This window comes from Carassius gibelio, chromosome A13, assembly GCF_023724105.1.
Source record: "Carassius gibelio isolate Cgi1373 ecotype wild population from Czech Republic chromosome A13, carGib1.2-hapl.c, whole genome shotgun sequence".
Classification (NCBI taxonomy): domain Eukaryota; kingdom Metazoa; phylum Chordata; class Actinopteri; order Cypriniformes; family Cyprinidae; genus Carassius; species Carassius gibelio.
In genome coordinates, this window is record NC_068383.1 from 21,051,759 (window position 1) to 21,195,937 (window position 144,179).

General features: G+C 37.5%; 2 protein-coding genes across 7 annotated transcripts; one reads left to right on the plus strand and one right to left on the minus strand.

The window, feature by feature from the left end:
- Positions 1 to 26,259: 26,259 nt before the first annotated feature.
- LOC128026616 (zinc-binding protein A33-like) lies at positions 26,260 to 28,518 on the plus strand. Its single transcript, XM_052613856.1, has 5 exons — positions 26,260 to 26,313; positions 26,395 to 26,625; positions 26,759 to 26,781; positions 27,390 to 27,511; positions 27,848 to 28,518. The coding sequence occupies exons 1-5, from the start codon at positions 26,260 to 26,262 to the stop codon at positions 28,414 to 28,416; spliced, it is 999 nt and encodes a 332-aa protein (XP_052469816.1). The 3' UTR covers positions 28,417 to 28,518.
- Positions 28,519 to 35,633: 7,115 nt separating this feature from the next.
- Positions 35,634 to 110,365, minus strand: LOC128026476 (echinoderm microtubule-associated protein-like 4). Of its 6 annotated transcripts, none has more exons than XM_052613661.1 (24): positions 109,974 to 110,365; positions 67,658 to 67,840; positions 61,324 to 61,456; positions 60,423 to 60,620; positions 56,720 to 56,860; positions 56,188 to 56,213; positions 55,537 to 55,569; positions 53,837 to 53,960; positions 53,395 to 53,544; positions 53,042 to 53,111; positions 52,357 to 52,467; positions 51,728 to 51,823; positions 51,328 to 51,462; positions 50,420 to 50,555; positions 48,068 to 48,219; positions 46,455 to 46,580; positions 46,201 to 46,332; positions 44,847 to 44,914; positions 44,643 to 44,731; positions 44,460 to 44,557; positions 43,087 to 43,174; positions 42,767 to 42,865; positions 41,441 to 41,571; positions 35,634 to 40,371 (listed from the first exon to the last, which is right to left on the minus strand). In XM_052613661.1, exons 1-24 carry the CDS (start codon positions 109,996 to 109,998, stop codon positions 39,883 to 39,885), a joined length of 3,033 nt encoding a protein of 1,010 aa, XP_052469621.1. In that variant the 5' UTR covers positions 109,999 to 110,365; the 3' UTR covers positions 35,634 to 39,882. The 6 variants fall into 6 exon arrangements, with proteins under 6 accessions (XP_052469621.1, XP_052469619.1, XP_052469618.1 ...); XM_052613659.1 differs by lacking the exon at positions 109,974 to 110,365 and adding an exon at positions 79,038 to 79,319 and having other exon boundaries at positions 56,720 to 56,857; XM_052613658.1 differs by lacking the exon at positions 109,974 to 110,365 and adding an exon at positions 79,038 to 79,318.
- Between the last annotated feature and the right edge of the window lie 33,814 nt (positions 110,366 to 144,179).

Consider the following 144,179-nt stretch of genomic DNA (forward strand, 5'->3'; position numbering starts at 1 on the left):
ATTCTTCAGCATTACACTTCCAAGGTGAACAGTAAGTAATGTTAAGGTATATTATATACAGTTTGTTAAGTTATAATAAATTATTACACAGCTCTGTGGGATACGTGATTCTAATTGGTCAGATGCAACTTTCCAAGGTATAGATAAAGATTCTGCCAAAAAAATGAATAACACAAGTTAATTGAAGTTGGCGCTGTACTCTTGCTAGAAACATTTTTCTCTTTGTGGAAGTTTTGCATTTGGTTAGCTAATAAAATATTAAAACTTTATTCAATATTATGTGTACATTTTTATTAATTATGTCATCCTGGTATCGCAGACTGGCTCTATCTTTTCGTACAAATGCAGCTGCTCCCATTTTGTGATGATTGTTTTGTACACTAATGGATTATAAAATAACTAACAGACTGGTAAGCTTTTTAAGATTTTCTTAAATCAATATATTTTATCGACTTAATTATTTATATGGTGAAATGTTGTGTAATAAGTGGTTTGACTGCACAGTGTCCCTTAAAATCTTTAATTTGCTTCTTGCTCGCAACTGCTGTCTTCACGAAGATTTGTTTTAAATGTTTGAACTCATATAAATATTTTATGTCTAATTATTTACTTATGAGGCAAGTTGTCGCAGAATAACCCCCTTCAGGGTGATACAAAACCCATTGCTTCATGTTGGGGTCCTGATCACCCTGTTGGGGGTTATTCTGCGATAACTGGCTGGATGTACACTATCCCTTACTAAATGTTATGTTATGATTTTAGGTATAATGTTAATAAATGGCAGATCAACCGTTTTATAAGCTATTGCCATCATCAACATGAGGCAAGATTACCTGTAGTAAGCACAACGCACTGTCACCGCCACCACTCTTACATGAGACCAAAAAAGATTTGAATTATATCTTGTGTTATAAAGATGACTTTAACTATTATAATTTAAACTACAGAATTTGAGTGAATTCGATGTGTCTCTAGTGTCTATGTTAATGGTTTGTAGCTCATGTTCCATCTGGCTAAGACATAATGGATGAACAACAAGAGAGGTTGGATAATCGTAGACCGGCGCCGGCATCCCCAAGTGATTCACAAAGAGAGGATGTGATGGTCAAAGTCCATGTGACCACAGACATACATGTGAGTTAGTGTTGCTGTTGTCATGTAATAGCAGGTTATTCATTCAAACAAAGTGGAAAGAACACAGTTATAATCCAATTCAAACAGCACACACTTAGTCTACACACTGGAACAGGGATCAAATGGCATCTTATCGGAGGTAATCAACAAGCCTATTTTGATGACATGATTCTTTATGACTGAAATAAAGCAATTAATCGAAGACATCAGAGGATGTTAATTAGGCTACACGTAACACATTGTTTGTTAAGAAGCCATTTAGCTTCACCCATTCTCTAAGTGTCTGCTTCCCAGTTGGCATTTTTGATGGAGTACCACTCGTACTGAAGCAACTGGCAAGTTAGCAAAAAAATAAAGGGCTCACCTTCCCTTCAATCAAGTCTCTTCCACTTGTTGTTTTGCATAAAAGATAGATGATGAAGAAATCCAATTAAGCTGATGTGAATGTGCGTGGACATTCTGAGGTTCAGGTAGCTGATTGATGGCAGGAACATCTCAGAGCCTTTGACCTTCTCCGTCAGGTGTCCAAAGTCTCTGATGTCCCACATTTCCCATGGGAAACTCCAAGCAATTGTTCCTTTTCCCATCCCCACCTCCATTTCTATGCCCTTCACATCCATGACCTCGTGCCCCATGCTTTTTCTATAATATTGGAGGTTAATATCACATTGCCTCATGCAATGCAAACACTTGACAACGTAGAGGAGGGTCGTCCGATATTTGAATGCAAATCCCTCATCTTTGGATTTTGACGAACCTGGTTTATCCATCTAGCGTTTTTTCTGCGCTGGAAAGTATGGTTTCAGGCGATTAATTTTAATGCTGCTAATATTATGTTAATGTATTTTGCAGTAGCATGCTGTGCAAATACTGTTACAATCATTAATTGGTGAAGTGACCATATATTTTATTGGAGCAGAAACCCTGTTCTAAATCGGAATCACGCCCTTTTTCTTTTTTAATATAATTTTGGGCTACATTAAAATGGCATAATTGCAGGCCTGCATATTTGCTTTAGGCTTAAACATGCCTTAATTTAAGTGGGATATTTTTAATTGTCGATGGTATATTTGCAATGGCTTATAGTGAGCCTGCTTTGTTGGGGTTTTTTTTGTTTGTTTTTTGCGACCAAAAAAATAAATAAATAAAAAATAACACCTCAACAACAAAAAAATACCAATAGCATACTTTTATAGACCTTTCATCTCAATACTAATTATGAAGTTGTGCTAAATAGCCTTCTGCGGAAATGTTTATATTACTTAATATGGACATATCCTTTGGCAAAGAGATGGATGCATTCTGGGGCGTGATGTGTTAAAATGTAATTGCTAACATATACCCATGTTTTCTTAGACATTTCTGCTGACCCCTTTAAAATTTTGAGCGAGGATATAAAATATTAAGACTGTACTTTTTCATTATGATTTATATTTTGGCGCAATTTTGTGCAGCGCGTCACTGTGCGCGACCATCACAGAAACCATTGCCCAGCGCGATTCCACCCATAGACAGTAAAAGAAATGGACACAGCGACACCATTGGAACTCAATTGAGACAAGTGATGCCCATTTTTAGCGTTTTTTAGCACTTCCGTTTCTGACGCGCAGACTCAAACGAAGCTTGATGACGTCAGCAACCTGTCTGACAGATGTAAATCTTCTAGTGGCTGTGCGTGCAAACTGCCATCGTTAATCTTGCAGAGACGGCGAGCTTGAGCGGGGAGTTCTTTGTCGTGAGTGAGCAGGAGTAAGTATTCTGATTAATTATTTTGTATAGTATTTTAAAATGTAACGCCAGTACGCCATATTAAGTTAATTGCCTGCGAGCTTCTCCTCCTGTCTGTACGGTAATGCGACAGAGAGCCGAGTGGTTATGACGCAATTGTTAGCCTATTTTTTACAAAAACTGTTTATACGGGGCCATAATGTAACATAGAAGGTAATGGAGCCCTTTATACATTGTCGTGTATCTTTAGAAATAAATAATGGACAAACGGAGTCTTTAAACGCATCAGATGTAAAGTTATTTGCTGTCAAAGTGACGCCAAAATGAATGGGAGCCAATGGGAATGCTAACGCAAGTGAAGTTCTGCTAAAAGATGGCAGCCCCCACCCGACTTCAACTTCCGGTCGAGTTCCTTGCCCCTTGATTCCACCACGGTAAGTCACTTACAACAGTCTAATAAGCAAGAGAAATGAATAGGCATTTAAACGTCCAAAATTAATACAATTACGAGTTTATAGATATATATATATATATATTAAAAAACATGGTGTGTGTGTGTGTATACATTCTATTAATAAACTTATTTTGAACGTGTAAATGCTTATTAATGGATTATTGTGATATATAAATATATATATACTTCTAAGAGCCACATTTGTCTTGTTTATTGTCTTATTTGTATTTTTTTATTGTCTTGTTATTTCTCTCTCTCTCTCTCTCTCTCTCTCTCTCTCACACTCTCTCTCTGTCTCTCACTCTCTCTCCATCCCTGACTCTCTCCCCTACCATCTGAGTGGTGGTTGTTTTTTAGAGGGATGGAGGAACTGGGTTGCTGCCTCTTCTTCAGTCACTTTAATCAACTGAAAGTGTAAAGGTCGGGATCAAAGAATATAGATTAATTTGTTGGTGTTGTTTTAAGTGCACAATATACCAATTTAATGGATAGAGACTGGCATATAATACCTGATTATTGCACCAAATTAAATTTGCAGGAGTCTGCACAATATAGGCCAACCTATAAGATAATATTGCTGTTTGCATGAAGTCTAAGTAAATCAAACTTATGTTTTGTGAGGAATGCCGGTATTCAAAGATGTTTTATGACTACAGGAAAGCAAACGGCTCGCTTGGCATCTTTATGTTTCATAGTTTTTCTGCACTTAAATAATTTGCCAGCTTGCAAACATCCAGATCTAATATATTACCTTTGATAATGTTAGAAAAGTGATATGTTAAGCAAAGCCTACTGCTGTATGACACATGCTAATAGATTGACTAGCTCTGTCTTGTACTCATGTGTGTTTGGATCCCTGTATGATTTTTAATATTTATTTTTTTTTATATGGGTGTACATTTCAGAATGACAAAGGCAAAATTCAGGCCTTGCCCAAGCTGCCAGGTCCGTCAGCAGGCTAACCGCAAAACCTGCAGTGCTTGTTTTGCCACACTGCCAAGCAAGCGGTTATTGAAAACTGCAAAAATTCATGATGACTGGGGCCAGAGGGTCATCAAAAACAAAAATGCATCTCGGGTGGTGGCCTCTGCCCAAATAGCTGTAAGTAAAAATGCTCATGCTTCATTTATTGAGTGATAATCAATATTAAGCCTAAAGTACATACAATATTTGGTACCGTGTTTGTTGATGGATAGAAGACATAGCAGCCATGCTGTGTGCTATGTATCAAGCTTCACATGCGTGCCTGGATGTTGAAAGTTGGCACATCTTCTCAGTATGAAATTTTAGAGAGACAGTCACTTTAAAAACCACACCATACATCCCTATTAAATTTATTTTGCAACACATGACACTCAAGTGATAAATGTACATCACATTCAAGCTGCTCTGATAAACAGTTTGCCAAAAAGCTCCTAATACACAATATGCAGGTGTACTTCTGTTGTGAAAAAAAATATTGAAAATGCATTGGTGTATGTACATAAGTAGGTAATATTCTAGACTTATACTTATCTTAAAATACTTGTGTAACTGATGGCAGGGACTAGGGATAGGGATGAACTATGAATCAAGTAGTACACCAAGTAAACTGTCCTCTGTTTCTGATTCAAAGTCAGTGTGGAGTAGACGCCATCTTCATTACTGTCACAACATCTGATTCATTATTTTCAAACAAAATCGATTACTGACAGTTACAATTTAAGAAATACTCATGAATTAATATTTCTGTTTATTAATTTTACAATATGTCTTTAATCATCACATACTTAACACTTTTTGAAAGCGTTAATAAATATTATTTTGCCAGATTAGGTCTTTAAATAGTAAATGGACTGCCATATATGTAGTAATGTAGCAACAAAATATATTGGAAATGTGTTAATTACTTTGTTTCATTTCAGGTCCAAAAACTTTCTGCCTTGGGCTATATGCCCATATTATTTATCAGCCAGAGGCACAAGGGCACAGGCAAGTTGATGGCAGATGTAGTAACGCATCTGCCACCGACGCAAAACAACACACGTTTCTTAACCAGCATGAAGAGGGCATATGACTTCATGATCAAACTGGATGGTAATATAAGTTTTATGTATAGTTCATTAGTGTTTGTCGTTGATTTCTTTGACAATTTGTACTGAAGTCATATTTTTGCTATCTTCCCACAGATGTGCCCCAGCCCCAGCAAGACCAGCCCCTAAACCAGCCCCAGCAAGACCAGCCCCTAGACCAGCTAATCCCACAAGACCACCAACTGATTACACTTGAACTATGTCCAATCGTCTCTCAGGCTCAGCAGCATGTGGAGCCTCTACCACCAAGGAAAAGACAAAGTAAGTAAGCTTGCATTCCACCACATCTGTAAATTTGTCCTATGTTTTTTTTGCAATTACTGCACAATATAAAACAAGTTACAAATGGAAAATTTCACCTCTTTTAATTAATTAAGCCACTCCTCCAAGATACTGAATATAAAATTCTCAACCTTTTTCCCTTGCACCTTAAGCCCCACCATCCAGCCCAGGCCAAGACAGACAAGCCCCACCATCCATCCAACCTCAACTAAAGAAAAGACAAAGTAATCTTGCCTTGCACCCCATCTGTAAATTGGCCCCATGGTTTTGTAATCATTGTATTAAAGCTGCAGTAGGTAACTTTTGTAAAAATATATTTTTTACATATTTGTTTACCCTGTCATTATGTCCTGACAGTAGAATATGAGACAGATAATTTGTGGAAAAATCAAGCTCCTCTGGCTCCTCCCAGTGCTCCTATCGCCATTTGCAAAAAGTCATCCGCTCCCGGTAAGAAACAACCAATCAGAGCAGCGGTCCGTAACTTTGTTTGTGTTCAAAATGTAGAAAAATGTATATAATAAGCGAGTACATCATGAATCCAAACCGTGTTTTTAGCTTGTCCTGAATCACTAGGGTGCACCTATAATAAGTGTTTATATTTGGACTATTTTAGATTGCTTCGGGGGTACCGCGGCGGAGTAACCCAGTACCTTTGTGATTCTTCATAGACATAAACAGAGAGAAGTAGTTCCGGCTACGATGTTCTTCCGCAAGACGCAAGCAGTTCTGTTTATTAAGCGTCAAAAGTTACCTACCGCAGCTTTAATATAAAATAAGTTAACCAATGTGAATTTCACCCCCTTCTATTAATTAAGCCACTTCTCCAAGATACTGAATATATAATTCTTAATCTTTTCCCCTTGCACCTTAAGCCACAGGTACATGAGCCACACAAGCCCCACCCTCGACCCTGGCCGAAAAGAAGAAAACAAAAAGCAAAAATACGAATTAGCTTCCACTGTTATGCTGATGATACTCAGCTATATATCTCTATGAAACCACATGAAACTTCCCAATTATCTAAGCTAACAGAGTGTGTTAAAAATGTAAAAGATTGGATGACAAATAATTTTCTCCAATTAAATTCGGATAAGACAGAGATACTAATTATTGGACCAAAAAACAATACACAGAATCTTGTAGATTACAATCTGCAACTAGACGGATGTAGTGTTACTTCCTCTACAGTCAGAAATCTGGGTGTTATATTAGACAGCAATTTGTCTTTTGAAAATCATATTTCCAATGTTACAAAAACTGCATTCTTCCATCTTAGAAACATTGCCAAGCTACGAAACATGTTATCTGTTTCTGATGCAGAAAAGCTAGTTCATGCATTCATGACCTCTAGACTGGACTATTGTAATGCACTTCTAGGTGGTTGTCCTGCTTCTTCAATAAACAAGCTACAGGTAGTCCAAAATGCAGCAGCTAGAGTCTTTACGAGGTCAAGAAAATATGATCATATTACCCCAATTTTACAGTCTCTGCACTGGCTACCTATTAAGTTCCGTATCAGTTACAAATTATCATTACTTACCTATAAGGCCCTAAATGGTTTAGCTCCTGTGTACCTAACTAACCTTCTACCACGTTACAACCCATCACGCACTCAAAGGTCACAAAACGCTGGACTTTTGGTCGTTCCTAGGATAGCAAAGTCCACTAAAGGAGGTAGAGCTTTCTCACATTTGGCTCCCAAACTCTGGAATAGCCTTCCTGATAATGTTCGGGGTTCAGACACACTCTCTCTGTTTAAATCTAGATTAAAAACACACTCTGCTTTTTTATTCATTAGCTTGGGTTAAACTAATTTTACTTTGTTGGATCAGCAGCTATGCTAATGATGTCTCTATTTTGTTTCTATGTTTCGCCACGGGATTTACACAAGCTCCAGTCTGGATTCAGAACACCTGAGAAGAGATGATGCTGACCCTCAGAGGACCTCAGATGATGCTAACCCTGAATCAACAAACAGAACTAACAATTATTGCTAAATGTGTGACTGCATCATATAATAACTTAATTAATAATATTGATAGTTCATCGTCTAGCTGACTACGTCTTGTATTATTATTACTATTATTTTTATTTTTTCTAAAATCCTGTCAAATGTGCACAAACTACTAGCTACTACTAAATATTGTAGAAACATAATTTTCTGTAAAGTTGCTTTGTAACGATTTGTTTTGTAAAAAGCGCTATACAAATAAACTTGAATTGAATAGCATTGAACAATGGCCAATTTATAATAAATGAACATACTGTTTGAACCAGTGAAGTCAAAATAAATAACACACCTGCAGTAATGGAAAGAAAGTCACTGGTCATTTCCGCACTGGTTTCCGGAGCCCTGATATGAGAGACACCAGTCTTTCGACTCTGGCTGTGACTGGGACCTGCTGTAGCAACATTTTTTTTTTTACTTTTTACACTCAATGACACAAACTTTACCTGATGCTAGACACAGGTACGTAATAATAACCTCAGATATGTTCTAATTCAGACCCATGACTTGATCATGTTGTATACCATTCCAAGATGCAAAACTAGATCTGCAGTCTACATATTAATTAACATTAATGTAATAAAAAAATTGTACCTGCTTGTTTCCGGGATGATCTGGGCCTGCTTTAAATAATGTTTCCATCACTGTCCCTCTTAATCCACCTAACATCTTGCTTGCTGTTTGATGGCTGGCTGGTGGATGGATTACGGGTGGAAGGCTGACTGGTGGATGGTTCTGCTTCCTGGTGCATGCTAATGAGCTGTTGGAGGTGAGCTTGATGTTCAGCCTGTTCGACAAGGTCACTCATCTCATTTAGGAGACAGTCCATCTCAGGATCAGACATGGCACAAAAGATAAACACACTATAAACACACGGACAAAAAAAAAGACAAAACAAACAGACAAAAACCACACTCAGAGGAATGGGGGGGAGACAGTAAGACAGCAAGAGAGAGAAAACAATACAACAGTAAAGAGAGTAACAAGATACAAGACAAATGTGGCTCTTAAAAGTGCCTTTTTAATGTAATGAGGTGCTGTTTTTTTTTAAAGGTGAGGGATAAAGGAACCTGCAGAGAAAGAGAAGAACAAATAAAAAAATAATAGATCACCAAACTACATATTATAATATGAATAACTAACGTTACTAGGCTAAGATGTAAAGTAAATGCTGCTCTGGTTGATAAGTTACATGCAATCACAATATCATAAAAAAAAAATATACATATATATATATATATATATATATATATATATATATATATATATATATATATATATATATATATATATATATATATATATATATATATATATATCCCCCAATAATCCATTAATAAGCATTTACACGTTCAAAATAAGTTTATTAATATAATTTATATATATATATATATATATATATATATATATATATATATATATATATATATATATATATATATATATATATATATATACACACACACACCATGTTTTTTTTATATATATAAACTCGTAATTGTATTAATTTTGGACGTTTAAATGCCTATTCATTTCTCTTGCTTATTAGACTGTTGTAAGTGACTTACCGTGGTGGAATCGCGCTGGGCAATGGTTTCTGTGATGGTCGCGCACAGTGACGCGCTGCACAAAATTGCGCCAAAATATAAATCATAATGAAAAGTACAGTCTTAATATTTTATATCCTCGCTCAAAATTTTAAAGGGGTCAGCAGAAATGTCTAAGGAAACATGGGTATATGTTAGCAATTACATTTTAACACATCACGCCCCAGAATGCATCCATCTCTTTGCCAAAGGATATGTCCATATTAAGTAATATAAACATTTCCGCAGAAGGCTATTTAGCACAACTTCATAATTAGTATTGAGATGAAAGGTCTATAAAAGTATGCTATTGGTATTTTTTTGTTGTTGAGGTGTTATTTTTTATTTATTTATTTTTTTGGTCGCAAAAAAAAAAAAAAAACCCAACAAAGCAGGCTCACTATAAGCCATTGCAAATATACCATCGACAATTAAAAATTAAGGCATGTTTAAGCCCACAGCAAATATGCAGTCCTGCAATTATGCCATTTTAATGTAGCCCAAAATTATATTAAAAAAGAAAAAAGGCATGATTCCGATTTAGAACAGGGTTTCTGCTCCAATAAAATATATGGTCACTTCACCAATTAATGATTGTAACAGTATTTGCGCAGCATACTGCAAAATACATTAACATAATATTAGCAGCATTAAAATTAATAGCCTGAAACCATACTTTCCAGCGCAGAAAAACCGCTAGATGGATAAACCAGGTTCGTCAAAATCCAAAGATGAGGGATTTGCATTCAAATATCTGACGACCCTCCTCTACGTTGTCAAGTGACGAATAGGGGGTACCCTCAACGTTGCTTATGGACGTGAGGGGGAAATGACCAAAGGGCAGTATGTGACGAATAGGGGTGAGACTGTGTTGCTCTTGCAGTCTCTGTGTTAACTAGTCAGGAGCAATGTTCCCTAACAAGACGCTTGTTGTGTGCTGCCTTACAGGAGCTAATTTGCAGAGGGCTGAGCTAATGAGGACATAGCAAAGTTAATCCGCTCCTTTTCCCGTGCCTGATTGAGCTAGTCGTGATGGCAGGATGGGGAGCGAACCTTATTTCCTCCAAGCCTCTTTGCATATTTATATGGAAATATTAATGAGCACACAGTTGAATGGTGGTGGGTTTGTTTTGTGGATAAAAGGAAGGAGAAAATGGTGGAAAAAGAGTTGGCTGCTGAGGAGAGTATGTGGAGATTGAAAGAGTTCGATCAAGTAAAGGCTAAACTGGTATTACTGTTCATCTTTGAAGTTGATTTTTGGAACACATGTGGAATAGTGCATCGCATTAATGATGTACTTTTGTAGGCCAACCTGGAAGTTAGCATTATCTTGGTTCCATTGGCTGTTGAATTATTGCAGGAAAAAAGCTCTGTTATAGTGAACCAGATGAGGTGTTCAGTGTGACATTTAAATGGGGGGTGAAATGCTATTTCATGCATACTGAGTTTTTTACACTGTTAAAGAGTTGGATTCCCATGCTAAACATGGACAAAGTTTCAAAAAATTAAGTTGTACGTTTGAAGGAGTATTTTTGTTCCAAAAATACTCCTTTCGGAAAGTTTTTTTTCGAGTATGGCTCTGTTGTGACATTAGATGGAGCGGAATTTCCTTATATGGGTCGTAAGTGCACGCTCTTCTGCGGGAAGAGCGCACGCTCCCGTATAGCAGAGCACTGAGAGGCTGAGCACAGCCTGATCAGAGCGAGAGCGTCGCGAAATGTCACAAAAGGAGTGTGATTTTGGTTGCCATGGCAAGACAACCCTGCACAGATTACCAATAGAGAAACAGCATTAAGGGACCAGTGGATGGAGTTTATTTTTACAGAGCATCAACCGAGTTGTGCAAGTGTTTGTGTTTGTTCCCTGCATTTCGAAGATGCTTGTTTTACAAACAAGGCCCAGTTTGACGCCGGATTTGCACATCGTTTATTTCTTAAGGATAATGCAGTCCCAACGAAAAAGGGTCACGATCGTGTGTTGGAACCGCAGGCGGTGAGTAAAACTGCTTCAAATATCTCTGTGTTGTTAACTTAGCTATCGGCGCGTAAGCACATCAAGTAAACAACATGCGATGTTGTCATCAAACTGCACTTTCCAGATTTACAGCTTAAAAAAAAAAAAAAAAAGACAACAAAGTGGAACTTAGTCATTTTCCAAAACCGCTAAGCACATATATACAGTTTCAGTACATACCACAGACGTTGTTGCTGATGCTGCTCTTATTAAATTTCAGCCTCTGGATCTGATTCTGGATCATAAATAAACGGCTGAATCTGACTGTTAGCCATGGTTTGTTTTGGTTGGTTTTGTCCTCTCGGTAATGTCACAGCTTCCAAACGCTCTCAACGCAAAAGCCTACTCGCGCACGTGATTCTTTAGCTCCGCCCACATGTCACGCCTCCAGCCGGTCGTGTTTTTCCGGGAAAAATCGGTACAGACTATCATTCTCTTATGAATATAATAAAACTAAAGACTTTTTGGAGTTATGAAGGATGCAGTACTACTCTATAGGTACTTAAGATTAACAGGATATTAAGTGAAAACGAGCATTTCACCCCCCCCCCCCCCTCTAACATCATCAACAACCTATATAGTCACTTTGTATAGCAAGTGCTTTTAAGACAAAAAAAAATGCATCAGGCAAAAGGAATTCTGTTTAAAAAACCGATTGGCCCACTGAGGCATAGATTTGGCGTACTTGAATTTGGGACTTGGACTTGGACTCGGACTGCAATTTTAAATGAACTAGGACTTGCACAGACTCAGGTGAACACAGACATTTTGGAAGCAGAAATGTTCAGAGTACAGACGAATTCACATGATGTATAACCTTTAAAGATAAAAATAAAATAATATAAAAAATAAAATAAAAATTAAGATAGAAATATACTAATAAATGTCTCCCACTCAAACTCAATGACTGAGACTTGACAAGGTGGACTTGGAGCATTATAAAGATGGCTGCTGACTTGCCTGAAAGGGACTAAAACCAGTTTATTAAATCCGGTCACATTTACTGTTGTTGAGCTAAATTTTGCAGGTGAAATCCAGTAATTTCGATAGGGCTCAGTGCAATCTGGAGTTTGGCATGAGAGTGAAAAAGTTTATGCATCGGGTTCAAGTTGGTCAACAAAAAGCTGATTGGTATGAAAGTTATTTTTGTGTGTGCTGTGCTACACCATCTATTAATTGTCTATCACTGTCGAAGATAGACAATTTTTGCTCACAAAATGTCACAGACATTTCACTTATGTGACCACATCTCAAATGGTAAAGTAAAATCTCCAGCTCTCTCTTTCATAGTGGAATTGGAAAAGCAAAACCTCTGCTGTAAGAATTCTGCAATACATATAACTTAAATTGTTGTAGATGCATGAAAACCTTGAAAGCATTTATTTGTGCTTGGTTCCAGTGTTATTCAGATTCTTTGTGTGGCACCTATTCATGAGCCACTATCACTTTAAATTTTAAATTCTTTCAAAATCCCTGGAACTGCCACATAGCTCCCCTTGACGAATAATACAATGACAGGATGTTAGCAGAACAGAAGTTCTCTCCTCTAGTATCTTTCATCTCTTTAAAGTCCCATCAATCCCTTTTCTTCTTGCTGTACGGGCCTCCAATCTGTTTTAATCCAAACTAATTTGTTCAAGATTAAATTACTTTAAGTCCCTCTCAACCTGCTTAACACAGTCACAGTTAGCTTTGAGTTTCATCAATTCTCAATGCAAGACACGAAGTTACACAATATTCAATTAAAGTGATATCAGTTAAGTCATTCATAGCCATGTGGTTCATATTTCAGATGTCTAGGCAGGTCAAATAAAACAAGACATTGACCTGTATTTGGTCACGGTCCGTTTAATTTATTGATTTCTGGAGATTGCCCTTCTATGTTATATAGAAGCATTAAAGATTTAAAACTTTCAGAGCAAGCACAGCCAAAAATTTTGAGGCAGTTTTGGCAGAATGGCCATATTTTATGGAATGATGGGTAGGTAGTACACTCTTAGAAAAATGGGTACAAAAGCATCTTTGTACCCTATTAACCCTAAAGGGTGCATAGTTTTTGCACCTTTCTTTTCTGAGAGTGTTGGTAGTTTATATGGCATTTTAAATGTTCTTTAGCAATAAAGATACTTTATTTATGAATAATAGGAAACTGAGATAATTATTATTGAAATTATTTGGAAATTAATAAATGCCAATCAAAGCTGTATGGTACTCAAAGTTTATGTTTGGCAGGCAATTTTATTCAAATAAACAAATAAACTTACATACCATGTAAATTGTTCACAAAACATTTCTATACATTTATTATTATATCACTTGTATAATGCACAGGACATTTGCATTAGGGATATTTGTAAGTTGGAATTACTGTATGTTGCACAGCTGTTTTATGTTTTTGTCTTTTCAGGGATTTTTACTTAACAGGGCAGTTCAGGGCACTTTACTTACTGCTAATATATTCACCTACCTCTGGGACGATTCTATTAAGAATTAGCATCATGTCCCAGTTACGAATTATAATTACGTGTGTGTGTGTGTGTGTGTGTGTGTTTGAGCAGTCAGGCTTTTTCAGAAAGCAGATGAATGTGTGATTATAGGCTTTTGGGAGCTGTCTCATTCCAGTAGGTTTGAGACTTCATTTCTCAGTTTTCTTCATGCTGAGTGTGCCCATCAGTTATCACATCAACTCAGTGTGAATACTCTCATGGGCCTCTTCCCTTTAAAACAGCATTGATTACCAACAGTATGTTCCTGTAGCTCAACCGGTAAAAACACCAAGGTCATGGGTTTGATTCAGGGAACACATGTATTAAAATATGTGTTGTATGTCCTATAACAACTGAAACATTTGCTTCAAGAATTGATTTTGTGCCTTTTTGTTGAGTCAGTCTGCAAGTCAAAATTAAATATAAGCATTTGCTGCATTTCAAGAATAGTTTTGAAATAACTCGTCCTTTAGGATGAGTTTCTCTACCATTATGGCGGAGCAACAGTTGAAGAGAATACTGCTTATCAAGTTAAAGTCAATATACTTTAACCCTAAACTCTAACTTTAACAATAGTCAACCTGGACAGTTATTTTCTGCTTTTAGAACAAAGACTGAATTAAAAGAGTATGGGTTTGGAACTACATGAGGTTAAATGAATAATGACAGAGTCACTGCTTTGATATGTGGGAGATGTCAAAATGATTGATTTGAAATTACCAAACAGTAGCCAATCAATAAAAATGAAAATGAGTTCATAATGGGAAATCTGGAGGTAAATTCACAAGACAAATACCTCAGCTTTCAGTAATGTCATTTTCCTAGTTCAGAGCCAGGGAAGCTCTGTGAAGTGAGAAAAATTGCATCTGCAATTACACTCTGTGGTGATAATTGCCACATGCTTTAAGGTGTCATACAATTAATTTCTCAGAACATCAAGTACTGCCCTTTAGACTTCATGCCCAGCATAAGGTCTGTGACCTGATCAAGGAGTAAATGGTCCTTTGATGAAAGCTTCCTTTCATTAAAGAGAACTGACAGCTTATTTTAGCTTTTAGGAACATTTAAAAGAAAGCACAATGGATTATTTGTTTCTTTGTTTGTATTATTTTTTTTTTTTTACAAATAGAAACATGACATACTCATCAGAGCTATCAGAAAAAAATAAAAGGGATACAGAATGCATTTGCATTTATGTTGAAAAGTCACTCATCGAATATTTTCGAAGGTGCCTTAGAGTCTGTGTATAGTGCATTGCTGTTAATTTGATTACAACAGGAAAAGACGCAATATTCAAAGAGTTAGTTTTTATTATTTTTTTCAATAAATATTTAATTTGGAGAAAACAATGAGTTGATTAACCTATAGCAGACTCTAATAGTTACATGATTTAATATTCAATATTCAACCAACAACTCTACAATTGTTATTTTAGCATGTGTTTAAAAGTGTTATTTATATACTATTATGATATTTATTTATATACAATAGTATAATTTATTTACATACATTTATTCATATTTTGAAGTTCTATTGTATTTTTATATTTTCTGTTTTCATTTTTTGTTACATTTTTAATTTATGTCCTTTTGAATTTTTGTGTGTTTTTTATTTTAGTAATTTTACTATTTCAGCAAATTCAATATATATATCTTGTTTTTTTTTTCCACTTTCATCCAATATTTTTCTCCGTTATTCAGTCAATAGTCTTTTGTTAAAGATAATAACACAGTTTAAGTATCTGTTGATTTAATGTCAATCTTTAATATTATGGAATAAGATGTTATTAGAGTAATTAGCTTTTTTAAGGAAGCATAACATGGTGTGAAAATCAAACTTATAATATGGCCAACCCCTAGCTGTAAACTGTCTTGCCTTGTCACAGGAAGTTTTTGGTCCAAAGCAGAGTTGATCAATAACACAAGCAGCTGACACTGAAACAAGCCCTCGGTATGCATGTGTTTACAGGAATCTGTGAGTGTTCGATCTAAATGCAAATCCACTCTCCTGTCGAGTCAAGATCTTCCTCATGTACCTGCCCAGTGACCGGCAGCAGCCAGTCTCTAATAATCTTTCTTAATAATTCAACTGACAAACTCCACTGGACGAGACACAGTGAAAGATAAGAGACACAGAGAGAGATAAAGAATGAGAGAACTGGTACTGCCTAATCATAGTCTCGCTTTCCAGTAAACTCAGCATCAGCATCTTCAAATTTCAAATTTACTAGCTTTGCAATGTAAACTCCAACACCACGTGTAGACACATGTAATATCTGTAATACGGTTCAAGAATGTTAATTGGCCAACTTTAGGACCTGAATGATTTTAAAAATACTGATCTGGTTAATTTGGACTTCACCAGTCAGTCCGGCACCTGCTGTGCTGCTGTTTGTTGCATTTAGTAAGGAAAAATGTCACTCTTTCCCCTTCATCTATCCACTTACCAGGAGTTAATGACTTTTACCGGTCATACTCAAATAAGAGCCATTTGCAAAATGCTGCTGCTTGCAGAAGTGGGAAGAAGTCCACAAAGTCAATTTAGCCATGTTTTCATCTCTCGTACAGAAAGTTGTTTTGCAGATAATCATGCAAACTCAATTTCTTGGCAGGATGTGTTATTACGAAAAATAAATAAATAAAAATATAAAACTCTGTAAATTGGAAGTGTTAGGTAAAACTTTAGGGTCTTCTGATTGATGTGGCAGGTGGGTCAGTCCGTGGTTTAGCAAAAAGAGAATGTAGAGAATTTCCATTAAAGTCTAACACAACAACAATGGCTCCTGCATAGGTGCTACTGCCATTCAGCTATTCATCAGGCCAAGAAACTGCTATTGAGACGAAAGGATAGCTTTCTCTACTGGGCCTTATCATAGAGTTCATTCATGAAAAGAATTCTGGAGTGTTGAGAAATTTATCATTAAACTATTATATGACATACAGTATCTGACCTTTGCAGCACCTAAAAATCAAAGAACCAGGCAAAAATGCATTCCTTTGAAAGGTGAAATGGGAAATAATTCAAAAGATTTTATGAAATCAAGAGTATTGCTCGGCTCAGGTAGTTCCCTAGCTTTCTGACTGACTCACTCCTCTCTTTCAGTGTGGTCTGTTCTCTCATACCACCAGTTTTATTTAAGCTAAGGGGAGAGAAACACAAAATGTCCTATCATAATACACACTTTCATCTGAGTGTTTTCACTGCAAGGCCTCTTGGAGATGCCACACAGGTAACATTTGATATCGCCCACTTACTGAATTATCGAGATAGCAGTGGAAAGTGTGTACTCACAAAATTTTAACTGGCCGTTTCTACTATGAACACTTTTTATTTCTAAAAATCCACAATCTAACCAGCTTATCAAGTTGTCCACTAACATTATCCAATATATTGCAGGCAAATTCAGTCATTATATCAACAGTGAAATCCTCCACCTCCCCCAGCTCCACCTGTCTAAATCTGCTACAGGATCTTATGTATGCAAAATGCATAGCAGATCTAGTCTGCCAAAACCAAAAACATTAACATTGTCAACCATTAACAAGAGTTGACTCATTTTCAGTTTAACTGGAAATGATACACAATGAAAATATTCTGTTCATAAAAGATATTTACCTCGGTTTTTATTTGTTTTCTTAACATTTTCTTTTACTTCACTTTCACGTTTTTGGTAAATACATTGTAACTTTTTAAAATTATTATTAGAATGATTGTTGAGTGTGACATATTTTGTTTTTTTTTATTTACAGTTTTACAGTTTTTATTCATGTCAGTATTTTCATATTTTAAGATTGAAGGTCTGGATCTAGTAGAACAATAAATTAAATCTACACACAAATGGCAGTAAAACACCTATTAATGTGTAATGTTTTCATGTGAACAAAACTGTAAAAGTTGACATGTGTTTATTAATCAATAATAAATGTGTTATAAATCAACCTTTGATCTAAATGAGTTTGTCCACTTTTTAGGGAAAATGGCTTTTGATCATATAAGCACTCTTTAAGATTTGTGGGAGGATGGTGGTTTCTCAGTAAGGGAAACAGGTCAATTTAGCTCAAAGGGAATCATGTAAGATTTTAAAGGGAATTTGAACAGAATCACTGTTTCACGGCTGATCACTGAGACGCCCTGCGATTCATTGAACGAGCCGTTTAACATCAAATCTGAACTATAGTGTAAACACTATTAATTAGCACAGTAACAGTTTAAGACATTAACTTGTAAGCATAAAACACAAGATACTTCTCTTTTCAATATGAATAAAGCTGTATTAGATAAATCTAAGACATAAACTAATCTAACATGTAAACGCATGCACTCACACATAAACACAAGTAGCAGGAAGATCGAAAGTTAAAATTATATTAGATACAAGGTCACAGTCTAGAGGTAAAGTTACTAGCGTTTCCTGTGAAAATGGAGTCCCCTTTGTTGTTGTTGAAAGGGGTATCCCGATGTCGCTGATTGCCTGGAAGTTCAGTAGTCGCTGAAGTGACGTCTTGGGAAGCCTGTGGTTGGCCGTTGGCTGAAGACGCGGAGTTGTGTGGGCTGGTTGAAGTTGAACGGACACTCGAGGTCAGACTTGGAGACAAAACTTAACTCAGAACACAAAACTCTCAAATGGAAAAGAAACTAAAGTAAAAGAACAGAAGTAAAGTTTGACGAGACTAGGTGGTGTTTCTTCTCATCGTGGCTAAATAGCAGCAGTCGTGCAGGCCGAAGCACGATAGAACCGCGCTTCAAGAACGCTAACAGTGATGGCTAAAAGCAAACTAAAAGCAGGCATGACTAATAGCAGAAGCAAAGCTAAAAGCAAAATTTGATGGTGTCTTGAGTATTTAAACTGGCCTGTTGGCCACACCTCAAATGTTGTCTTGACCGATCAGATATTTTCTTTGCTCTTGGGGTATCATAAATCATATGATATCTCATTAAGTATGTGGTCCACATTTTCTCGCTTTTGCAGGGTCTAATTTTGGACATGATTCCTATAACAAGAATATGATACATTTGACAAATAACTGATGGTCAGGAGGACTGTTTCAAGCTAACAGATTCAAACACGTACACACTAAACATGAATATGTATCCTTAAGCTATCCAATAGATATTAAAAGACCTACACAATTAGTGATTATAACATGATAGTCAAATGTGTGGGTTACATATATTTTATATCTAGAAAAGACTGTGCCATTCTCTGATATAAAGATTTCTGTGGAGACCAGAGCTTAAGAGGTCCCCTTAGGAATTTCAGTCTGGTTCTGCTAGGTGGGGGGAAGTCAATCCAAGCATCTTGTGTATTACTCGCATGGGTTTACATGTGATGTCCGGCGTTGCATCTTGATTACTTGCCCCAAATTTGACAATCTCTTCTCCGAATTGAAATTGTCAGTAATTGTTCTAATGGTGTTAATGTTGAAAGCTGTTCTGTGAAAGAGTTGGTTGGATGGTTAACTTGTTTCTTACTTGTGGCACTAGGAATGAATTACAACATCCTGTTGCCTTTCTGAGGAATTCGGCTCGTGCTTCAACCACAGTCCTGATCGACTCTTTAATTTGTCTGGTTCGGGTCTGATACACTTCAGCTCCAAGATGATTGTATTTCCTGGACTCAAAGTATTGAAAATATCTCCCCTGTGGGGAACACAAGAGCTTCGTTCCAATGAGTCCCTGCCATTAAAATCCTGTGACTCATATAACTGGAAAAGCATGACAAAAAGCCATCAGCCTTATTTTCAGATTCCCCACTTCTGCTTCGCTTGAATTGAAACTCTCTTTGTAAGGGTACAGGGGTGAGGCATCAAATTGTTTACAGACATTGTAATGGACCTAATGTGGGACTAAATCACACAATAAGAAAACCTTGTTTTTTTGTTTTTTAAAGATGAGCCATAGTGTGCCATAATTATCAAAACGACTGAATTGAGCTTGAGTTTGTTTAATGAGGCATAAGATCCCATTATAGGGTCATTGCCAAAATGAATAATAACCACCTATAGAAAACAACTCTGAAGAGCAAATTCACAAAAATAAATAAATATTAATAATAATAACAATTTGTTTCTTTGCTAACCCTACACTTCATAAAACAGAGCTAGCATTATTTTAATACACTGCCTGCGCATGTCGTCCCTTTGTAATGAGCAGCTGATATTAACATTTTAATTGGTATTTTGCAGAAATTGTTTGGGTTTGATGCAAGCTGCAATTTATGTGGTGGCAGATTTATTTTATTTTATTTTTTCTAGTGGTAATGGAGGTGTGAGCACATGGTGTCAGTATGCATTGGGCACACTTAATCTGTCCCTCATCCTGCTGAGGAGTGAAAGACTGCATCGGCACTCGTACATGATTGACAGCTGGCTCTACACACTGAAGCACACACTTGTTTGGTTCCCTCTGTGATAGAAGCTGGACTAAACTACTTCTGCAGCATTTTACTGATTGCAACATTCTTCTAATCAGACATCTCCTCACACAATCATCACTCAAATACCTGCTGGCTATCAGAAATTCAGACACACACACATAGGGGTTTCCACTCAGTGGAAAGTAGAGCAGGATGGATACAGCTTTTCAGATGAAATTGAACAGATGACAGGAATGACCTTAACTCCACTGTCAGAATGTGGCCTATTTTTATACTCTCGGGCCAGACTCAGAGATAATCATCTGGTATAAATTATGAGTCTTCCATTTTACTAATTTCACACTGCAAAATGATCAGTGTAACTGCAGATTATTGGAGAAATGTTTCTGGAGTGAACAACTAAAAATGAATTATATTATACTGAAGGAATAAGGAACTCGTATGGATTTTAGTTTGGCTAGACACTGTAATTTTGAGTGTGGGTGTTTTTGAGAATGTATTTTTCAAAATTAGAGGGGTGAATGATTGACACAAAGACACGCAGCACGTATTAAATGGACCGTGCTTCTATTCTGGAACAGTAGTCAATACAAAATGTCATTAAAATGAAAAAAGGTAGCAAAATAGAAATGTATTTTTTTTATAATAATAATAATAATAACACATAACAGTAAACATTCTTTTCCAGGGCCACTTAGATACATTATTGCTTAAAGTATGCATTATGTTGATATACATTTATCAGTCATGGTATATGATAAAAGCTCGTGTTTTCATAAAGAAAATAAATAAATAAATAAATAAATAAATAAAGACTGTTTTGATTGCCCACTTTTGTGGAATGTGCACTCTCTAGTGGTAATAAATGAAATGACAAACACTAAGGGAACATAGCTAAGATGGAACCTGTCACAAAACATGTTGACACACAGGAAGTCATTTTAGTATGAGGAGACATCTTCATGCATTCAGGACTAGAAAAACATTGTATTAACTTCTAGATCACATATGAGAATATATAAAGGGCCATAATAATCACAAACAAATGAGGATATGGTCCTCTCCTTTTTATATATTAATAACCTTCAAACGAACAAAATATACCAGGCTGAATTTAATTGCACATTTATGTTTATAAAACATGTTCATGTTTTACAGTATACCATGTTCAGAACAAAAAAAAAGGGAAATATATGTTAGCAACAATCAGTGTTACTCAGGTTATCACTTTTGTTTGGGATCTACTTGTTTATTTAGTTTTACCTGCTAAACAGCATTCTTAAACCACTGAGGTTTCAACGACTTGGGAGAAAATGAAAGTAACATTATTCCGCAGCGCACACCAGAGACCTCAACCCAACCTTGGAAAGATTTTGAAAAGAAAACCTACTGAGATGGCCTACCAAGCTTCATTTTCAGAAGAAGATCTGCACTGCCCTGTGTGCTTTGAGCTCTTCACCAACCCTGTGGTTCTGGAATGCAGCCATAGTTTCTGCAAGACATGCATTGACAACTGCTGGAACGGTCAGTTCAAAAGAGTATGCCCTGTTTGTAGGACGCCATGTCTCAGTGAAAGGCCTCCAGCTAGTCTGGTTCTGAGGAACATAGTGGAGAGTTTTCGAGTCAGGCAACAGTCTAGTTTAGAAAGGACAGAACAATCCATGGAAGAGAGTCAAGAGACGGAATCAACACAGAGTCCTGAGGAGCGCTGTAGTGTGCATAAAAAGAGATTCTTCTTCTTTTGCGAGGATGACCAGGAGGCTTTGTGTATGGTTTGTCAGCGATCTAAGAAGCACAAGGACCATCAAATTATTCCACTGGAGGAAGCTGTCCAAGAACTTAAGGTCTTGTAAAATATTACATTTCAAGCATATAGACGCTTATGCGGTGATTATTATTGTAAGTACACTAAATCAAGCTGCAACGGTTCTGTAGTAAAAACAAGTGTATTTGTGTATTTTGCATCCTCAAAACTGTTTAAAGGGTCAAAGCATGAGGATTTTATTTATTTATTTATTTTTGTCACTTTAAAATAATGTCCTATTAGTTAAAGCTGAGGTATGTAACTTTTGCCTCTCTATCGCCATCTCTGTTTGAAACATGAAATGTCTCTTGCGACCTACATAATATAACCTCTGTTCCCTGAGAGAAGGGGATGATACACTTTGGGGTTATCCCCTCCTTTCTCAAATCTACTGAAGCCTTATGAAATCTTGCTGGAGACAATTTGCCCGCCAATGGCGTTCAAGTTCACGAAATAGAGGCGGGTTTACTCAGCTAATAGGTATTAGGTAAACTTAGTTCATATTACTTACCTACGTTATCAAATGGAAAAGTATTCTAAAGGGTTACCGTTTTTGTAGTTAATTGTATTATGCTGTAACTTAAAACTTCAAAAGTATAAAAAATGACTATATATTGAAAAATAAATGTGAAACATTTGCAGACATATGTTTAACAAAACAGTGAATGGCAGGAAAGGCAGGTAAAACAGAAAAAAAGGTTCTTCCAGCCAATAAACAAATGCAGGCAGGACCGGAAACTTTAGGTTACTTATGTAACCCCGGTTCTCTGATAAAATTAGTAAGGTATCTCACAATGGGAATCGCCTCAGGTGTTACCAATCCTGGAAATACCAATTACACCACGTCTGTCAGTTGACAGACCAATCACGACCCTTGCCTCCCTAGTATAGACCACTGCATGACGGTCCCCACTTCATTCTCAGCTTATCTCTTTCCCGTGCTACCGCAAGGAGGGCAGTGTGGTGAGATACCTTGCCCTCCACGAGGTGGCTAACCCACGGGCACTATGAGCCTTCAGCCCCTCTGTAGGACTTAGACCCATGCTATTATAACAACATATATTAGCTTCCACCAGCCAGTGGGACAGGCGCTGATGAGAAATAGGTTTACTTTTATTAGAATCAACCCATGAAACAAATAACTGATTACTTTTGCTTAATCCATACATCCTGTCAACATAGTGACACAACGCACAGACAGGGCACAAACAATGAAGCTGCTCGTCTTCCGGCGAGGACATGGGGGACGATGAAAAGCCAGTAAATCCACCTGTCTACAGGCGAAAGTTGACTCGCTCACCTTAGGCACAGATGCTGGGTTAGTTTTGAGAGATACTCCCGAGAAATTCTGTTCAGATGCCACGCACCCCTCATAAACCTGCACACAAGCGGGTGTTGGCCTATAGTATTCCTGTCAATCCCCACATGGCAAGCAGAAATTGTAGCAAGATAAACCTTAATGGTAGAGAAGGCTCTCCCCTTATCTAAAAGTTCTTGCAGAAAACACACCTCTGCCACTGAACATTGAAAAGGTACAGTTTGCCTTTGCGCAGACCACAATCCAGTCACAGGGATGATGAAACAACGGGAGAGGCCTACATTCAGGGTGATGGAGTTAGAGGTGTACTGGCCTGCTTTCACCACTTGAGGTCTTCCAGTGAGGAAATCAAGAATCCAGTTGCAGAGTGAAGAATTCAGGCCGAGGTCCATGAGTTTAGAAGCTAGCTTTATGGGGACTATAGTATTAAAAGCTGAGCTATAGACTATAAATAGCAGCCTTACATAGTTCCCGTTATTGCTGTCAATGTGTGTGAGAGAAGAGTGCAGGATGTGAGAGATGGCATCATCAGTAGATCTGTTTGGGCGATAGGCAAACTGAAGAGGGTCCAAAGTATCTGGGATGGAGGAGCAGATGACGTTTTTAACCAGTCCCTCGAAGACCTTCATGACTATTGATGTGAGGGCAACTGGACGATAGTCATTCAGACAAGTGGGTTTATTGTTCTTAGTCACAGGAATGATGAAAGATTTTTTGAAGGAGGTGGGAACCACTAATGTAGCAAGAGACAAGAGATTAAAGATGGATGTAAACAAACCTGACATTCACTCGCTTTAGTGCCCTCCGAACCCCGTCCTCCGACACGGTGATCACTGCTGATTGCTTTCAAAGCAGCCGTAGAAAGTGTTTAGCTCATCAGCCAGTGGCGGAACTGCTCTCACCTCTGCAGAGGATTTGTTTCCAAATGCACAGATGGTCGTTAGTTCTTGCCACATGTGTCAGGAGTCATTTAGCTGGAAATGTGTCTATGTGTTCCCTGTATCTGTGTTTGGCAGCTCTTACTGCGCGTCAGAGAGCATACCACGATGCTTTATACTCGCTCATTGTGCACGGATTGTTCTGTCCACCCACGGTTTCTGATTAGAGAAGGTCCTTATATATATATTGTATCCTAGCATGTTTATAAAGCTTAATGCTACATCCGTGAACTCGCTGACATCAGATGAACTTGCCCAGAACATGTCCCAGTCTACGTCATCAAGAGCTGCCTGTAGCATGGCTTCTGAGTGGGCGGACCATCACGTCACCACCCCCTGCACCGGGGGATCTTGAATGAGCGGCGGCATAGTCCGATTTGCCGAAAGCTGGTAGTGAGCGAGCTTTGTAGGCATTCTTAAACTGAGTGTAGCAATGATCCAGTGTATTTGGTCCTCTGGTTGGACAGGATACATGTTGATAAAAATTAGGCATAACTTGCCCGAGCTTGGCTTGGCCATGATGGGTTGGAGAATAAAGTGTCCTGAAACAAGTCAGTGAAGCGGTATCCAATGTACAAAAGTGTTTCTTTGTCATAAATGATCAGTGCAGAGTTTATGTGTGTAAAAAGAGAAAGCAAAAGTAGTTAAAAAAGTAAAAATACAATCTAAGCAGAGCGACCTGGACGGCGACCAGACTCAGCAGCACCATCTTGAGTCAGGATTTCTGTACCCTGACTGACCCCCCTGGAAGGAGAGGTAAATCCTGGACGGATGGGTTGAAGTGGCCCAGCAGTAGGCTTCCTGGTAAGGCATGATTCAAAGACTTCCCCATCCTTCTTGTGCAAGTCGTACAGCTGACACATATTTGTCACTGCAGTTCTAAAAAGGGCTTTCGGCTCTGCTGGGGCATTGAGAAAATCTGCCTTCTCCCTTTCTGATAAGCCGATCAGGCCCAACCACAGAGCCCTTGATGAACACAGGTTGAGATCTGCAATGACGTAGATCTCTTCCCGGGTGACCCAGCATCTATCTGCCTCCCCATCTCCTTCTTGAGCTCAGCTTGGTATGCTGTGAGCAGTGACATGGCATTTAGGGCTCTGACAGCCAGGGCAGAGGAGCAGTAAATTTCACCACAACGTGCCTCTCGATAACGGGTCTTACCGCAAATTATTACAGTAAATGCTCCGACATCGTGACAATCCATACACCACTTAACGTGAGGGAATATTAATAGAAAAAGCTGTAACCTCTCAATAAAGAAAATGAGAACCTGCCTTGATGTGCTGGTCCCCAATGCAAAATAAAAAACAGCAGAAAGAAAATATTCACTTTAACAGAGAGATTTTCCCATCCAAATAGCAGCCAACGCGGTGACGTATCTAAAAGTCGGCTCGTCCCTGAACAGTTTAGCGGCCACTCATCGAGGATCTGCTGAGGATAGCTTCCAAAAGATCTTCATGGGGAAGAGAACGAGAATGAGGTGGGGACCGTTATGCAGTGGTATATATTGGAGAGTCAACCGACAGATGTGGTGTAATTGGTGCTTCCAGGATTGGTCACGTCCGAGGCAATTCCCATAGTGATATTCCAAACGAATGTTTGAAAGAGAACTAGGGTTTAAAAACTATGAAAGCAATACTGACTCACTTACAATAAATTGGCAGGCAGAAACACATAATCCATCAGAAAAGCAATGCAATCCTAGACAAAACAAATAGGATAAGACTTAACAAACAGTGCAGCAGGACTGGTGCTGGGAATAGCTGGGAAACACAATCTGGCAGACTACAGGAGAATGAGGACGATGTAAATAGAGAGAAAATGTGATACAAATAAAAAAACTTGATATCTGTAAACAAAAACAAGCACACATGAAAAATAGAGAAAAAATATAATATTTTATCCATTACAAATGACTACCTTGGGGTCCAAGGAATGTAGATTTTAGATGGGGGGGGGTAGGATACGGCATTGTTCTCACACCTGAACCTTAATTAATAAGTTTCCAACTTCAGAAAAAGGTGAGGCTCTCATTAAGGCCACTTAAGGAGGATCTAATGACCTTCCAGACACAAAAGGAAGAGTGTCTTAGGACAACACGGCTCATCAAGGTACTGACCACAATCACCAGAGACATAGTGTAACTTCTGTCACATTAAATGAGATACACTGACTGAAATTTTTTCCCACAGGAACAAACCAAACTCACTAGGAATTTGATCAAAAAGGATTTTGAGCAGATGCATCACTTCCTGCGGCTGGAGGAATCGGCACGGATCTCGATGCTGGAAGATGAAGCAGAGATGAAATGTGAAATCATGCAGGAGAAACTGGAGGATCTCAGCAATAAAATAGTCAGCTTCTCGGACACCATCCAAAACAAAGAGACAGATCTAGAAAGGGAAGATATCCAGTTCCTCCAGGTAACCAGACAATAATGGATAAAACATGCAGTGCTTCTTGTAAGACACTTACCTCTAAAAAATATTTTCAGTAATTTATGCTATTTAAGTTTGCAATATTTATTGTAATTTTTGTTTCCTCCATTCCTTATAGGCTTATAAAAGCTACACAGACAGGTAATATGAGAGTGTATCTGAAAACATTTGCGCGCACACACACACACACACACACACACATACGATTTATTGAATTCTGCTGCTAATTACACGTAATGTACGTACCTGAAAAATAAAGGACTGTTTTATTTGTATACAGTATATTATGTGTATTTGTAGTGTGTATCTTTATTCTAATTTTAATGACAAATATTCTTATCTTCACCCACTTTGGCCTAAATATCTACCATTCTTCATTAATATTATTCAATATTTTGTTACCTTGTAAGGTACCTTTGTACCTTTATTTTAAAAATAGGGAATTTGGTTTGGCTGTACTGCTCAGACAACTTGCAAAACAGTAAAACCAACATGAAAAAGATAAAATCAAGACTTGTGATATTCCTGAAAAAAAAGGACACCCCTAATAGTACATTGTTTCGAATCAATAATTTTGATTTGATTTGATTTTTTATTGAGAACACAACCTGGAAATGTTCTTGACAGTTTTCTAAGATTCACTCATATATTCATCCATGTTATTTAAATAAACCAGTATGTTCTCTTCTGTTATGAATATGTTGAGGTATATCGTCAATGTAAATTATTAGATCAATTTTATGTTGCAGTGTTCCTTACAATCCTCAAGACTCCAAAGTTTTAGTGCCAGATTCTCTTGTAGATGTCGCTAAACACCTGGGAAACCTGAAGTTTAAAGTGTGGGAGAAGATGTTGGGACAAGTGCAGTACAGTAAGTGTTAGGATCATTTAAGGTGTGTTCACACTTAGCAGGTTTGGTTTGATTAAAACAATAGCAATAGCTCTGTTTGTACAGTTAATTTGAAGAAGTGTGAGCGCTGCCATTTGAAATATTCATCATAAAAGCTGTCCAGGCATGATATGAGTTATGACAGTATCCATATGCTTTTGTTATGTATATTTAGATTCTGAGTTAAGAAACCAAGTAAAAGAACCAAGAGAACAGAACTGCTACAAGTGTAAACACACTCTTAGATTCATTGAACTCTGTGAGAAAAAGAGCATTTTCAACCCTTTCTACATGGACTTAAACTGTTGCACATTTCAGGTCCCATAATAATGGATCCAAATACTGCAGCGAAATGGCTAAAACTGTCTGAGGACTTGACCAGTGTACATTACGGAGAGTTACAGTCAGACATCCCAGATAACCCAGAGCGTTTTGACCTCTGTGTTTGCGTTCTGGGTAACGAAACTCTCGACGCAGGGGTACACTGCTGGGAGGTGGAGGTGGCGAATAAGACTAAATGGGACTTGGGTGTTGTGATGGAGTCTGTGAGCCATCAGGGCATTCTGAATGTCAACTCCGAATGTGGATTTTGGACTCTGGCTTTAAGAGAGGGTGGCCAATACAGTGCCAGTACAAAACCGTGGACTAGACTCTGCTTGAAAAGAAAACCACATAGGATCCGTGTCTGCTTGAACAACAACAAAAAGGAAATCTCCTTTTATGACCCACTTGACATGACTCATATCTACACCTTCTCAAGTCTGCCCACCAAAAAGCTCATTCCTTTCTTCTCTCCATGTGTGAGCGAGCAGGGCAGTAATACTGAGCCGTTGAGAGTTGTGCCAGTGAAGGTGGCAGTAACCATCACTCCAGAACCAACTGACTGAACATACCAACATTCTCAAGATATCCCATAGACTTTACATTATACATGTCACATACAACAAAGTACCAAAATGACCATGGCTTTAATGTATTGTTTTTGGACTACTGGCATAAATATGAAGCATCTTTTCATAAGCCTATTCATAGTTTTCAAAGACCTGGCGGGCAAAACATCCATAACTGTATCAGAAGTCTGTCAATTTTCAATCTGTTTCCAATCCACTAATATTTAGATCATGTCTCCGAAGAATAAAACAAAGATATGTGAAGAAAATGCTTGTTTTGGCCATTTGCAATTCATAAAAAACACCAATGGCAAACATTCTATTTAAAACAGCATGCCATTCTAAAATGATTAATGTGAAAACACTTAAAGTGCCTTTAAAGCAGTGATATTAAAAGATCATATTCAGTACAGGCCTTATTGATGGTGCGTGCTGTGTGCAAGCAGATGAGCCCGGAATATGAATGCAATGCGCTACATGGCTAAATGTTTGGTATGAGTAAAAAAATTGCACATCACTATGTTCATCTGCTTGTCTGTGTAAAGTATGTATCATCAATAAAGTGTATACTGAATTTACTACATTATTACTTAATGCAAACCTCATAAAAATAACTGGTGGTCAGCAGAAGAAAAACTTGTTTAGTGTAATGTCACTTGAAAACTATGAATTGGCTTATATTTATATTGCTTTATATTTATTTGTTTTTGTGTGTTTGTGTGATGCCAAACATCTATATAATACATTTAGATACAGTTTCATTAAGTAAATACCATACATACTGTTAAATATATGTATCAAGTAAAGATTCACAGCAATGTAACAGCATGGGAGAGAAAGGTTTCTTTTGACACTCTTGATAATCTTATTTAATCTTTATTATAATCATTGCTATTATATTTAAAATTTTAATATTCATGTAAATAGTGTTAATTTACTTATTAGGAATGTCATTTTACCCTTTTTTCGACTCATATAATATGGAAATGAGAGCACATGGTGATCTGTCTATATTATATTATTTTATAGAGGCAGTTTCTCAGAGGCATTTACTCAAAGAGGCTGCTTGTTTTCTGTGTTGTATCAGGTATGTGTTCTGCTTTGTTATTCTCATAACCATAGGAAAATGTTTATTATTCATTACATCTGTCTGTATGTCAAGCACAGCAGGCACATCATATCCTTCTTAACTTCCAGTTACAACCAGCTCATTATCTGATCATCATGTGCTGGATTCACTTACACTGATGCACTGATATCACTCACAGCACAGGATTACCCACAACAGAAGCGTTCCCAGATGACACAGCATTAAAGAGTTCTGTTTACAGATAAACACAATGTTCTCACACGTAGTGTTGATCTCAGGAATGTGAACTGGTGGGAAATGAAGTGTGACAGAGGTAGTGAACGGCAGCTGTCTTTGTATGCTTCATGCATCATTAAAGTGTCAGGAGTGGGAGTGGTGGTGTTCGCATACAGTAGATCAGGGGTGTCAAATTCAGTTCCTGGAAAGCTTTAGGCTGCAGCCCTGCAGAAATCCAAAACCAATACCTTGGCTTTCAAATAAGCTTGAAGGACTTGATTAGCTGGATCAGGTGCTTTTAATCAGGGTTGAACCTAAACTGCAAGGTTGTGGCTTTCTAGGAACTGAGCTTGAGATGCCTGACCGATGAAAAAGATAAAGGGGCGGGTTTACTGTTTGTTTGTTTAGTTTTTTTCTAGGCTTGATTGTGTTTATTGGGTGCAGTCTAACATGTGTTCATGCTTCATTAAAAAAAATAAAAAAAATCTTAATTTTCACATAATTTACCTTCATTCCACACCAATCTGTCCCTTTTCTGACTAACGCCTCGATTTATTTCCTGTTATTATGAAGCCCCTCCCCTCAAAAATACACGATGGGCTGAGACTGGTCAGCTGGCTCAGTGTGTTGTGATTCGCTAAACCGCCTTGAGCGCGTCTAAAGATTTGAAAATAAGTGTATTAATGGAACAGTTTGTTGGAGCAGTTTGTCCCGGTTCTTCTTATTTGTGAATTCAGTTCACTGGAGACTCGCACTAAACGGTTCATTTGAATCAGTGAGTTGTCGACTCTAGAACAGCTGCAATCAGATCATTCTAATTCGTAAACGAACCGTTTGGCGTGATTTACAATCCGATTTAAACGGTTCATTGAAAAGACTCAGTTCGTTCGTGAATCAGAAACCGCTCCTGTGTGTCGGAGCTCGTGATATATAATGAGTAATGACATGTTTTATGAAATGTAGTGAAATAAAAAATACGATCTTATGCTTTTGGAATATAGTGAAGTAAAAGTTACTCAAAATAATACTTCTCCAGTATAGTACAGATACTTGAAAAAAATGTACTTAAGTACAGTAACAAAGTAAAGCTACTCCGTTACTGACCACCACTGTGATCGGAATGAGAGAGAGAGAGAGAGAGAGAGAGAGAGAGAGAGAGAGAGAGAGAGATGTAGAGCAGGGAGACGCGAGAAACAGGATTGAGAACCGCTGCTTTAGAACATTGGTTTTGAAACTTGTGAATCCATTAGAATCGTTAGAAGACAGAATCGTGATACATATAAGCACAGATTTTTACATGCACCCCTAGTTTTCTCTTCCTCTTCTCTAAAGCAGCGCAGCATGGCCTCACCCCTTTTTGTGTGTTCCCGGGGGTGAGGTTTATCTGGGTTTGTGACATAACAGACCAGGGAAGAAGCTTGTTGTAGTCCCTTACCAGACGTTATTGTAGGCATTAAACTGGCAGAATTTTAAAAGACATTGAACTTTCAACACTGCACTACACTTTGGAGATATTGTTTATATGAAAATAATATATGAATTATTATGAATCATAATAATTATATAATATGTAAATTATATAATATATTATATAAATTATATATGAATCATAATATATGAAATCTATAAGAAATTAGAACTTTTTTTACATGAACTACATATCTAGCCCTACAAATATGTAATTTTTAATTTTGGACTTAGGTGACATGTAGATATATATCCACCCTAAAACTCAATCAATACATGTTGATATAATAAAGGAACATAAAACATTAAAAAAAAAAAGTGCGCGCATTCCATATATATATATATGTTGACATATGGTTGGTACAAAAAAACAAACTGTATTGTACTGTACATATAACAATTTAGGGATTTTATCAGCTTATATATCTTCATCTACCCAGAGAATGTATGTTTGTTTAAATTATACAGATTTTATGGCAATATCACTCTTTATAAAAGGCAATATGCATCACATACTATTACATTTCCATATGGGCTTGTAGTATAGGCTGTCATATCTTAAAGGTGTATTTTATATATTTAGTATGTATGCATGTATGTATGTATGTATGCATATATATATATATATATATATATATATATATATATATATATATATATATATATATATATATATATATATATATAGTATAATATATATTATTTAAATAAAAGGCCATAAAATGAGAGACACTTTCATGTTTCTTAACACACTTGAGTACACTTTGTAATCAAAACACTCTTTCATCATGTGTTCCTAGAAGTATCCGTGGAGATAAGGCTGTTTACGCTTTGCACACTCTGTGTTTTGGTGTGTGTTTGAAACACGTGATCCTGCGTCTCCACCCCTATAAAAGAGCAAAAGTTCAGATTCCAGCAGTTATTCCAAAACCACAGACCCAAGATGAAAGCCTGGTTCGTTGTGTTACTGCTGCTGCCTCTCTGCATGGGTAAGTCAGTTCAGATCGTTTGCCATCACTGTTGAAGGATGTTACTTTATTGTTGCAAGTTGTGAATCCTTGCCGAGAACAGCTGAAATGGTGTTGATTTCTACAACTTATTTTTATGTTTGCTTTCAAAGAAGAGTATTTTTCTCTAAACAGCTATTTTAATTAAAAAAAACTTTTTGTAAATATAACATGTTACTACAACAGGGGGGCACGGTGACTCATTTGAGGTCCATGCTGACCCGGGAGTTTGCATGTTCTCCCCGTGTTTGGGCGGGGTTCCTCCGGGTTCTCTGGTTTCCCCCACAATCCATAGACATGCAGGTCAGGTGAATTAGAGACCCTAAATTGCCCATAGGAGTGAGTGAATGTGTGTGTGTGTGTTGGCTCTGTGATGGACTATACATCCGTCCAGATATGCTGGAATAGACTTGCTTATTCCTAATATTCCTATGGGCAATTTAGAGGACAAGCCAGTGTGGACAATGGTTGGAGGTTATTGCAAAAAAGTAAAATAAATAAAAGTAATAAAAAGCAATGTCTAAATTCAATTCGAGTTTTGCTAGTAATTTAGTTCATTAGTATTACTCAGCATTTGTGAATACACAGTAACATGAACATAAATGTGAATATTAAGAGTGGAAATGCAATGTAATTAATAGATAAAGTGATACAAATCACAATTGTGGTAATACCATAGTAATATGAGATAAACACTACTAATCAAACAAATATTGTGAACTATTATTACATTTTAAAATAAATATTTTCTATTTGAATATATTTTAATTTGTAAGTTGACTGTGATTCAAAGCTGGATTTTCAGCAATTAGGTGCTCAAGAAACATTTCTTGTTATAATCCATGTTTAAAAAAGTTTCTTTCTTTTTTCAGAATTCTCTGCTGAATAGAAAGTTCAAAATAACAAATATTTTTACTGTCGCTTTTGATAAATTGGCTGCTTCGTTGCTGAATAAAAGTATTAATTTCTGCTACACAAATAATAATAATAATAATAAATAAATCTTACCAACCCCAAACCTTTGAACAGTAACATACAGTATTTTACTTTCTATTCTTTTGTGTTACATAGCAATTTTCTGAAATCCTTCATAATGCTGTTTCATTCTTAACTGAACAAACTAAAGGTCCTTTTGTGTTTGTGGTGCAGCGGATCACTACATTGAGTGCTATGGGGAAGATTTCCTGATGGTGAGAAACATGATTCTGCAGTGCAGGAGTAAAGTTGCTCAGGCCTGCTATACCAGAGGTAAATGAGTAAGACTCAAGGGCAGCTCCAGGGCACTATAAACACTGCATGTTTCTGCACTACACAATCAGGGGAATCAGATCAGATCAGATTTCCAAGAACAGTGGATTTCATAACAGTGATAAGTTGTTGACACAACAAAGCTGTGGGGACGATCAGGATGTTTTTGTAACAACCCGTCATCATCCAATAAGAAATATTTACACGTATAAACAGTTATAACACAAAGTCATAGTGGAAAGGTAGAAGTCATGAATGAATGTTAAAAACAACGACAACCACAGAAAAGCAGCAGTATTTTAAATAAAAACACACCTTAAAGTAATGATACACCTTACTAGCGTTGTAGCTGTCAGGATAATATGGGTAATGACAGTATAATATAATAACAGATATAGAAAATATACTTTTTTAATTTAACATTTACTTGTATTGTTTATTTAATAAGTTGTATGATAGATTCTTCAATCCTTATTAGACATTTTAAAGATAGATTTATTCATACAATTTTATTTCATAACAACCCTTGTGGATAAAAGTCCATTCATTTGGTTTTATTTGTATTGTAAAAAAAAAAAAAAACCTATACAAATAAGCTCGAATTTAATTTAATTGAATCACTTCAATTAAAATGAATAATTAAAATTTTGCTTTAAAGCATATTTACAATTTTTTCTTAAAATCTTTTTTTTTTTTTTTTTTTTTTTACTAAGATACTAAAGCAAATGTAAAGTGCTTTAATTTTAACTGCAGTATATTACAATGTTTTATATTATTACATAACATTTAAAGTTAATATATTTTAAATGTGCCAAGTCGTAACTTCATCAGTGCAAATGTGTAATTTTTTTAATTATAGTATAATTTTTTAAATGCATGCAAGTTTCAGTAGAAATTACGTTAAAGCATATTGTAATTTACAATAAATGACTGTCAATACATTCATCAGAAAACTTGAACCATATTTAAAAGACAACAGAATTATGAAATGATATATAAAGATTTACGTACGTCCTACTACAAAAGATAATCCTACAATAAGTGATTTGAACACATCTTCCATGTTCTGTTACTGATCTGATATCTCTTCCACAGAATCTGGAGAGAAAGGCTGCGTCAGCGTGGAGTTCTGTCAAAGGAAAGGCTGGACGTGTTGTTATGAAAGCCGGTGCAACGCCTGATCCTCACATAGAGTCTGCTAACCGCCAGCTTGAGTTATGTCTCCGTCATTTGTTTTCATTTCATACTCTGACACCAATGCAATTTTATATTATGACAGTATTGACTTCAAATAAAAATAAGTAATTTCCAATAAGCAGTTTTGTGCTCTCATGTTGCCCAAGGTTTTGCAGACAGCACATTACACACATACACCAAACTTTGGCCTGGTCAGTTTATTTATTTATTTGCACAGCAGAGAACGGACAGTTTTGCTGAGTCAAGAAGCGTCTCTCTCAATGAGGTGCTCTGTAGGTTTCATCACAACATAACCTCGTTCTCTAACACCAACAGAAGAAACCAATAAAGAACATAAACAACATTCAAGGCCTGCAGTTTTTTCTTGTTTACAGATCCAAACTTCAGTGTTTACAGATGTACCAGGCCTGAGGGGTCAAGGTTTGCTGGGCATGACTCCATTAGCCCCTGCTGGTAGATATCGCTAGTTCATGACCACACCATCTGCCAGCAAAAACGAAACTTTCTTCACTGACAAGTCATTCAGAATTAGCGGTGTACAGTATACTCACAAAAGTTACTTGGAAGCAACATATTGCTAATATCGACCAAGTGTTGAATTTTATGAGGCGAGAAAGGAATTGATAATTTAAAGATTTACACTTCGTTTGTTTCTTCATCCAAATATATTTGGAGAAAATTAGCATTACATCTGTGAATATTTCTCTCCTCATTCAGATGAAACTACTATTTTGTTCCAATAAAGAAAAACTAACTCTATATCTTCAAATGGCTCAGGGTAAAGGCATTTTCATCAAATTAATCAAGTTTTGGCCGAACTATTCCTATAAAGAGATAAAGTAAGTAGTATTCAGCTGGCCATGTGTGTAGACGTCACTTTAAAGATGTTTGCCACTATCAGTACTATTCATTCAGGTGTTCACTATAGAGAACAAATAAGAATTGTATATTCAGAAATGACTCCAGGCTTCTCCAAGAGAAAACACAACTGTTTTTAAAAATGTTTCTTTATTTTCTAAATTCTTCAGTATTTTCTGCCCATTGGCAGGAATGCATAAGAGACAGATTGGCTCAAACTTTGTCACAAAAAAAAAAAAAAAAAAAAACTTTGCAAAATTTTCAGATTTTTTTAACATCATTGAATCATTTTTAGATCATCACTGTGGTTTTAATAACTGTCATTCTGTTTATCAAAAAAGCTTAGCTTTATCTCCGCACCTTTATTCGATGAAGATATACTGTAGTCAGATGCCCTGAAAACAGCAAAGCATTTGGAAGTCCAGAGTTGTTCTCAAGCCCAACATTTCCTCCAAATATAGATACAATCTCCATCTGGAGTTTTCCATTCCCCCTTTCTCTCCCTGTGTGTGCTTTGGAAATTAGCTCTTAGATATTAGCGGATATAAAATCACAAAACAGCAGTCTCCTCAATGATGAACACCAATACATTTATATCAATGGCTTCTGAACACTTTCACTCGTGTTTTTGAAGACTCTCAAAATACCCAAACCATTAACCATCACTACTACCAACACACTCACCATTCTTTTCAATATCAAAATACAAAGGCAAATAATCTGTGACATTCAAGAAACAGTTCTGTAAGCAACGCTTCATTAGGCTAACAGGTTTCAGATAAACAAGTATGTTCTTGGAAGTTACAGGTCTATAGAAAAAACACTGGAGTCTTCAAACTGAGAAATATCCAGGTGGAGAAAACACAGCCACAGTGCAACAAATCCTAAAATTGAACTCATGCCACAAGGCCACGATACCTGCATCTGGAGGAGAACAGTCCTCCAGCTTTTTCGTGGATGAAGACAAACACGGAATCATAGCCCTTTCAGAGAACCTACCAACCCACAAAAGTTATATACATACAGGTACACCAATATATACACAATAAAGCCAGCCCTGAATGCAACAATAAAGGTCTGTGAGAGATCAACATCCTCGTTTGCAACTTGTGTAAAGCTTCTGAGAGTTGCCCTTTTGATATCAATGGTGTCCTGAAGTTTTAAGAGGCCAGATGTTCAGGAGAGCCTATATAATGGCCTTATAAAAATGTCTTATGTAATATATGCAATATACCCTACTTGCATTTACCTGACACTGACATCTAATGCTAGGACATTCATACATTTTTAAGTGTGGCTTAAATTTCCCACTGTATAGGACAAGAAAATCTAACTAAAATCCTAACCTAGGCAATCTCAGTGAAAACCTTCTAGCTTGCTTAAAAAATAAAAACAGGAAAAGCCCATAGAGCATTCATAAAAAGTTATAAAAAGGAAACTGCAGACCAGCTGAGAAGCATTCAACTTATCACCATCTACAGCGCACCATTGCATAAAAACACCAACACCACGAGAACAATCAGGTATCATTCCATCTATCTACAGTATCTAAACATTGCTAAAGCCACAAAGTCCACTACTACATCCATTCTATGCACTTAAAAATCAACTAAAACAACTGGATCAGACATATGAATTTGAGGCAGTTGGGTAAAATACTTAGCATCTGAAAGCTGATGTGTATTGTGTTATACACATTACAGGAGATTGTCATTCTTTCACAATCAAAAATTCAAACCCAAGTTGCTGTAAATGTGTATTTGAACCAGACTTTTCAATTCCATGCATCAATACAGCATTACATCCTTAAACCTGAGCATGTAAACCATGCTTTTTCAAGCCTCCGTGCACAGAGACTGCACATACAATGTGTTTTAATACTCTGCAATGCTTTAAAGTCTAGAGGTTGCCTCCAAAGCTGGTTTGAGATCTGTATTTCTTTTTTTCTGGTGTAATATTGATGATTTAGGTTCACATTCATCAAGGAGAACTGGAGGGAATCTCTCTCAGCAGCTGTGCTCTTTTGTTTCTCTGATATTGATTCAAAGAAAAGATTCGCTTCAACTCGATATCGGCACTTCCGAATGCTGTTTCATCTTCTTTTTCATCCATATCTTCATGCATTGTTGAGGGACACATACAAAGGCTTGGGAGAGCATCCTCTTACAGAAAACTACTGTGGCAGTACAATGGTATCATATGGTAATACCAAATTATATTTCAATGCTTTTGCATTCTCTTGTGTTCTCTCACAAATCTTTTGTGATGGAGATAATATAAGATGGGAAGAAAAGCTATATGTTAGTGCTTTTTAAGAGCAAACACAAAGTTTCTCAGGGGGATGCAGTAGTTTTGGAAGAAAACGCAATTGTTTTGTGAATGAATGCAAACTTTCTCGGGAGAACACAATACTTTTACAGAAGAATACAAATGTCTCACAAGACAATGCAGAGTTTCTCAGGGGAACACAACAGTTTTGCGAGAAAACGCAATTGTTTTGTGAATGAGTGCAACATTTCTCAGGGGAATGCACTACTTTTGCAAGTAATTGCTACATTTCTCAGAGGAACGCAATACATATCATGAGAATGCAAAAGCATTGAATTAAATTGCGCAAATTACCTAAATTAGCCATATATGGTACAAATAATACCGTGGTATAATATTGGCACTTTCTGGTACGGTTTTTGTAAGTGTTACAAAAAGGAGTGGGGAAAAACATTTCATCCTTTGACTTTCTTTCTCTTTTGGACTCCTGAGAAGAGTGCTCCTGAGAAATGTGAGAGAGAGAGGGGGAGGGCGATCACCCTTCAGCGGAATGAAAGAAGGGGAACCTGTGTGCACATAAACACTCACGCATGCACATTTAAGACTCGTTTAATCTATCGCTTCTCTCATATGATAAAAAACAAGAACATCTCAGTCCAATGAACAAAAATGACAAGAAAAACAGTCCCAAAATGAAACCTAAAAACAATTCAGTCTCAGTGAGAAGAGAGTCATTTGGATGCAAGGTTAAAATGGATGGTATGAGTACAGAGGAGGTTCTCCAGTCCAACAGATGAAACTGAGGGAGATGTGAGGCTCATACGGCATCTTTAGACAGGTGGATTTTTATAAAAAAGCTTGGCTATCACCATGCAGACCCCATTTTTAGACAGGTCAGGCTTGTGTGTGAGTGTGTGTTACTCTTGTTTGTGCTGAATGAAGTGCTTTGCTGTTTATGGCTATTATTCTGTAAAGTGGCGATAATTGTGCCGAGTTGAAATTCAAGGTGTCCGTGACAATGGTGACCGGCAGAAGCAGCTTGAATTATTGAGGTCCTTGAGTACAACCAATGAGCTAGCAGCACCTGCCTGGCATTACCAGATATATACGTGCTGCAGTTTTGGCTCCGGGACAGATGCTATGCAAGCATGCAAATCAGCTTTACATGCAGCCCTCCACCAATATTCACAGAGAGCGAGAGGTTTACTCATTTAAAAGGGATAGTTTACCCAAAAAATGAACATCATTTACTCAACTTCATGTTGCTCCAAATCTATATGACTTGTCTTTTGCAAAACAGATAAAAAGATATTTTGAAGAATGAAAGTCAAAGTGGTCCAATGTTGATTTGGACCCAACTGATTTCCATTGTATGGACAAAAAAGATCGAAAGATCCTCGAAACATCTTGGAAAGATCCGAGAAAGAGCTTTGAAAGATTTTCGACAGATCTTAGAAAGATCCTTGAAACATTTACGAAACATCTATGTGTCAAACAAAAGAAAGACAGTCATACAGGTTTGGAACAAATAGGATGAGTAAATAAATACCGAAAGTTCATTGGGGTGAGGAAAGTGAGGAGAAGTTTGGTAATTCAACTTAATTCATCTTTAGTTAGTGATGTATATGCCAAACGCCAATAAATTGAAAGCATGTGTCCATTTTATGTTGTACTTTTCAATTTAACTGCTTACATGAACGTGCACTTTGTATCTAAAACTGGTAAATAATTTGTTTTCTTTTCTTTTTTTTAATGTATCACAGTTATTGATGTGTCTATGCAAGAGTGTATTAGTGTTTGTGTGGTAGTGTGTCTGTGTGTGTGTGTGTGTGTGTGTGTGTGTGTGTGTGTCAGTGTAAACTTGTAGGTGTGCTAAATCTTTCCAAAGGTTTTTAACTACACATTCCAAAACTCCAACCATCCAACCCAAACCAATGCCTCTACAACCACATCTACTGAATGTCAAACAAACTAAGACACAAAATGAAAATAAATTCTTGAAAGGATAAAAACCGAGGAGACCCTGCTTTTGTAATCCGACAGGGAGGCTCCAGTGACATGCTGGTGCCTTTGGGCGGGCTATTAAGCAGGCGAGAGAAGGGTCGGACTGCCTTATAAGGGCGGGTTAAAGGTCGTGCCCTCATCACTGGGTGTGGCTGTATCGTCGCTAGGCTCTAGGCTGTCCTTGGGGCTCAGGGTGCTGTCGGATGTGGGCGTTGCCTCATCCGAAGGGGGCGGGGTTTCAGGGGAGCCGTCCTGCTGTCCATTAGGAGTAACCGTGTTCAGTGGTTCGGTGGGAGTGGGAGGGGGAGTGTTGGGTTGGGTGCTGATGGGTAGCGAGGCTGGCACCGGCATGGGCTCAGTAGGTGTGTGGGGAACACTGGGTACCGACGCCAGGGTGCTAGGTGTGGAGTTGTGCAGCAGGGAATCGCCCAGGCCCAGGCTGGAGTCGCTGTGCACCAAGGGTGAGGTTTTCTCCACCAGACGCCACTGCATGATGCTCATGTCCTTGCCGCCTGTCGAAATCAGGTGACTGTCACTGTGCATGAAGCTCACGTTTGTCACGTGACTGCTGTGGGCGCTGTACTTATGGCTTGGGGCCTGCAATTAAAAAATTTAATTAGTGATATTTCAGTTAAAGAAATGCATTGATTTTTACGAAGCTCGTCGTTCTGAAAAGTGAGGTGAGCTCTAATTGGCCAGCTATCCATTGCGTTGTGATTGGCCGAATAACCTCATGAGTGTGAAGGACATGTAACACCCCTTAACATATTGTGATGCATGTCCCAGCATTACGAAACAAAAACAATAAAACCCATTACAAATGAGCCATTTATTGCATCCAGTGGGGACGTAATTACTTATTATAATGACTTAGTGTATTTTTATGCGTTGCATCATGTCGCGTAAACAAAAAACAATGTCTGCATTTGTGATCCAAGAAAGGACAAACCACAAGTGCTACTCTACACTGCTCAAAACTCACGTTTGAATCATCAGTGGCAGATCCTGTACATATGTAAACGTACTTACAGATTGTGAGTGTGAACAGCTGGCATTGTAATCTACTCTGCCAAGATCAGGGAACAGTCCATAAAATGCATTGCACACACACAAATATTTGTTTTGAACTGTTTTCAACTGATTTCTAGTTGTGTTTTGGAAGGCCAAACAAAGCATTTTTGCGTTCGCAATGAAACACAGCATCTCCACGACATGGCCGCACTGGAAGCAACAACACTACAGCGAGAATCAAAGTTACGTCTTCTTTCTTTTCGTGAACATTTGGGCGGTGTTATGCAAATCTTCCCACACAGTGACGCACACGTGAGGGCATGCTTGAACGAGAAATTTTTGAAGGGCCTGGATGACTCTTTACTTTTAAATAGAATATCTCTTTGGGTTCGAGACTTTAGTCTTTGAAACTTTAGAAATTTTATCGATTCACAAACAGCTTTTGAGAAAGAGAAAGGGAAACTTGAAATCGCATCTTATGACCCCTTTAAAACAAACTGAAACAAAACCAATTAATCATGAATTAAACTGACTTACTATTTCACACACTTAGGTCTGCCTTCAGATATTTAACCATCAACAAATACACATCATGTTCTAAAATGTAAAAGTAAAGATCCTCTTTTAAATATGACAGCAAGGTGATGTGACAGACCTTCGGTCTTGAGCAGGGGTACTGGAAAAGGTGCACTTTACAGAAGTCATCAGCCAGAGCGATCACCTTCCTGTTGTGAGAACGCACAAGGGCATTGATATCCGTCCCATCTGAACCTTCCGGCCAAACACCTGTTACACAGCAAACAAACACAGAGACAAATCAATGTACAGCAATGGGGAGTAAACAGCTAGAAGCAACACTACAGACGTAATTTCCACATTCATCAGCAGCTTGTCAGTATCTCAGGCTGTAGCTTTTCCAAAAACAAGTCATGTTTCCCCAATGTGAAGTGTAGAGTCACATAAAATGCATGTATACTGTATTTTGGTATCATTTTGGAGTCAGTTTGGTAAATCAGAACATTATTTATATTACAGGTATTTATTTATTTTTTACATAATGAAGATGTTTCATACAAAAAGTAATCGCTCTTCTGTCAATATCATTTCTATTAAAATCCAGCTTAAACTGGTAGCAAGGAGTAAGAAACCTAAAATCCTAACTGTAACAACGGAAGGTATTTTAGACCTCATCACTATAATAAAATCTATGATCATGAATGGATTAGCAGCCTACAAAAAGATTACCAGCAGGAGGCAGAAGAACACCAGGTACAAGAATCTCTCTCTCTCTCTCTCTCTCTCTCTCTCTCTCTCTCACACACACACACACACCCTCTTCAGCATTACAGACCTGCACACACTATGCTGACAGATAAAGTGATAAAGTGAGTCTGTGTGGGCTGAACTACTTTTGGTTTTTGCAATCACCCTGTTCAGACATGAAGTCACTCAGAATGTGAGCGAAATTAGAAAGACAGACTATAATTGTGCATACAAAGACTGAAAATAAGTGAGATGAAAAATGCTGCAAAGGGAGAACAGATGACTGACAATCAGACTATAAATAAAGGTGATGCGCAAAATGTGTCCCCAGAAATTAGCTAAATATGATAAAGCATTATTTTGCAAAAACCAGATACTAAATATAGATAGTAGATATAGAAGTAAGGTATGTCCCCTCATTTAGACGGCCAAGCAAATGTGTGTTGGTGTGTGTGTGTGAGGAAGAGTATGACTAAACTAAACCACTGACAGGAAATGAGTGTGAATAGACCAAAGAGTTCAAATACCAGCCACACATTCATATAAAAAAAAAAAAAAATACCATCGAGGCACGCACACATACTCATAATATATAAAGAAAGCCAATTTTCAGTCATAAGTTTGCAACAGATCCTTAGAAGGTGGAAAGATTTCAGCAGTGGGTAACAAACCCCTACTGGCAACAATACCCACAATGCATGACTCTGCAGATACTGACCAAAGACTTGGAATCCTAGCACGCAGGTATATGTGGCCCAGTCGATGTCCTTGCACTCAGAACGGTTAGGAATCAACTTACAACCGTTTGGAATGTCCCCTGTGGAAGAGGGAAAACAACTTGTCAGGAAAATCTGGAATATGGTGCAGAATGGAAGTTTCAACAGATTTCGGTCCAAAAAATGTGCAAACGCAAACCACAAGCTGAATCAATGATGATGTTTTCAACCAACCCAATGAGACAAAAATCAAATATGATTGGAGATGAATGTTTTTCAGAGGAACCGAGCCAGAGAGAGCTCGTTGCGGTGGTCCACTTACAGTAAAGGATTTCGTAGTCCCCTGAGTTGGACATGATGAACTTGTTGTCGGGGGACCAGTCAAGATGTGTAATGTAGCTGGAATGTCCCTAAGGACGGAGATTAAAAGATTAGACAATGAAAAAAGAGAAAGAAAACAGTTCTGTAACAGCATTTTCAATAATCAGAATTGAACTGCAATGGATCAACTGAACACAAATGTAGAAATTGTGTGGAATATCATGACTTTTACAGTGATTCATATGGTTTAGTTCCAAAAAGCACTAAAAACGTACATGTAACATAGCACATGTAAAGTATTTCACAATAATTATCTAATGTGTATTATTTGATCATGTATTTCAAGCTACTATATCTTAATTGTAATAAATTGTAATTTCACAAAGTCCTGCTAACTGCAATCAATATGCATTAAAGAAATGTTCTGATACTTTATGATACATTTATGTTGTCCTTTCTAAAACTTGAATATCCATGTTCATTGTATGGAAAACAGTTGATTGGACTTTCTGCAAAATATCTAATTTTTTTCTTCATGATGGTAAATCTTACAGGTTTAAAACAACATATAATGACAATTGAATTTATCTGCACACAGAGTCCCCAGTAGACTTGCACTCGTCTCTCTATTTCCCGCTTTTAACACAGATTGACGTGCTTTTTGTTTCCACTATCCTAGATCCTGAAAATCTTTTCTATGGCTGTCGAAAGAGGTCAGTAGAAGCCAAACTGACCTCAACAGTATCCGGACACTTTTGCACATTTAAGTCACATTTAAAAGTGTATGAATCTCTTATGAATTGCTTAGATAAACTATTAAACCATGTCATCTGCACTCGAACGCTGTTGGAGCTTTCTCAGAACTAACTATTTTCAAGTACTTTTAATAAGCTGATGTTTTGCTGATTTGTAGTTTTTGTGATATTTTCTTGAAAATGTATTCACTATTATTGCTGTGACCGAGCACAGATGTTAATGACATTAAACTTCTCAACTGATGAAAAACTGCACAGAAAAATACAAAACAAAAAAAGCAAGAAAACGTGAAGAATCAGACGAACAGTGGTGTGATTCAGAGTGTGTTGATGGAGTACAGTCTAGCGAAACGAGACCCAGGTCAGACATGGGCAAACGGTCACGCACAGTAAAGTTTTATTCTCCACTCTGCCCTGATCCCTTGAATCCAGCAGAAAAGGGAATAGTGAAAATAAACAATGCTACAGCCATAATACAATTATATGAATTGTAAAATAAATCTTTATTCATGGCTTCATGACAAATACATTTAAAATGCATGTTGCAAACTCTTGCAACCTTTAAAAAACCTTCTTTTTTTTATTCTAGAACACAGTCACTTAAATGCCAGATACTCACAGTGCATTTCCCGTATCTGCTGTACTTGCGTCCCTTATCCGACACCGTGTAGAGGTAAATGAAGTTATCATGTGATCCCACTGCCAGCAGGGTGCCATCTGAGGACAGACAGAGAGACGTTTGTCTGTCTGCTCAACACAGAAATGCAAGAAGAAAGAAAACAAACAGCACACTCCTGCTCACCGACAGAGTAGCGCAGTAATGACAGCTGCTCATTGCCGTCTGTGTGAATGGCCACCAGGTCTCGGGTCTCTGCGTCCAGAGCATACCACCTGAGACGCAAACAAAACAATGTCTGAACCAGCCATCCAACCATTTTTATGCTAAATGTGTTATTTAAATGTGATAGTTATTCATGTAAACTTGATATAGAGATGATGCACTTACTTCCCTGAGTGAGTACCAATAGCAACAACCGAACCGCTAGGATGGAAATCTGCGCAGTGCCCGTGCTCCTAAAAACACACAAACACCATCAATATTGTCACGCTCATAGTACGGGACCCTTTGAGATGTGTTCAAAGAGCAGATGTTATTAAAATCGTAATGCCGAAATTAAAGATGCTTTTAAACATTTACATACACTAAAAGTTGCAATGCATTAAAATAATTCGATTTATATATAATTAGAATGAATAATTTTTAGAATTGTAAGTGTTTTTTAAGACTCGAATGCAACTCAAATTCACACTTTTTATGAGCAATGCATCTGCATGACATTTCCAGTTTTTCATGACGAGAATTTCCATGTTTAAAAAAAAAAAAACATACAGTATCCTGGTTTTCAAAGACAGAAAAAAAGCAAGCAAGAAAGAAATTATAACTTTAATACATTTTCCACTATATTCTACTGTATTACTACATTTTATGTCCTTCTTTGAAATGTCGAGGCCCTTCAGTGGGTCCCGGCCACCTGGTTGAGAACCACTGCTCTAAATGTGTGGATGAGGTGACAAAAAAGAAAACAAAACCTGATATACAAACTAAATACTGTTTTACTGCATCAATTCAAATGTAAACCGCCTACAGTTAAGATGACAAGGGGTATTTAGTGGTTATTCGGGGTAACTTTCAGTCTTTGATGCAGCTGACCATAATCTTAGCTCAGAGACAAGACTGTCCAAAAACAATACCAGCTCTTACATTAAGTGCTCCCATGGAAAGAAAGAAAACAAAAATCTGTATTTACCAAACTGTGCAAGCCGACTTTTTACTGATGTCTTAATAAAAGGGTTTTTCGGGAACCACTAAAGTCAGAGCATGTGTCATAATGCTTGCAAACAAACTGCCAAAGCACATCTGCATATTCTGCTTTGTTTTCTGAGATGCATATTACATTTTCAGTATGTATGACATCTGGATAAAGAGAAAGTTTCCACAAACAAGTGTAATTTATTTGGTGTTTTCAGAAGAACAAAACACTGGGCCTTAATTTAACCGGTCTAAACTTTGTTTACAAAATATGACAGAAAATGCAGATATTGTATCATTTATGCCAGTAACCAGTGCAATAAACTCTAAAGTATAGAAGATTACTGCAGCACTGGATGGTTTTGACTGTTAAAAAAAGGTCATCTATATCATAACCCTTGAGGCTGATGAGCTATATTACCTTGAGAAAAGGCAGCATATTGTGTCTATTATTAATATTATTATTATTAACATATGTTATATTTGACAGGCCACCGACCGTCAGTGCATGTGTACTGTATGTAAATGTGTGTTTGTAGGAGTGTCTTACGTCCAGCAGTCTGGTCCACTCCAGTGTGTGGTCCACTGAGCTCCACAGACACACCTGTCTGTCCTGAGCACAGGTGAGGAACAAGTCTTTGAACGGGTGGGCGGCCAGACCCCACAGCTCATCCGTGTGTCCCTAGAAATAGCAACCCCCATCAGACTTACTCCACAACTACGACTGCAGGTACAAGCTGGTATTTTTTAAGATATAAGGCTGTACATTAAATGCACACAGTGTGACTTAAAGATCTGGTTTACCTGCACTTCCACCTGGAATCCGTCGTTGAAGGTGCCTCTCAGAATGAAGTTGCGTGAGGTGCCCACCAGAAACTGCTCCCCCTTGCCCTCGGCTACTGCACGAATAGTGCCATACTGATCTGGGACCTGAAGAAAAGCAAACAGACATTATAGATACTCTATTTTATCTTATGTTCTTATAAGAGCTTGTTATGTTTCTCTTATTATATCCTTTGATTTACTGGTAACACTGTATGTTAAGGTGATATAGTTACACATACTAGTCTAACAGTAAATTATGCATAATTACAACTAATTCTAAACCAAACCCTAAAGTAAGTTTATGTAGTTATTTAATATTAATAGAGAGGACCAGGCCTGGGCTTTATTTTGTGTTTTGGTTTTGTTTGTGTGCGGCAGTCGTCCGTGAGGGGCTGTCGCGCTTTTTTGTGTTTATTTTATCATTAAAGTTTTGATATAAATGTCCGCCGGTTCCCGTCTCCTTCTTCCCGTACTAAGAACTGTGTTACAGCAATTGTATACACACAGAATACATAAAAAAATGTACGCAAAGCGACTACTTCCATATTTCAAATAACTTGTGAAAATAAAATGTTGAAATATGGGCGAAATTATGTTTCATCGTCATTCGGTGCAGCAGATACTTTAATGCAAAATTGAAACAACATACTTATTCTGACCTGTACATCTAAATACAGTATATATGGAAGATTATTATATTTTAAATAGGCAAAACCTAAGTTGAGTCTTTTAATGCCATTTAATGATTCTTGTTCTATATATGACTGACAAAATTATTTGGAATATTAACTATTGTTACAAAGAATGACATTTAAGTGATTTTTGATAGTCATCATTATTTTTTCAGAATTTATAATATATATATATATACATACACAATATACAGGACACATTCTAATGTAAGGAAAAAAAATAAATAAAGAAAAAGTAAAGCTACCATATTTTCCGGACTATAAGTCGCATTTTAGTATAAGTCGCATCAGTCCAAAAATATGTCATGATGAGGAAAAAAACATATATAAGTCGCACTGGACTATAAGTCGCATTTATTTAGAGAACCAAGAACCAAGAGAAAACATTACCGTCTCCAGCCGCGAGAGGGCGCTATGCTGTTCAGTGTAGACTACAGGAGCAATGAGCAGCATAGAGCGCCCTCTCGTGGCTGTAGATGGTAATGTTTTCTCTTAGTTCATTTCTCTAGGTTCATGTCAAATTAATTTTGATAAATAAGTCGCACCTAACTATAAGTCGCAGGACCAGCCAGACTATGAAAAAAAAGTGTGACTTATAGTCTGGAAAATACAGTATATTAAACTTTTATTGTTTTGATGCTTGACAACCCCTTTTCATCTTTGACCCAAATTCACTGTAACACTGTCTCCAAAGTGTAACTTATCTATATTTATCAGAATCATACATACTACTGTTCAAAAAATTTTTTTTAATGATCAGTCTGTATAAGGCTTCCTTCAAAAACATTAACAAAAAGGTTTCATTATTCCAAACTGTTGACTGGTATGGTATGTCAGATATGTATCTCTTTAAAGACATGCATGTGTGCGTGTGAGCTTCAGCTCAGCTTGGTCTCGTACCTCGATGTCTCTCTCTGGATTGAGGTCGTGGTCCCACAGGATGATCTTGTGGTCTTTGCCGCCCCCTGTGAGCAGAGTGCCGTTCCTCATCTGACACAGAGTGAAGACGCTGCCGTCGTGAGCCTTGATCTGCCGCGTGATCTGAAACGCTCCTGTGGGGACAGGATGGGTTAGTAACACAGATGGAGACCCACTCGTGCACAATTTCTGGGAATAGAACACCACAAATATCTCTGCTGGCCAATGCGGTTTTAAGTGCCAGACTGTTTTGCTATTGGGGATGTGATAGGGCTTTTAGAAAGAGGAGCTCATAGATATGCTTGCCAGTGAGGCCGGGAGAACGTGTGTGTGTGTGTGTGTGTGTGTGAGATGTTGCATTCTGGAAATTCCAGTAGATTATCACTCCTCCCTGTAATAATACTGATGGCTCAGCTTTCTACATAAAGAGCCAAACCAAGAGAAATGTAGACCCCTGGAGTGCTGAACCGGCCCTGTCAATACACACAACTCCACACACACGCTCACTTATCTGAAACCGAGTGTGATTCTGAACAGACTGACATTACACACTGTATCACACCTACACTACCACATTTGTACAGTTACATGTTATCTGCAAGCATACAGACAGAGAGACAGGAAATCAGCTAGACGAGGACAGATCAGCGCATGACATATGAAAAATGACTTAAGAGGCAAAAGAAGAAATGAATTTCAGCAGCCGATGCAACACATGTGCTGTAAGGCTTCATAACAGGAGGATGTAACACGGCTCAAGCAGAAACTCATTTTCATAAAGTGTGTGCTTGTCTGTCTGCTGTTTTTGCAGGATGACAAACTCATTTAGCATAATACTAATCCACAAAACCTACAAGAACAGTCTATGCAAGTTGAATTTGAAGTGCCATTTCTCTGAACAAGTCAAAATGTAAATCATAACACAACACGTTTTCTTTTGTAGATTGCGGTGGAGCAACAGTTGGAGGAGAATGAGGTAAAGTAAGCTGACAACAACAATTTTGATCAGAAAATACAGCAAAAACTACTATTAAATATTATTACAATTTAAAATAACCGTTTTCTAATTGAATATTTTTTTTAAATGTAATGTATTTCAGTGATGCAAAGCTGGATTACTGAAAGAAGAAATCATTCTCATATGCAGATTTGCTGCTCAAGAAAAAAAAAAAAAATCTGGTTATTATCAAGGTGCAAAAAATATTTTTGTGGAAACTGTTTCTTTCAGGATTCTTTGACAAATAAGACACATTTTGTAACATTTTAAATGTCTTGTGGTCACTTTTGATTGATTTAATGCATCGGTAGACGGTCATGTGCTCATGTATTAATTTATGTAGAAGTTTGAGATGAGCTACATGCAGACTACTGTGGAACCAGGAAAGAGTTTGAGTTTTGAAAGTTGCTAAAAGCAGTAGTAGTAGATGCTGTCCTTTAGGGGGCGCTATGTCACCGAGCTGTAAGATTGAGGGGTAAATAAAGAAGTGATAAATGAGCAGGAGCTGGCAGTGTTTCAGCCTGTGCTGCAGCCATTCCAGTTCCACAACATGCCAGTGAAAACCATTACAACTCCAGGATCAGCACAGAGAAAACAATCTGTCAACCTGTGCACACAGACACTAGCATGCGTGCAGCTTCAGTCACATATCACCAGCTGTCGACTTCCAATGAAAGCCTTCTTCCATTGAAGCTACTCTCTGTCACGGGTTTCTAGAAGTTTCTCCTTTCCTGAAATGACTGTTGGCCTCATTAGCATAACTCTCAACTGATGGACATTATAGAACTTATAGAAACAAAATACAACATTAAGGTATACCTCCATGCGCCAGGGTACTAACATTTCTGATGGGGGACACATGGGAATGAATAAAGTGTAATAAATTCCTCTTTTTAACTGAATGTATTTTACTACTGAAGTGAAAAACTGTAGAATGGCAATCATAAACTGAGCTTTTCATGTCATTTTCACATGAGAACTGAACAAAGATTTCCTATAGCAGTGTTGTCAGAGAGGTAAATCCTACAGCCTTTCCTGACCTGTTACTGTTAATATGGCATGTGTCTTTTGGTAGAACAGAATGTGGTTATGCATTGACCCTACATGCACCTGGCCTCATTCTACTTCCTTTATTTTCTTTTATGGTGAGCAGGAACTTCTCTTGTCTGTTTGGTTTGAGAGCGTGCAGCACAGCCGGATCAGACTGCGTTTGGAGGAGGATACCATCACTTGCCACCACAGTATTTTTTGTAAGGAAATGCAGGTGATGGAAAATGTTAATATGAAGGCCGGAGGAGTTAATAATGTGGATGTGTGTGTGAGAGACGAGTGTCTACCTTTGGGCCCTTTCCCTGGTGCAGGTTCAGCGGTGCTGCGGGTCCATATCAGCATGATTCCTCCCGAGTCTCCGGTTAGGATGTCTCCATTATTAAGGAAGGCCAAACACTGCACAAATTTGGGCTTCTCGTATTTCTGTGACAGACAGAAAAACAAAAGTAACTCTATGTACTAAGTACTAGTCTTTGCTTTGTATATCAAGCTGACTGCAGCATTAGTCTTTCATTTTTTTTTTTTTTTTCGTCTGGGAAATGTTGCTTGACTAAAATTTAGCTTGATATATTTTTTTCCTTTTCACTCCATTTCATACAAAGCTCAATATTTATTGCATTTTCTCTGACTGAAATAGTGATTTTTTTTTTCTCCCAGTCAGTAAAAATCTATTTATAATATTCATGTTATGTTTTTCACATTGCTATTCATTAAATAATCACAAATTTATGAAACATTATATAAGAAAACCGTCATTAAGACAATTTTAACTTCAAACTGTTGCCTAAAATACAAATCTTCTAGCTTTAATATTGCTTTCATAATGTGAGAGGACAACAAGGGATGGATTTTTCACTTGACGAAGCGTTATTATGGATTATGGATTATGCATTCATATTTTAGACAGAATTGACGTGTAAGGTTAAAATGCTTTAATCATGGGTTTATTTCTTAAAAACAGGCTTTTTTTCACGAGCTGTTAACTGATAGACCAGAATCAGATTTCTTATGGATTATTGTGATGTTTTTATCAGCTGTTTGGACTCTCATTCTGACGGCACCCATTCACTGCAGAGGATCCATTGGTGAACAAGTGATGTAGATACGCTATCTACATAGCATGCATTTCTTCAACATCTTGGGTGAACTACCCCTTTCAAATCCCCATGAGGAATATACGTTTGTGTGTCCTTACGCCAAAGATGCCTTGTTTGCGGGCGAGTGAGGGACCGTTCCAGGTCCAGAAGAAGATATGGGATTTCCCACAAGTGACAATGGTGTTGGCGTCAGTCGGGTGAAACTCCACCGCTAAGACCACTTCATTGGTTGTCTAATAAAACAGCACACTCGCAAAATCATTATATGTGGAACAAAGAGATGAGAGGAGGCAACAGAGGAATGTGCAGCAAAAAGGTACAGACATCGCAAAACATAAAAAGACAAGAAGGAAGACAGCAATCTGAAACTAGATGAAATGGACTGAGAAGAATGGAGTAGAAGGAAATGAGATAAGGGCTAAGAAATCTAAAGGAAAGGAATGGAGGAAGGGAGTGGTGACAAGAGAACCAAATGAATAAAAAAAGTGTGAATCTAACCTTAAGCTCAGCGATTTTTGATTTCTTCTGCCAGTCCCACACAGTGAGCATGTGCTCATTAGAGTCATCAATCACACTGAGATGAATGCCCGAGTCCTACACACACACACACACACACACACACACACACACACACACACACACACACACACACACACACACACACAGATTGAGCATTACAATTCTATAATCTATAAACAAACACTCAATCACAACACTTTCGGTTTCTTCAGTCACCTCAGAAAAGAGCTGTTTCTAATAGGATTTTATTCAAAATCTAGTCATTGAGAACGACCAAAAAGTGCAGCGTTTGATGTTGAAACAAGCAGGTTCATAAAAATGTGCACCATTTGTAAAGTGAGGAGCTCTTGTTTTATCCATAGATCACCAGAAAAACTGTCACAAAGGCAAAAAAAAAAAAAAAAAAAAAAAATCTAACTTCCTCTGAGCCAAGTTACAAATATTACAAAACATTATCAAGAGCCAAGTTGCAAATATGAATAAATATTACAAATATTACAAACGTGATCAATACTCATTTGATTTTCACACAATTGATATTATTTTATGGCAAAATCTGATTTTAGGTTAGAATTTACTGACAGAAGAATAATGAAATGAAATCTCACAGCTTTAGAGAAAGCGAGGGATCCGACTCCTCTCTCAAAAGTGCCGAGGCCGATGATCTGCAGCGTGGACAGACTGACCGAGTCCCAAACTCTGACGTGAGGCTGAAGCGGCTGCAGGTCAAACACATCACAATACAGAGAGGGATTCAGGAGAGCTTATTCTGATGACATGGACAAGAACAACTGAGTAACACAGAAAAATAAAAGTGTTTTTACAGTGCATGAAGGATGATGCTCTTTAGGGATCCTTTTGAATACTTGCCAGCTAAACGTGTTTGTTTTTGCACTTTCAAGGCATACGGTTTGTCTTGAATGTTCATTGCTAAAGCCAGTTCATTATAAACCTGTTCTCCTGTTTTGCATAACTAAAGCCAATTTTTTTTATTTTTTTTAATTAAGTGCAGTAGTTGAACAGTGCCATGGAAATAAAAACATGTGCAATGAGTACATTTTATGAAACAATTAAATAAAATACTGACAGGACATACAGTAATAGAAATACTACACAATGTGTATGCATGTATTGTAACAATATAAAAGTCTTTCCTTTCACCTTTGCTCAATTCAATGCATCCCTACTAAATAAAAGTATTAATTTCTTTAAAAAAAATCTATCCCAAACTTTGAAACGGTAGTGTACATTAGGTTTGTGCTTTATCAGAGTAGCTGCACTGATGAAACTCACCCTGCCATCTTTATCCACGCCTGCCAACTGTCCTGTGGCGATACGGATCTTATCTGGATGAACAGCAAGACTACACGAGAAACAGACGGAGAAAGCTGAACATTCACTGAACAACACTGCTGAAGATCACAACCGCTCATATCTTTAGTTCAGGGCTCACAGAACACATTTTCTGTCATCTCCATCCTGCACTTACAGAGCCTCAGGAAGACAATACTAATCGGGAATTCACAATGACAGCCGTTTGTTCACAAAGAAAATCTTTCAATTAAATTTTCAATGAGAGTTGGTTATTTAATCACTGTCTGTGAATGATAAGACTAATAAATAACTGCATGTCCCATCAATCTCACCATTTGACACAGTCAGTGTGTCCTAAATAGTGCCTCTGTGTCCTCTCCTCATAGTTGAAGAGCACAACCACCGAGGCGATGAAATACACAATCTCCCCGGTAGGAAGCAAGTACACATTTGCACGACAGTCACGTCCCCTGTAGCCATATCTATCAAGGAGTCAAGGGAAAACAACAATATACCAAAAACAATATATATATATAACTTTTTGCAATGCTTAACATAAACCATCCTAATGTTGTAATGTTTACTTTACAGAATCGCAGCAAGTTAATTGAAATTAAATTAATTATTATTAATTATTATTATTAATTATAGTCTATTAATGAAATTTGACAACCCTAGTTAATATTTGATTATTTTCTTGCCATAAAAGTTTTAATCCATTTTAAAACCACCATTGTAAAATACAATACGCGCAAAGCATGCTAGAAAGGATACACCCACTCCAGTTTGAGTCTCTCTGGGGGAAGTTCGGTTCGGACATCGTCGTAATTCTCCACGTCCGATGGGATAAACATTGTGATGGGTCGTCCTCGCATGAACATTTTAATATATTCTCCCTCTGTGGAGAGATTTGATGAAGGAAATATATAAGAACAAAATACTACAAGACGTTAACTGAAATTTGGTCTTTCAGAACAGATCGTGTTGAGTTTGTTAATTTTAGTAACATTTAACAAACACATAGCATATATATTATCTTCTAGCATTGCTCCTTCTTATATACTTAAAAAAGTTAGTTTTTAAATACTATACATTTCTAAATGAAGCTCTTTGATGGAGTTAGTTAAGCTCATGCTTTGAACTCATTCATAAACCCAAGCAAATCAAAAGTGAAGCTTTGAGCGGTGTGCAGAAGGGCCAGAGCAATGACAATGCCCAAATCTGACCATGATTCAATAAAGAAAAGAAAAGTGCAAGAAGAAACCTTAAAATGGATAGAGACAGAGCGAGGCAGGAAAAAAAAACATATTTTCTCTGATCTCCAGAATCATTTTGTGAAGTAGCACATTTTATAATAGCATCGTATAATTCTATAAAGTATTTAACATTGACCACAGGTAACCTTTAAAAACGGTTTAGTTGGCCGAGAATCACCAGAACATTCCTCACTGATACCGATATCCTTAAAGGAAAAGTTCAGCCAAAAATGGAAACTCTGTCATCATTTACTCATGCTAATGTTGTTCCAAACCTGAAAAAAAAAAATTTGTGAAAATGTCTGTGTGTGTGGGGTGTGTTTTAATATTAAAATATTTATGTTTCACAGCAGAAAATAAGTCATCAGGTTTGGGATGAAATGAGGATAAGCAAATTAAAATTTTTGGGAGGACTATCCCAGTAGTATGCTTACTGAATTAATTAAGGTACAAAGGTGAATCTTACGCAAACTTGTCCAGGCCAGTAAAAATTATATTATTTTATGAAAAAAAAAAAAGAAAAAAACATTTTAGGACCATTTTGACCTTTTGCATTTTCTCATTATTTCAATGAAAATTAAGTATTGTTTTAATATACTGTAAATTCCATACTCTATAGTGATGAGAATGAGACTATTTAGCATTATCGTACAAAAAGCTTAGATGTCAGAAAATTTTTGTTACAATGTATATTCATAATAAATATGAATTTCAAAATGCACTTTCTTGTTTGTTTCTTTCTTTTGATTTTGCAGTGATATCTGAGCTAGATATGTTCATGACTGGTTTAGTGAGATTCAGCCATAAAGCTGTTCTGGTATTTTTCCTTTAGGACAAACACATTCCTCTTCTAATAAGTAACTGGTGGTTAATCTACAGTAAGTCATCTATTTAGACCAACTGAACTGCGAGAAGAAATGAACAAGCGAGATGTGTGTTTATCGACATGCCTGTCGACAAGCAGGGAGGAAATCCACTTACTGTTGATTCCTCCAGAAATGTAATTTAAGATTTGAATGAGCAAGAGCAGCGGAGACAGAGAAGAAAAGAGGAAGAACTGACTGACCATTGATCTTTCCAACAGATCAATCAACATGTTAAGATAATTTAAGCGGGATTAGAGCCAGAAATGTTGAGATTCAGCCTGAAGCAGGGCAAAGGAGGGGTTAAAAAAAACACTTTCGGCGGCTTTCGGCCCTGTAGAGAGGACGGCCTTACCTTGATTGTTTTTTTCACGGGTTGACATTTTAGCTGGGTATGGGACAGAAATAATAATATCTCAAAAAACAAAAACAGAATGACAGACGAGGAACAGTTTTATTGATGTATGCTAAGAGAGGCCTGTCAACAGTTTTTAAGATGGGTGTGATCATTAGAAAAATCTGGAAGAACAAATAAGGAACCACAAGACACAGGAATGCAGTTTGTGTGTGTCTTTGCCAAGATTAAAGTGACTTGAGAGATGGAGGTGGTGCTCACACCTGCACTGTTCTCGGCCCAGGACTAAATCCAGATTCGGGATAAGGTTTTTCCCGGGCACACTCAGCCTGTGACAACTGGTATGAGACCCGTGCTAACTGTATTTTTCGGTGTCATCTATAATCTTGCCCTGGGGCAAAGCCAAGTACTAAGAAGTGGCAATATGCTAGCTTTTATTGATTCTTATGAAATGCAAGCTGACTGCAGGCCACAGCTTAAATGTTTTTACAAATGAGAATTTGTATTGATCTAAAATGCACACAAGGTCTGACATATTGCACGAGGCAGCCGTTTGCTTGAACCACTGTGATACAGGAAATGAGAGGAGCACATGAGAAAAAGATGAAGTTGAAACACAATAGACCACGTTGAGGCAAAATTAGACTTTACCTTGGCTGATGACTGGATCTCTGTGTCTAAAGAGGAAAAGGGAAGAAAATCAAATACTGTTAACATGAGACAAAACGTGAGTTCCATGAATGGCATGTTTGTTCAACTACAGGAATGTCTAAAAAGAACAGTTCCAAAATGAACGTTCCTTTTATTGTCATCATTTGCTCACTGTGGACTTTTTTGCATGATATATGTTGGAATTTAATGAATTTTTGTGGTTTAATTTAAACTAATACAAAAAGTGCTGAACAGCAAGTACCTAACTAAATACTGGTAACTAAAATCATATTTATATTACCAAAACTGAATGGAACTGAATGGTTTTGATGTAACTTCATAAATCCAATTCAGTGGACTTTCAAGGAATATATTTTTTCAAGGTTAAGAAAAATGACTTTAAAAAGCCTGAAGTATTGTTTACAAAAAGTTTTTTATACTTCTACTTCCCCAATTGGATGACTAATGAGGACTCAAATCTACAGGGTGAGTCTTAGTAGGGCAAAGGGGATGGAAGGAACCTAACACTTACTTCTCTGCATTCTTCACCACTTTGGACAGCAGTTTGGAGGTGGAGGCTGCTTTCACCAGCTTATTCCTGTTCTCCTCTCCGCTGTCCCATGTGCTACTTTGAGAACGCTCAATTCCTCCACGCTTCCCACTGCCACCCCTGCTGCAGGCACAAACAAATACACAGAAAAAGAGTGTAAGGGTTTCACTGGAAAAGAAAGCGATAGCAGAGAAGCTGAAAAACGAGTCCAGGGGAGAAGTTACAAATTTAGAGGAGCGGTATTGTAAGCTTGGAGGAAAACAATCCATTAAATCTAAATAGATCTAAATATATCTTACATAGACCCACCAAAATGGGTCACAGTTTCATTCAGACAATTTTACTTAGGATGGACTGCAAAGTCTACATGCTAACTCTAACCAGGTCCTCCAAACTCCAACAACCATTCCTCCTCTTTGGTTAATTTCCAACTGGAAGCCAGAAAACAAGCAACAGCCCTTGAAAGTCAAAGATGCATCCATCAGGTAAAAGATCATGCATATGCCAAAGCATAATCCACTCGATAGTTAGTACACACAGAGGAGCTGAAAACCCTGAAACCCAGTCTTGTAGTAAATTGCATGAGATTGTTCAGGGAAAAGACGCCAAACAGCATAGCTAAAGGAAGGTAGAGAAGGAAACACATCAGAGGTTTAGAAAGGGAAAACAGAGGAGTGTTATCCTCACGCGAAGCTTTGTGTAAGGAGAAATCGTTAAAAACAAACTTGTTTTCTGGACCAAAGCTTCTAGACTAATATTCACCAACCCAATTTCCAATTTATTCGATATGAGAGCTAACCCAAAGGCTCATTTTGACAGAAAAGAGGGAGGTGCAACAAAAATGATGGGAGGATCTGAACTTTGATTAATGATGGCTCATCTTGAAGCTTGAACCAACAAACTTCTGGTCATCACCAGCCCTAAACGTATAGCCATACAGTCGTTTACACCAGATCTCTCAACCTTAGCAGAGAATATGAAGTTCAAGGCAGGGGTGCATGGGAAGACATTTTAATTAGAAGTGATCCAGAAACTCACAAATGTACACAAACATTAAAGCCAAAAGTATACTTCAGTTTTTACACTCGGTTTTCAGATAGAATTCTTTATACGCATGTACTCGCTCCTTGAATGCCACTTGAAGTTTCGCACAAATTAAGTTGGTTCGGACGTTGCTTCCCAGTTGAAAATGAAACCGAGGAATTGGTACAAAGACAACAACAACAAAAACTCGTCAAGACTGCACCAACAATAGACATCCATGTTACAAGCTCTCGTGAGAGGGAGTTAAGAAATACTCAATTCTAGTTTAACGGTTAGGTAACGAGAACAAATACATTTTTATCGGTCATAATTTCTATAGAGAAATAGCGCAGGCACTGGACAAGGATGAAACATTCTAGAGTGCAAGTGTCGAACGTCTGTGTTGAAACGGTGTATACTTTGAAAGGCTGTGTAATCAGCTGTATGCAAATGCCACATATGCTAAGAGTTCAAGTTCAAACTGAAGTATACTTTGGGCTTGAGGCCATTAAACAGGTCAGAGGTGTAGCAAAGTACCTCCAACCTCACCAAACATGGGAGTAAGAGAGGAGGGAAGGGAAGGGAATGGATAGCACTCCAGGGCAGAGCGGACACACTTCCACATGTGAAAAACTGGCTTGAGTTCTACTCATGGGGCCACCTGTGAGGTATACAGGTCTAACAATGTTGATCCCTAGTATATGTGTGATAATAGCTGTGTGAGTGCTCCATATGACTGTATAGTAAAATACTATCATAAAATGACCATGTAATACCATGGTAATAACTAATTTGGTCTACTAGCTTCACCAGTTGAATTGCATTACTAGCAGATACCTAGACTCTCTATGCTCGTTTTTGTCTTATAAGCAAAAAACACCAAATAAACCATAGCCCTCCTGCATTTGCTGAAGTTTCTATTAAAGAGTTCTTCTTTAACAAGGAAGTAGACTTCATAACAACATACAGTATGTGACCCTGGACCACACAACCAGTCTTAAGTGTCAAAGATTTATACATTATCTGAAAGCTGAACAAATAAGCTTTCCATTGATGTACGGTTTATTAGGATGTGACAATATTTGGCCGAGAGACAACTATTTGAATATCTGGAATCTGAGGGTGCAAAAAAAAAAAAAAAAGAAAAAAAAAAAAAAATCAAAATACTGAGAAAATTACCTTTGAAATTGTCCACATGAATTCTTAGCAATGCATCCTACTAATCAAAATGTAAGTTTTGATATATTTACGGAAGGAAATTTATAAAATATCTTCATGGAACATGATCTTTACTTAATATCCTAATGATTTTTGGCATAAAAAAGATTTAAAGGTTAAGTAATGTGACTGTGAACAAATCCCGGCTAATGATCTTCTTGCTGCATCATCTAACAAGCATGGATCGGGCCCTGAAATGACATTACAGAGTCAGCTAATTGGTTTTCCACTTCTCTTTAGCTAATTGGATGGGACAGCTTGCAGCGTCAATATGAATAACTCAGCAGGTTGGCTCTTTGGTTATTAAGTAGAGACTAGAAGGTTTGCTAATGGTGTTGAAGCATGGCTGGTCTAATGTGTTAGCCTGATTACTCTGCACATTATTAAATGAGAACCAATGGTTTGAGCACTGAGAGGACATCACATCTGCTTTCCATTAACTGTCCATTTCGGGGTGGACTGCTCGGAGTGATCCAGAGCATACTGTCAGCCGGATGCTAGCAGGACATTTAGCAGAAAATGAGGGACAAACAATGTTAAATTATGAGAAAGCAATAATTTGTCACCCTGGACCACAAAATCAGTCTCAAGTTGCTGGGGTATGTTTTTAGCAATAGCCCAAAAAACACTGTATGGGTCAAAATTAGAGATTTTTCTTTTATGCCAAAAATCAGTAGGATATTAGGTAAATGTCATGTTCCATGAAGATATTTTGTTAATTTCCTACCGTAACTATATCAAAAGTGTTTGATTAGTAATATGCATGGCTAAGAACTAATTTGGACAACTTCAAAGGCGATTTTCTCAATATATAGAGTTTTTTGCACCCTCAGATTCCAGATTTTCAAATAGTTGTATCTCTGCCAAATATTGTCCCATCTTAATTAACCATACATCAATTGAAAGCTTTTTTTTTATCAGGTTTCAGATAATGTAAAACTGACACTGACACGTTTGTTTTGATATAATTAATTTAAGAGCATAGAAATTAGGTTTCTATAATGAGTACTGATAGGAGTTGTTTCTTCATGTCTGAGAAACTAATGTGTGGCTATTATTTACAAATGATGGAAGTGAATTGTTCTCCCTGAATTATAAAACTACTTATACATTATATCTGTCCTTTTTACCAACCACAAATAACTTTTCCTATACATGTATAATAGATAGACAGACAGACAGACAGACAGAGAGACAGACAGACAGAGAGATACTAATCCTAATGGAGAACATGAATGGGAAAGATACTTCTGGAACCAAGGCAGATAAAAAGTTTTGACTGTTGTGAATAACAACTGCTGTGCTCTATTGATCTTGATATTGATTGAGGAAGCATGTCAGCCCTGCCCCTTGGCTTTACGTCAATAGGTTGCGAAAGCGCTGCAAGCAGATTTCCAAATGCTGCTCGAACACAGCCAGAAATCGCACGGCTGTTGGGAGGAACCTTTTGGCCGGGGTTGACCCCTTGTTCTCCGAGAGCTGTCTTTGAGGCTGTGGGGGATGAGGGGAGGGAGGGTTGCTGGAAGGGGACGGTGCCTGAGGGGTGCTGGGTGCTGAGGGGGTTTTATCGTTAGCTGGTGGAGGCTCCTCTTTCTCCCTGATCCCCTCCATCGGAGGCTTGTCTTTTTTACGCTCGCCACCACTGCAAAAACAACATGCAGGTCAACAGAGGAAGATCTGACACACATGAAAAGGAGAGCAGAGCATCTCAACACTGAGGTGAAACACTCACAGACTTTCAGATGAATATATTTCTTCAGGCTGAAAGAACATCACACATTAAACAGAGAACATCTGACTGGACCAACATTTGAATATGTCAGCAAAAGACGAGTTGTCCATATTTTTTGGAGCATTTTTGCATACGACTGTTGTCGTCTGTTAAAAATGAATTAAGAGTGTCCTAGCACAGTGTTTCCCGAACCGGTCATGGAGGTACAACTCTTGATTGTCTTCCTAATCTAACACACCTGCTTCAAATCATCAGCTCATTAGTGGAGAGCTGAAATGGGTCAGAGAAGGGAAATCATCCAAAATGTGTAGAGGAGGCTGAGATAATTTGCATATTTCTGTTGTGTGTGTATGTACCTGGTATTCCCTATATTTTGAGGACCATATATTCCCACAAGTATAGTAATACTAGTACATTTTGACCTTGTGGGACATTTTTTAGGTCCCCAAGAGGAAACAAGCTTATAAAACAAGTTTTTAGAAATTCTAAAAATGGCTGTATTTTTGTGTGAGGGGCAGGGTTAAGTGAAAGTACAATACAGTATAAAAACCAATACATCTATGGAATGCCCACGCAAAATATAGAAACCAGTGTGTGTGTGTGCGCACATTACCTCTTAGCAGCAGAAGAGAAGGTCTCTTTCTTTGCTATAGACACTGTGGAAGTATCTCTGTGAGATTTGCGGCCACTGGAACTGCCATTGGCAATACAGGACATTGAATAGGACTCACGCAGCGGGGTCTGACCTGCAGGAGACATGTCACACATCAGTTTTAGTCCATCTTATACCTCAAAACAATGGCTGAAATCTCAGCACTGCAACACATTTACTGTACAGACCTTCTATTAGGATTACCACACCCTTTCACTTTTAAAGATCCATGAATTTTCTAATTTAATAAGTTAATATATATATATATTTTTTTTTTCATGGTCTTTTTATATTAATAGTAACACTTTGCAATAAGGTTCCCTTTGAAATAATAAATAAAAAGGTAATTGGAACTTCTTCCTCTCTTTTTTGAGATAAAACTGGCAATTGTCAGATAAAAAGAGGCAAATACCTTTTTTATATTATATTTCAATATTCAATAAAAGATTTTGATTAACTAAAGACATTTCCACACTCTTCTGTGACTTAAGATTCTACTGATTTCTATGACTTGGAAATCATACAATTAAACACAATCAACAGTCAGGAAATATAGAGAGAGACGGGACAGACTGTAAAGGGAGGATCGTGTCTGACTTAAATAGGGCAGGAATCCAGACATGCTAACTGGATCAGTCACCTGATATTCTAGTCAACTTAATTACAGTACCACTGACATAAAAAGATGCAATGACATTCATACTGTAAATTGTAATAAGTGTGGCTTAAGTGTTCAAAACTTGGTGCCACTGTATACAAAATATTTCAAATAACATGACATAAAAGTCACCATAGCAACATCACCAAGCATTTTCTACACTGATAATTATATAAATTATTATAATTTTTTTTTTTCTTGACCATCAAATCAGCATATTATAAGATTTCTGAAGGATCATGCGACACTGAAGACTGCATATTTGCGAATATATATATTTAAATAGAAAACATCTGATTTTGATGTAATTTGTATAGACAGTATCATGTACATATATTGTACTGATCTGTATTCTTAATATATAGTGGGTTCCAAAAGACCGGACCAGAAAGAAAATCTGTGATTTATTTTTTTTACATTTTACTCTGCTTTTGAATACATTATTCTACTGTATATTATACATTATAATGCAAAAATTAATTAAATTAGAAAGAAACATTATAAACAAAAGGAGCAGTCTCAGATCTCAGGATCCTAGCGGAGACACACAGACTCGTGTTGAACTAGCATTTGACCTTACTGTGGTTGTGTTGAAACACCACAGAACAGACGGAGGTGTCCATTTGAGCTTGGCATTCTCATGCTAAACATGATTGCAATGGTTTGCATCAGCCATGCTATTTAAAACTCTCTCTGAATGGCCTGCATGTGGAAATATCTGATTTACCTCACCGGTCGCTTCACTTTGACCTCTTAGTTTAGTGAGGGAGACTGAGGTCTGTGTAGCTATTGTGTTACGGCACCCTGCCGCCCTTGCGTGGTGGATTTGATTAATCGTTTCTCTCCAGGGCACGTGTACGCGTGTATATTATCTCAGGAGCCGGCGATGCGATGTCAGTACCACATGGCTCCGTTTCACACTCCATTAGCCCACAACAAAAACACACAGTGTGTGTCTGACCTCATCAGACTGCTGAGAGTGTGACGTGTGCGTGCTTGGAAAAACAAAAAAACACCAACCACTTCTTTTCTCTACAGTATTCCGAAATCAAAGGATTTTTCTTTTTCATGTTTAATGCAAAATTAACAATATATTAATGATCTAGCTCTCTTGGTTTGTTTTTAAATTAAAACAAAACAGAATCTGCGTATTTAATCTTCAATATTTCATAAACAAACATGCATGGGGTAGGAGAAAGGTCCCACTTTCGAATTACAGATGCTGTGATTCTGTGGGCATGGGCAGTCGATAAAGGAATTCTGTGTTTTTCCATGTTTAACAGTTAAAGTCAAACAAACTATACACAGTCTTTTATTTTTGACATCATACTGTTATAGTTAAGGAAACGTAATCGTTCAGATTGTGTGTCAGTAATAGGTGACTTTACTGGAATCTCCCGCTGCCATCACAACAGATCATGCAGTTTGGGTCAAAGAAATATTTAATGTGTGTGTTTAGAGAGTTGGCTTTCATGAACAGAGATTGAGCATTCAAGCATAAGATGATCTTTTCCTGTGTATGGTTCTGTATGGGTGTGTGTGTGTGTGTGTGTGTCTAGTCAGCACAGCCGCACAGGAAGTCCTCATGTGACCTCACTCCAACAGGAAACCAAGGAATTATCTGCCTTCCATCAGAAGCCTGGCTGTCACTAGCTGTTCTTCACCAAAACCACTGGTAATCGCCATCACTTTCATGCTCAGAATACAGGAGTTTGCTGGATTTACGTATATAGTCACTCTTAATCACATTCAGTGTACTTCATATGATAGAAGACTGTCTTATTATCATTAAAAACCACTCTATAACACCCCGTCTTACTGACCCCAGACAGCTTGCGAAAATCAATTCCAATTTATTTCATGGTAAGCCAAAAAAGCGATCAGATTATTTACAAAAACAACAAATCAAAGTATAACATTCATCTGTAACTGGGAAAAGCAGTTTGTGAATTGAGCAGTTTCACAGATTTTGTACAGATATCACAGCTGGTTAAGGATCCACTGAGGTTTAGGAGAGGACTTGAGTGGAAAGACTGAGAGTTTGGGGAAAGACACTAGTGTGTGGGGGATTATGGGAAATGAGGGGGAATAGATAGAGGGATTGAATGTGATAGGAGCACTGAGTCAGCATGGCGAGAAAGAAAGAGAAACGGAGGAGTAAAAGTGAGAAAAATGGGTCATAATGGGCGCAGTGAGTAAATATGGGCAGTGGAAAGAAAATGTGGTTCATTCATGGACTGAGAATGTGAAAAATGAGAACGAGCAACCACCATATGACACAATTTATAATGAAAATGAATGAACCGTAACCCACAAAAAAAAAAAAAAAAAATCTGAATAAAATGTAATTTATTTTATTTTGAGATCCAAAAAATTGTGTTAAATTCAAACAGATGCAGCATGAAACCCAGACAAATCAAATTTAATCTAATAAATCGTTTTTAGAAGGAATGCACCCTTTTGTTTTCGTTATGTTCACAATAAAGATTCAATTTGCTATTGATTCATTTCAGGTTTAAAAAAATAAAAAAATAAAATACCTTTTATGACAAGTATTTTTTACGGAAGTTCTAAGCGGCCATGCATTATATATTTTTTTCTTTTTGTTTTCTCGTTATAACAACTTAATTTTCTCGTTATCTCGACATTACGAAGTTTGTTTTCTCGTTATAACGACTTAATTTTCTCGTTTTCTCGACATAACGAAGTTCGTTTTCTCGTTATAGCGACTTCATTTTCTCTAAGAAGTTACAAAACTGTGCCATCAGGTGGCACTATAGACCTGAATAAAACTGATGGGGTGTTGTACACTATCCACTTTACTGAACGCAGACCTTCCTCGTGACGCTATAATTTATAATCGCTGCAGTCTTGTTCATTACTGACATTTAATTAATTCATAAATGTTAAATGCTTGAATCAATATGAATATTTTGTGTATTAAGTTCCTGCTACATGCATGAGTTTCACCAACGCATTCTGTGTCATAAAATAACTGCTTATCAAAACCAAGGTTGACATCACTGTATTCTGTTCATCTACAGTACGGGATTTAATGATGTAGGCTGATGTGCTTCTTTTCCTTATTACTATTCTTTATTGTTAACCATATTGATGAGAAATGTGATGTATATGTAAAATCCATAGACTAATTTAATTCAGTTTTGTTCTGTAATGTTGTAATGGTTTTTTTCCACACACACACACACACACACACACACACACATACACATACACTACACGTACACATGAACGCTCTTTTCAAACAGAAGCTTGTAACACACATGATATCTGCCACATCATATAATGACTACTACAAATTACAAATTATATATAATTTTATTTCAAATAAAGGGAAAATTGAAAGTGAGTTTAATACAAGCAGCTCTAATGGTGCGGTGTTGCCATTTAAACATGTTAATTACAAAAACAAAACGTTCGTTGTTCTGTCTCTGGAAAAATCAGCAGTGATTGATCAGCCTTTATTTATGTACAGTACTGTAGATGTTATTACGAAGCAAAATTTGCTGAAATATAGGCTACAGTAAGAGCGCCTGCATGGTCCATCAGATGCCTGTCAAAGTTGAGTTCATTACTATAGCAACAGCAAAACTGTCATGTCGTTATAACGAGAAAACAAACTTTCGTTATGTCGAGATAACGAGAAAATGAACTTCGTTATGTCGAGATAACGAGAAAATTATGTCGTTATAACGAGAAAACAAAAAGAAAAAAATATATAATGCATGGCCGCTTAGAACTTCCGTAGTTTTTAGTAAGGACTGCATGCTTATAATAAATTATATCACTATTTTGAAATTTGCTTTGGCTATTAGCTTCGAGTTTTGATGACTATTACTGTAAAATGTGGAAAACAGTCATGATGAAGAATGAGCCGTGTAGCTGTCCAAGCTGTGTTCTGTGTTGAGTCAGAGGTTGGCCTTCTATCTGATGGTTGTCTGGGAGTTGAACACACAATTCTCTCTTCTATACACACACTAATACTGCATCACACTCGACTTAAAGCTAAACAATAGCTGCGGAACACTAGGTTTAAAACAATATGTATACAAATGTAAAATAAAACAATAATACTGTTTATTCAAAGTATGTAAGTTTACTAGGCAGAAACCTGAAAATAACAGTGAATTTCAGGCCTGGAAAAGTCCGAGTAAAATCTTCTCAATTCACGGACATTTTTAGAATGAATAATCATCTTTCTAGGTTTGTTCTGCTGTACAAAATGTAATTGTGATGAAACTGCTCTTTGTTATTGCTTGTGTTGAGTAAAACATTCATTAGTCTTTTAATTGGTCTAATAGGAGACATTTGCACACTAATACGTATAATTATTCAAGTCTATTTTCCAAAGCCTTTCATCTGACATACAGCTGGAAATCCAACTCAGCAGTCTTGTGTTAAATTAAGAAGCTGATTTGCTGATGCTGATGAGAATAAAGTTGTAACACAAAGCATACAACGAATACACAGAATTGTACTTCATTTGTTATATAGAAGGTGTATAAAATATTTTTTTTTTACCTAAATTGTGTTAATTTGTGCTTTGTTGGTATAATGTCTGCTAGAATGTTAAAACGAATGTTAAAACGAATGTTCAGTGTTAAGTAAATATTTTAAAATTGTTGTTTTGTAATAGATTTTTACTTGAAAAGCAGGGAGAAAAAAAAAGTAAAAAGCACATTTTGGCAATTTAATTAATGCAATGATGAAAAAAAAAGGGAATGTATGCCTACGGGGGGGAAATGTGAAAAACCGTGTTCGGTATTCTGTGTTTTATTTTGTTCAGCTTCGGCCAAGAATTTTAATTTCAGGGGCATCCCTACTGTACACCTTCTATATACAGTGGGTATAGAAAAGAATCTTAGTAAATACTCTGAGCAAATACAGCTGGATATGACAATTGTGTTTGTCTTCATTTCAGACTGCAAATATACTAAAATATACCCACTGTCTTAGTATACATACAAAATCTTTAGACTTTTCTATAAAGTATTATTTGTAAATTGCTAAATTTAAAAGTTGCTTTGTAAATATTTATTTTTACAGAATTATTCTGGCAACCACAGCTGCCAGTTGGGACAACTATGTACCATAATACTTAGTCTGCCCAAAACGTCATTGGCTGAGCAAGCTGTCATACAAACAGGGCAATGTTTTGCCAAGGCCACACTGTTTACACCCTTCATAAGTCATCCTTAGTCTTAACATATTAAAAAATATTTTAACATCAAAAAACTTTAAGCTGCATAAAGTATACATTAGTTGTATACTTGTGTGTGTGAGAGAGCGAGAGAACCGGGGCAGGAGGCAGCCAGTGTGTTTTATATGGCGTATTAAACAGAGAACAAAGTGAAGTCAGTTTTAATGGTCAAACATTAAAATGCCTTCCCTCAAGCAGCACCCAAGATCTCTCTCTCTCACACACACACACACACACAGCTGCTATTCAAATGGAAACGTTCAGTGCTGTGGGTCAAGGCTGGATTGAAACTGTTAACAGATCCTGGTCTGGCTGCGCTCCTACACTTCCTCCATGTAAACAGTGCGAGGATCACTGGAGGCGAAGACGCACACACACACGCACACACACGTACACACACAGCAGTGCTAGGTTACCTTTGCTGCTCTGCTGTTTTTTGGCAGCGGCGGCTGAGTCCTCCGACTGAGCCAGACGTCTGAGCACTTCTGCCAGTGCGGCCTTCATCACCGTCAGCTCATCTTCCTGCTGCTGCACCCGCAGCTCAAGAGACGACAGGCGATCCTGCACATCTGACGTGCTCGCTGCTGAAATACTGTCATCTGGCAGAGAAAGAAAGAGAAAGATGCCTTTCTCATCATATAGTACAGATGCACGATATACATGGAGAATGGGCTTGCGGCTGTTTAGACACAAAATGGAAAAAGAAAGAAAGAGGCAAAAAATATAAACGAGACAGTGGGCAGCACAGCTTATCAGTTAGCATTCCATCTTGGCGCTTTCCTCTAGTGATTTCAATGGCTGCTGATATTCATGCTCTTTGGCTTTTGATGCATCTAAACACAGGTAGGCTGCAGTTCAGCTTGCAGACGATTGCTATGCAAAAGTTGGAAGTGCTCTCGTGACTATTTGGCTCAGCACGCAGCATGCCTCCATGAGCTTGACTGTTTTCAAAGAGAAGCGCAAAGCTGTATCTTTCTTTTGTAAATCAGATAAAACTGAAGACTCTTCGAAGATATGAATGCTTCAATACTACTTTATAGGTATACTCAAGATTTACATGAGATTGGCAGAAACTGTGTTTTGTCCCTTTAAAAGTTACAAATCAAAATCAGTAAATTATTTTATTTTGTTCTTAGATTAACACGAGTGGCACAAACAGCAGCAGGTATATAGACTGCTGTTACTTTAGGACCTATTATAATGCAAGGCTTTTGATGCACTTTTTTCCCCCTCAACTGTTTATGTTCACTTTAGAAAAAAACTACTTTTTTTTTTTTTTTTTTTGTGGTAAATGCAATAAATATTTTCACACTATACAAGAGAGCGTTTTGCATGTATGTTTGGATGTGTGCGTGGATTGTTTAAAAATCACATTAAAATGCACACACGAATCAATAAGCAGAATCAATGTGTGTCTTACTGAATCCACTGTTCTTTGAGATGTGGAACCAATTCTAAAACCAAAACAGTTTCTTACCCAAACCTATTTACTCACCCTCATGTCCTCATGCATTTCTTTGCAGAAGAAGTTTAGCAGTATTACTGGTGCTGCAGTGCTTTAGAGAACATTAGTGTTGGGTTCTGGATGGGGGGCATTGGATGGTGTTGCAGGACTGCAGGCGTCTGCCAGACGTTACTGTGGTTGGGATTTTGTTTGCTGGACTGGTTCCCTGATCGAAGGGGCCCTGCATTCTGAGCTGCGGTTAGCTAGCTTAAGGGGCATAAAATACCATATAACAACTCAAACTCTCATTCACCAACACATCTCCCTTCCAAGCTTTAAACCAAACCATAGGACATTTTTACACCACTTATAAATCACTGAAAGTACTTACAATCTCACAACATGGGTACAAATACGGGAAGCTTATTACCACACCACACGTTCAACTCTTGAAAAACCGGCAAATTCCCACATAAGGCTAATGATAAGGGTGCCTGGAGTCTTTAGGTCACTGCAGAGCTCCATGTGGAGACGGGGAGGAGGTTCGGGAATGTCCTGGCACACACTCACACAGACCGACCCACAACCTCCTAACTGGAAGTCAGTGGGTAAATACCCAAACAAAACACGTCAAACAAGCCAACAAAGGGACCCTCTTGTGCACTGTAACCCAGAGTCTATTATTAGACATGAAACCAAGTGCATTAGCTAGGTACTAGGTCAACAGCTGAGCTAACTCGCTTTACAGTTAGCTGTTAGCAGAAAGATCAATCGGTCCAATCTGGCAACTGCAGCGCGCACAATTTATAATGCAACATGTCAGCCGTGTGGAAGCATTTAAAGCTGTCTGAGAAAGAGGCAAAATTCATTACAAACAGCTACAGCAAAACACTATTAGTACTGCATCACATGTCTTCGATGAGAAGAGGAAGGGTTGATGGTTGATGGTTACTGTACGATGGCTGCAATTTTGAAATGGCCTTAAACAATTAGTTAATAAACTGCAGACCATTATGTATTCTAATACACACACAAATTGTATGTATTCTGTTGCACACACTCACAGTGCTATCTCCTTGTTAACCAGGGTCCAACGTCCAAAGCGCTAGGAAAATCTTAGCTGAAACAGTGTTAATCGTCAACAGCTCAGTTACATTTTTATAAATTTTTACAAGGCATGTGACAATGCAATACGTGCAACGTATTCATAATGAAACTCATTTATAAATCAGCTTTCATCAACAGAAAGAAGCACATTCTGGCTATTTAATGTATGCAATGGTGAAAAAATAAAATAAAATGGGCAAAATACATGGGGGGAAAATTGACAAACTGTGTTTGGTATTCTGCTTTCAGCCCAGTCTTTCATTTTGTTTGGTTTAGGCCAAGAATTTTAATTTCGGTGCATCCCTAGTAGAAATTATGTGTTGGTATATTGTAGACTGATCATGGCAGTAGTAATTAATTAAACGATAAATGCCAATTGGGATGAGCATGCAATAATTTTGTGGTTATGTTCATAGCAATACCTGCATTTACATATCCTTAAGTGATGCCAAATCAAAGAAGACAGCATGTGCAAAGAATCAATGTAATCAGCAAGCAGAATTATTGAATTCCTCTCTCCATAGTAATAACTAATGCTTTCTATAAATTGGGTGGATTTTGAGGCAAAGTAGCCAAACGTAGAGTTTCTAGTTTGATGAAATCTTACATTGGAAGATTATACCTGAGGCACTAATATGGAATCAGAAGATTGTTAATACTATTGCTACTTTCATGCTACAACTGAGAATGAACCATTTTAAACCAGTTAAGTCAAGTTTTCTCCCAAAAGGTTTGCATTCGCAATAGGACTAACAGAAAGCTGCTTGTTTTGAATGTGCCTCTATATGAGCTGTGCTTCATAAAACAGTGCACTATTGAATGAAAAAAATTGAGCTTTTTTTACCTGAAAAATTCCACCAAACTTTTGATAATGTGAAGCCCATTATCTTTAAAGGAATAAAACCAGTTGTGAACCACTGAACTAAGGAACCTGAACATAAGCAAACATTCTCAAGTTACTACAAATACACCACTGGTTTGTAGATATATCCACCAGACACAAGTCCACTCACACTACCGTTGCTCAACTTTTTTTTATCTTAGTCAAAAATTGACCAAGAAACTAAAAGCAAACATCTCAAAATTGCAGGAAGTAGTCAATAAAATCCAAAGTTAGGAGTCCTGCACAACGACGCAATATTTAATTCGCTTTCAATGTCCGTGGTTTCCTCCCTGTTTGCAGGTCCTTCCTCTCAAACCATCTTATCTCAGCAGCCCACAGAAATAAGGAGAGGGCAAACGTTTAGAATACAATGCATTTATTTTAGAGGAAATCATTTTGGGAGGTTGTTTGATACTGGCAGTGCATATGGAAAAAACGAAGGCAGAGGGAGCGCGCTAAATAGAAGGAGAAAGGGAGGGCTGGAAGGTGACGGAGTATCCCCAGGTAACCTCCACCAAACATATCAGAGCTGTGAATGGGGTACTCCTAAACGGAGTATAAAAGTGCCCTTTTCTACATTTCTACCCATGATTCCTTGCAGGCTAAGAGGAAGGAAGGCCTACGTACATGTCAAATTTCACAATAGCTCGTCACATTCCTTAGTTTTCTCCCTCACCCCTTCAGCACGTACACCTAAATGCACACACACTTCCAACCTAACACACATCACCTAATACAACAACCAATTTATTTGGCATACAGGATGTGCAAACCTCGGACCACAGCCCAACATACGCTTATTCGCACAACTCCAGTGAGATCCTAGACTCGGTACGGGACAATCCCATGGCACGTGGCCAGACTGCATGCTCGTAAGACTTGTTTTTGTCATGCTTCATTTTGACTGGAGGTCTATGGAGGAAGTCCTCAGGATTTGATGGCAGATTTACAGCTGAGATAAGACTCAGTGGTGCAATCAGCCACATTCATGCGCTAGTCGCAAACAAACACAATATTCACTAGCATTGATGGATGGGTCTTGTTAATGTTCACCATTTGAAACATATTGTTAAAAGATAGCCCCGGTAATCTGTTGTGGTGTTTAGTTGTGAGCTTCCTAGGTATGAGATAAGGATTAGATGGAAGCATCGACTGGTCGCAAACAAAACTGGGTTAGACTTGACCCTCATAAAGCAATAGAGATGTATCTTGTGTACCTGGCAAGTAAAATAATCAAGTCATGCTGCCAGGGTAAGGAGATCACTAAAAAACTTGGCACACTTGTAAACCTGAGTAGAGCACAAGGCTGCACGTCTGAACTGGTTATGTGTGTGTGCGAATGTCTTATATGGTTTAGAGAACAAAACATTTAACTGAAGTAGTGTTATTATACGCTCACACATGCATTCCATAATTAAATGTTCACTGAACGCTTGCAAAAAGTGCTATAGAATTATGTTTTATTAGACACATACCACATTCTTTTTGTACACAGTACCATTGTAACACCCTTTTTTGGACATCATACTATAGTATTATCATGTTATTGCTTTCACTTTATTTTACACATGCACATACATTGTACTTACTCAGGAAAGTACTGAGTTATGAAATAGGTTTAGGGGTAGATTCAGGGTTAGTACCAAGTTATTTCCCAGGTATTGCACTGTAATAAGTACATTTAGAACGGGACTGTAAAATAAATAACTGTGTCGTACTGTGGTACTTTCAAGGATACTGTGATACACCAAAAACCACCGCAGCACTGTTAAAAGTGTTGTAGTACTATGGTACTTTTTAGGAATGTGTCAAATAACAGATGGTATTACCAAACCAACTTTTGTAAAATATATATACACTACTCTTTTTGTGTGTGTGTGTGTGTGTGTGTGTGTCTTTTTGTACTTTATCTTGGTTATACCTTTTTATACACTTATACACTTACAAAATAGTTGAAATCCCATACACGGCACCCTGACAATGGCTTTGACATATTTGAAATCGTAAATTCTCAACATGTGACTGTGCAAGGCAAGAAAGTCCCACAAGGGAAGGTGTGCAAGGCTTCTGTGATACTGTTTTTAGCCATCTGTGGAGGTGAGCTCATGCAGGAAGTGACCTTAAAGATATGGGGCATAAGAGTGAAAATACCAAAATAAACTGACACTTCGCTTTCAAGCAGTGATGCATCTCTGCTGAGGGCTGAAATCTCAACTACATCTGTAAGAACAACTCTCAGCTAACATGCAAAGATTTACGCTGCACAACTGAACCCAAAACGTATGCCAATAGTAGATATTCATAACCCTAACTAGACATTTAACACTTCAGAAGAAAGCAGAGTGGTGTTGCCCTTTTGAAAGTCATTGCCATGAACCTACCACTGGAGGATGCTTATTAGCCCAAGGCAAAAAAGAAAGTCCTACTGTAAAAGTACCAGTGACACAATATGAATTAAACGTTATAATTCTGCTTGTTCCAACACAAGGGGATTACATACTCATACAAGTGTAACAGACACGAAAGCTCACATTTGCATACAGCGACTCTAGACTTAACTACCTCTTTAAACCAAACATTTTAATCAATCCCTTTTTGTTTTATTCCAGCCTGCGGTGAGCTGTAGTTAGAGTGGTTCAGCACAGCTTTATGAATGGGATTCCTCTGCCTTCAGCAGACAAGCAGGCATGTAACAGACATAATTAACTACACAGCACTGAAGCTTCATGCTAATGATTCACTGTAATGGCCCGGGGTGTGACATACGCCCTCCAGACAAAACCACACACACACACACACACACACACACACACTCATACATCTGTGGGGCCCATGTAAGATAAGATAATGATAAGTGGCACAGAACAACGTTGTGACATGCATTTTTACCACCTTTTCTCCTTTTAAGATTATGGACAGATTGAGCTGCGTTGCTGCCAAAAGACAAAACAGACTAGGTTAAGCCAATCCACAGCACACAAAGGCAGCACAGTCATCTGCCCATTAACATCTGGCTGTTCAGAACAGCATATTAAACCATTTTTGCAGTAAGCCTTATACTAAGCATACCATGCAACTTACTGAATTGCAATGCACAGATGACCCTGCTGCACAGTAATGCTTTATCCCACTATTCAATGTGCTTAACTTGACCTTATGACTAATAATCCATAAGTAATTTGAAAGTGTGTTTTCAGTGTGTTTAAATAGCATGCTAACATACTAGTCTTAAAATTTGTGCACTACAGTTTATCGGCACTACCACTACCCCTTATTATTTGTAAATAACAGTAGGCAGTATACAATGCACACTGCACAGCATGCAGTACGCTAGCATTCCACAGCCAACATGTTTACAACAATGAAATCCCGTGCACAGAAATGATAAAATATGCGTCTGTATGAAGTGCTAATTATTGCATTGCAGTGTGATCTGCTGCCTGCCTCGCAGTGGAGTTAATATTGTTTAGCTCTTGTGGTGACATGTTTGTTTAAAGACATTAGGCTATGCAGCCGGGCCAACTGTATGCAGCAAGCAAGTGGAGAGACGGGTTTACACCGTGACCTGCTCACTAATGGATGAGCAGGATTATCACAGAGATGCACAGAGAATGCCACATCCCCTTCATAAAACCACACATTGATTCAGCCGGTGTTACTTAATAAGTATACATCATCTTGCTTTCACTAAAGTTACACTTTATTTTAAGGTGTTCTTGCATTTAAGTACAGAGTAATATTAATTGAATACATGTACTTCAATACAATACATGTACTAATCCATGTAACAAGGACATCTTAAAATAAAGTGTTACCCGGTTTAATACTCATATCACTATTATACTGACCTTTAGACACCCTGATCTCTAGATATAGCTATCAGCACTTTATCAGCAAATAATTAGGCAGAATCACGTCACAATGATGGTATCAGATGGTAATACCATCTTCACAATACCATGGTAATCCAAAGTCCTTCAAAGAAAGCTACAGAATTAACGAATTAACTAAGGAATGGATGTCCAAAAACAGACTTTACTTTGGCCAAAATCCTAATGGTAATACCATGGTAGCTTTTTGGTGATATTTTGTTGTTAACAGCAACTAAAGGTGATTTCCTCATGGTATATGACTATTTTAAAATCATTTCTATCTGTGTAGAGGTCATGGGAAATATAAGCGCAGCAGCGAGTAGTTACTGTTCGCATGCTCTCAAGGTTTAGATATCAATTGCACAATTTCAAACTAGCCTCCGACCGCTAGATAAACTTAAACACACTAACACATCCTACACACACACACACACACACACACACAGCAGACAGCAGTTGTCCATCTGTGAAAACTGTCTGAGCTATCCTACATCATCTCCAGCACCAAATACAAGCAGATGGGCTTTAATAGAACCTGCATGTGTGTGTGTCTGTGTGTGTGTGTGTGTGTGTGTGTGTATCTACCTAACTAACTATATTTTGAGGACACATTTATACTCAGAAGTGAGCGGAATCCTCATTTTAGCAACATCCTCATTTGTAAAAATACAGTACAAATATAATGTAAATAATGTTTGTTTCATTAAATTATCCACTTAATCCATTTCATTCATATTAATAGAGTTGCATGCAGTCTATTATCTGCTATTTGTGTTGAATTTAAAGCTCTGACTTTCCTATTTGAATAATTTTATTGCCATTTAAAACTTTGACTTTTCAGACCTTTTTAAGTATTAAAATAAGCAATCAGCAACCATACGCTTATTGCAAGTCATCACAATATGCATATGATGATTTGTACATTTGCGATATTTCAATAATTTCAATATCGCACAGCCCTAAGCGCTGTGTATAAAACCATAAAAGTATGTATATGGTCCTCAAGCATGCTTATGAGAGACGCGAAAAGATAAAAGAGATATTAAAGAGAGAGATTAACTTTTGTAATATCATTGTTACGCAACTGTCACGCAACATCATTTCATTTTCCCATTTTAATTGCCTTTAAAAAAAACTGACTTTACTCCAGCATGCGAAAGTAATATTTTCAAACATGTTTTCATCATCTGCCATATTGTTCAGACAAACCCCTTGGTCGAGCCTTTGTTGTCATGCTGGGCTGGTCTGGATGCTTAAACAAACACATGTTTTAAGGGGCCACAGACACACAGTGTTTACACTTAGAGGAAATAAACCTGTAATGGTTTGCTTACAGTTGTCTCTGCACACAAACCCAGATGGGAGAAAATGTTTTACCATTAAAAAAAAAAAAGACAAACTTTGACTTTCATTAAAGAAGATGAGAAAAGAAAAAAAAAACACAGAAGGAAAAGTGAGACAGAGGAGGAAGTAAACATAAAAGCTTGTGTACAATCTGCAAACACACTCCGTACACCAGCTGAACACATAAAGGTAGATAAACAAATGGTGTGTGCAAACAAAAATACACACTCACACACACACACACTCTCTCTCTCTCTCTCTCTCTCTCTCTCTCTCTCTCTCTCACACACACACACACACACACTAGTTAATCGTTCACATTTATATTGTTTCTTTAACCAGCATTTATTACAATGAAAGGAAGAAACACCCTGACCAGAGGCAGTATTCTGCCCACACTGAACTTGAGTATTTCTGTTTCACCACCCCAGCAGTAATACTCTAACCCTAACCCTTCACACACACACACACACACACACACACAAACTCTATAACAAAGAGAATTGCTTATACTTCCCCCAAGCCAGTTCACCATGAATGAGACACCACAAACAGACTCTGTACAGACGTGGCATCCCAATAAAAAGCCACAAGACACAGATACGAGCATCTACACACACACGCTAGACAAAAACATCAACTTAGAAAAAGACAGTTTGTCAAGATAATCCTTGAATGTTGCTTTGAGAAAGCCTTATCTGGAAGGTCAAAATGTTTTAAATATCTTGAGGACTGAAGGTTATATACACTGACACTGACTGAGATAAAGTCAGACGGAGAGATATCTACCACGGTTAAAACAAACAGCTTGCACAGAAACATTTTTACAGTCTTTGTTGTTCAGCGAGTGGATGAATATTACTGTATCTCATGAATCTGACTAGAAGAGGAAAGTACTATGAGACATATAACCAAAAAAATACATAAAAAAATGCATAGTTTAAACAATTATACAGAATATATACCACTGTAACTAGACCTAATTCTGTTTACAGACACTACTATTCATAATTCTGGGGTCAATAATGTTTTTGAAAGAAACCTCCTATGCTCACCAAGGATATATTTATTTTTAACAAAAATTATAATTAGAAATACAATTAGATTTTTATTTCTTCAATATTTTAATTTTTTTTTACTGTGATAAAAGCTGGATTTTCAGCATCATTGCTTCAGTCTTCAGTGTCACACGATCCTTTATAAACCATTCTAATCAGTCCCTCCAGAAAAACACGATTATGCGATCCCCTGATTTAATGCATAATCAGCCAAATGACGCATATTTCTGCGGGGGTCACATTTTTTCAAATACGCCACTCTTTTGCCGCATAAATTGCCGATTTCAGAAAGCAAAATATGCGGGGCTAGCATGATTTCATAATCCCTGTATTTTCGTTGCAAAAAACTCACATATATATTAGCAGGAAGTTGAAAAATGTTGCGTTTACTTCACACAAGTAAAGCGCCATTTTCCCCCTATTGCCATGGGAACCTTATGAAGTGACGTAATTACGTGACCTGAACATCATCTGCAAACCCCCCGGTGAAACCAGGGTGAAACTTCTTATTTGCCAATAAAAATAAGCGCAAATGAACGCGCGAAGCAGTTTCCCAATTTGTTACATGACAGTGGAGCCAAATTATATTGCGACAACTTGCGAAAACTGCGGTTTGATGAAATAGAGAAAAAAAAAAAAGGTGATTCCCCAACACCCCATTCTCACTAGGCTACTAACACTGTTGTAGTTTCATTCAGAAGTTGATGCAACTTTACAGTTGTAAGATTGCACTTTTTTGTTACAGAACAGTTCCAAAAACTTACAGTTGTAATTATATTAGTAGTGTGTAAAATAATTTACGTTGCATTAAGAGATTGCAACTTAAATATTCTCTTTTTCATCAAACCGCAGTTTTTGCAAGTTCACGCCATTTCATCGCATAAAATTGCAAAAATATCCTGCATATTCCATCGCATTTTTTAAGAAAATGTGCCGCAAAATCAAGGATTTTTGCCCGCAACAATCACAAAAAAAAAAAAAAAATCCGCGTTTTTCTGGAGGGACTGTCTAATATGCTGCTCAAGAAACATTTCTGAATATTATCACGGTTGAAAAAAGTGCTTCTTCATATTTTTGTGGAAACTGTGAAAAATGTATTTTACATAGAAACCTTTTGTAACAATATGAATCTCTTTAATGTCACTTTTGACCAATTTAATGTTTCTTTGCTGAATAAAATCGTACATTTCTTTCAAAATCTTACTGACCTCAAACTTTTTTGATGGTAGTTTAGACCTGAAATTTCACACCAAACTGAAAGCTCTGAATTTGAATCATTATTTAACCCTTAGAACGAAGTTTTCAACACTTCTCTATATATCATTTCTAACAAAAATCTTAAATGAGAAATCATCCACAGTGTACCTATTCTACCAACAAAAGTCCAATGATCTGCTACGAGTAAATGTGCAAGTTCAAAAAGTGTAATAGCAAGAAGGGCTGTGACAAGTTTGTTGCGTTTAGTTTGAACACAGTGAGAAACGTTCAGTGTAAATACATGGTTTTTGCAAAGATGGATCATCTGCTGTGGGAAAACCGCATATTCAGTTAGTTAGGAGAGATACGGCACGCTACGTCAGAACAAACTGCAGGTCTGTGCCGAGTCTGCTTTCAATGGATGTCGAACATTCAAAGCAAAATGGATTTTGGAGGGTGATATCTGATCATCTATTCTCAGAAAACCATAAGCTGAATCAGTTCGAAACTATACAGCAAATGAGCAATTTTGCAGAAACACTATGCGACGACTGTACATATTAAAAAAAATATATTTGAAGTACAGCTAACCACACACAACTCTCTACTGGTGTAGTGACCAGCATTCAAGAAAAGCATTCAAATAAACGTCTTTACTCACTAAACACACACACACACACACACACAGAGAGGTGCATCAATGTAGAGAGGTTAGAGAGTTACACACTTCCTCTCTGTGTGGCGTACAGAAGGGAACCTCCAAATGACAAAAAGGAAGACTTGTGTTAATACACTGCACACGCACACAGACACGCATGCATCTCAGTGCACCCTCTTCATAAATTCAGTCACACACACAGCCCTCCCCAAAATCCCGCAGCGCTGCATTACCGGTGCAGTGGTGGTTCAGCGTGGCTGCAGAGTTGCACACTGGAGCTAAACCTGTTGTGTTGTCTTCCATTCTCCACTCGCACGTATGTCTGCAATATTCACTGCTGCACGTCCGCTTCTTCGCTTCTACGCTTCCCCTCGTGTCCTCCTTCCTGGTCTCTTTCTTTGCCGGTTGTTTCTATCTTTCTCTGTCTCACACACACATTCTTTTTTTCGCAGACAGTGCTGCACACAGATACACCCGCTCACACAAAAGCCAGAGCGAGCGAGTGAGCACGAGGTTGAGAGAGAACAAGGGAAACTAGAGGAGGAGGAGATAAAGGGATAAAAAAAGAAAATCTTGGTTGGCTAAGGGAGTGGCTAAAGCTTGCACATCTTTAACCTCTGCCGTTCTGATGGAGCCAGACAGACACACACACAGTGTATGTTGTTTTAATGTGTGCTGAGACGGGGGGAAGGGAGAACCAGGAGAGGGGAGGAGACCACGTGGAGGTGTCAAAGCTTCCAGAAACCGGCTACACACACTACAGCGAATTATAACAGCTCTGCAACCCTCGTTCAAATGACCGTGCAATGGCTGCTGGAAGTGCACATGCTGCAATATGTCACATCATATGATTTAAGAGATCAAGATGCAAAACAAAGCTGTAAATTGCTATTCCAAATAACTGTTGAGACTATTCCAGGATAAAGAACAACTCAAGCATCCTAGTTTGCATACTACAGCATTTAGTATGCAAGAGTATAAATAGTGATAAGCTCAATAACAGTTGCTAGGCTGGAGCATGAGACTTCAGAAATACACAAGCTGATTTCAACACTGTCGCTCCCACAATAGTTTGATTGACAGTAGAGTTTCAGCACAGACTGGATGGGTGTCTTACCCTAGACCCGCCCTGAGTGAGTAGAGATGGGCGATATATCGCATGCAATTGTCAGACGCATTCTGTCAGTAAAGCCGGTTCCCTGATTAGCGGTAAATAGCCAACACCTGCTTTCAAATGGAGCGGCATTTAATAGACAGATCACTGACAAGCTATGCAATATTGCGTTCATTATTGCATTTGAATAGCCTTCAATAATGAATGCAATATTGCGTAGCTTGTCAGTGATCTACGGCTCTGTCCACCGCTGGAACAGATTTAGACAAGAATGACTCCTAAGCAGTGTTGGGGGTAACGCATTACAAGTAACTCGAGTTACGTAATCAGATTACTTTTTTCAATTAACTAGTAAAGTAACGCATTACTTTTTAATTTACAAGAAAATATCTGAGTTACTTTTTCAAAAAAGTAACGCCAGTTTCTTTGTTTTTCCATTTATTGACTGACAAGTCTCCAGTCCCCATACTGAGAGAAATCAGAAGTACAGAGGCGTTGTGTGCACTGTGTGAACATGATTAAGTTCTAGACTAAATGTGAATGTGTATTAATTCATCCTACTCACAAAAGAATTTAGAGTTAGTATTCATCAAAATGTGGTGTGGTGTCGTAAGTGCAAATAATACACAACAAAGCGGTTGGTGTATCTGGATAGTATTTTATGAAGTGTAAAATCCTACAATCAAATATTACAAACTATACAGAGTACTATTTCACAGATTGATACACAAAATATAAACCCTAACACTAATCTTATATTCAATCCATGACCATAATGCTTGGAAAAACAATGTGACTAAATGACTGTGCATGCTTGTTTATTAGGATCTCATGTCATTACCTGAACATCATCCAAGTCTTAGTGTCAATTTCTATACAACGTATGTGCTTTTCATATATTTGCAGTTTATATCCCTCAGAGTTTAATTAGTTATAATGGTAAGGGTGCCTTGGTGGGCCCTCGTTCAAAAAACAACATGGCTATTCATCATCAATCTTAGACCTGAGGAGAAGGAGTGGAGCATAGCAGCACTGTTTAAAAAAGAATGAAACATTTAATTATCCCACGTTTGTGAAGGGGCCAGCCTGTCGCTGAAGAGAGCTATGCAACAATGAGAAGGAGAGCAAGTGAGAGAGAGCATTCCTTCAGCGCACAGCTGCCAAGTTGGAAGGAAATCCAACAACAAAAAGCGACTAGTTAGAAGCCAGAATTAGAGCCAGAAAGAGGAGAACAGAGGAGAGAAGAAATACCGTGGCCACGTACACCACAATCCTTCAGCGTATAAAAGCCCATAAACCCAACAACAGGAGATTGAGAAGATAATCGCAGTGCAAGAGACAGCATACGAGGTGGAAACGTCATCTCGCACTGGGATATGAGTGTCATACTGACACAATTACAGACGAGGAATGAAAAGAAAGTAGGTCAAAGGCCAATCATAGGAACTGTCAAACTCTCTCATACGCATATGCATGCACTTCCACACTAAACGTCTGTATTCAGCCAAACTTATTTCATCTTACAATGTAATTACAAACCACAAACCGGGAGTACGCCTACATCTGAAAGATCTAAAAAGACATATTAGCTCTCTTCCAAAACCTGCTAAGCTACATTAGCCTACTACCTACATTAGGCAGTTTTCATTGATGGCTATATCCCAAGTGAAATGGAACTTTGATTTGAAATGCAACTGATCAAAATTCAAGCACATTTCAAACCTTGAAAACAGTTTGAACCCAGGAAACTCTACAAAGTCCAGAGCTTTGTGGATCATACAGATAATGAATAAAACTTTTTTTTTTTTTTCTAAATAAATATCTTGCTGTTACTGGCGCTTGTTCTACCAGTAAAACTAAGTGAATCTTGGTCCAGCACTGAGATAACAGTAGCAACTCATACAAAGGTATTAAAACCGCAGCAGCAGTCTTATATACACACCATATGTCATCTGTAGTCAAAGCTGTTGAAGGACGTTGTCTATATCTGGTTGGTAAAATCACACAGTTTCTAGAATCACTAATTGGATAACTCTCTTTTGAGGAAGTCTTCACGTTTATTCACTTGCACAAACTGTTCAATTGCATATTAACTGCAAATCTGCAGCAATATTTGCTAGAATACTTTTGGGGAATTCACAGAATATGAATCGCACCAAAGAGCAGTTCATTTGCTTGAGCGCTAAAGCAATTCTGCAAATCGAGGAATGTTGCAAACGTATCCATTGCAGTATTGTTTCTCACAATTTTTCATGGGTCGAATGCAAAGGCACTAGTTTCTAGAGGACGCAGCAGACCAACACAATCTGGCAGACTTTACTGAGACCATATCGCTACATCATTTCAGAACTAATATTGCCATGATGAATGGAAAATGTATGCACTGAACACTCAGAGACCTAAGTAGTGTTATCCATTTAGATTTGCAAATGTTCACCACTATTTTTTTGATAGAGAAAAATAATATATTTGAACCATTAAGGATATCATCATGAAAATGTACAAAATGTTACTATTTGACCATTTAAATACAGTATTAAACATCAAGATTTGACCCCCTAATGCCCAGTATGGCATTTTTGTTTATTAAGACAAAATGTCTGTTGAACTGCATCTCCCTGCTGGTGTAGACAAAAGTCGTAAGGGTTCAAATAAAATCAATAAATAATATAATGATCATATAATTGTTGTGTAAAGTGTAATCTATTATTAAAATATAATGACTTGCTCCACCTCTGTAAAAACATGACAAATTCTATTGACTTAACCACTCCCCATTAATTACCTGGATTAGAAAGAGTTATTATCATTTTATTTTTATGTATTTTTTTTCAATTCATGTACACACACACACACACACACACACACACACAAACTTCACTGGGTGGACCCCTATCTTGGAAGAGGTGGGGGGCGGAGGGGGGCGAATAATTTAAGCATAATTTATGAAACTTGTGTTTAATAAATTTAAATTACATTTAAAATTTACATTTATGCATTTAGCAGACGCTTTTTTCCAAAGCGACTTACAGTGCATTCAGGCTATAAATTTTTACCTATCATAAATAATAATAAAATAATAAAATGTGAGATTGATTTAAAAACAGCACCTTCTAATCAATGACAAACATTTAGGGGATATTTGACTCAAAGTGATTTGCAGGGGCATCTTTATAATGGAATTTTTTGAAACCGTATTAAATGTGTCATCTTTTATGTCAAATTCATACATTTATATTTATTAAAAAAGAGATATATTGAAAACATTATATTAAATTAAACAATAAACTGCTCAAGAGGCTCAGAAGTGGCATGAATGCATTTATTTAACAGTATTATGAGATTGTTTTAATTATAAACTTTGAAAATAGAATAAATTTGGGCTGGTGTAGGGTCAGTTTAGTGGTTTTCAAACATCTAAACAGTATAGGCTAATTGGTAAACTAAGAAAACCCAAGTGTGCATGTACAGCATCCAATCAGTCATCATGACATTACTAAACACACACGACCACTGCAGATTCGGCTGATACTGACGTTTTTTTTAAATCTTCTATATATTTTTTTAAGAGTATGCATGCATAAGATGCATAAGAAGTGATCAGTATCATTTTATAAGGACAGGGCACACTTGCACAACTGGAAAATTTCGTGAAATTAGACTTTTGATCCATCAATTAATTTTTCATCAGTAGGTTGACTCATTTTGTGATTCAGGTCAAACTGGGCATGTTGGCATGTGAGACCTTTAGGCAAATTTAACACTGTTGAAACGGATTTACACAGGTGTGCAGATTCACTAATTCTAAATGTTGACATGTAACATAAGTGCTGGTGTTAAACAGGTAAAACATGCAAGATTCATTCTTCCAACCTTGTATGTCTGTAAAATAAAACCCCCGCCTCGCTCCCTTTATAATATTTCATTCACCTGTCTCAATTCTTGCCAAATGAAAGGCCTGGACCACAGACACAAACATGTTGGCAGACTGCACAAATCCCGGAATGAGACCTGCAAAATAACTTTGCTGCAGACACGAGGCATGTGCCACTCCCCATGTCCCAGCATGCCTGAGGAGCGGGACCCGCTGTAGTGTGGCCTGGCGGTGGACACAGTCATCTCGAGAAAGGAAACCGAGGCTCGTCAGAGGCCCACAGACCTCACACTAAAATAGAGATGACAGGAAAGCAGCCGGTGGCACACAGGAAAGAGAGAGTGTGCGAGGGGTGAAAGCAGAAGGGCTGATCATACTTTCAGTGAAGCATCTGCACGAACACCCGACGCCTTCCCAGAAACACTGTGACCACTAAACGCACTTCTACAGCAATATCAAACACCCCAGCAGTTTATGAGAGTGGGTAGTCATTTAGCAGACACTTTTACACTTTATTACTATATTAGGGACGGTTCTCTTTGAGGAAACAGGGGTTAAGAGTAATGCTCAAAAAGCTCTGGGGTCTGAACCTATGACCAACCCAAACTGTTAACCAACACACCACATCACTCTGTGGAGTCAAGAAAGAGTCACTTTCAGCCTCAGATGCAACACCCATGGACCAACTGCTGCATGTCGCACATAAAACTGTGAAGAACTTGCAACAAATCAGCAGTTCCAGTCCGATTTGGCTTTACTAGCAGTCCACTACTTTATGAATATTACTAGAACTTTCCTAAATATGCCATTTTTGATCAGAATAAGCTGTAAAGAAGACCTTATCTAATGTCGGAAATTCTGGCTAGGGGTGACTAACTTCAGGCAATCAGCATTTGAGTGATGAAACAGCATTTGAGTGCATAAACTCTGCAGTAAATGTAAAAAAAATAATGAAATGTGTTGCGAAAGAGCTGAAATTCTCAGTGCTTCAATCAAAACTCTTTACCGGTGACTCACAACACCCACTGAGGCCAGACAAAACTAAAAAAAAAAAAAAAAAAAAACATTTTCAAGGGCACGTTTCCAATGATTCTTCATTTTAAAAGTGGTGATAAAGAGGGAAGGTACAGATCAAGCAAGCTTACACTTGAGAAGGTAAAGACAAGCATATCCATTCTGTGGTGTCAAACCCAGCTGAAGATCTCCAATTTGATTAACTGCATTATTATTCCTCTTCACTATTCATATTTTTTAATTGCTCCATATCTCTCCATCTTTGTCCTGCGTAGATCATAATAAGGCTAATGGTTTTTGACATGACACATTTTGGGCATGTCTGAACGGTGGTGTTTAGGCTTACGCAATATTTAAGAGTAATGCACTCTGATACCAGTATGATCAGTTTGGCTCTTTCTCTCTTGCTGAAAGAGAGAGGTGTTAACGTCAGAGACTAGAGTGCACTTAGAGTTTGAGAGGCCGAAATCAGGGGATCCTAAAAACCCTTTACTATCATGTAAAGAATTCCCTTCCTTATAAGTGGGCAATTCTTAGTTACAAAGTTCACTATACATTTTACAAATAGTAAAAAGTCCAGCCCTGTAAGACTAGGAAAGCCCTGTCTTAAGTCTGATTAGTGGGGGTGATTCTATTTGATTTTTTTTTATTTTTAGTTCTGATATTTCGGCTTTATTTAGCGTGTCCTGTCACCACATGCTTTGCTTCAGCTGTTGGGACAGTTTGCACGGTAAAACACTTTTAGAAAGTTGCATCTTTAAATGCATTCTCCTGAAAGCAATTACAAGCATCTTTGGCCGCTGCTTTGAATCTTGTGTTGTTTTTTTAGCATCTTGCGTAATGTGCCAAGGCATGTCAGGTTGAAAACGGTTCAAAACAAAAAAACTCAAGAACCTCTGAATTCCCTTACATTCAACTGTGCTCTGTCAGGCTTTGAACGTAAGAACACGCCCCATCTGAACACCTGATCATGGGAATGTAAAGTAAAAAAGTGACTAGATAGTTTAAAAAATATACTAATGTGTACTAATGATAAATTATTGTGATGTATATATATATATATATATATATATATATATATATATATATATATATATATATATATATATATATATATTAGTAAATGTGGTTTTGTACATCTTTAGCTGCTATAATGCATTTCATTTTAAAGCAGGTAAAAAAAAAATTTTTTTTTTTTCATTAAGTAAAATGTGAAGTGTCAAGTGTGTGTATTTTTTTTGTAAATTTGCACCACAATGAAATAGCAAAAAATAAATAATATAAAAAAAAATGATTAACAGTAGAACAAGGCACTAACATGTTATTTAAATATCTGAAACTTAAAATAAATATTGCATAATTGTGATTTAATGACAAGCGCAGAGCGTCTACAGTACGTCTGCACCAGCCAACACGTGAAAGCAGCCTTTCAATTTGGCAGTTATGTGACATCACAGAGCATTTGAAATCCCACATGTGGGACCGTACTACTCAAAAGGTTAATATTTATCTAGGGTAAAGTATTTTAACATCACACTTCAGCTTCAGAGATTCTGTAATATCGTTTACAGAGCTCCACCACTCCTTCCTGTGATGAACGTGGTTTGTTTAGCCTCGCTAAATTAGAACAAGAAAGACAGAGAGCCAGAAATACACCAACGCACATGCATTCATATGCACAGCTGGTCCCTACCGTGATAAGGGCATTTGAGGTCTAACGGGCTACTGAGAGAATGACTGTCATGAGTTATAGGACTGACACACACACAGGCATAGTGAGGAATGACAGAAAAAGAGACATTCACAGACAGAAATAAACCACACTGGGGTGAGCCTGACAAAACAAGGCATGTTCGACATACAGCAGTCACACGCAAACTAGCATTTAGGGAAATGCCTCCCACATCAGTTAGTCTCATGTAGTAAGACTTTCAAGAATCAGCATGTAGTCTGGTCCACTTTGCAGTTTATGTTGGTCAAAAACTGCCCACTTAAATAAGAAAGGGCTGTTTGACCGACATGTATAGTGACCAGCTACGGATTTGGAGGTTTATTGGCAACTATTCTTGCTAACTTGGTAAGTGACTCTGTAACTGTAAATATCTAAATCTAATATGGGTGTGACGAGACACTTATCCCATGAGACGAGACACGAGACTGGGTTCACGAGAATGAGAGGAGACGAGATTTTTAGACTTTTTTAAAGAAATCATCAATGATGAAACATATAGGGAAAATTTTTATTTTATTCAACTGAAAAACACAAAATTGCAAAAAATGAAGGTGCATTTTGAAATCAACTTGTGCTTTATGAAATTAAAGTTCTATTTTACTGAATTATATGGAGCAATAAAAAACATGAAATCTAGAGTTGCACGAGTCTGTAAGTTGAGGATCATGTTTATATATATATATATATATATATATATATATATATATATATATATATATAAAAATGGAAATCATGATTCTCTCACGACTGAAAAAAAAACAAAAAAAAAAACAAAACTAAACAAAATAACAATAGTGGTTCCGACAAAATGTTCATTGCTTAAGGCTTTTAAAAAAATATATTCATTTGAACAACAAAAAAACAAAAAATATAATAATAATTAAATGAAGGGGTCAGTGTCTCAATTCATGAAGACCTGTTTCTCAATTAGAATCTTTTAAATGAACGATTGAATGACATTTTTTTTTAACTGACAGTTGACACCACCTCGTGGCGAAGAGGATAGGCATTACAATACATACATGTGTCAAGATATTTTCATTTTGATCGCTACTTTATAAGTGTTTATACCCAAACTATAAACTTTTATATCAGTACTTCTGTTATCTAAATGTCTGAAACACAGAAATAATGATGTGTGGTTGAAAAAACTGTTTGTGTTGCTCTTTCTGGATCAGCTGTAGCATGAATGATTTATTAACATGGACGGCAACAAATCACGCTTCTCACGCTCCACTGACACTCGCGATGTGAAACAGCTATAATAGACATAGCTGAATCGTGGTCATTCTGGAATAAGATTGCGTTGGTGTTCGCCATCTTTAAACGGTTTATTGTGTAGCTCTAATGTAAAAACTGTAAATTGCTCTGCGAGGATATCGTCACATTGTCGCGAGATCCGACACGAGATCTTGACCAAGCGGCAACCTTCCGCTCCCTCTCGTGAAACCAACACAGAAGTGACTATAACTGTAATTCATTGACTGGCTGCTAGAGGCTGGCTCAATAAAGGAGTCAATCCCATCGACTCTCCATGTTAACTTTGCCCTACGTGTCAATAGTGAGGGGGGTGTTTTTTTTTTTTATAACTCATCCGTTTAAATTATATTAAGGCTTAAAGTTCTGCATAATTAAGGGCTCAGCCACTTGATTTATGCTGCTGTCACTGCAGTCGAGCTAGGTGGGCGTGGTTTCAGCAACCAGCTCCCGACTTTTTGCCCATTTTCGATTATACGGGAGTGACGCTCGGTGACGTGCTGCCAAGATGGCGAGGGCTGCCTCCGCCCACTTTTGGCTTAAAAAATGCTCTTCGGAAACCTATGGGTGACATCACAGACACTACGTCCATGTTTTTATGCAATCTCGTCACCTCCCTAAAATCTAATACTGCACACTTACAAAAAGTTGCATTCTGACGCCCAGAAATGAAACAAAGCAAACTAATCAAACTGTAATTTGCATCATATGGTCCATGAGAGGGCCTTTTTGCGGTTGTGATTAAGATGCTAACAAAAGCGTTACATAAACATCCGGCAACATGGTGGCATCATAAATTGCATTGTACAACACAGCAATGCAGTCTGAAGCTTTTTTGTTGCCTAACTTGGTCACAAAACACTTTTATGACTTTTCAGCTGCAGACTGTTAAGAGGAAGGCTGTGTTAGTTTCTGATGTCAATCTATTATTTTACATCATTTTGCACCATTTGTTAAACAATGCCTCTGTAGATTCATCTGTGATGCAGAAAACATCAGAGTATTTTATTACATTGCATCTGGATCTGAATAACCAAAAGAATGCAGATGTTCAATAACCTTTTTAACAAAACCGTTATGAAAACATTTTGTACTTTTGTATATATATATATATATATATATATATAAACTGGTTCGATCTTCAAGGTTAGAATGAGTTTGCAATTCCCAAACCCCAAACAAATGTGTTGGATCGGAGCCATTATATCAACAGGTATGGCCTACAGTAGCAACTAAGCCAATTTGTTCTCTAATCCACACACGTTGTACATCAAAGCTTACAGTGTGTGTGTCTTTCTGATTGAAGAATACATGCACAGAGAGCCATGATTCCTGCCCTCCTACCATGCCCCAGCAAATGGGTGTGTGTCAAGAGTGTGTGTGGGTGCAGATTTGGCCGCCCACTGCTGAACCCTTCAGCAGCATCGCCTGCATTCCTTGCATCCCTGTTTCCAATTAGCCTGGAAGAGAGCTGCAGTACCGAGGGGCCATGAGAATGGAGTGGAAACAATACTAAGCCGCAACGTTCTGTGCAACATTCGTGTTTCACCTGGATCGGTTGTGGACCGGAAAAAGTTGGCTGTACATTTCTTGCTGGTATTTCTTGTTCTCCATCCACCCTGAAAAAGAAACAACTACTGCTACCAGACGCTGTTATTAGCTTCTGCATTCTTGCGCTTTTCAAATGCACCAAAGGATCATTGCTGGCGGTGCCAAAACCAAAAGACAATTTACATGCAAATTAGGCGTTGATGTTTTGACATTCAACTGAATCTTGCCTTCCAAAACGCGTACATGTAGAGAACAACGAATGTCTAATGGCGTAACCCAACAGTTCATCTAGTGAAATGCCCCAAAAACATCAGAAACCAATCTCTGTGGTATTCTGGGCAAACCATCTCTGTGTACAGACTCAAAAAAGCTGTGTGCAATCATACAACACATTAAATCCCACAAATATGTTTCTGAACATGTCATTAAATCTTTGGTATGGTAATGCAAGACTTGACGAACCTGAAAGAGTTGCATTTAAACAAGTCTTTTGCCACCAATTCTGCTCAACACACACACTCACACACACACAGCATGCCACAGATGAGAGCTCTCTCAGCTTTCTGCTGCCGGCAGCATTTACAGACACCACTGCCTGAGCGAAATCACAGGTGTGTAGTCGTCTTACACTGTGTGTGTGTGTGTGTGTGTGTGTGTGTGTGTGTGAGGAGGGGGTGTAAACATAAGGAGAATGCAAACAACATGTCTTAAATGTTAATGGATTTTCCTGTGGGATATAAAGACTGCATCGACCTAGTCCTAGTGGCGAGGAAGAAAATTAAGCTTTAAAATATATTGCCATCAATGCTTCAATCTGATTAAAGGAGTGGTTTGGTCTGTGGCAGTTCAGATGCCTCCATAAAGCACAGGGGGCCCAACATAAAAAATGAAAGAATAGTGTTTGAAAGTCCCCAAATACATTCAGCAACAGCAACAATCTGCTGCAGTTTATCTGCCCACCCAGAAACTGAATGTTAATGCTAATCTTGCCATACAACCAGGTCAACAGCATGAAATCAGAGCAATATGGAAGTATGTTATGTGATGAATGAATCTTCTTTCTACTACACGAGGAAGTTAATCATCTACTACAACTGAGGGTAATAAAAACCTTCTCATGTACAGTTTCATCTCTTGCTCACAGACACACAAACATACAGTTCATGCTTCAATGCACATTAAATGAAGGAAATGCACAGTACTCACGCCTGAGTAGAGCATACAGATGGCAGGACACAGTTCAAATAATCTGCACTAATGAAAGCCACATTATCAGTTAAATAATAGCAGATGGATTGGGTGTGCAGTAACTGAACTAGAATAGAGGACTATACATTGATCCGGGCAAAGTTTCATGCATGACAAGTTTGCAACTGGCAAGGCATTGGCTAATCATTAACAATCACTCCAAACACCTTAAATCGTTTAGCAACACCCTGAAGAAACACCTTACTCTCTTGAAAGGTCAAAAATTTGACTGCACCTTAAGACGTATAATTAGCATCTTTGCTCATGCCCATTCAGACTTGTATGAAAAAAAAAAAAAACTGTCTTTGAATCGCAGCACGCAGTCCACAGTGTCAATCGGTGCGTGTCTAGTTTTGGCATTGAGGAGTGTAATCAAATGAAGCACGTAGCTGGAGCGCTGCAGGGCTGCTGGAGAATTGAAACTGCAAACCTGACACTTACTGACAAGCTGACACTCGTCTGACTGGAGAACCGCTGTCAGTAATTTCTCTGGCAGTCTCTGCCAATCCCCCTTCTCTCTTTTCCAAACGGTATCTCAGATTTAATCGCATTTAATTTTGCTATCCGTGAGAAAAATGTCCGTCCTTATGTTACAAGAGCTCACAATATCACAATGACTTGGGAGGCACTGTAGCATTAATCTTGAGTAATGTGATCAGTTTAAAGCACTTTTTTAACCACCCATTAATTCTGAGAAAAAACACAAGTGACAGATCATCAGCTAGCATCCCAACTCATGAACTTACTTTGTAACCATTAAAAACGTATTTTCTATAGGCTATAGTTCAAATGTGAGTAGCATATAAACTTTTCTAAAAGTTTTCAGACTAATCTAGCGATTATTCTTTGTCCTCAATAAATGTATCGATTTTTTTTCTTTGATTACTCTATTCATCCTTGTTAACAGTATAGAAATGATAACCATAAATTCTGCCATTAATCTTTAAATTATTTATTAAAACATTTTATCTAAAAAACAAAGTGAGGTTAGTTTTATCACAATTGACATCGATAAGTCCAACCAAAACTGAGCTCAAAGAATACGTTTGAGCCACACGCCTCACAGCTCACACCCATGACATGCTGGTTTTGTCATGTGACTGATTTGGGTCGCTTACCTGCCGTTCATGACTCCTTACCAATGGACTCATGGGATACTAAAGTGTCCATCAAATGTGCAAACCAGAATCAGATCCATTTTTCATATTCAGTGATACATTGGTAGTATACATTGGTATTAAAATCTGTAAGTAATATTATTTGGTGTTTCACAGAAGAGAACAGCAATTTAGATACAGATAATGAAACGTAAAAATAACTGCTTCTGTTGCTATTCATCTTGCTTTGGACTTTCTTTGTCTATATCTTTTCACATATGTCTCTTATTTACTCTCTTTTTACATTGGTTTCTCCACTTTCACTTATTTTCTGTCTGTCTCTGTTGCTATTTAGTTTGAAGTGCTTATGCAAGCTTGCAAATTTATTCAAGCAAGATCAAAATGAAATGTTAGGGGAAGTACACACACTCAGACCCCAGTGTGGCACTTACAGGAATTAATGCACACTATCGGGAGTGAAATGGTTCCAATGGCAAAACCAAAGCACACAGATCTAAACGGTCCGTGCAAAGTCTCACAATACTCAGTCTGTAGTAGCTAACTGGAGATGTACATTCACCACAGCAATAACAGTGTATCCTTCTTCCAAATGCTTAATTACAAATGATTTGGATTAGTTAAAAACCCTTAAGAGGGTAATTCTAGGTACTAAAGATTTGTCTCTAGAGCAGAAAACTGAATGCACTCATGGTTTTTACTAGATGCAAGGTGCACTTGCATTTTTTTGTTTTATTCACAGCTGGTAAAACAGTGGTTCGTCTGTGTTATACTGACACCTATCACAAGGATGGAATTTCACAAAAAAGCTTTTCAGTTACACTAGTGTGTACACTACGGTTCAACTGTAAGACTTTTTAATGTTTATATATATATATATATATATATATATATATATATATATATATATATATATATATATATATATATATATATATATATATATATATATATATATATATATATATATATATATATATATATGAAAAATACTGACCCAAACTTTGCAACTGAAAAAACAGAGAGAAAATAAGTGTTTTACCTATATTTAGATTTTTGCACTGCATTGTGTTGTGTTTTAGAGTTTATGAAAAAATTATGGGATGTCTAGGCAGAACATTTCCAGCTAATTCCTTTATTAGTTTTTGTTGTTGTTGTTTATTTTACAGTTTAGTGTATATATATGACTGGTCATTTATGTCAACATGGTGCCCCAAAAAAAAAAAAAAACATTTTCTAGGTCACTTCTAAGACTGGATCTTTGTCCTTCAGTTTAAACATCTGTCAAAAGCACTAATCATTAGGTGTCACTGTGTTATCTGGTGCACCTTTAATTATTGATGAAAAATGCTAATGAAAGAACTCAAAATGAAGTCTTGAAATGTTATGTTTAACGAACAAAAAGGAAACAGCCTCAGCCTCAGAACCAGTTCTCTAAAGTGTCTGCAGCGCCCCCTGTTGGGACAAATTGTGAGCGCCCACTGCTGCTGCGCACCTGGTGAACTTGGAAATCCTTTTACCAGCCATGTTTGAGCTGGATGCTATGGAAAACTACCAAAGAGAAAGTTGGACGGACTGCAGTGGCCTGCCTTTAAATATCCAACTCTCCTGTGTGAAAATGCAGAGTCATCACTGTGTTCTGCTGCACTGGGGGACAGAATGAGGCCATCGCTCAGTCCCCCTTGCTTTTCCGGACAAACCCACGTTTACGTGGAGCATAAAATCTGCAGTTTCATTGTGTTGGCTGACCTCACAGAACAAATGTCCTCTCCTCTCATCCCTAATTACGTAGATAAGATACAGCAAATTGCTTAATTTTCCTAGATGGACAAAAGGGATTAGTATGTCCTAACTCCCCACAATAACAGCATCTAACGTCCAGCTTGTTAGTTCCTTGCTTACCACTTAAACTCGCTTTGCACTGGGAACCAGTGGCCATGCATGTCTCTGCAAGATTAGCTGTTTCTTTTGCCGTGGCCTGATCATGCTCTTTAATCCACAATGCCATGTCAGGGCTTATCGTGATGAGCGGTGAACGTGGTGACAAACACAGAAGTGCATAGGAGAGAGCAAAACACAACACAGCTCAAGAATTTGAATAGTGTTGGGCGATATGCTCCATAATCATATTGTCTTATTGTCAGCCTTTGAGATCACAGATACACAATATTATCATGCTGGTTTATTGAATTATTTGGTTTCATGACCGGAGAGTGAACTATCTTCAGGGTAAGGTTAAAGCAGCCTAATGTTAGTCTAATCTATTAACTACAAACTAAGCCTATACATTTTAGTCAAGTAGGATATGGATGTCATGTCATAAAATATTTTTAATATGACTAAATTTGTATTTAACGTTGTGACAATTTAATAAAAATATGTGACCCGTCACGGAAACCAGTGACACAAGTCGGCAGCACAACTTTCGAGCAAAACGAGAAAGAAGCGTTTTTTTTTTTGTTTTTTTTCAAAATTGGTGATTTTCGTTTTTTTGCAGAATCTGTTAGTTGATATCACAAAGAAGCCTCTCCGTGTTTGAGATAGCAGTATTGGTATATTTAAAAGCGTACATTTTGAGGTTGAAATCAGCTTGTTTGTAAGAGATTCTAGCACGCAGTAGGGGCGTTTCATTGTCTGTGTATTTCCATACTGGATAAGCCGGCTTTTGTTTCTTTTGTTATTGCCCCCGCCCTCCGAGGGAAGCGTGGCTACTTAGTATGCAGCGCTCTGGCCGGCTCTAGCTGATATCAAAATTCAATGAAGATGGACGCCGCAAAGATTAACGCAAATGAGCTGAACAGTGGCCGTTACACCGAAAATGTTTTGAAGTACTTCTTCGACAAGCCGGATGATTATGAACAAGCGCTCACTGATTCTGAAGACGATCTGAGCAACGATGAAAGCGGCATAATAAGACTGTATAATATCCCTTATCTACAACTGAGCGAAGATGATCCAGCCTGGATCTCTATGACCTGTTGACAAATTTGCTGGAGTTGGTGCTGAATACTTCTCCAGCACTACTCTTGCTTCATCATCTCTTGCACCACATGGTCATCCCAAGCCGCTTTTGACTCCAAGAGAGTTTTAAACAAGCTAGCCAGTTCTTCTGACACTAAGCCTTCTGTTGAGCGCACAGCTGGAGTAGGTGTAATAGCATCACCCCCACCCTCAGTAACTGCTCCTGGAACCTCTGTAGAACTGGGTGCCTCCTGACTTAACCCTGGCTGTTTTTCTGGAACAGCACCTTTGGGAATCCTCAAACTAATCAGAAACTTCCCACTTCTGACACCATATGTCAGTGATCATCTGGGGATTCCGTTAGAAGAAAAAGATATAAAAAATGACTGGAGGACGTTAAATGCCAGTGTTTCTTTTGCTCCCAAGCCAGCATAAATGTTGCAATATACCACTCATGTAAAAACATGACAAATTCAAAAAGGGGGAAAAAACTGAAAGGTAGAGCCCGACCGATATGGATTTTTGGGGGCCGATGCCGATGCCGATATTAACTTGAAAAGAGCCGATTTATAAGCCGATATTTTGATTTTGAAAATAAACTGGATATTAGACCCATTTCCTATAAGCTGCACTTACATAACATTCAATGGCAAAATATCTGCCTGTTCTATGTATGTGGGCTGTATAAACCATTTTCCAGAAGGGATTTATGTAAAAAAAAGCCTTAGATTACGGTCTCAATCACTAAACAATTGCACATTCAAAAGTATATATTTTTTAACGATCAAAAAACAGTCTGATTTTAAACATTTAACACTTTTACTTTCTTCCAGTTGAAGCTGATTTTAACAGTCTGTGTGTGTACTGTAAATAAATTATAATACTAAAGTTAAAGTTAAAGTATTTGCAGAAGTAGTCCCACACTTTTGCTGCTACATCATTCACCTTTTTCAGCCATCTGTAGGGCAGAAAGAGAGACATAGAAAGAATAAGCATGTGTATTAATAATATCACCATGTATCATTACTCATGTCATCATTAGAATTATAATAATAATAAACAGGGATCTCCTACATAGGCAAAAATGAGAAATATATTTTTTTTTTTTTATTTGTCAAGCAATAGGTATTAACCTCCTTATATTTAACAAAATTATTTCAACATTTTCCTTTTATGTCTGTAAAGCTGCTTTGAAACAATATGTAAGAAAAAAAAAGAAAAGAAAAAAGCGCTTGTTCAGCTCACATTTATTTACATGTCCCCTCTGATTTAATCATTTCTGACGCACCTACTGTAGTTACTGTAACTACACTATATTTGCTCTCACAGACACATTCACAACGGACCCGTATATCTTCTCCTCTTCTCTTTGTGCAGTCTGAATCAAAATGGTTAACGTTAGTGCCATGAACACACCGCTGTCAATTTTGAGAAGAACCACCTTCAAACAAGTTAATAGCAAGCATTTAAGGGGCCTGCTAAAAAGGAAGCTATATTAGCGTTAGAGTAACGTAACCAGCCTGAATTCACCAAATTGTTCCCTGGGCCTGAGGGTAGCCTCTTCTTCCTTGCTTCTCTCTTAATTCTCATCAGCAGGACTAGCGCTATCGCTCGCTTCTTACAACGGGACAGATACATGTTTGCTGCTGACCGAAAAGAGGAACAACAGACTATGAAAGAGCTCCCGCTAAAAGTTTTTAAAACTCCGCCTACGCCATAGCGCAGAGCAGGGCAAATCGCGTTGTATCTGAAGGGCAACGCTAAACCCAGCGGCCAAGCGCTGTGCATACCGCGTCCTGTGTGAAAGGCCCATTACGCGGTCATTATGTGGGAAACACACCGCAATAGAATAAGCACTAAACGCTAACTTTATAGTTCGACCTCTTATTAACGTTCGCGCTCTTCCACTGATAAACATGGTATTAGCTTTGTGGCTAATCTAATATAGCAATGCATTAGCGGCTGTAAGTGATGTTACAGAATATTTAGAAGTGATAATGATAGGACCGTTAACTAGAACTACCACACCGTTTTTATATACAGTGTATGAACTAAATCTACAATCATTTCACATGACGAACGACAGACTCACCTGGGTGGCTTGGCTGATCGCTTTCTTCTTTGTGGATTTCTGGCGCTGTTGCAACTCTGGAGCTGCAGACCGCCCTCTGGTGGGCAAACTATGCAACACTCATAACATGAGTGAAGAATATGAGACTGTTTCTCATGTTTCATCGGCCGTTATAAACGCCGATGCCGATTTAAATGCAATTAGCTCATATCGGCCGATAATATCGGCCGGCCGATATATCGGTCGGGCTCTACTGAAAGGCATACAAAAGTCCAACTTCAAAACTCATGAGGACAAAGAAAACAGGAGAAAATAAACCACATGATATAGACATTGGCTCTATATTTTGGTATCTATATAAAGAGTTGGTTAAAGACAGGGCATGCTAGGCATGGAGGGCAGCTCCATGACACAGTAAAACAACCATGTATATCTGTATAGTAATTAGGGGTGTAACGGTATGTGTATTCGTAACGGACCATTCCGGTACAGGGCTTTCAGTACGGTATACGTGTGTACCGAATGACGAATGCAATATTTTGTGTGCGGAACATAGGTACATTTTTGTGTTTCCAAACGAACATATTAAGTGGTGGAAGTCTCCGTGCTCAGCGCAAATCCCGCCCTGCAGCTGATTCTAAGGCCGGTGACACACTGGCTGCGTGGTGTGAACGTGGCGTTTCTGCTGCGTGACTGCTACTTCGCGTTTTCTGTGTCTTTACACACCAGAATCGTGCCTGACGCGGCGCTGGTGCGCTGCTGCTACTGAGGGTGACATAGAGGGAGACCGCTGACAGACCAGGATCTTGTCTTCATGACAACAATATCTATACTTCATGTTAAGCATAAATATAAAGCCTACTGATAAAGGACACCGTCAACAGTATTGACGACAAAATAGACTATGTTTGACAGGTGCAATATGCCAGTGTGTTACCGGCCTAAGGTTTTCAAAAGGCATCACGCGAGTCTGAACATCACTACAACTAGGAAAAAAACAACTGTAATTCAAACGCAGCTCCCGTCTGCATTTAAACAGACCTTTGCTCTTACTCCGATCGGTCCAACGCAATAACGAAATCTGAGCAGGTCAAAAAACTGAAACTGTTGATGCTGCACTTTACACTTTTTTGAAAAGTTATATACATGTTTTAAATATGAGCAGGCGTACAAGCTGGGATTGGTAATGTTGCACTCTAATCATAGTTATTTATTTATATTTTTCATTATATTTTATTATATGATATTGGTTTGAGACTGAGACTATTTTATTTAGTGGAGAACTTTGCAGCAGTATTTTATTTCTTATTCTTTTTTATTTTTTATACATTTTATTAAAAAGTAAATAAATTGTAAAAAAAGATTACAGTAATAAACAACCTGCAGTTTAATGTTTGCATTTCTTTCCCTTACTGTACCGAAAATGAACCGAACCGTGACTTTAAAACCGAGGTACGTAATGAACCATGATTTTTGCGTACAGTTACACCCCTAATAGTAATACAGAAAATATCAAAAAAGAGAAAGAAATATAACTGTTTGGCGAGGATGAGTTTACTGCTAAAATTGACCAAATGTTGCTTAAACGTTGCTTAAATGTTGTTTAAACTGTGAATTACGAAACTGAAAGAAATGCAAACTCATGAGCCATATCATGATCCAAGTATGCTAGCTTACGTTAGCTCAATTATGAAGTCCAACCTTGTGTGTTTACTAGGCAGCTGTACTCTGTATTTTGTGTGTAACCCATTTGTGTGTGTAGGGCAGCGACTGTAGCCGGCGTGTGGTACAGTTTAGCATTTCAGGAGAATAGCATTGGAGGCGTCTGATGGCAGAAAGTGACTGACGCTGCACATTTGTGATTTATAAGTGACAAAACGGCTAAAAATAAGCTGCACAGCATGGCAGAGAGAGACAGAGACACAGTACCCACAGCAGTAGAGCGAGCTACTGTATACGTCAGCACATCACACACAAAAAAGACCTCAGTCAAGTACAGTTCACTTCCTGTCCATAAAGAGAAGTGGTCATTCGCAGAAGTTTCACAATCTAGACAAGACGAGTCTTGTCAGTTGTGCACATACTAAAATAGTTTGCAGCGAATTTTGAGTAAACATTGTGATGATTCCATGATATTCTAAGGTTATAATGTAAATTTACAAAACAAATCGTTTGTGCCGTAAAATGTTTCAATTGTGCCACTTATATTTTTTTATATTAAAGTAATATTTAATGGACATTCTGAGGTCACTCTCAAATAGTTTAGATTGTTTGTGCTTCATTTGTGCTGTTTTTTTTGTTGTTGTTGTTTTGCCAGTAATATTGACATTTTTATGACTGTATTTTTTAACAATACAATTGAAGTAACAAGGTAAAATCTAAAGGGCAAACCAAATCACATGAAATAGTCACATTCACTTAATTATTGGTATCATTTATTCAATTAGGCTAATTAAAAAAATAAAATAAAATAAAAACATTTCATTATGTCTTTACAAAACCAAAGCGAAAAATAAATAAATCAATAAACTTGATAGTCATATTTTAGATTATGTCCACAAATAAAACATTTCATTACTTATACACAAAACCAAAATGAAAAACACATAAGGACAACTGTCGGTGTACTTTCTGGTTAGGAAATTAGATTTTTCTATAAAGTAAAGAGAAAATAAAAAAATAATGTGATTGATGTGATTTTTTGTTATTTTATTTATTTTTAAGAAACTCATATGGAAAAATGTGTTTATGATTTAATATTCGTTTCGCATTTGTGGGCAACCCTGAAACCCTTTTCATCTGATAAGTCAATTCTCCCCAGTCTTCTGTACAACCACAAACTCAATTCAAGCTTGTTCATAAGAATCCTGTGGCCTGGTCATGTACTGTGGGACGCTTACAAAAAATAAAATACAATTGTTTTCACGGCTGCTGCATGTTTAAAGATGATTTTCAAATCAGAGATGACATTATTTATAACCAATAAAACACCATTTGGTTTTAATGTGATTTAAAACAAGAAAATATGATACCAGCAATGCTGATTTTAGCTTTTTTTTTTATAATAACATTGTTTGTAGCCTATTTCATCATATATATGTGTGTGTTTGTGTGTGTGTGTTCACCTTAATCATTCGTTTACTGTAAATCCCATCTATAGGATATACTTTATGAACTGAAGCAAGATCATATTATTGCCTTTAATGTTGCTATTTCAGGTCATTTATATATCAATATATTAATCTTATTTAATTTTGACTAATTTCTTTATAGGTCTCTGGGTGACTCTGGAGCATGTGGGAGGGGTGACTTCATTGCAAATAACGTAATGTCTAATGTTTTAAAAACCAAAGCAGCACAAACAAAAATATTACAGGCACAAAAGAAGCAAAAAACAAACAAGACTATTTGGGCTGAATCTGGAGCAGGTGGTGGGCTAAGTGACTGAATAAATATTGTTTTAATATATAAAAACCAGAGCAGCACAAATGAAAACACTAAGCCATTGACTTTAGAAGGCAAGCTAATTGAAAAGCAGATAATCTGGCACATCTATAGCAGTACATTTAATACTGACCTAGCTCCCGCTGAGCGCACACCTGTCCTTTGCAACACAGGACCTGTTTGTGTGTGTGTGTGTGTGTGTGCCTAGATGGGTTTGTAAAGAAAAACAACACTGTAAACAACTAGTACTTTAAAAGCACAACTTGCTGTTTCTCCTAACACACATTTTAGTGCACCTCATGGACCCTTTATAGAGTCATAACCATAACACACATGACCCAGATGGTATTTTTCATGACCATGTACATCTTGAACTCAATACGTGTCTAAAAACTCTGACTGGGTTTGGTGAGTGGAGAAAGATTGCCTGAAATATCCAATATCTGTGTCCAAACCCAACCATTAGCTTAATCCATCCTGTACCACTTCAGACAACAGGCTGTTCTACTGTACATATGGACTTATCTCCACCCTGAGATTACAACCCCATCACACACACACACACACACACACACACTTGTGAGGGATGGCAGCACATCCTGATTAATCCCCGATTAAGGTTATAATACAGCCACAACCAAAATCTGGCCCCTTATGTTCACCAGCACGGTCCAGAAACAGAGAAAAACAGATCTCAAATTAGTTGAACTGACTTTCAATTCTCAGTTCCATGGCTGCATGCTCCAAGGCCAGGACTAATAAATCAGTCAAGCATTGTGTGTTTAATAGACTTTCTGTGCATGAGCTTCCAGAGTAAACATGGAAACTAGGGTTGTATGATATTTTAAATACTCTCATTTATTTACAAATATGTTGTTATTAAAAAATAAGTAACATAATTAATATAAGATAAATCAGTATGTTATTTGTTAAGGAGGATGGATTTCTCTTTAATCAGTTTTAATACATTGATTTGCAATTATTTATTAACATCATTACTCAAAAATATTTTTTATAATGTTTAATGTATTAATATGTTTCAATTAATTATATATAAAGCTCCATATTTTATATTGATGCACATATATCGCTCAAAAGTTTAGGGTCAGATAGATAAAAGAGATATTTAAGGGTGCATTAAAAGTGACAGAAATAAATGTCGTGCATTTGAACTTTCTATCAAATCAGAGAATCCTCAAAAAAGTATCACTGTTTCGTTTACACAAAAATATCAAGAATATATTGTAATGTTGATAATAATAAAAAGCCTTCAGCTTTGCCATCACAGGAATAAATTACCTTTAAAATTAGAAAACAACTATATTAAACTGTAATAATGTCACAATATTACTTTTTTTAAAATGTATTTTTGTTTAAAAAAAAAAAACTGTCTTATGGCGCATAAGAAAACATTTTGAAACAAAATCATACCAACCACCCATGTATGAACGTTAGTGTAAATGAAAATATTTTGTGAAAAAGTTAATTTAGTCATGTTTGCTATATTTAGTTAAAGCTGCAGTAGGTAACTTTTGTAAAAATATATTTTTTACATATTTGTTAAACCTGTCATTATGTCCTGACAGTAGAATATGAGACAGATAATCTGTGAAAAAATCAAGCTCCTCTGGCTCCTCCCAGTGTCCTATTGCCATTTGCAGAAAGTCAAGCGCTCCCGGTAAAAATCAACCAATCAGAGCTGCGGTCCGTAACTTTGTTTGTGTTGAAAATTTAGAAAAATGTATATAATAAGCGAGTACACCATGAATCCATTTTCCAAACCGTGTTTTTACCTTGTCCTGAATCACTAGGGTGCACCTATAATAAGTGTTTATATTTGGACTATTTTAGATTGCTTCGGGGATACCGCGGCGGAGTAACCCAGGACCTTTGTGATTCTTCATAGACATAAACAGAGAGAAGTAGTTCCAGCTACAATGTTCTTCCACAAGACGCAAGCAGTTCTGTTTATTAACCGCTAGAGCGTCAAAAGTTACCGACTGCAGCTTTAAACATTTTGTGAATGTGCTAAGAATGTGAGTTTGGCTGAAATGATTGCTATGGTTCCTATTACTGAAAAATTATAACAAAAACTAAGATTTATCCATTTATTTTCAATATTCAATTAATAATCAAAATATAATACTGCCCACCCATAATGGCAACATTCCAATACTACAAGCTCATCTGCATGTGTGTATGCGTGTTTCTTGAAAAAAACTAAACAAAAAAAAAGACAGACAACAGAGGTTGTTGCTGACTAATCATACTACTTCCTGTTTTGCCCTGAGAACCCTAGAAGAAAGTCAACGGAGTATTCAGGCAATTTTCATCAGAAATGAAACAAACATGTATGACAGACCGAAAAAGAAATAGAGATACAAAGTGGGCTACTGGGAGAAGTTCCAGACAGTCCTTCACTATCTCTGGACTCAGCCAGTGACCCAAGATCCACCTTTACCTACAAACTCACAAACTCTATCTGACTGAACTGTATTTTGCATTATTTCTCTACTGTTTATTCAGTTTATTCAGTGCATTATTTCTCTAGTGTGTGTGTGTGTGTGTGTGTGTGTGTGTGTGTGTGTGTGTGTGTGTGTGTGTGTGTGTGTGTGTGTGTGTGTGTGTGTGTGTGTGTTTGTGCAGCTAAACAGATACCTGTCGACTGATTAAGTGTACCTACTCAAAGGCAGCTTTTACTCACATTTGGCACTAGGTGAGGGTTTTGGACCCAGTGTGCAGCACAAAATAAGGACGTGCATATATACTGGAATCTGTGGACATCAGCAGCTCTGCAATTCATCACACTTCATCTATCCGTCCTCTCCACACTAACATACACATATTTCTCTTCATGCTTCAGCTGTAATCTCATCCATTGTTATGAGGGACGAAGGGAATGAGGAATGCAAAAAGTTGGGAGGCCAGCATCTGGAAGCATTTGGGCACACGTGTGTCCCTTTCCGGATCTCTCTCTCCCTTTGCTTTCTCTCTCTGTCTGTCTGTGTCCTGCTTCCCTCCATCTTTTTTTTTTCTTTCTTTAAAAAAAAGGAATTTTGAAATATGATCCTTAACTTGTCTTTCCAAGTGCAACTCAGCGCACACACACTTTAACATTAACAACTGCCATATGCAATCACAAACACACCAAAACCACATCACATGTCATACAGAATGAAAACAATCAGATACTTCCAAAAGAAACTGACGCAGAAAACCCGGTATGACACATTACAAATGAACCGTGAGCGATGCTGGAGTCCCATTCATCACAAACCAACATAAGTCGGGGTTTTCAACAATGATATGGTCTTCACATACAGTTACAGCCTTCACAGAGGTCACATTGTGTTTATCTGGGGACAGTAGAATTTATTTGCATCGGACTCTTTTGGGGTTTTCACAAACACTGAGCACACAAAAGACACGCTGTAATGTTTCCTTGAATAAGAAACCTAAGCCAGCGCACTGGTGCAACTAGCTAGTTCCAATAAATAAGTCAACAGTCATTTAGAAGATGCTTTTGTCCAAAGACATTGCAGTGTCCTTATTGTGGATACACAGTTTTATCACTGGAGGTCTCTGAATCTGGACTTTAGACATAGTGGTTGTTCTTTAATGCTTAATAATGAAAATAAGTAGATTTTTTTTCTATTACAAACTGGAGCTAATGTTCAAACTAAAACATTTTCTTTGCTAGCTTTCATTTAGCAACTTAGCACAGCGCTAGGGTCGTCACGACTCCTTGATTCAACTAGAGTACTCAATTGAAAAAAAAATCCTTGATTGCATTTTGCCGTGTCGAGTAACCGGCAAAATACCGGAAGTGGCGCATTCCACGGATGAGAATCCATGAAACACATTATCAGAACGTCTTCCAAGACTGCATGATATATAAAACCCATTTTAAAATCATAATAAAGCATAATGCTTTTGTGAGTTCACAAGCACTACTATTCAAATAAATAAATAAATGCAATGCAGGTTTAATACATGCGCTCTAGTTATGTACATGTGTGTTGGTTATGTGCATGCGTCTCAGAGCGGCTCCGTTCACAGTACATACAGTTATAATTTACATGTGTGGAGCGTCTCAGTCAGACCCCATCTGTTGTGAGTTTGGGTTTATTGTAACGTTCATCTAGGAACTCAATGTGCACCATTTTAACAGATTTCTAAGCCACAAAAGTTGGTTGAAATCTGAATCCCGCATGTTCTGCCGTCTCTGTGTGAATGAATGAATGGTTTGTTTACTACGTAGACTGAAGCGCAGGACGCTTTCAGTAATTTCAGCATCTGCCGTCTCAGTGAGGACATAAATACATAAACAGCATCGCCAGAACTGTTCACAAGCATTTTACATTTGAGTAAAACCAGTGTCAAAATAAATCTAACCCGTCAAAATAAAAGTTCATTTTTACATAAAGGCATTGTGTTAGAAATATTAATATTATTTAGTAGAATGTAAGTGATACTGCTTCTACTGTTGAAAAAATTAATAAAACATTGTTTTTTTAAAGAAATAAATCACACAATATTTCTTCCATGTTTTAACTTTAATAGCAAACCCCCTTTATTTACCAAAAAATAACATGTTTAAATTCCATTAATCAAAACACAAATTCAATGTGGGTGAAACTTGTTTTTTATAATTATATTACTTGTAGAAAAACTGTAAACACAATTGTAAATAAGTATAAAGAATGGCATTGGTTTTATTTTTAGTGATTAAAAAGTTTCTTTAAAAAGTTTCTTTTTTTATTAGCATATTTGGGTGTTTTTCTTTGGTACCGAAATTGGTGCAGAGAACCGTGGATTTTCTCTGGTATCGGTACCGAATACTGAAATTTTAGTACCGTGACATCACTATTGGGCACTTTCACATTGAGAACTGGATACTCTCATCTGTGTCTCATCTGGTTGCACATTAGCAGCAATATTGCTCAAAAACTTGTCCCGTGTATCATCAGCTTAAGGAAAAAAAGTGTGAACTATGACATGGCAATTATCTTTTTTTATTCCACACTCATGCAGGTAGTTGTCTCATTCCGTTGCTGCTAATTTGCATTAAAAATGTGATGAATCACTGGACAAACTGACACCAACTGTCACCAACTGTAACTAAAAACAAAGCTTCTGGTTGCGTATTCACTTCAAATTGCATTAAGTGTGAATGCCCCTGTGGAAAACGGTGCTATAATCAAGGCCACAAAGTCACAGCTCGAACCTTATAGGAGCTAAACCAGCAACCATCTGGTTATCCTGCCTGAGCTTATGGTCACACCGGCCTGGTACAGCGGAGTAACCCGCACACGGCCCCACAGAAGCTTGGGATTGAATGGAGGTGGGGAATGCACCTGGAGGTGGAAAGAGCGGGGGCGGCAGCTATTTTTATGTTGAGTGTGACAGTTAGGTGGCTAACTGGGTGCAGAGCAAAAACTTGAGGCCATCTCAGCACACTGAACGCTTGAAGCCTACATGGAGACCTTTAACAGTGGAGCCAAGAGCAAGACCCTAAACCTCCATCAGGCACCCTGCTTCAGCGCCTTTTACAAATCAGCATAACACACGCACATGCCTTAAAAGACAGCACCCCATTCACAGGCTAACCTTCTGACATACACTCATAAGAGCACATACCTCAGAGCCCTAAGAAGCACGCTCCACAACACTAGTTCTCAACTACTGGGTCACAGCTCAAAATTGTGATTCATGTCCGTTTTGATTGTGTACAGCTGAATACAATGAAAACTGCAAGATAATAATAATAATAGTAATAAATGACCTGCAAATAACTAACAATAATCTTTTTTAATCTTAACAAGTTAAGTCCAACACTTATCTAAAATCTGGGTTCTGAAGCAGTTAAGAGGCACGGATCGAAAACACAAGGGTAAATAAATTGTTTCTATTTATTTATTCAAAAATTCACTAAATACGTGTTTCAGTAATACAATGACTAAAATACAGCTCTTCTCGGAGTATGCTTCAAATTTCTAAAAGAAAAAAAAAACATAATATCAAGGAAAAATGCATTAAAGTATAAAAAAAAAATTGACAAACAACTTATTTTGGTATCAAGATTTTATTTTTTTCTTTATTTTGTGTTCCACTGTTGATTAATGACAATAAAAAAAGTGAAAGTTATGTTTGATCATAATTTAAATAAAATAAATAATGATCAATTTTTTTATTAAAAAAAAATAAAATCTTGACAAACAACTTTTGGTATTTATTATTATTAAGTATTATTATTATTATTTTTATTTAATCAGCTTCACTGTTAATCAATAACAATAAACAACACACAACCAAATTCAAGTTCTGTTGGATCATAACTGAAATATCATCATTTGTGACAGTCACCAGTGATAATCTACTACTAAATACTAAATATTGTAGAAACTGAATTTTCTGTAAAGTTGCTTTGCAACGATTTGTATCATGAAAAGTGCTATAAAAATAAACTTTAATTGAATAATTTATGTTTTCTACTTGAGGGTCACATTTTTCACTAAAATAAACTTTTCTTGAAAATGGTTTTCAACAAGTTTTCCAAAACCAACATTAATACAAAGTACATGTCTATGAACTTGCATTACAAAACAGATTTTTTTTTTTTTAAGAATTTTCCTTTTATCACACCCATATCACAGGTGTCATGAAAGGCAATCAGTCCGCTACATGCACACATCTTTCGAGTTTAGCTGTGCAAGTTTTGCTTTTCTGTCGTCATGACCAAAACCACATTATACATTGTCAAAAACCACATTCAGATCTTCCAAGAACTAAAGTGAGTCAAACGGACCTGCACGTCATACTGAAAACTTTGAAAGAGTGGGTTTAATCTCGGCCGGTGCCATGTGTGACGCAGACACGGAGGTGACAAGAGGGTGAGCGCGAGGGTTTATGCCAGGGTTGCGTGCGGTCGTTCTCTGACGGATGTACCTGTCGTGCAAAACTGACACTAGATCTGGCTTTCTACACACTTGGTGCACTTCTGTGTGTGAAACCTTTACCTCTCGCATTAGAAAAGCAGTTTCGGGGAAATCAAAGCCGGTACAAAATAAAGGAAGCTTACTATTTGACTGATAACTCAACGGAATAATTAAATACATTTAGATGATGTGCTTTGATAACAATTAGCTTATTTATAGCTAAAAAAATAAATAGTTTTGGTAATTATTGGTAAAAGTTGAAGGGGGGTTTTGCTGAGCTATGTAAGATATTGCAGAGACTTTAACACACACACACACACACACACACACACACACACACACATTGCAGTTCAGCAGCAGTCATGTCCAATAATTCAGACCACCACATAATCTCCATATGCATAAAACTGTACTGCCATTTCAAAACAGGCCCAAAATAAAGTTTTCCATCATATAGGCTACACCTGCAGGAAAGTCTTTTCTCTCTGTCGGTCACTGGCCCTTTACTTTATACCGCATCCCTGCCAGAGAATGCAACATCACCAAGGTAACTCAGAGCAGGACCAATTGAGCGCTCAAGCCTCCTCCGAGCGTAACCAAGCAACAGAATCAAGTTATATAATCAGCACAGAATTTCATTGATCAGCCGTTACATGACAGGATATTCAAACAGATAAACTATTACAGGGCAAATCCCACACAAGCTGACACTGTTACATTCAAATGATGCACTCCAGCGTCAGAAAACAATGAATTTGAAACATGAATTAAATCATATTTTAATACTTCTAAGTATATATGACTTTTTAAGATTTGCTTAAATATTTATTTAAGTTCAACTTCAACTATGTTATCTGTTAATTACTAAAACACTGTGTTAGGTCAAAACACTAAAAAAAAAGTAGTTGATTACAGGATTTTATTTATTATTATACATCTGCTTGTATTCATTTCATTTAATAAAATACAAGTAAATATATAAAATAAAATATAAAAAAATTAAGCATTTAATTATATATATATATATATATATATATATATTTTTTTTTTTTTTTTTTTTTTTTTTTTTTACATTGATTATTAAATGTGGTTTATTTTATGTTATTATACATTGCATTATTAAATGTTAAATACTATGCAAGTAGTAAAATTGACCCTTTTCACACACTGCGATGATGCATGTCAATGGTTATCAGCATATATATATATATATATATATATATATATATATATATAAATAAATATATATAATGCATGTACATTTATAACACTATACTTTGCATTACATTACCTTTGAATCAAGAAAAGAAAAAAGTGCCAGTATCAATCCCTCTCTATTTGTCCTCTTTGTGAAGGTTGTGAAAACACTATTGTAAAGTGTTTTTTTTTTTTCTTTGCTATATAATCAAAGGGGAATGCAAAAAACATATCTGATGCAGTCTACCATTCGCAACTATATACATTTGACCCCACTTCTGCTTCTGCCAAACCCGGAAATGTGAAAGAGTCCATACTGAACTGAACAACAGAAAAGGCCTTGTAATATCTTGTGACACAAATAGATTGCTTCAGCAAACATGCAAGTGGTTTATGAGGAGCAATAAAAGCTGGTCATGTCATTCTCTGTGTTACAGCACATTCAGTCCATTATGCAATTACACTTGTCTGTCTGAGAGACCGGACCGCTTTACCTCCAGTAACCCATCTGACACGTCTGACTGACTCAGTACATCAACAGATCTGCACATTAACAAACCACGAGTGGACCCTTCATAAACACAATATACATTCCTGCTGCCTCATGTGCCTCTGGCATGGACTGTTATCTGACCAAATAATCTCCACTGACAGCCAGAGCTGTAAAACCACCAACACCACCATCACACAGCCTCCACTGCCGCTCTATTCATTATTCATAGATGGGGTTTTTCTTCTTCTTCTGTACAACACAACTTCTGTGCAGCTGAATCATGACATTGACTTAAAAGGGAACCCAGATCACTGCTGGTTTCCTTATGAATTCCCTGTGTTTTTATAATTTGAATTATTAGTAATGCAAGGTCTGTGGTTAATATAACTTTCATGTTTTGTTTTCTTAATTTAAGCCTCGGTGTGCTATGTTGGTTTTATAAACCATATAATTTTGAAGAAATTGTTTAAGATTAAAGTTGGAGTCTAACCCAGTCGACTGAGTCACTATTAAAACTTGCGATTGGTCTCTTCTTGGATTTATTTGCATTTTAATTGTGACTTCCTATTATGACTGGTCTGGTCTTATAGCTATGCATTAACTATGGTAGCATGCATGCGGCGTTACATTATTGCAAAAGGCCGCACAAGCCAATAATGCGATTCTAGTGCACTGACAAAAGAACATAAGACGCAAGCTGAGTGTTAAGACACTCTGACCCAGAACATTTAAGCATACCTGTAAGGTTAACCCTATCCTTTTGCTTCATTGCAAGCAAGCACTGGTAGCTATTTCCCTGAGAAGTGCAGATCTGGTGTCCAGCGTGAGGTGCGGTGCGGTGCGGTGTGTGTTCAGAGCAATCACAGCAGAGTTTAACAACGGAGAGAAACACCAGGGATATGATATACAGCCATCGTGAATCGTGGAATGAGTTTCTTGACACAACGCTGCTCTCATTATAGCTTTCTGCCCACGAATGCAGTGTCAGAGGAGCGTGGCTATACAGCTGACACGAATATACAGTGAGCCAGCGCGCGCGCACACACACACACACACACACACACACACACACATTCCATTCTTGCGTCTTTATTCGCCCTGTCTGCAGAAGACGCATCTATTAATAGTCAGCATTTCAGCACACAGACAGACGCACTCACCTAAACTACCGGCGAAACCGTCCATTTCTGGGGTAGATATCCAGGGAAATAGCCTATTCCTGGGGCGACTGAGGGAATTCGTCCTCTGTTCGAGAAGAAGAAAGAGAAGAGCTCGTGTAATGTCACGCCTGCTCCCCCTGAATGCGCTTCAATGCAAGAACAACGGGCGACCGACTGGCGGCTGATTCTCCGTCCGGTTAACGCAGCGCTTTTCTGGGGCAGTCGATCACGGCGGTTCCCTGAGCTGCTCCACCACGATCGTTTACACCTCCGGCGGGGGAGGGAGTATAATGAGCGCTGGGCTTTCGCGTTTCCGACTCCGCCTGCTTTGGCACGGCGAGCTTCCCTTCAGACGCAGAGCCGCGCTCGCCGCTGCGCGAGACCCACTGCGCCACGCTCGGCCACGCTCTGACCTCACACACACAGCAGCTGATCTAGTACTCCAGTGCGCACTGCTGTCCGCATGAAAGAACATCAGGTGTCTTCGTTTCTTTGTGTGTTTGTTTATACAAATGTGTATTCACTTCTGCAGGTCACATTTGACATGCTGTTCCTTGCATGTGCATTTATAAATCTATACGTTTATAGACCGTACCATCTTCATATCCTGCCAAATATCATTGTTCTCTTCTGAAGTACCTGAATACTAATCTTATAGGATACCAAGATTATAGTCTAGTTAAATAGTAAATAAAACAAGGAAAGTATACAGATACTTTATAGTATACAAAGATACATTCGAGAAAACTTTGAGTGAATTGAAGTAAATGTATCAGTTGGTTTCTTCTTCTTCTTGCATACTACTATGATGTTATTTTTAAGTACCTTGCATTGTTGTGTAAACACTACAGTTTATGAATATAGAAATCATTCGGTCAAATGTTATTACCACCTGGAATTATTGTTCCATGTGAATAGAGATGTCATGTTATTCTTTGAAAAACTCTGGGGTGCCATTCAAAAACAGTACTGTATGTAAACAAAATAAATGTAGGTACTGTGGTAAAAACACGATTATATTTTTGGTATGTAGCATGGAAAATTAATGCTTTCAAGAAAAGCATCCTGATACTGCCATAGTACATGCACTACATGCATGATCATACTGTAAGTGACCAAATTAAGCTAGAGTGTTTATCGATTACTATGATATTATGACCTTACTCCGTGCTGTTTTGTAAGACAGAGAGGAAGAATTAAAATGGGGTCGAAGGACATCTGCCCCACAGGTGCCCGCTGTTATAGTTTTTAGCACATTGCGTCAGGGTCCAATGCATTAATGAAAATCTACACCATGGATAGTTAAACTATTATAGTGTGACTGCAAATTCTACATTGACAATTCCATTGATTCAAGAGAGATTCTTTCAGCTATGAATGCTTCTGAAGTGGAATGTGAGAATTTTCCTCATTTGATTAAGCAAATATGGAAGGCGCCAGTAACAATGCCTGGAATATCAAGTCGTCTGGCCACTCAGCACTGGACCAATTAGAAGAAAACAGAAGAGTGTTTTGGTGAAGCAGTGTAATGTCAAAGTTTCAGACTATTGTGTTGAGCAAACAGATGCTGTCTGTGTGGGACTGCTGCTGCTGTCTTTGTAAATATGAGGACTCGTTGTCACAGACTGAATCGGGACAGAGACGAGATTGTCCTCCAGACCGACCCTTGAATCAGCATGCTGGAATCTTCTCCGAGAGATTATCATTGTGTGTATGGGAAAGAGACGTGTTCATCTGGGGCTGAGCTGTAATGTCAGCATTATAGCTCCACACGATGACTTCCTGGCAGGGTCTGACCTCTCACTCCAGACAGAAAAAAAAGAGAAAAGCAGACAAAGATGTCTTTATTTTTCACTCCTGAAGGGGGTGGGGGTGTTGGGGGAATATGAAATATGGACTGGAGAAATCTTTCTCTTTGTTTTCCCTCTCTTTCTGGGCTAGAGAAGAGCATGACACACAAGCCAAAGCCGTGGTCTCATTCTGTGCAGTAGCTGTTTTTCCTCCTCTTTAAAGATGATGAATCACTCAAACTCCAGCCAATATGCGGGACATTATTAATTCATCAGATGACTATAGGAGTGTATTGAGTGTTAAACACTTGCAGTGAGTCATCCCATACATTACGGCTTCATGATGCCGCCTGACATTATTTTCCTTCCAAGTCTCTTTTTGGGAGATGACACACTTCTCAAATCGCCCTATCCAGATGTGAACAATGCATTGTTTGGCCATGCCTAAGCCAGTTTAAATCCCACCTTAACCTTTGCTGGGAATACAAATGAATCCAAGAACAATTACATATACGCTTCCTCTGTCAGAGATACTAAATAGAATATTTAACATATTTTAACAATCCACTACAAGAGTACAGATGCATAAGGTCATGATCCATTCACCAACTATCTGTTATACTCAAACTGATTACATTTAATGTATATTTGTGCAATATTTTTTCAATTAAATTAAATGATAATGTACATTAAATAGTGTACATTAAAAAGACACCAGGTATAATAATATAAAAAGGTAAAAAAAAATAATTGAATAAATTAATTAAAGATTACTTGTGTATAAATAATAATAATATTTCTCATATAAACATAATAGCAATTATTGAACAATTTAAGCATTATAAAATATTCAATGACATTTGCTTATAGTACCTCAGTTCTCAACCAATATAACTATTTCTTTAATAAACATAGTTACATTATCTTTAGCCATAACCAAGTAAATATTGAATAATGCCTTCAGTAATTATTTTCTCTCATTAGAAATTAATTAAACTTGGATTGGTAAGTAATTTAAGACGTAATGTAAATTATAGCCACCAGAGGGCTCTGTTATTTACTTGCTGTTTCTTAATATCAACTAAATATGAAGTCATGTCACCTTTATTTATATACTGCTTTATAGAACAGAAATGGTTTCAAAGCAGACTCGCGTGAATAAACCGGAAAAACTACTTTTTTTATATATATAAATAATATGAAACACAAAATAAAGATAAATAAAGAATATCACTATCAAAACACTACTATATATAGACTATACTTTGTTTATAATAATAATAAAATACTTTGAAACGGAAAAATAACATAATTTATAGAACAAATAAAACAAGCGTTAAACTTAACAAAGCAAGTATTTAATGGACACAATGCTTCTTTCTTTGAAGAAATACACAAACAAACAAACAAACAATGTACAGTCTTAAAATAAATATTATATTTTTGATCCAAGCAGGGATTTTTGATGCTACAGAACCGTTTTGCTTAGCCAAAACGAAGCTTTTAATGAACACTTTTTATAAGAATTATGTTTCTTAGTGTGAAGAACATTTTAATAATCTACAGAACCTTCTTTCACTATAAAAAAATTTCAATCGAAAAGTTCCATGGATATAAACAATAAACTTTTTTTTTTTTTTAAGAAACTTTGAAAACGTCATGAAAGGCCATTCCGTTATTATTATTTCTATTAACCACTGGCCCCCATTTTTAACTCTGCAATGCCTCCCTCTAGTGGCTGCAGTGAGACGTTACATTACAGTGAGACTTCAGTGCAACTGTCCACAATGTCTGCAGCTGATGTTTGCAGCACACATTCAAGGAATTCTGTAGACTAAACGTGGCACCAGTCACTGAGCGCCGTTGCCCTCCACTTAAACTGTAATATCAAGCCTGGGTTAGTGGTTTATTGATGCAGACAGCTGATTAATGGTGCTCTCTGTATGGTGATGGTGAGAGGATCACTGGGGAGCTGTAAACCATCTGTGTGCTGGTGCTGACAGACAAATGTGTATAATGGTGGGCTCATTAGCCATGTTTTCATAAACCCATTAAAAAGCAATTCTTTGCTATGTTTTACGCTAATCAGTGTTCATTTGTGGTGATGGGGTAAAATCATTTTACAAGCTGTCATTACCTTCTGGGAACTCTGTAAGATGGGATTCCTTACTGTAGGAGCCACCCAAATGTTCAAACACCCCTACTGACAAATACTGGATGTCCTCAGGCCACATATTATAAATTAGTGAAGATACAATAGCTTTTGATAATAGGTTAGTGTTCAAAAAGTGTTATTTTTCCTTAAAGCACTTTTATTTGTACATGTAAGAGCTCAGATTTGCATGAATCAATTCATAAATTTGATTCAATTATTATGATGCAATTTTTTTTACAATTTGTTTACAAAAAAAGCAACCTCTGGCACATCTCTCCCACTTCCCCCAGTATTAAATGCTCCCACCCTTTTCATGCGAGCTGAATAAGCTGGTGCAGAGATGGAGGGCAGATAAACGGGTACGAGGCAGAGCGGAGTCATTAAGGACGTGTTGATGGAGGGATTCTGAATTATGGAGAAGGTAGAAGAATGTGTGGGCTTCACAGGGTGCCCACGCGTTTAACACAACTGCTCCTCATATGAATGAACAATCCGCTCCCTGTCTGCACACGCTTGCTTTCATCAAACACCACCAGCGCTGAAACCTTCTGTTAGCTCAGGACTCAAAGCCACAAAGGGGAGAAAGCTGCCTCAAAGGGCTTCTGGAACGTCAAGGCCTGCGGTTTTTGTCTCAAAGAGTTATATCAATAATGTGAGTGGGTGTTACTTTTATGATTAAGGAAAAGTGCTTTTAGTGCCAGTACTTGGAAAAACCTTGGAAAAATTGTGTCCTTGTGAAAAAGGAGTGCGCTGAGTTGTACTGAATGTGCACTTGTGTGTTTCATAAAAACTGTACTTCTAGATAATTTCATATTAATGTTAGGAACCTGCCCCGATTCTGGGGGGTCAACAGTACCCCGACTCGACTCTGGGGGGTCAACGGGTACCTGACTCGACTCTGGAGGGTCAACAGCCATCTTGGTCAGTGGCGCTGGGCCGGTGGGCATCTTGGGCCCATCCGCTCCTCTATGGTGCCTGGGGAACGTATACGAAATCCCACACATTCTTGGCATGATGGAGTCCTTCCGTCACGTACGGGAACACAGGAGACGGAAGATCCAAGTGCAGTGTAGGTTTAATAGGGTTATCCAAAATCAGAGTCAAAACAAGCCGGGGTCATAATCAAACATCAGTCCAAACAGAAACAAACAAACAAATAAACAAACAAGATCAGGAACAGGAACAGGAACAGGAACAAGAACTAGAAACTAGAAACTAGGCACACAAGGAAACTTGGTGACGGAAAGTAAGGACTCCATGCAGACAAATGGAAACAGACCAGATATATATAGGCAGGGTAATGACTATCAAGTGGAGACACCTGAGTGCAATTAACAGGAGTGCAATTACTGTGATGAAGGGACAAGGCTTGTGTGTTTAGTAGTGCCTGCGGTGAGGTGCCTATGGGGAAGTGAGACCACTAGTGGACACCCAGGGAAACAGAGGCCAGACAGCGTGACAGAAACTCTCTCACACATTGTTGAGACCTGGTCAATAACTTTAAAAAGAGACATGTTTGCTCACTTGAAATGGTTTCTCCACTCTTGAGTTGGCAAAACACCATAGACAGTCGTCCTGGGAGCTCAGTGGTATGTAAAAAGTAATATCCCTGATTAAAAAAAACAAAAAAAAAAAACAGAACAATAGACCCACCTGATGATCTTCATTATCAAGTGAAGCAGAAGCAAGAGGTGCATGGGGAGCTCTGGTGCTTTCTTGACTATGGCATAGATGATTTTCTTCTAAATATTTTTGGGATATATGCAATGGAACATACCAAAGTGGATGCCTTTCTCCCCCCTCAACCTTCCTTTACATGAAAGAAACCAGACCTAGTGTGAAGAGATAAAACGGATAGCATGTTGTTGCTAGATGCTGCCACTAGGTGGCGGAAGTTGTCTATTTTCTGTTAAGGAACCTCTGCAAGTCAGTATTAGTTTGCTATCTGAAAAAAAAAAAAAAAAAAAACAGATTGATAATGTTTTTGAAAATGCTAATAGCAAGTTCTGCTTTTTAAAAGAGATTTCATAGACCACCACTGCTGTCATTCATCATTTCCCAGATACTTTTCCGCCTTTACTTTCTCTCACAAAAATGCACACACACCCAAAAAAACAATCATACCTCTGCCAGGCAATTCAAACGTCAGTGCCAACATTTTATTCCTTGTTTTAAACTTGAAAGTGTAAATTTTCACCACAAACATGTCTAGATTTAACTGTTCCCAGCTGGTTTGCACATTGCACTATGCAGCAAGGCTTTAGTTTTGACAAGTGGGTGAATGGAAGAAAAAAAGCTAGCAGGCCTGTTTATACATTAAAGATGTGACCCTTAAAAGAAGAGACCTGCCAGGAATCACAGTAAAGTGCATGCAGGGTTCAGAATTAACATGTCCCAATCCAATTGGCCCGGGAACTTTGTTGGGAACTGCAACATAATGTTTAAAATGAATAAACATAATTTTGTAGTAATGCTGAAAGGATGACAGTCTGACATTGTGATGTAATTAGCAATGTGTGCGTTTCAAATCAAAGACATCTAACATCTACAAAAGAAAACATCTGTCGCCTGATATATCCTTTACCTCAGGGGAAGGACTGCCATCCTACATTTATCTAGGATGCCTTGACTTTTGCTTTTGACCATATGGCAGTTAAATTAATATTTCCCACAATGAGCCAAGTGTCTTTTTGTTTCTGTGAATGGCTAATCATATCATTTAGTTTTTATTTTCAGTGCAAATTAAGTTAATATTTTAAAGTGTATAGGTCATAAAGTAAGGAGTGTATTTGGTATATATATATATATATATATATATATATATATATATATATATATATATATATATATATATATATATATATATATATATATATATATATATATATACACCAAATCTAAAAACATTATAGATGATGAATTGAAGAAAAGTAATTTTTTTTAATTTGAAATACAAATTTTCTGCTGTTTGGATTACCTTCTGTTATTTCTTTAATAATAACTGTTAGTTATTTTATGCACGTTTGGAGCCTTCTTCATCATCTTTGGAACTAAACATTATGAGCAAAATTAACATTGAGCCTATTAAACACACAATTAAATTTAACAAATTATTGCATAATTATTATAATACCTTTTATAGTCAATTAAATTCTCATTAAAGGAAATGAAGACGCAGTAGGATGTTGGCCAAAACATGATCCAAATTCTGAGGGATTTTGAGCTGCACTGTGGGGCCCTCAAGGGCCCGATCCCCTTCAATGTCCCCATCTATCACCCCAATCCCTGCAAAAGCCCTGATCAAAGCCTTGCCTTACCCTTCTCACAGTCGCAGAGTGCCCCAACATAAACAGGAAAGCTGGCTAATGTGAAAACACTGCATTATTTTCCATTTCTCTCACTGAAGGATGGCTGTTTTATTGTAAACACCCATGTAGGGTCTCGTTGGAGGACAATACCCAAACATTAGCAGGTCAGCTTCACATATGGTCTGACGTAATAACAATGTCACCTCAATGGTGTGTTGATATTGTAACACTAAGATGTTGATAGTGTCTCTTGATTGCTTTATTTAAAGCAACAGTTCAAGATCGCAGTTTTAACAGGAAGTCTTGAGACGTATGCATGTTTACATTCCCCCTCCACAGGCTGTGCACGAGTTTAGGCAAACTTAGCGCCAACGACATCCCAAAGAGAGCAAGAACAGGGGAGTCAGGAGAGAAGAAATGTGAGTTTGGCATCTGATTTTGATCAGGTTTCCAGTAATAGGACCAGAACTACCGTTACATTTTTCTTCATCATTACACAGACCACCAAAGGCAGGAGTGGAAAGAGATCGGCCCAAATCCGCAAATGATTTGGCTGCCTTACCATAAACAGTCAACTTAAAGTCAAATCCAGTTGTTTGTAAAAAAAACGAGCATATAGTGTCATATTGAAGATGTTGATCGCATTTGCTACAGTGATCTGAGCAACCGACCTCAGCAGAACACAGTGTGACAGCGTCTGGCTGCGACTCTTTGCATCTGCAGTGTGTTGGGTTATAACTGTCTGTGATGGCTCTTGGCTGAACATTTCTGGAGCAATCTTGCATATGCAGTAACAAAAAAAAAAAGAGCTAAAATAATGCACATAATCATTTGCAAAAATTACAATCTAGACATCCATGCAGAAATGTAACAGATAATGAATGATGTCTCGTGGGCACTGGCTGCTTCCACAACAGCTAACAAATTGTGTTTTGGTTTCTCTGAAAAAAGTTTATACCTTTCCATTGGCTTTGCTTTTTGAATGTCCTTAATTGTGAATGTTGGTCTTTATTAAGAATGGGCATTTTGTTTATTCAGAAGGACAAAATGTAAACAGATCCACATTTTCCCTCAACAGACATTCTACTGAATGTAAGTAACTTTATAAGTAAATGTCAACCTATTCTACTAACTCCAACCCTAACCCAAAGTGATCAGCCGAATATTCTAACGTATTTCCAAAGTTACTTTAGTTTGTAGATTTTTTAAGTGGACAATCAAAATGAAGTTTAACAAAAAAAAAAAAAAAAAAAAAAGAAGAAATCTTATTCTGTCAGTATACAGAGCTACTTTTAAAAGGCCATTAGAGAAAGATGCCTTTGCCTGCGCTTAAGACATACACTAGTTTAGATTTTTGACTGTTACATTAAGTTTTTATAATAGATCAAACATCAAAATCTTAATAAGACTACGAGTAGGTGGCGGTAGATATCTTTCTGAGTAATTCATTGAGTCATTCATTCATTCGATTTGTTCAAACGGCTGATTCGAAGTAAACGACTCTCTTTATGAATGGGCCATTGAATCATTGGTTCACCCGAATCATTTAAAACACAGATTCATTCAGAAATGAATCACAGCTGTGTTGTTAAGAGACGCACAACAGTTCAATTATGGCTGTATGTAATATTTTTGTTGGCAAAATTGAGCAAAGACAGACATTGTTGTAGCATATCACTTCTTCATAAACTTTGTGCCATTCAGGGCAATTAACTGCATTTTATATGCTACATTGAAATAGTGAAAATGGGCGAATCAGTCTTTTTGCAATCCATATTGTTGTCACCCCTTCTGTGAAGGCTTTGAAAGGTCTGACCGCGAGCCACTGTGAAATTGACTGACTATATATGTCTGGGAATGTTCTGGATATTTAAGATTGTCCTAGGTGTGGTTGGGTTAACGACAGCGAGTCTTCTCTTCAAGCCAAGTCTCTTCTCAGCTGCTCTCTTTACATCTGAGGTCCTGCCAGAATAACCTCCTCACAGCAAGGAATATAAAACAGATAATGTATGCTCGAAATATGAAATTTCACTGCATAAAACATTGTGGAAAAGAGAAGAGTAGGCTACACCTAAAGCTGGGCACCTTGAATTCAATGTTTGACAGTTAAAAAACACAAGGGAGAACACACAGATTTCAAAATGTGACATTTTAAATACCTGCCTTTAAACATTTATGCCACAGACTGCAGAATTGATCAGCAGGAAGCACGAAGTCTGACAGGTTTACACTGAGAGGATCTTAAACACGTCTCCTGTCCTTATACCTCATCTCTCTCTTCCTCCCTCTATACAGCGGGCGGCGCTTGCTCTATAGCAGGCATTAAAAGTTTTATGTAACATCCCACAATGTATCATGAGTGTTATCGCTGTGCATTTTTTGGACACAAAAGCATTTTGCGCTTGCGGTGCAGGCAAGCTGAAGTCTGTCATTTAAGAATGGAAAAGAAATAAAAAGAGGAAGTAAGCAAACCCCATAAACCTAGGCTCCTGGCATTGTTTTTTTCTTTTTCACTGCGCTTCCTTTCTTTTCTCAAAGATGTTTTTTTTTTCTTCTCTCTCTCGTGCTTCACCAAATGTTATTTTCTTGCAGTTTCTATTTTATATGTTCATTTATCACAGACAAATGGGAAATGGGTTTCACTTTATTTTGAGGGTCTCTTTAACACATTCTGTTGACAATAAGTTACATTGCACCTACATGTCTACTAACTCTCAGTAGAGTAGAGTATTAGTAGACCAGTAGGGTAAGGGTTAGAATAAGTTGATAAATACCTAGTCAGTTGAATATCTGCTGGGAGACCATTAGAATAAAGAGTTAGCAGATATTAAGCAAACAGTCTACTAATCGACATACTTTTTCAAAAAACAGCACTGATATTTTTAGGCTCTACACTAACCAGTATTGCCTGTAAACATGATTCCTTGGCAGATTCCGTTAATTAGGCCTGTCCTTCTGGAGTATTGTACTGCTGGTTTTATGAGGGCTGCATTTGGGAACATCAAGCCATGTGGCTGTTCTCTGTGGCTTCCCTGACGGCTCGCATGAAATGACAAAACATCTTAAACTCTTGCTTCAAAAATTGATGGATCAACACAGAAAATACAACCTGCAACTTCTAGCTTCTAGCATTTTTTTCCTTTTTTTTCCTGAAAAGTGGCACTGTCTCAGGCTCTTGTTGTAGGGTCAGTATTTCAGCTGTATTATTTCAGCTGGCTTCACTGCATATATGAGTTTTCGTGTCTGTTGGTCTCATCTAGTATAGTGACACACAGTGAAGAGAAGTTGAGTGTGTCTTCAAACACAACATGGTTGTAATTAGTAAAAGTCCTGGTCGGATAGTACTAAGATATACCGTATTTTTCGGACTATAAGTTGCACCTGAGTATAAGTCGCATCAGTCCAAAAATACGTCATGATGAAGAAAAAAAAACATATATAACTCGCACTGGACTATAGGTCGTATTTATTTAGAACCAAGAACCAAGAGAAAACATTACCGTCTACAGCCACGAGAGGGCGCTCTATGTTTTCAGTGTAGACTACAGAAGCACTGAGCAGCATAGAGCGCCCTCTCATGGCTGGAGGCGGTAATGTTTTCTCTTGGTTAATTTCTCTTGGTTAATTTCTCTTGGTTCAACGCAAATTAATTTTGATAAATAAGTCGCACCTGACTATAAGTCGCAGGACCAGTCAAACTATGAAAAAAAGATGCGACTTATAGTTCGGAAAGTACTTTTTTTTTCTGCCAAACACTGGCTTCAACTGCTCTAGCATCTTTCATGTGGTCTTTCCAATCTCTTCAACCACTAGAGTATATAGAAGCTTCAGCGTCCACATATACTCTCTTATCATTGGGTTGGTCTCAACATATGCTGCTCCGATTGGCTCAGTTTCAAAAACTTGAGCTGCCTTGCTTTCTATTTCCAAGGCAGCACACTAACAGAAATGGATCTTCGTAAGTGACTCGTATGAGCAGCTCTACACTGGCAGAAAATCTGTGTTACACATTTAGCACTCATCATGCCATATGTATGGCTTGACTCACAATTACTTTCAGAGCTTGGTGTTAGTTTGTAAGTCAATGACGCAACATATGCATATCCAGGGTTCTCGTCACTCCCTAAAAAGTCCAATTTAAGGCCATAAAATGTATAATCTGTGTAAAATATTAGAATTGAACTGTCATGCTGCGCTTCACGATACTTCTAGTTTTGTGAGCGTGCACATAACAGATGGTTTATACATAACAGATGGTTTATACTTAAAATAAAACATTTTGAAACCTATTCAGTTGCATTATGTGGACTAACAGAGATGGATTATTATTCTATGATGAGAGATATTTAATTTTTGGATGAAATATCCCTTTAAAATGCTACCTATGTACAGTGATTATGTGTTTATTGGAAGAAATGTGAAAATCTGCTGTCAACGATACCTCAGCAGCGATGTGTTGAATTCCAGGGAGCCAATGTGAGAGTGTGTTTTGTATTCCAGACTCACACATGCAGCAGTGTGTACGAACATATGCCTGAACACCGGAGACTCATACATCACTGTCAAAGTGTACACACTGCATTATACACGAGTTGCCTTGGGCAGGGCAATGTGCAACAAATCTGTTTCAAATCAAAATGAGACAAAAAAAGAGAGATTTCAATGATACTGAACCATAAAATAATGAATGACAGAATAGTTTCATAATAACCTGTTCCCTGAGGTCAGTAATAAAAATGATTGTAAACAAAACTGAACATTTCAATTCTCTCCACTGTGTTGTTCTTTAGCACAGATTTCAGGACTGTGAGCAAAATTAGGGCATTGTACAGAAGTGTAAGATTTTGGTAAAGGGAACCTGACCTCACAGGCTATCTACAGTATATAAATGTAGGCAAACATCTCTACATGCTTGTTGTTGTTCCTTCCTTTGCCTGTTAGCAGCATCGTAAGCAGGGTTGGATAAATTCCTGTTAAGCATAAGTGTTGAGTTAGGAGCAAAGTTACGATCCGTACCACTATCTGTCGTCTACTCCAAATGAACCAAACATATGGGCATGAACCCATAAACCAATGCATGTTCTCTCAACAGCCTTAACTGAGCTGATCAGCTCTGACAGCCCACTGACTCAGACCACATGATTATTTTTTATAAAACTGCAAATTCTGATTGGATGAGTCCAGTTGTAAAACAAATACACAGGCTGCATGTATTTAAAAAAATAATAAAAAATTGTGCATGTGTGTATGTGTGTGTGTCAGTCAAACACAGCTGAGTTTCAGCATTTTACAGTATTTGATGTGCTCTACAGTATATGTGTGTTGATTAGTGTTTGTATGTGGAAAAACATAAAATAAAAAGTATATATATCATATTAAGCAATCATGTCTCAATCAATCTCTTCTGAGGACTTGGATGAAACTGCTTTATACATAATGTACTGTATGGATTACTTTGACAATTTATTTTTGTACTTTATGATGTGCGAAAATGTTGGCTGGATGTTCTTTTAATTTTAAGCACATTTCATTATTTGTGAATAAAATATAAATTATGACATAATTAAATTGGGGGGGGGGGGTAAAAAATCCCTTTAATTATAAATAATAACACTTAAACATGTCTAGAATTGACAAATGAACTCTTCTTTCAGGAGGTGATGTTTTTCCTTTTGAAACAGGTAGTTTGGGTCGGATTTAGCAAAGGAGCCTTACTTTTAAATTTAGTTGTGTCGCAGCCATCAATCATGATTTGCTACTTGCTACTTGCTACTTGTATTTGACTGAACAACAACAAAATCTGTATAGAGCAATATGATTAAATCCATGTATCATTCGTTCATTGGTTTTATTTAATTTTGAAAGTAGAAAAATGTGAAAATGGACATTTTCACAAACCCCCAGGACACTTGATCGGCACGGCTTGACTTCAGCTGACCAGTCAGCAGAAAGGGGTGTTTAATTCCCGCCCACATGTAGAAATCAAATATTCAAGCTGTTTACCCTTTTTTCTTTTTTTTAATAAGCAGAATTTTTGATTTTCAGTTTATGAAAAAATAATAATAATTAAAAAGGAGCCGTTTTCTAATTGGTCTACATTCAATATATATATATATATATATATATATATATATATATATATATATATATATATATATATATATATATATATATATATATATATATATATATATATAAAACACGAATAATACACGGATTAGGATTCATCAATATTTTAGAGTTTAAATTGTTTATCTGCTAAAGATCATGGACAATTTTTAAAAGTAGTATACTGTACAACAAATGGATGTGGAGTTAACAGACATGGGCCTAACAAAAAGCAAAAATATAGCAATATGACAGAAAACCTCATAGCACTGCCCTAGCAACCACCCACAAATCCATTTACTTCAGGAAATATAAAACCCTTCATGAGTCACGAGATTACTTAATCTAGGTTAAGCTATTTTATTTTCCAGTAGTATATCATGTAGCTTTGTTCTGTCCTGCATTGTATATAATACTCACAGTGGGTTTATAGTCCATGATGCTCCACACAAAGATATGTAGCAGATTGAGGGGATTAAAAGCACATTATATGATGACCACATTTCACAGAGAACAAAGAAATTGCTTTCATTGCATTTTGTTATTTATCTACTGTATGTTCAGGTTCATTTTATTTATTTTCAGAATGATGAACAATTCTGGAACTAAAACTGGTTCTCCTGGCATTGCTGTCAAAACCTTTTTTGGAACCTTGACTGACACCACAAGAAAAATGTGGATAATGAGAATTACTAATAGTTTGCTAAGGATTATGGGATAGGTTTACCTACTCTGACATTGGCGTCATCAAAAGCAGTCTGCTCTGTCAGCGTGACATGTGACTGGATTACATAAACCCAATTAGGGTTGAAATTAATTAAATCCTTATCCATTGTGTCCATTAACAGTGAGTCATTTCTTCACTAATGTTCTCACTGAATTTTAATGCACATTTATTTGATTACTGTACTGTACAGCATTTGAGATGATTGTGCTAACCCACCTCGTTCTTCCCCCTCCTTAACGCTCTTTCACGCCACATTGCAGAGGAATATCTCTGACAGATGTTCTGTGTTCGAGCTTGGCAGAGGCGATGTGCAACAATGCTATTCCCGGCGTTTCCATAAGACAACCAATGCGGCTACATCTGCCTACCTCTGTCTCTCTCTTTCTCTATACCACTCCATGTCAGTTCTTGTTTGAATTCCTTTTAATGACAGTCCGTGATCCTACAGTGAATCTGGAACACTACTTTTAGGAAAGAGCCCCGGTCAGAAGTCATTATTTGGAGAGGATCTTGTACAGAAATCAGGCCCATTTTAGAGTCTTGTATACCATGCCTTCCAATGCAAAAGGCTTATGGGACGTGCACAATGGTTGATTTGTTTGATTGTTGAATGTTGCAATTTAATCAACCAGTGTGGGGCTGAAGTAAATGGGTAAATCTTACAAAACCTGTCAGGTATTTTAGATATTATATATATATATATATATATATATATATATATATATATATATATATATATATATATATATATATATATATATGAATGAAACATTGACATTTCCAGTTTTCTCATTGTAATTAAAATGTTATTTAAAGGTTACAAAAACGTTTCTCACAACATTCTATTACATTTTGTTTTCACCTCAAATGTTATATGTTCATCTTTAATATTCTAATATTCCAAGAATATTACAATGTCCAAATTTTCTTGTCGTGATCAGAAAGTTATTGAAATGTTCCTGAAACGTAATTTTATTTTCACCCAAAATTGAGGTATTATTTTTAATATTCTAAGAACCTTTTCTCTCAACTTATAAGAACATTCATAATAACAACATCACAGGGACGTTTTTAGAATGTTGTTCTACTGTTTTATCTCAATGGTATGACAATGCATATCAAATATTAATAGTGATATGAACGTTCCATAAACATTACTTTAAGAATGTTTTGTTCTAACATTTATATATATTTTGAATAACATCACTGAAAGTTGTGAGAATGTTCCCTATTAGCTGGGATGGCTTCATTTACTTTAAGTAAAATCTAAAGTACACTTTAATGATATTTCTATCTAAACTTGTATTCCATGTATATAAATATATTGTTTCTATAATAAAATTATAATCAAGTACTTCACGAGTATTTTAGTCACCATCAGAATATGTATACACCTTTAAAGCATTATACTAGATTATTAAATATAATGGTTTATAATGTACATCAAGTAAAAATGGGGAGTGATTTAAGAAAAGTGAAATCCATTAAATATTATATTTTAACAAGTAGTTTTTATTATATATATATATATATATATATATATATATATATATATATATATATATATATATATATATATATATATATATATATATATATATTATGCTTCGAAAATTTGAAGTACACTACGAGTGCAAGTTCAATACTTTCTTTGTCACATGGTTATCCCTTTAAGACAAGTTTTCTGTAAAGCTGATTTATGCATTAAGAGGTTTTTGTTCTCTGGCCTTGTTCCACTGGGACAAATGTGCAAAGAGTCATCTCCTATGATTACAGTAGTACTTATGCTGGGGAATGCACATATACAATTCAAAATCAATGTTAGCATATCAGCCTACAAATACAACACAGATTATTTTTGTTTATATATTTGGTTCATAGCTGCCTCATGTCTGCCCATTAAACATGTGTCATGCACTGACTGTAAACATCAGATTCGCTCCTTATTCTGAGCACACACTCTGTTTCCATGGTTGCACAAAGCCTCTGATCTTCGAAGGCCGGTTTCTAAGCTGAGCTGCAGGTCTAAATCAGCCTCAGTGAGTGATGGATGATGTGCCTGCAGTAGCTGAGAGGGACAACTTCACCGTCTCAAGCTGACTCATTCTTTGAAGTGTTCGGCAGTTGCCGTAGCGACCACATCCCAATGTCTGCCCAGACCTGCTTCATCTCAAAGTCAATTCGAGAATTTTTTATTTTTTTTTCAGACTGCAGCAGTTCAGAAATTAAATGTCTAGTGAGTGGTGTAAAAAGAAAATTCTCCTAAAAAGTATCTGATAAGCAGGGGAAAAAAATCATATGCTGTCCATTGAATCTCACTGAAGTCTAGAAAAAACAACTGAGATTTTAAAGAGATCTCATTGATAATTCCCCACCCTCCACCTCCTGCCTCCTTGTTTCTATCACTTTTTCTCTCTAAAACCCAATCCTTGTTTGCTCTCTGTAATTCTCCGCAAACAAGGTAAACATCATTTATCATATCATAAAATTGACTAAACCTAAAATGTTTATTTTATTAAATGTTTATATGTTAATTTAATATCACCATTACTATTTTGACCCAAAGTAAGTGGTTGATGAAAGTTTAGATAAGTTTAGAAAGTTTAGAGAATGACAAAATTTGCCTTTGGTTCATATATATGCACTTTGTACAAATCAAATGAACCTCGTTAAATAATGATTGTGATAAGTGTATTTTAAGACAGTTTATTTTATAAAAGTCCACACGTGCCCATATTTGCCACATAACTCCTTATTTATTGAGCTTTGTGGTTCTCTGCCTGAGGCTCTAATGTCTCTGTGTTTTGAGTTGGGCAGGGCAGCGTTCTGCGGCTCATGTCTGTTCTTCCTCCAGCTGTCAGAGGGGCAACAGTACCGGACTGTCCAACTGAAGGAGTGCAAGAGCATGGAAATGTACCCTGTTCACAGCACTGCAGTCTGCATACCGCGCCACCAGCACACGGGTGAGGCTGTTAGTTCACTTCCCCAATGATTCATTAATTACACATTCAGTACCATGGTTCTTATGTTTCATCTTGCATAATTTATCAGTTGGTTTGGTATGCATGCTTTAGTATGGGTTCTGGAGTGAAGGGCACAATTTGGTGTGCCAAGTCCACCCCAAAACATTGCTTAATTGTATTAAATGTACACTTGTAGTGTACTTCAAAGTATATGCCACTTGAGTAAGTATCATTAAAGAGAGTTCAGAGACAGACTTAAGTATACTAAGGACACCTTTTTAAATGTTCAATTCAAAGTTTTACATTAAAGTATACAATTTAAATCTTTATGATTGATATTTATTTTGATATTTTGATGTGTTGACTAAGTGATGAAATTACATGTTTTCACATGTAGTTTCTGTTTAGTTCCTGTTTGCCCTCATTTGGTTCTGTTCCTGTTCTCGTTATTAGTTAGTTGCCTCTTAGTACTTTGTTAATTTACTCATTAGTCCCTCGTTTGGTTCAGTATTGACCAAGCCCTGTGTTCTCCCTGTGTTCTCCTAAGTTTCTTTGTTTCTGTTGATGTGGATTTGTTTTCCAGGTTATTCTCCTGTCCTTTGTTCAAAATGAATTAAAGTCTATTTTTGTTACACTTTCATTGTGTGAGATTGCTACAACAACATACCGTAAAATAAATGTGAGTATATTTAAATATACTCATATATTTAAAAAACTTATAAAGAGCTTTAATATGCTTACTGCTCATTTTTGTTAGTAGCTTGTAGTGTTGCTTTTTCAAAATGTTAGCTTGACTGTAGTTCAAGCTTGAACTCGTGATTATCTTGGTTTGTGAAGCTCCTCAGTCCTGCAAGTGTGTTGGCTCTCTCAGCCTGACCGGACACAGCACAGACCCCCTCCTGCTCTCTTTGCCCCCTCCACTATCTTTGTAACCAGAGCAAAGGCTGATGGGATGTCAGTGCGTTTTACCCTTACAGTGAACAGAGCCCTAAACTATGGAAGGCCTCAAGGAGCAAAAGCCCTATGAGACCAGTGTCCTGCCCCAGGTGTGTGTGATAATATCTATCATCTGTCAAAAGGGTTGAAAGCCAGATAACTAAATGACTTGTATAAATGTGAGAAAGACCAGACGCTGATCCTCCAACATGAGACCACAATGATATTCAAAAACCAGAAATTGAAATGTCCAGCTTCAACTATTGTAAATCTTGAATGCTTTGGTCTCTTTTAAATGAAAACACTTGGTAGATTTTTGGCAGAATTTGACGTTTAAATGGATTTGGATGAAACCTGCTAAATGTGAGAAAGACCAGACGCTGATGCTCCAACATGAGACCACAATGATATTCAAAAATAGATTGTTTTCGACACTATAGTACCTCTTATATAGTGCCTCTTATTTAGTAATTTTATAATATAATATAATATAATATAATATAATATAATATAATATAATATAATATAATATAATATAATATAATATAATACTCTTTTTATTGGTCATTTTGAGCCTTTTGTGGTCAACTAATTTTATAATGATGGTAAATATATAGTTCTGTTGAATGAACTATTCCAGTTTGGGCTGTTTCCATAGGAAATATATTTAATCTGTGGTTTATAGAAGCACAAAAGAGTATTTTATTGCCAAATCCTGAAAACTGAATTGGGATTAAAAAAACATATGGTAAATTTGGTAACTGTGTCAGTCCATCTGTCAGGGTACAGCTCACGTAACAATAATGTCAAGGTTCATGAATTCACTCTCTCTCTCTCGTCTAGCGTGCTGTTGTGTGTGTGTGTGTCTGTGGGCGTGGTCACTGATCAGCGATGATCAGCAGCACCAGCTGGTTTCAATTGTTTGTTCCCTTTATAAGTTCAGTAACCTGTGTTTCATGTTGACTTTCAGCCAAGGAAACAGCGGTTGCTGTCGTAGATCACGTCTTTCGTTTACATGGCCTCCCGATGGACGTGGTTTCCAACAGGGGTCCCCAATTTGTGTCCAAATTTTGGCAATAATTTTTTTGATTATTGGGGGCGACTGTCAGTCTCTCTTCGGGGGTTTCATCCCCAAAGCAATGGTCAAACTGAGAGGGCCAACCAAGATCTGGAGAGAGTGTTGTCATGTTTGGTTCCCAAGAATCCTTCCTCTTGGAGCCAACAACTTTCTATGGTGGAGTACGCCCACAATTCATTACCAGTGTCATCCACGGGCCTTACTCCGTTGGAATGTAGTTTAGGTTACCAGCCACCAGCTTTTGCTAGTAAGGAGTCCGAAGTCGTGGTCCCCTCCGCTCACGCCTTCGTCCAGAGGTGTCACCACACTTGGACTAGAGCCGTGAGACTCTTCTCAAGGTGGGGGTGCGCATTAATCCGCCAGTCCCGGTACCCCCCACCCCCATCCCCCCGGTTGCGTCTCGTAGATGGGGAACCAACTTATTTGGTAAATCGTATTCTGGACTCGAGAAGGAGGGGACGCGAATTCCAGTACCTGGTGGACTGGGAAGGTTGAGTTCCTGCTAGAGACATTCTGGATCACTCTCTGATCGATGATTACAATCTCTCTCTCTCTCGTCTAGCGTGCTGTTGTGTGTGTGTGTTTCTGTGGCCGTGGTCACTGATCAGTGATGATCAGCAGCTCAGCTGGTTTCAATTGTTTGTTCCCTTTATTCGTTCAGTAACCAGTGTTTCATGTTGTCAGATCGTTGTTCTTCCCGGTGTGTTACTGTACCTGTTCCCGTATCTTATTAGTCAGCTGGAGTCCCCGTGTTGTCGTCGTTCTTCCCTGGATCTCCAATCAGCACTGGATCACCAAGCACCATCACGAGGATTATTCACTTACCGGGAATCATTAGAGGGATCATCACTGGACTGAGCACCACCATCTGTTGTCCACCGAAGTCCCTGCGTCACCATTCCACCCTGCCTTGTGTCTGCCCGCCTGTGCTTCGTCACATATGATCTTTGTGCTGAAATATAATAAACTACGCTTTGCATTTACATCCTGTTTCTGTCTTACGTAACAAATAAGGCCTGGAGGAAGGAAGTCTGCTCTGTCAATGGACTGGAACCGGAAATCCAGTTGTGCGTGGCTGGACAGTTGCATGTACACTGAAAATACACCATTGCTTATTCATAGTTTTTTTCACCATCACAGTTAATCGTGGAAACTGTTGTCATATGCAAAGTTTGTGCAAAACTTAAGAATGAGTACATCTTTACTTTTTTCCCCTGTGAAATGTTTGCACAATTGATTAAACTGTGGCCCTGTTTACATTACTGTAGGCTGTATTCATCGACCATCCTCTTCCGGTAAGACCATGGCTGATGATGTGGTCCACAAGTGTGGCTCTTTTTTTCATCAGGGACTCTCTTCTCATTCTAGCTCTCCCTCTATTCTTTCTTCCTCTAACACCAGCACCTTGCATTCTCAAAAATTCTAGTGATTTAGCTTGTTGCAAAAGGCAGGCCATTGGCCAATTTAGCAGATTTTTTCAAATTTTCCATTTCACAGATATTCATGGGATAACTCAGTACATGCATGCCTGACAGATTTTGTGAAATGAATGGATCCTTTTGTATGTGATGGCTCAGACATTGAAAGAATGTTTAGAAGTTTTGAAGAGATTGACAGTTTTACTAAGAATCAGCTAATCAGTTTTGATCAACAAGCCAAATGCTTTTAGTTATTGTGCAAATTGTTGAAAATTGCCAAAACACATGCAATTTGCTTAAATCAATAAAAAATTCAAGTCTGATGTGAAAAAAAGCTACTTGTTCAGGGATCCGAACTTATTGTTTCAATAAAAAAAGAGCCTGAATCAAGAAATGAGCCAAAGCAATAGAAAATAAAAAACTGAGAAAACACCTTTTTTTTTTAAAGCATAGACCAGAAATTGAAATGTCCAGCTTCAACTATCGTAAATCTTGAATGCTTTGGCCTCTTTTAAATGAAAACACTTGGTAGATTTTTGGCAGATTTTGACATTTAAATGGATGTGGATGAAACCTGCTGTGTGTGTGTGTGTGTGTCAAGACTTTTACCAAGTTTCTTACCATTCCAATGAAGTTATATATATATATATATATATATATTATTATTATTATTATTATTATTATTATTATTATTATTATTTAAATGTATTATTATTAATTTATTTATTTATTTTTCAAAAATGACTGAAGAGCTCCTGAAGTTTAAGTACTACATTATATTAATTATCAACATTTAATTAGGAATTGGCTTAGGATTTGAGTTTGGTTTAGGGTTAGTTATATATAATCATACTGTTATTGCTAAATATATATGCAATATATATGTAAAAGCAATACATGTAATGTGTAACAAGAACACAATAAAATAAAGTGTTACCTATTATGCACATGGACACAAAGAGTGCACTAGGACAAACAATCAAATTTCAACATATTTTGCAGAATACCAGAGAATAAAGACTTCACTAAGAATCCCAGCTCACATAAATCCTGTTTTATATGATAGAGAAGGAATACTGTCACTCCTGGTTTTGATTTCGGCCCAGTACAACAGGCCTGTAAAAGTTTTCTGTTTGAACTGAGCAGGGCTTGTAAAATACAAGATGTCCCTCTCTATCCAAGAGAGACAACACTATAACTTATTAAATCATCATCTCCGAAGCTCTTGATCTTTCCTCAGTCATTTTTTTTAAAATAGACATTTATGATCCAGAAATAATCTCGTTTTTTTTTTTTTTTTACTGTGGCTGTCTGTGTCCAGCTCTGACTGGGCTGGAGCACACTCTCTCTTTTTGGATTTTCTACTTGACTTCCAGTCTCCAGCTACATCATGGTTAGAGGATCCCTGGTCTCTGCCTCTTAATCCCGGACTCCAACCTCAGCCCTTCGACCCATTGGTTCCACCATGGCTCCTAGTTCCCTTGTCTCCACCATGGCCCATCAGCCTACCAGCTCCGCCGGGCTCCCTCGTCCCTCCGGCTCTGCCTTGGTCAGTCTACCACCTGCCTATGCTTCATTAGGGGTGCTCCAATCACGATCGGCCGATCGTTAAGCGAATCTCGTCAGTAAAGCCGGTTATCTAATCAGCGGTTAATTCCATCAGGTGCGTGATTTCACATAGAGCAGCTGTTTACTCTCTCCTGGCCTCTTGCTCTGCCTCCGTCTCCTTCCTCCCCCTTGATACCTTGATATATAATGTGTATTCCATTGTATTTGCCTAGTTCTTCGTCTAGTTTTGTTCCTGTATAGCTGTTTATAGCTTTAATAAATGGTTAGCTGCATTTAACTCCTCTGCTTCGATTAAACGTAACAGAGGGACTCAACTACTCAGTCAAATTTGCAACTATTACAAAATATTCAAATGCTCACTAATGCTAAAAAGTAATCCTAAAGTAATTAGAAAGTAGTCTGATAATATTAGGGTAGCACTTTATTTTACAGTCCCATTACTCGTGTACATACTATGTACTTATTATAGTAATTACAATAAATAGTTAATAACTAGGTACTTACCCTGAACCTACCCATAAACCTAACCCTACCCCATGGACTGTAGTTACCTTGGTTGCACTTTATTTTACAGTACGTTTACTTACATGTACTTATAATGTACTTACAGTGTGTTTATCTAAGAATGTTCTGGTAATACAAGGTAACTACATGGGGTAGGGTTAGGTTTAGGGGTAGGTTCAGGGTTAGTACATAGTTATTGTAATTACTATAATAATTACATAGTATGTACATGAGGAACAGGACTGTAAAATAAAGTGCTACCTACCTTATATTAGATAGGTACACTTTAAGTACACTGTAAGTACATATAAGTGCACATACTGTCAAATAAAGTGTAACCAATATTAGCTAATATGTGTAATGTTATGGATTATGTTACTAACTGTAATTTTTGTCATGCACTGTAACTTGGCAATGTAATCAGTTACGGACTACAATTTGTAAGAAATCTACCCGGTACTGCCAAGAGGAGACATAAGAGGGTCATACATTATTACCACATTATCTTGTAATACCTTGTGAAATGTTCTTCCTGTCAATGTGAGTGTTTGCATGAAGCCTGAAGTGGGTGCTTTTGGATGGGTGTGCAGTAGGTCAGTGACCCTGTGGTGTGCAGTGGGGTGTGGGCCGCACTTGAGGACAGCTGCTCCCTGTTTGGGGTGTGATTTATGCAGGCTTGTTGCAGATCGCCTTTTCCGTACTGCTGGAGAAGAACCTGGCCAGGCTGCTCACTTCAGTGCTATAAATCAATCCTCGCTGGTTTGTCTCCCGTGTTCTACTTTAGCTTCTGGAGTGCTGTAGCTAAACCTTACCCCATTAAAATCTCACCATCCTAACACTGCTATCAGTCTTCTGTCATGCATTCATGTCTTGGAGGAAAATGTTGAAATCTTTACAGTACAATACACAATTAATCACTTTTAGTTCATGTGTGAATTTGAACTGAACTGTCCACATGCTTCACATGATGAATTGGAAAAGAAGTGAAATCCAAATATATCAAAGAAATCCAACATAGTCACAGACAAAGGAATTTCGTTTGATTCGTTTACTATGCTTTTATGTCTTGGTTAAATTTAATATGAGGAGATCCGTGGCTGTGCTTGAATGCCATGTGTTATGTGTGCAAATACCGGCACAAGTCTCCATATAGCCTTTGAGTTGGAGTGTCTGGCCAGAACCCAGCTTGTCCTCTGCTGTCTGCTAACAAGTCGTGCCGGTGCCAGCTCAGGGGTGGAGGGACTCTGGCCCGCTGCCTGGCCAACTGTGCTTCAGAGCCCATGTCATCACGCGCGGTGTCAGGTTCTCTCACATACCCAGAGTGCTTAACAGGACATAAAGTCAAATGAAATGAAACATGTGTGAGTTTGAGAAGGCAGGATGGTGTATTCAAGTCAAGTCTAGTCACCTCTTGTTTGTTTATTTGTCAGTTGCATGCTTACACAGTGTTCACGGCACATTGAAAGGCTTATGACGAGGGTCAGGTTGCAGAGCATTGACAGTATAGACACTTGTGCAAACAAACACAGACACAGTGTATAAACACAGTGTAACTAGTGATCTAATGAACTGTTAAGCTTTACATAATGTAATGTTTGTTATTGTTAATGTAAGTTATTATAAATTCATATCTGTTGTGCTATCCTACGAACTACCAAAAGTGCAGCCTTTTGTGAAATTAGGGAGCGTGATGGATTGTAGCATGGTAGAAGGATAGTTAAGTATGCAGGAGCTAAACCATTTAGGGTCTTAAAGGTAAGTAATAATATTTTTTTAACTGATACAGAACTTATTCAGTATTTGCATTTGTCAGATGTATATTGTAACAGGTGGTTGAATGCTGGGGAATGCTTGCTTCTTAAATAGACATTTCACTGTAAAGAATTATTGGTCAGATTTCAAAATGGCTGGATTTGATTTTTTGATTTCTCTTTAGCAAAGATTTCATGTTGAAATCAGAGATTATCAACTTGATTGAGGGCCATTATATCCAACTATATACACTGAACAAAATTATAAATGCAACACTTTTGTTTTTGATCTGGCATTTTGGCGAGGTGTTCTCTTCATGGATGAATCCCGGTTTTCACTGTACAGTGTGTATGGTGTCATGTGGGTGAGCGGTTTGCTGATGTCAACGAGTTGGATCAAGTGGCTCTTGGTGGCAGTGGGGTTATGGTATGGTCAGGCATATGTCATGGACAACGAACACAGGTTCATTTTATTGATGGCATTTTGAATGCACAGAAATACTGTGACAAGATCCTGAGACCCATTGTTGTGCCCTTCATCCAGAACCATCACCTCATGTTGCAAGGATCTGTACACAATTCTTGAAAGCTCAAAACATCCCAGTTCTTGCATGGCCAGCATACTCATCGGACATGTCACCCATTGAGCATGTTTAGGATGCTCTGGATTGGCGTGTACGACAGCATGTTCCAGTTCCTGCCAATATCCAGCAACTTCACACAGCCATTGAAGAGGAGTTGACCAACACTCCACAGGCCACAATCAACAATCTGATCAACATATGCGAAGGAGATGTGTTGCACTTTGTGAGGAAAATGCCGGTCACACAAGATACTGACTGGTTTTTGATTTGTCAATGGAATGATTTGAGCAACATACATATTTCCAACATTTTAGTCCATACACATTGAATACTTTTAAATTAAATGACAAGGATGTTTATAATAATGTCACAATTAATAATGAAATCTGCACTCATCCCGAATGGCTCAGGTATGCAGAGCTTATATGGACTGCACTCTGTCTATACACACCCAGCTCATACATCAGTGCTACTCATGCAGTCTCATCTGCAGCTGTAGACAGGATGTTTTGGTGCTGAGAAAGTGAGAACTGCAGGAGAACAGAGATTGTCCAGACTGCCTCTGTTTTAGTGGTGATTAGAGAGCACATTACCCAGAGGTCACTGGGCAGAGCTGCTGACCTCATTTCCTGTGTCTCCTTTTTTAACTTGCATGCATAAATCAAGCTGTACATGATGACACTTCAGTGTGTTAAACAGTTCATGAAATTACAGCAAAGGGCAGGATTAGAGGACATTCACAATTCTGAATGTGTGGAATGTGTGGAAGGGGGAATACTATTTATATTATTAATAATAATATTTTATAAGGTTTTTGAAAAAAAGTCTCTTAAGCTTCTTAAGGCTACGTTTATTTAATAAGCATAAAGTCTATTCAAATAATAATTTAATAAAATAATAATAATAATAATAATAATAAAAATAATAATAGGATTTAAAAACTGTTTTTGCAGAAAATAAATAAATACATAAATTCATAAAGGTTTGGAACAACATGAAAGTGACAGAATTACTAATGACTAACGACTAACTTATTTGTCATTTAGGTGACACTTTTATCTAAAGCACTTGTAAAGCAACAGCTGTCCTGGAGCTACATGTCTTAATCAAGCACACAATGGTAATAATTTATTGATCATTCCTTCTGACGCTTTTCAGCCGAGATCTTCACCCATTCCAGGATGGGTTTAAGAGCCCTGAAGGCAGTGAACTTCTCCAGATTGATCCTGACTTTAACAGTGATCTCTCGAGGAGCCTCAGCAGTCATCTGACAGGCCTGATGAAAAGAAAGCTTTCTTCAGCCCATTCATCATTCATGAAGCTTCTCAGCTCGGCTTAATGAGAATCATCCCTCCTGCTAACACGTCTCCTCTTCCCGCTCTGATTTATTCTCCCTTCTCCAGGCTCTTTTCTTTCTTCTTTGTGCCTTATTTGCTTCTAGTCCATCTACATAATGCAGTGCATTACATGATTGTAGAGGCAAGATGTTCTGTTTTTTTTGTTTTGTTTTTTTTGTAAATGCTTTCATGTCTGTTTTTAGACATTGGCATCAAATAGATGTTCCCTTTAGATGCAGATTTATACAAATGTCCACTGGGCTTGTTTGTAAGAAAATGCAAACATATTTTTAGCTTATTTGAGTCCAGACAGTCTAAACATTGCCAGTGATGCTATCTTCAGTCTTCGAATCTTTTCAGGATCTTACCCATATAATCTTTGTTCCCTTTGTCCCCTTTTCAATCCCATTTCCTGTTTTCTTTCTTCATTCTCTAGATCTCATAAGTGCTGGATTATAAATATTTCCACAACATTTGTATATATATATATATATATATATATATATATATATATATATATATATATATATATATATATATATATATATATATATATATATATATATATATATATATATATATATATATATATATATATATATATATTGTACATAATCATTCCAGCAGTTTGGATGAAGCTAAACGCTATACAATGTCATGATGTCCTTCACAATAGAAACATGACTGAAAAGAATATATTCATATTTATATATTTATTAAGAGGATATTTATTTGTTTGTTAATACATAACATTCAAGAATAAATCTGAAACCAATTTTAGAATGGCCAAAAGTCTTCACACTTAAAAATAATTTACTGAACATCAAAGGAAAATACTACTGCTACTTCTGATAATAATAATAATAATAATAATAATAATAATTAGTAATAATAACAATAATAATAAATAAAAATGATGGTGATGTTAATCTATTATTACAAAAATGTTCTGAAGAAAGGTAGTTTGAGGTGCAATAATTATTAAATGTTTTATTTGTATATTAATATTATTATTATTATTAACAACATAATTATTCATATTACAAAAATCTCCTGATGATGCGTTTTACCTTTTTTTGTGTACATTCATAGCAGTACCACATTCATCATTAAACAGTCATTCAGGCACATCTGGGCCTTACTAGCCCAAGGGCAGAACGCAGTGTTTGCTTAATACAGCCACATGCTGTGTGTTAGGTGCGGCTTTGAACTTCTCAGATATTGCTCAGACTGTGTTGTAGGTTCACTGTCTGAAAATATATAAAAGACAAGATTAACCCTGGTAGCAGAGTTTACAGTGTGAGGGTAATCCTCAGTAATCCTCCGAATCCTTGTGGTTGAGCTCCAAAACATTCCCTCTCAAACGCTGGCTCCCTAGCAACAGCATGCTAACAACACCTCATTTCACTGGATGGAGTACATGGAGTCACATTTCTAGGACCGTACCGGAGTGAGAGCGCGAGGGAAAGCGTGAAACATAGAAAAGAAAGAAAGCGAGAGAGAACGTGAGAGGAGGTTTTTCACCTCTTCCAGCAAAAAAATTAAAAATAAATTAAAAAAGTAAATAGATTTGAAAAAGGCAGCTTTCACCATCGACACTAACCAGAGGCAGGAACTGAAAGAGCGTGGCGGCCAGTGAAGCAAAGCAGCCAAATTGCACCTTGGGTCAATAATTGATTCCTTTCCATTTGCTTGTTCTGGAATCACGCTGGTCCAGAGAACAAGTCAAGTGATGTGGCATGCCTTCCACGCAACATTATCCCAGCAAACACACATGCGCGTGTATGGAAAGGCTGGCATAGCTGATAGGATGCAAATGTTTGTAACTGAGTCTGTGGATAATGATGTGGGAGCAGGCTGGCAGTGCTGACAGAAGCCATTACTCTAGCTCTGTGAATAATGGCTATTGGTGAGCGCTACAACCAGGCCCAGCTGTGGAGGGGAGCGCGAGTGCATGAGAGCGAGAGTCCTGCGTCTAACTGGCCCCAACGCACAGCAGGGCGAGAGCTTTCAGGACCTCATCCATCATGCCCAATCACACCAGCCAGAAACACAGTGCACAACACTCACTGCTATGGGAAACAATCCTTCAGCTCAGGCTCAAGAATGCAGCTCTATCATACAAAGCTCCCAAGAGGCTGAGTGGAAAGTGGGTGGGGGTTTCCACAATGGGAGACACAGCTGGGAAAAGCCGTATTAAAAAAAAAAAAAAAAAAAAAAACGCACATACTGTATAAAAACAATGATTTATTGAATGGCGATTTATATGCCCCCTTCCTACTAAATTTTTGAGTTTGTTCATGCATGTTACATATTTTCTAACTTTCTGTGTCAACTAGCAGCAATTCTGACTGAGGGAAATGTCCCCTCTATTGTAATTTAATAAACTAATTCGACTAATAAATTCAATGAATTGTAGTTAAAGGGATAGTTCACCCAATATTTAAAAAATGTTTTTAATATGTGCTCAGGCCATCCAAGATGTAGACTGTAAACGTTGTCACTGCCCCAATATTAGCACATCTATTGTAGTCTAGTCACACATAAACACAAACACCATTCTTCACCACATTGGTAACAACAAACTCTAACATAACAAAAAGACTTCTAAATCTCCAACATAGCTGAACATTAAATGTTAACAAGTGCCCTTTGCTCAAAAACACAGTAACCCTTAATTTCAGTATTAACACTCTTAAAAACAAAAGTTCCAAAGTTGGGTTTTGCAGTGATGCCATAGTATAATTTTTGGTTTGCCTTTCAGTGAACAGCTCTGAAAAGAAAATTAAAATGTCCCAATTCTTACTGTGATTATAACAGTATTATAACTTTATAAATTTAAAGGTTACAAAAAGCATTCCTTAGAACATTTGTGTACAAAAAACATCATAAAACATGTCCTGTGACTGCAGATCAGAGAAGGCAGATATCAGAACCCATATATCAAACATTAATGAAAGTTATGGACCTTATGTAGCTCCGCCCCTTTTCAGCATTCCATTTGTTGTTTTTTTGGTATTCTGTTTGTATTATAACAGCGTGAGTGTAAGGTCATACAAATTTATGAATGAACCGCTCGCTTTATGAACTTCTCTATCTACTGACATGTATTATGACATACGCCTCGAACATGATTAAATGTACAGTATATACTTTTTAGAATAAGATTTCAATTATTGAATTGTACTCTGACAGCACAAATTTTAGAAAGTCTGATTTTAGTAAATCGAAAAACAATGGTAACAGGGTGGTAAAACAAAAAACAAAGACCAAGCAGAAACCATTTCATCAGCATAGCAAGCAGTAAATGTCGATCCTAATGCTTATTTACCAAGCTCTGCCTTTCTTTTAATCAAGTAAGATAATTCCTAAAGCCCTGGTGTCAGCTTGTCATGTGATGCTGATTTCCCTTCAGCCTTTGCTCTAAATGCGGGTCCATCTTAATCTCATTCTCTGCGTGTGAGTCTGGGTTGAGGGACTCCATAAAGACTGTCCCACACAGAGCACAATGTTGATTTTGTCCGCAGGAGAGGGTTGGAAGTCATGCAGCAGACAGGCTTGACTATGGCCAGTGAAAGAGGCACAGTAATGGGGAATTTCACGCCCGCTATGGGACCTGAATCACTGAAAGGCATGGGCTGGTTGAACAGCCCGTGCCACTTGGGGGGCCACTATTGTTGAGTAAGAACAACATTATAGGATACATCAGCTTTATAAAAGCAGGCAGTGAGATGTTCAGCTGTCAGTGATGTCTACATTCTGTTTCTGCCTGGCTGATCGTCACTGATGAAAGCCTCCCTTTCTAAGCTGGATTTGATTTATGGAAAAGTGACTCAGGATTTTATTTCATTTAGACGCTGAGCCGCAGATGCCTGATTGTATCAGCATTTTCAGGTCATTAGCGATAAAGCATGTTAGCACTGTTTTGACGATGGACGCCACTGCAGCTGTAGTAGTTTTTTCCACAAGCTTTTTCATTCATCCATCAAATTCGCTTCAGTTTGTCCATCAAGTGTACACATTCCTCAGTTTGTTTAACATTTACTGAGCCGTGGGACTCTAGATGCATGAATTGTGTTATGGCTGGCCATTAAATGTGTCTGTATGCTTTGTGAAAAGAGGGGATGCGTCTCCTTCACTGACAAAGACCAGGAACAACATAGCACCAAGGTCTCAAAAACATTGGAATAACCCTACATTTCTCTTTGCTCAGAACATCAAATGGTGTTTACAAATGTTGGAGGCCTATTGACTAGTGCATGGTTAGCATTCGCATCAAAGACTCCACTTGTTTCTTGTTTGCCACTTGAAATGTTTGAAATGGTCACAAAATTATTTCAGTGCACATTGTTGAAGTTAAGGTTGCCAACTTCAGTGGAGTACAATGAGGGAATCTCAGATTTTCTCAATACCACATATGCACTTTGTGATTTAAGTAAACCATTGGTGGCATGTGACAGTCAAGTACACTGTAAACAAACAGAAACATTAGTCACAGCTTATGTCTGTGGCAATGCATGTGTATAAAAAGATTACTTGACTAAACCCACTCTTTTCTAAGCTCTCGTCTATTATAAAGGAGCAAATGTTGGTGTTCTAACAGTTTGTTTAAAGCTGAAGGCTGACAGTTTAATTCACAACAACCATTGGTCAAGATTTATTCAAATATTTGGAAAAGGAAAAAAAAATAATAATTTTTGGCTGATTGTCACTGATGAAAGCCTCCATTTCTAAGTTGGATTTGATTTATGGAAAAGTGACTCAGGATTTTATTTCACTTAGATGCTGAGCCGTTAGCATGTTAGCACTGCTTTGACGATGTATGCCACTGCAACCACTGCATTCATCCATCAATTCGCTTCAGTTTGTCCATCAAGTGTACACATTCCTCGGTTTGTTTAATATTCACTGAGCCGTGGGACTCTAGATGCATTTTTGGCTTGTGACATCGGAGCCAGCGCTGTTATCTCCGCCTACTAGAAAATGTTTCATGCTTCTGATTGTCCAACATGGCTTTACGGTTGGGATTATATCGCCACCTGTTGGCTTGGCATGCTCTTGACAGTGAATCATAGCATGTGTTTGCATTTTCATGTGGATGGAGATTTTTTTTTTTTTATTATTTTTTTATACAAATACACATGTACGTGTGGGCATGGCCTATATGAAAACACAACAAAAGAAGTCCAAATCTGTGACATAATAATTACAAATGTGCTATTACAGATATATTTAAAAACATGACATACAAGTTTCAAAAGAAATTATATTAAAGTATGTTTTAGTTTACCATAAATGCTTGTCAGCACATTCACTTTAATCAGACAACAAAAATAATTATGAATTCACATACAAAGATGTCCTACTTATTTTTATATGCATTTGTGAATTAAATTCAACTGCAAATAACATGCAATAACACTTCTGAAAATCTCAATCTCTACTGGTTCAAGCATGTGAAATGATGCAGAACAAGATGATCAAACAATGGAATGCGCTACCTTTCAGGCCACTTGTGTCCCTTCAGCTTATACAAACACAGACCCCTCGAACCATTTCAAGGTCCATAGAGGGGAAAGCTTGCACGCTAAATCATGAGAAAGAGAAATCCTATCTAGGGAAGCTGTTCAGTTGCAAACCTCTGGGAAAAGGGAGTTACAAACTATTTGTGCCCACAAATGTTGTAAAATGTGTACCTCATTGACTGTACTGATAACTCTACTGTTTTGAAAATGTTCATTAAAAGAATACGCTTTTCTGAAGCACAAACTTAAACTCAAACTGTGCTGCCAAGAGGCACATTTGTTTTACCACATCTGTGTAAATGTTAGCAAGCCTACGCATGTAGCGTATGGGGAGTGGGATTTTGTTTTGCTATTCGTTATTCTTTTTCTCTCCACTATATGAAAATATGCATGCATGTACACGTGCATTGGAAACTGGTCTGCTTGAGATCTGATAGGTTCTGGAGGCCGCAGCCAAGTCGGTCCTTTCTCTGACACAAAAGATGTGTGGGACTTTGTGGATGGAGCACCTGGCTGAATTGGCGTGCTGATGGACGAGCGTGTGTATATCAGCACGGCTGTGTCTGAACGCGTGAAAGACTGCTGCTTACATCTGGAACTGCAGCCAGTGTAATGATGCAATACTGGCTGTTGCCCAGCCAAAGAGCTGCAGAAATATAGCAACGAAAAAGAAACACTAAAACAAAGTATGCCATTTTTTTTTCTTCATTGGGGCTCTTTAGAGAACAGCTTTATTATCTGCTGTCTACATAAGAACATAACTCCTGCTAACATGCTGGGGCGGAAAGGAAGTGACCTTGTTGTAAGTCTATGCTTCACACTCTTAAGGGTGAGATAGCAAAGGTAGATAAACACAGGTCTTAGAGGGGTCAATTAGACTGACGGAGACACCCACACCATCTCACAAACTTTGCCCTTTAGCGGTTCGGACCTCCCAACAGACATTCCCCGTGTAATGCAGAGAGATAAGGAGGTCTAGAGGTGGTGTCCACAGAGATTGGACTGTGAATTATCACTGAATTCTGGTTGTTTCAGGAGAGACTGATTTATCAAGACTGTCAGAACTGATTCAAAGAACATAGTGCTGTGGGTGTCTGAGTCTCTGAGTGACACATGTTTGTGTCCACAGATAGAGGAGGTTACAGGTGATAAGCACTTAAACACACACACACACACACACACACACACACACACACACACACACACACACACACATTTTAATTTAATTTTTGTTAGATATTCTTGGTCACCAAGACTTTATTCTTCTTCTTCTTCATTAAATTATTATTAAAGGAATCATTTATACTGTATTCTGTTTTTGTGACATATCAGGACACAGCTCTGTATAATGACATGGGTATGACACAGGTATTACAAGGAGAGGGTGACTTATGAGGACATAACCCATGTCCCCATTTTTCAAAATGCTTATAAATCATACAGAATGAGGATTTTTGAGAAAGTAAAAATGCACAAAGTTTCCTGTGAGGGTTAGGGTTAGGGGTAGGGTTGGTGTAGGGCGATAGAATATACAGTTTGTACAGTATAAAAACCATTACGCCTATGGGATGTCCCCACTTTTCACAAAAACAAAACGCGCGTGTGTGTGTGTGTGTGTGTGTGTGTGTGTGTGTGTGTGTGTTTAATATTTTAAGTCGGGGTGTTACTGTGTTGAAAACAAATGGAAACCAGCCTTTGGTCTCCTGCAACTCTTAACAGCATTCTCTGAGGGATTTAACGTCTTAAACAGATTAAAACATCTGCATGATGTATTTGTATTTGGAGAAGCTTATCACGGATATGGGAAGATTTAAATTCTGTAGTGAGCACAGAGAAGAAACTTTGAGCTGGCAGATTTTTTATGAAAAGGGAGGACAGGAGTTTGGACGGGAGATAGAAGACTTTGTCCCATGTCCTTGAATAAACTTGATTGCATCAGGTTGCATTGTGTGCATGCATTGTGTTTTATATTGACTATTTCACATCCTAAACCAGACTGAACCTGCACACATTCATGCACATTTAAATTAGGCTTCATTGGAGTCATGGCAAAGCGAATTTGCATGACCTACCGACCCCCTTGCGAAATTTGCATGGGAATTATTTTGCCCTCACACAAAATTTCTGATTGCGTGGATTCCTATTCTAATATTTTGGCATTTAAAAATTTTGCACTTTTAAGACAACAATACATTTTTGTGGCTGTAGTTACATGGAAATCAACTTTATCAAGTATAGCATTTGCTTACCTTGAAGAATGGACTAGCCTCAGATAAGCACCACCCGGGTGGCACATGCACTGGGAGTGAGCGTGATGCTGTGCCCGCTGTACCCTCACAATGCCCTGATTGCTTCTTGCATAAACACACACCCATATCAGAGTCTGATATCTGACAGGAAGCCAGATGTCAATGAATGAATCAAACTCAGACCTGAGATACAAATGAAAACAC

What these genes read in the sequence shown, in the direction of transcription:
- LOC128026616 (XM_052613856.1), top strand. Translation starts at nt 26,260, where the DNA reads ATGACCTTCCAGACACAAAAGGAAGAGTGTCTTAGGACAACACGGCTC. An exon ending in AAGATATCCAGTTCCTCCAG is followed by an intron (nt 26,626 to 26,758) that starts GTAACCAGACAA and finishes CATTCCTTATAG; the next exon opens with GCTTATAAAAGCTACACAGA. An exon ending in GTTGGGACAAGTGCAGTACA is followed by an intron (nt 27,512 to 27,847) that starts GTAAGTGTTAGG and finishes TGCACATTTCAG; the next exon opens with GTCCCATAATAATGGATCCA.
- LOC128026476 (XM_052613658.1), bottom strand. Translation starts at nt 79,107, where the DNA reads ATGGAAGACAACACAACAGGTTTAGCTCCAGTGTGCAACTCTGCAGCC. An exon ending in TTCTCTTCTGCTGCTAAGAG is followed by an intron (nt 60,621 to 61,323) that starts GTAATGTGCGCA and finishes TTGTTTTTGCAG; the next exon opens with TGGTGGCGAGCGTAAAAAAG. An exon ending in GGACTACGAAATCCTTTACT is followed by an intron (nt 42,866 to 43,086) that starts GTAAGTGGACCA and finishes CCTCTTCCACAG; the next exon opens with GGGACATTCCAAACGGTTGT.